The following is a 113804-nucleotide window of genomic DNA, read 5'->3' on the forward strand; positions in this document are numbered from 1 at the left end:
TCATAGAATTTTGGGGCTGGAAGGGACCTTGGAGGTTTAGGGTCTAATTCCCTCTTTTTTTTTCAGATGAAAAATATGAGCCTCTCTTCTTTTTTGGTGGTGGGAGGGAGGCAATCGGGGTTAAGTGACTTGCCTGGGGTCACACAGATAGTAAGTGTCTGAAGCCAGATTCGAACTCTTGACTCCAGGGCCAGTGCTTTAAGATAGAGTTTTACAGAACAAATCATTATATTAAGGAGATTTTTTCTATGAAGTTTGGATTTAGTCAAAGGATGGTACTTGAAGACCTAGAGGCCCACATGTGGCCTCGAGGCCAAAGGTTCCCGGCCCATGTTAGCTACTGGGGCACCTACTTGGCCCTGTGTGTCACCTAGCTGCCTCCAAGGCTTACCTAAAGAAGCTGTCATTGTAGCTTTGGTGAGAGAAGGTTGTAGGAGAAGGAGCAGAATGAGAGAGAGTAAGGGTCTGAAGAGAAAGACAAAAGGAGAAGAAGGTAGTTAACAAGGTAGGTAAGAAAGGGTAAGTAAAGCAAATTGATAAATAAATTAAATTGGTGAAGAAATGAAAAGGTTAGTTCTTTTTTGTTTAAGCACAGAAACTTTTTTATTCTTTTTATTTCAGTTTCAAATTCTCTCCCTTCCCTTTCCCTTTTCCCTACTTATCAAGAAAGCAAGAAAAATAAAACCCATTAAAATATGTATAGTCGTGCAAAACAAATTTCCACATTAGCTATATTTAATTTTTTTAAAGCAAGAAAGAGAAAAAAAATGTTTCAATATGCACTGAAGTCCACCTGTTTTCTATCTGGGGGTGGATAGCATGTTTTGTTATGTTGTTTTTTGTTACTGTTTAGCTGTTTTTCAGTTGTGTCTCTCTCTTTGTGACCCCATTTGGGGTTTTCTTGGCAAAGGTACTGGAGTGGTTTGCCATTTCCCTCTCCGGCTTATTTTACAGAGGAGGAAATTGAGGCAGAGTGAAGTGACTTGCCCAGGGTCATATAGCTAGTAAGTGTCTGAGGCTGGATTTGAACTCAGGAAGATGAGTCTTCCTGATGGCAGGCCTGGGCACTCTATCCACTGTGCAATTGGATTGATGTGTTTCATTCTGAGTCCTTTGGAATTATGGTGGCTCATTGTGTTGATCTGAGTTACTAAGCCTTTCAAAGGTTATTTTTCCAATATGGTGATTACTGCATAGATTGTTCTCATAGTTCTGCTTATATCACTTTGCATTAGTTCATATAGGTTTTTCCGAGACCATCCCCTTTATCATTTGTTACAGCATAAAAGTATTCTGTCACAATTGAATATCATAATTTCTTCAGCCATTCCACGGTTGATACGCACCCCCTCAATTTCCAATTTTTTGCTACCACAAAAGAGCTGCTGTAAATATTTTTTGGACATAGGGGTCCTTTTTCTGTTTCTTTGATGTCTTTGGGGTATAGATCAGTATAGGCAGTATTTCTGGGTCATGTTTAATAGCTTTTTTGGCATAGTTCCAAACTGCTTTCCAGAATGATTGGCCTACACAGCTCCACCAACAGTCAACTGTGAGTGTATCTGTTTTCCCATATCTCCTCCAGCATTTGTTGTTTTCCTTTTGTATTATCTTAGTCAATCTGATGTGTATGAGGGAACACCTCAGTGTTGTTTTAATTTGCATTTCTTTAATTATTAGTGATTTAGAGAAGTTTTTCATATGGCTATTGATAGCTTTGATTTCTTCCTCCAAAAATGTTAATTTCAAAAGGGAAAAGAGGTAGGCCGTGACTATAAAGTTGTTGATGAGACAAAGGAAGGGAAGTAGTATGACTGTCGGGATATTGAGAGGTAATAAAAAGCTATCTTAACAAACTGCTTAAGAGTTGGTAGGAGCAGCTTCAGTGGGGACTAAGAAAGGGAATTAGGAAGGAAAAGACTATTTTGCTGCAGTGAGGGCCCCGTTGAGATTTTATAACACAGATTTGTAATGTATACAATCAACACAATTGTGAGACTTCCTCCAGGTTGTGAATAGGAACTGAGGAGTGAATGGTGCAATTAAGCAAGGCTGAGGTTTGGCATGAAAGTAGCAGCAATAAGGGAAAGGGGCAAGGTATTCAAGAGCAGAGGCCAGTGGAGAGTTCAAATGGTTAACCATTGGGTTGAACCTGGAGAGAGAGAGGAAAGTGAACTGAGAGCAAGGGTAAGGGCCAGAGAAAGTACTGAAGGATGGAGAGTATGTTCATCTCTATAAGGGCCAAGAACAGGTACAGGAGGATGAAACATGGGGAGAAGTAGAATGATTAGAGATTATGATCAGGTAGGTCTGTGTCAGTTTCTAATTAGGGAAGGTGCTGATAAGATCAGGTGTGTGACTGTCTGTACATGTGCCCAAGGTGGACTAAAGAAGTTGTTGTTCAGTTGTGTCCACCTCTTCATGACCCCATTTGGGGTTTTCTTGGCAAATATACCAGAGAAGTTTGCTTCTCCAGCTCATTTTACAGATGAGGAAACTGAGGCAAACAGGGTTAAGTGACTTGCCCAGGGTCACATAGCTAGTAAGTATCTGAGGCCAGATTTGAACTCAGGAAGAAGAGTATTCCCAACTCCAAGCTTGTCACTCTATTTACTGCACCATCTAGCTACTTATTCTAGATGCGTAGGTTGTGATAGTTAAGGAAGTTGAAGGCAGGAGAGAATTAATAGATTCAGAGAGCACCTGCATAGATACTAAATTTCCCTAATATAAAGGTAGCAGATAGCGAGGAGAGGAAGATGGTGAGCCAAGTGGTGAACTCTTTGAGGAAGAAGAGAGAATGGAAGTCATATCATAATTTTGATTGGATGAATTTTGACTTGTTGGACTTCCAAAGAAGAAAAGTTGCTGTGTGAAGAAGGTAAGAGGAAGAGTGTGGAAGTGATGATAGGGAACTAGGAGTATTTTGATTCCCCCTTCAGGAGCAGTGTGGTTGTAGAGTTGTGTGTGTGAGAGAAGATACAATCACTGCTAGAGAGGATAACTGGGAATGGAATGTGGAGCTGTCAGAAGGGAAACATGTTCCTAAAAAAAATGGAAATGGATCTGTATTAGCAATTTAGATTTGAAGATCTTTCCCACCCATTTGTGGGCCATGTGACCTGCTTATGTCACAGGAAACCTAAGTTACATGGTGGGAGGAGCTTCCTGACAGAAAAAGGAAGTTATGTCACAGAAAATGCTGAGAGAGAGAAAGACAATATGACTGTTGGTGGCTGCTAGTGGCTGCCCTCGTGATTGTTAGAACTAAACAGGCTGACTTAGCTGTACTGTGAGTTCATGAGTTTGTTTTGGGTCAGAGAGATTTTGGGTTGTTGAGGCTCCAGGTTGTGATTTTCTGTACTGAATGTTTTGGGTTCCTTGCTGTTTTGATGAAGTGGACTGACTGGCTGTGGGAGCTGAGCATTTGGTTATGGGATATGGTTCTCCCATGTGTGAATAAATGTTATACTTATTTTACCTTCTTTATGGAGAGTCTCTCATACCTTGAGATACAGAACTGCACAGGCATTTTGACAATTATCATCTACATTGTTATTATTGCCTTACTGTTTCAGAATCTTCAATGGGAAAAACGTATTTAAGGCTACTCAGGTCTTCCTGACTCCAGGGTGGTACTCTATCCACTGTGCCAGTCAGTCAATAAACATTTATTAAGTGCCTACTGTGTGTTAAGCACTCAGCTAAGTGCTGGGGATACAAATATGAAAAAGAAAGATAGTCCCTGTCCTCCCTCATGAAGCTTACAATCGAATGGAGGAGGACAACATGCAAAAGGAAGTTGAAAAATGAAGGGTAAAGGATGGGGCCTGGGGAAGAAAGTTCCTGGTGCAGGGGTATGGTGGCATCCAGTTTAAGGAATGTAAACTGGCAGGAAATGAAGAGATGGCTGGCCTGGGAGCCTTCCTTAAATGGAGGCTTTGAGAGGAGTTCTTTGTTCTACCCTCCAGCCCTCTTATCAGAGGGTACTGAGAGTACCAATGGGACATGAATACCAAAGTTAATGCACTCTTGTAGGCTGATGAGTTTCCAGATAAGAATGTTTCCAATTTTTGATCTCTTTTAGAAGGTGATCGGTGGATTCTTTTGATGATTATTTTACCTTCTGGTTTTAGGACTTCAGGGCAGTTTTCCTTGATGATTTCTTGAAAGCTGATGTCCAGGCTCTTTTTGTGATAATTCTTAAATTATCTCTCCTGGATCTATTTTCCAGATCAGTTGTTTTTCCAATGAGGTATTTTGTTTTCTTTTCTTTTTTCATTCTTTTGGTTTTGTTTGACTGATTCTTGATGTCTCATAGAGTCATTAGTTTTCATTTGCCCAGTTCTAATTTTTATTGAATTGTTTTCTTCAATTAGCTTTTGTATCTTCTTTTCCATTTGGCCCATTTTACTTTTTAAGGAGTTCTCTTCAGTGAGTTTTTCTACCTCCTTTTCCATTTGGCCAATTCTACTTTTTAAGGATTTATTTTCTTCGGTCAATTTTTGTCCTTCCTTTTCCAAGCTATTGACTCTCTTTTGCATACCTCTCATTTCTTTTCCCAATTTTTCTTCTACCTCTCTTATTTGACTTTTAAAATCCTTCTTGAGCTCTTCCAAGAAGTCTTTTTGGCCTTGAGACTAGTTCATATTCCCCTTTGATGCTTCAGATGTGGGTATATTGACAATGTTGTCGTCTTCTGAATTTGTGTTTTGATCTTCCCTGTCCGCATAGAAAGAATCTATGGTCATTGTTTATTACTGCTTTTTGCTTATGAGGTTTGCCTATTTTCTTGGCTTTTAAAGTTGAGCTCTCATAGTGGAGCACAGGGGGCACTGACCTAAGCTTCTTGTGCTGGGAGCCAGGGACACTGGCTTTGTATGCTGGGGCCTCAGTACCGGCAGCTGGAGGCCTTAGGGATCTGGCAACTTACCTAGTGCTGAACTACGGTCAGCAATACTGAAGATCTTGGGATGGGGGTGGGGGTCTGGCCCCTGGAGGAAGCCTGTTCACCCAGGTTGCTCTGAAGCATAGGCAGATTTGGTTGCTGGAGGATGCCTGCCTGCCTGCCTGGAGTTGTGCTTCCTGGAGTTGTGCTGAAGCCCTGGGAGATTTGGCTGCTGGAGTCTACTGATTCCCTTGCCTGTGCCAAGGCACTTGGAGGGGCTGCTGTTGGTGCTTGCCTACTCCACCTTCTGCTGATTTGCTGAGGTGGGGCTTGCTCCTGGCTTGCTGGGGTGCCTCCTGTCCTGTACTGCTCTAATCCACCAGAGCAAGAGGGACTTTTCTGGTTAATCCCCCAACCTTCCAGAGCTAAAAGACTGCTGCACCTTGTCTTTCTGCTGCCCCAGCTGTTCCAGAGTTTTTACTGGGGTGTTATTTTCTGGGTTTTTAGAGGTCAATTAGAGACAGTGAGAGTGACTTACTTCTTACTCTGCCATCTTGGCTCTTGGAAATCCCTTGTCCCAGAAGAGGATGTTTCCTTTGGGGCATAGTGAAGTCCAGTCCTAGGAGTACAGTCTGGTGGGAAGTAAAGAGGAGAATGGCAGAATGTCATGAAGAGGAAGAATGGAAAAAAATCCAACAACTATACACTTGGAACTAAAAAATAATTGAGACTCTTTATGAAGAAGAAGGTGCTAGATATTCTGAGGAGGAAGCAATGTATTTGTCCTCTGAGGAATTATAAAATTGAGTCACAGGAGCTCCCAATAAACACTGAGGGAAGATGAGAGGACCCATAAGGAAGTATGCCGTTTTCGCTAGATTTATTAAGCGCCTACTGTGTGCTAGGCACTAGGCTAAGTGCTGGGACTACAAGTATGAAAAAGAGATAGTCCCTGTCCTCAAGAAGCTTACAATCTAATGGGGGACGACAACATGTATCTTTGTAAAGATGGTTTTCAACAAGGGGAAGATGAAAAATGAGGAGCAAAGGATGGGACTGTATCCAAACCATGACAGAGAACCTCCTAGGACTTATCAAAACAAATGACTATTACCCACTTTCAGTGATTCACATGAACACAATTATACAACCAGAAGGGATTAAAAAATTATTGCCAAAGATTATGAAGTCTTGAGCAAGAAACCAAAGGTATAAGAGACACAAAGTTGCTGTCACTGTCGCCCATTTAAGAAAGGAGATGCAGAAGAGAAAAAATTAATTTGGGCAGTGAATAGCTGGCTAAGAAGATGATGTCTGAGAAGGGGATCATGGCTTAAAATATAGGGATGATGGTTTCCTGGCCAGGGATGGTAAGAATGAATTTCCCGGTAAGAATAAATTTTCTTAATGTCTTGCAAATTGAATGGAAAAGGTTTTAAAGTCAAAAGTATACAGGAGGGAGAACACTATCTCTGTATGTGTTGTTGTTCATCCTTCCTTTTCAAAGAAGACCAATGACATTATAGGGTGATATCTTGACTTGTGCATGAATTGGATTTAAGTGAGGCAGAGTTGCACAAAGTTATCAGCCTCACTCTCTCTTCCAGAGTCATCCAAGTCCAATGGCAAGACAAGTCAGGATGACTGGTAATGGCCCCAGAGGCAGTGGATGACCTTGGTGTCTTTGATGCCTGACCAAGCTCTAAGGGCTCTACAGGGCCTGTTTCAGCTGCCTTCACAGCCACCGGAACAAATTGTCCTCATCGGCCCATTCCACGGGGGTAGGTCTTCACATGTTTGGGTTTGACCCAAACCCTCTAACTCACAGACAGGTTTGAGGCCTGTCAGTTACCTTCAACCTGGTTTAGCATGTCTGCTTAGAAGATTTTACTGAGGTGTGGCCACTGCACATACTACAGCTTCTTGGAGCTATAGGTGTGAGCTGGGTGACAGGTAGACACCAAATGTGGATGAGCAGCCCTGAAAAGGGCTCAGCAAGCCCTCACTCCCAGTTACTGGTCTTTCCTTAACACCTTCTATAGAAAGTAGCTACAGTGAAGGAAGAAAAATAGCTATGGAGATACCCAGAAGTTAACAAGAGGTAAAATTGAAGAAAAGAGCCTGTAGTAAAATTATGGCCCTAAATGCCTATACAGCAACACTCAAAGTTTAGGCAATACATAAGAAGGTATAGAGGTTCTAATATAAGAGGCTACTTTAGGCTTTGATGCCACAGGAAAAACTACCTCCCACTTAAAGCTGACTCCCAAATGGAATGGACTGCCTTGGGAGACAGTTGCTGATCTTTGTAATGATGGTCTTCAAGCAGGGGCTGGATGACTTCTAGTGATGTATGTGATAGTGGAGATGCCTTTATGGCCTTGAATGGACTTGATAGCTATCAAAATTCCAGTTCTAAAATTCTGTGCTTCTGGACTTAAGTGACTTGCTTAAGGCCCCATAGTTCGTTAATGGCAGAGCCAGGACTAGACCTCAGGTCTAGTTCACTATCGCTTTCTGTTCTCTATTTTCCATCTTTGTATTCTAGTTCCTGTGCTCTTTTGCCCAGCCTGTACCACTACATTATTCTCCTCTTTTTTCCCTCTGCCCCATCTGTCCATCTCACTCTCCTTTCTTCTCCTGTTACCTTGACTCCCTTGTCTTTTCTTCATTCCATCTCCTTTCTTTTTCTCCCTTAATGCAAATTCCTTTGTATTCATACCTAATTATTCCTAGGCTCATCTCCATCCTGATTTGGTACTAATTAACCCCATTAAGCATTTTACATCTTTTTTTTTCCTTTGTCTCATTATCCCCAGACTTGACCTTAATATCCTTTTCCCCCACTTCTCTTTCCTGTTCTTAGAGTAGTATAGCTCAATCAATAAATCGGTGAGTCACTAAGTGACAACTGTGCTTTTCTAGCTTTCCTATCTCATGTTCCTGCTCCCCTAATGGCTAGACTCCTTTCTGCATTCTCAGCTCCAATCTCTCTTGTCCCCATTCCCTTTCCTCAGTCCTGGTTCACCTCATACTCCTCCCCATGTGCTCCTTTCCCTTGTTAAAGGCTACCAGTATGAGACTCTGAGCTGCTCAATCCTTCTGAGCTTGTTTAGCATGGCTCCTTCAGTCCATTAGCAGCTTATCACTTCCCCCTCATCAACCCTCTACATCTCCTTTCATACTCCACAGTAAACAATGGGATCAGGGTCGGCCTGACAGATGCCTGGTGTTAGAGCAGTGTCTGGCTAGGCCAGGAAAAGGATTTGACTGGAGAGCTTCCTCATACCCTGAATTGTGCTCCTGGATCTTGGTACCGGGTATCCCCAATGAAGACGTATCCACAAATATGTTTTCTATGTTTCCCGGCTCCACGTCTTACATAGAATATTCATTCAAAGTCTCCATAGGATAGTAGAAAGAGAACTGGATTTGGTATTTAGAAGACCTGGATTAAAATCTTTACTTTTCCACTTACTACCTGTGGCCTTGGGAAGCTAAGTGGCCTAGTGAGTGGATAGAGTACAGGGTTGGCAGTCAGGAAAGCTCATCTTCTTGAGCTCAAATCTGGCCTCAGACACTTATGAGCTGGGTGACCCTGGGCAAGTCACTTAACTCTGTTTGCTTCTGTTTCCTCATCTGTAGAATGTGTTGGAGAAGGAAATGGCAAACCACTTTAGAATCTTTGCCAAGCAAACCTCAAATGGGGTCACGAAGAGTCACACATGACTTAACAACAGCCACCTGTGGCATTGTATAAGTCATCTAACCTCTCTGGCCCCTAGCTTCATCATCGGTAAGACAAGGGATCGGATGAACTAGATGACCTCTAAGATTCCTTCCAGTTCTAAATCGATGACCTTATGAGCCCTCTTGTGTATAGAGGTATGTCCTTGGGCTCCATGATTTGTAGTTACCTGGGTCATGCATGTTCTTGATCCTAGTAACTTCAGTGATCCTGTGTACCAAGCATGGAATGTTGAAGGACTTAAATATTTGTTGAATTTGAATTTGAATTCACCTGTATATTCTGAATGATGCCATTAGAGTCAGAGATAGAGAGGAGCAATTAAAGAGGGTGATGGAGACAGGTTCAAAGAAAGAGAGGAATTGGGAAAAGGAAAACTAGTTATAGGCAGACACAATGAAAAACTGGGCCCTATGCAGCAGAAATCAAAGCTGAAGGTCATCCAGTACAGGGCCCCTTAGCTAGCCTAGAACCTAGAGAACAGGTAAAGGGGTATAATCTCCGATTTCTTCCCCTCCACTAAAGACACACGTTGAATGGACTTCAAAGTACCTATCCCTGCCAGCTCCCACTGCCAATATGCCTTAGGTTGTACGCTGATGAACACCAGGCACTGTGTGGAACCCAGACATCTCTCTGGGACTAGAAATAGAAGTAGTAAACACCATGGAGGAGAGAGAGGTATCCAGGGGCCACCTAGTTGTGGGAAGGAAACATTAACCCCTCTTGTTTCATATTTGTACAGATTCATTTAAATAATGCCTGACAGGTTTAAACAATTCTCTGGCTAATTCCTGGTGTCCCCTTGTCAACCTTTTACTTTGGAATGATAGCCCTAAGAGGTGTTATAGGATTAGTCAGAGAATGTAGGTCACCTCCCCTTTCCTCCAATCCTCTCTGGCCCCTTGATAGGAAAGGAGAATGTGGCCATCTGGGAATGAGGAGAGAGGAATAGATAGGTAGATAGATAAAAAAGAGAGAATGATAGAGAAGTAGAAATTCTGATTTTCCATCTTGATTGATGGTAGATCTCTAGGTCTTTTAGCTCATCTACTTTATTTACTACCTCAAAATTAACAGGCTTGTGTTAACTTGTGGAGCCAGGTCATGAGGGGCACTGAGCATACAGGTGTCAAACTCTCCACTTCCCCTCACAGAAGGCAGTGGTTATTTTTCTGATGTGCTTTAAGAACATATACTGCAAGGGCTGTTGTCACTGTCCAGCTGTAGATGGATCAACCACTTGGAAGGAAGAAGGATGAGAATTTTTGAAAACAGGAAGCAAAGCCAGTGAGCCTGGTGGGTGTTGGGAGGACAGAACTTGTCTTGAACTAAGACAATGAGGCTAGAGAGGGTGTGTGAGTTTTGCTGGTGAGAGAGGGCAGCAGAATCCAGAAAGCCAAAGAAATTTGTAAAAAAGAGAGAAATAGAAGAGGAAGGGAGCATATTGACCAAAGTTTTCCTATTTTAAGGGTTCAAGTAGCTCCCAGGGCCTGGGATGCTAATAGGGTGATAATAAGGGGGGAGGTAAAGATTCTAGTGCCAGAGAGCTAAGGACTTGCTGGCCAGACGTGAGGGACTTTATTGAGGGGGGTATGATATCCCCTAAAAACCTTCCCTGCGTGACAGTCCACTCTTCATCCTCTCAGACTAGGGGATATGCAAATGACCCTGGTATATCATTGGTTGGGAGCCAGAGAGGAGAGGATGACCTCATCAGGCTGACTCTTTAAGAGCATCCACTCAAGCAAGTTCTGTGTCCACAGCCCCATCTATACTGAGGACCAGTGTCCCCAGTTTCTGTTCAATGGGGCCATTTGTCTCTAGGAGAGTGGTGCCTGCCTGTCTATAACCTTGCCTGCATATTCTTCAATCATTCCCAAAGTAAGTGTTTTCCAGGGCTGAATTAGATATCACTTTCTCTCTCCTTCCCTGATTCAAAACTTCTCTGGACTTTTCTTTCTTTCTTTCATTCTTCTCTCTTCTTTCCTCCAAATCTCCCTCTCTTTCTCTTTATCTCATTTCTGGGGTCTAATTTCTTAGGTCTACTTTGTGTCTATCTCAATGTCTCCCAGAGAAGATTGTCTGAAGGGCTCAAGGAAATGGTCAGCGATCCACCTATGGGACAAGGAGAGTGAGGGACTCTGCTTTTCTCATCTCACTTCTTATCTTTCCTGCAATAATGCATGGTTTTAGTATTGGGTGTGACTGGGTTGTGGAAAGGGGCTGCTCAAATCTGGAGCAGTAAGATGGAGCCAGACTAAGCACTAGAACCTAATCATTCTCTAGATATGAGATTCTGCTCTACCTGCCCTTTCTGGAGCCTGTGGGAGAACAGTGGACATCCTAGAAAATGGCTAACTAAAGCAAATTTAGCACAAACGTCATAAGATCATAGTATTTTAGGGCTGGAAAGAGCTTTAGAATTTCTTTTGACCTTCATTTTGCAAATGAGGAAATTGGGGAATGAAAAGTTTTTTTCAAAGTCAGACAGCTAGTCACCTCCATACATAGTAGGATCGGAAGGGAGGAAGGATTAATTTAGCAATACATACAAGCTGGGGAAACTGTGGAATCCCCTGTAAAAGGTTGGATAAAATGGAAGGGTGGTCCATACTGGGTCCTGATCCACTCTAGGACTGTTCCTAAAGTTCTTATTTTCTTCTTGGATGACTTCATCCAGAACGAATTCTCAACTCACTGAGTTGAGACATCTTGTTACCAACTTCTTGATTGTAGAACATACATACAGCCACCATTTCCAACCTAAATGTGTTGTATACAACACACAGAGATGCATGCACATATTTTAAAAGCAAATTAAGCTTTATCTGACTTTGAGAATTGATCGAGAATTTTGGAACACCTCTTGGGATAACTGGAGACTCTAGCGTGTCACAAACTCAGGATTGGGAATTACTGCCATAGAAAAATTTGTTTCTCCCTAGAGTTCGTGCTTTAAGAGCCTGGGAGCAGGAGTACTGAACTGGCCTTCTCTTCTTTTTGGACTCTGCAGACACACTCCATCAGCACATGCTCCTAAGCCCTAGGCTACCTGGAGGATTGGACTAAAAAAAGTTTTTATCAATGTCTTTTGTTTCTTACATCATGATAGTTATCTCAAGTATCCTTTGCTCTTTCTCTTCCTCTCCAAGACAGCCATCCCCTATAACAAATAGAATTTTTTAGAGAGGAATTAAAAATCAGCTCAACTGATCAATACACTGGAAAAAAGTCCAAAAACATGAGCTATATGTAACACCCATGGACCTCTCACTTCTGTGAAGGGGTGGATTAGGAGTTTCCTTTCCTATCTCTTAATTCTACTATTGGTTGACCTTTATAATTTTGTTACATTTATTTTTTATTTTCTGGCGTGTGGCTGTTTCTTCCATTTATATTGTTGTAGAATCATGGATTTTGAAATCTAGAAGGAACCTGAGGGATTATTTAGGCCAATACCCTCAGGAAACGAAGGCTTGGAAAAGTTGAGTGACTTGCTGAATTTGTCATGAAGCTAGTTGGTGACAGTGCTAGAACCAGAATCCAGCCTCTCAGTCCTCTTTCCACTACGGTAATAAGCCTCAGGCAAACAGTCGTCAAGCCTCTTTCTCCACCTGTCTCACCTTGTCTCCTCTCTTCCAGGTGGATCCTTCTCATCCACCCCCAGCAATGGCACTGCCCCCTAGTCCCCTGGCTATGGAGTATGTCAATGATTTTGATCTGATGAAGTTTGAGGTAAAAAGGGAGCCCTCTGAAGGCCGATCTGGGCCTCCCACAGCCTCACTGGGTTCCACCCCTTACAGTTCAGTGCCCCCCTCACCCACCTTCAGTGATCCAGGTGTAGTGGGGGCCACTGAGGGGGTCCGGCAGGGTCTGGAAGAGCTATACTGGTTGGCTGCTCTGCAGCAGCAGCTGGGCACTGGGGAGGGGCTGGGGTTGAGTCCTGATGAAGCTGTGGAGTTCCTGCAGGGACAGGGACCAGCCCCTGCTGAGGGACCTCTCTCCCACTACCCAGGAGGTTCAGAAGAAATGGGTGGCCTGAACTCCCAGGTGAGAGGGGACTCGATGTCGGTGACAGGGTGGGTGGGTGGGTCAGTGCTGAGGTAAGGAAAAGAAGGTTAGTACAGAAAAAGAGAGAGAGGAGAAAGTGGAAGTTGAATGGAGAGGGTGAGAAAGCTTGAGGAAAGATTGAGTGGTGGCACGGGAGAGAAGGGAGAAAAAGGGAACTAGATTTAAAAAAAAGAGCCTCCACTCTGTCTCAAGGTTTCCAGAAAGGGAGAGAAATTAATATTCTATGTTGGAGGGGGAGGGGGGAAGAAAAAGATAGAGAGGGGACAGAGTGAGCAGAAATGAATAGGGATTCGAGGGTGAGCACAGAGTTAAGGGGGAAAAGTATCTGGAAAGAAAAAAATATATTCAGGAGGTGGGGAAAAGACAAAGATTCATGTGTAGAGGCTAGATAGAAGGTGGTTGGTGGACGTGACTCGAGGTTGACCTAAGACTTTGCTTCCCCCCCCTTCCTAACCTTCTCTGGAAGGATTGGGGCTCATCCTATTAATTACAGGCACAAATGGGGGTGTCAAGGGGATTAAGATGTAATCTAAATCCCTAAGGGGTCACAGGAAGGTAGCCTCTTCCGGTGGACTGTGTGGAGGATCTAAACTGACCTGGTCTTTCTCCCACATTTTCATAGGATTATGACCTTAGGGAAGGATGGGGTTTGGGGAGGGTGTGACGTGGATAGGTGGGTGTTCTCTGGGTTGCTAAAGGTAAGAGATATGGGAGGGACTCACAGTTCTCAGGAAAACTGCCTAAGTAGGACTGTGGAGGGGAAAGGAGGACTGGGGGAAGGGAGGAGGGAAGAAAGTGTAGGTGCTTCAAGGTAGAATAGATGAATGGAACTTGGGGGTGTACGCTGCAAGAAGGGTTGGGGAAGAATTAGACAGGTCCTGCTGTGTGTGGGGAAGGATCAAAGACGTGTCCAGTACGGAGGGGCTGGTCTGTATTGGTGGCTTCTGCTGAATGGGTTCGGGAGCGGTTTATGATGGGGGATGGAGTGGGGGGCGGAGGGACTTGTCCTTGGAGAGACTGGGTGGACCTGGGAGCCTGAATCCTCCTCTTCTTCTCTCCAGCTCCCGGGGCTGGCGGAGCGCTTTTCGGACGCTGCGTTGGTGTCCATGTCGGTGCGTGAGCTGAACCGGCAGCTGCGGGGCTGCGGGCGGGATGAGGCTCTGCGGCTCAAGCAGAGGCGCCGCACCCTGAAGAACCGCGGCTACGCCCAGGCCTGCCGCTCCAAGCGGCTTCAGCAGCGGCGCGGGCTGGAGGCAGAGCGGGCCCGCCTGGCCGCCCAGCTGGACGCCTTGCGGGCAGAGCTGGCGCGCCTGGCCCGGGAGCGTGACCTCTACAAAGCTCGCTGTGACAAGATGTCAGCCGGCGCCCCTGGCCCCGGCCCTAGCCTTGGCCTTGGCCCTGACTCCGGCCGATCCCCGCGCCCGGGGGACCACGGTCACTTCTTCCTCTGAAGCCCGCCCCTTCGGGGACCACATATTGCAGAGGCACACGAAGCAGCCTGGCCTGAGCGATTCCCTTACCCTAACAAATTGGTATCTCCCCTGGCCCGATGTAAACCTTCAGATGCATCGCATACGAGGGGGCTTTATTCGTCTTTGTTTGACTCAGAAATATTTCTTTAAAGGTCTTCCATTTAGGATTACTGATTTCTCCCGAAAGAGAAGTGGGTGAACTGCAAAGATAAGGCTGTTTCACCCCATTCCCTGGGAGTCAGTGTACCCCAGCTTCTTCCTCCCTTACCTCCTCCTTCTCCAATTTCCAGGACACCGCCTAGAACATGAAATCCTTGGGTTTGCAGGGACGGGGCAAAATCGATGGACTTCTTGGAAGGGAGCATAGGATTTCTAAGCACCAACACTGTATGTAGCATGTGACATAGACGGTGTGCCCCTGCATTTGAGGGAAATTCAGGGGGCCTTCTATTTCCTCCACCTCATTTATTTGGGGTTTCATTTTGCTTCTGGCTTCCAGTATTTTTGAGGTCATGAGGAATAAACTTCAGGCCAAATCTGAGTGGCCTAGTTGCCACTTTAAAAAATTTCCTAACTAGAACGCTAGATTGAGTGGTTTCTCTCCTGGAATCCCTCCCCCCATGCATAGTTCAACAGGAATCCATATTGGAGATGCTCCTTTCCCCACATCTTGAAACTGGCAACCTCAAGAGGCCCAGAAGATCGAAGGGGTGGGGTCAGACAATCTCCTTAGCTCAAAAGATGGCCAAGAGAAATTCACAGAGGGAAGTTCCCTTACCTCCAGCATCCTGACTCAGTACCCAGAAAGTAAGTTGGGCAGATCTGACCCTTAAACATACTTAGGTGAATAAGGGAGGACTTATATTAGTGAGGGGCCCTGATAATTTTGACTGTGTCCTTTCCAGAGTCCCCCTTTTAGATCCCTACTTATCACCTTTCATGTGACTATCTTGAACATCCTCAGGTACCCCTGCTCTCTTCATTCTTCAGCATTTTTTGGATGAGACTTCGGGGGGGGGGGTAGGGAGGGAGCAGGAAGTAAATTTAAAATGAGAGCTGGATCAGGATTTTAATACTGTTGATCAAAAATAATTACGATGAAAGATATTTCTATTCTTTTCACCTGCATTGAGTCTGCCTTCTGTCTATGTTGGGGAATGGGGCATGTGGTGTGCATGTTATTTGTATTGAGGAGTTAGAGAGATTGCTAGGGTGATCCTGCCCCCAAGTCCATGTGGTAGATCTCAGCTTCAGATTAGGGACAGCCCTCGTCTACTGGCAGGCAGGAGAAGCTCATGGTCCAAACTGACCACAGAATGTGACAATGATCTGAATCACATCTGAGTCTGGACATCCTTGGGCTGGGATATGGTTTTGGGCACTGGGGTAGGGGGCTTATGTTTGTCTTTATTTTGGGTGTTTTTTAAGTGCCCCTAGGAGCCTAAATCACTACTTTAGCATCCAGAAAATATGAGGAATTTGAGAGGACAGAATGGATCAGTGCATACCCCAGAGCTAGTTACCTCACCAGTGTTTGCCTTGGGGACAGAACAGGGAGAGGCAAGGAGAGGCTCACATATGTCTCTTTTCCTCTCTCCCCCTCTCCATCTGTCCCTTTCTCTATCCCTGTGCTTTCCTCCCTCATACCCCTTCCTCTCTTTGTTTCTCTACCCTTGTATTTCTCTGTCTCTGTGGCTTTCTCCATCTTTGTCTTCCTGTGTTTTTCTCTTGCGAATTCATCTTTACTGCTTTCCCCCTACTTTCCCAGCCACATCTGTTACTCTTCATTCTTTCTAGCTAATGTATATTCAGAGGAGCTAATTACCTCCCAGGTCCGGTTCCACCTTCAGCCATAGTATGGAGACTGTATTCTGGTACTGAGGGGCATGGAAACCCCCACCAGCACTCCTCTCTTTTCCTTCTTCCTGCTTTTTGGTTTTGTCACCCTATCTCTGGGGTCATGTGATCTGTAGCTGAGAACAGGACCCAGGGCTACTCTCACCCTACTCCCTCTTAACACTGCCTGAAGCACCACGCTGGACACACCTGTACCCAGACAATGACATCTATAATTTTTTTCCATGAAGATCTACATATATACACATGACTCTTGTTCCTGATGCACCTCCAGGAAGGACAGACACAGAAGGACTTCCTTTTACAACTCACCCATACAAAGGCAACATACTCAAAACTTATGATATGGAGATACATATATGTAAGCTTGGACACAGTATAGAAACTAGGATGTCTCTCAGGCCTTGGGTGTCATTTCACTGTTTTACATTCTAAGGCACTCTAGCTCTCATTACTCCTCTGTCAGCTTTCCCTAAGCCCCCTCATTCTCTCCCCCCACCCCCCCACTACCCAGCTCCACAGCTGTGTGGAGGCTGGGGGTTTGGTCCCTGGGGAAGCTCAGCTGGGTTTCCCCCCTGGAGACAGCTCAGGGAGGGGAACAGCCAACCCCCCGTGACAGCCTCTCATTTCCCTTTCTCTCCTAAAGTTAACCTTGATAGTTAACACTTCTCCTCTCCAACCCGCCCCCCCCCCCACCATAACCCCCTGGGACCAGGAGGCAAAGCCAGAGGGAGGGGTAGAAATTTCTTTGTATGTCACAGGTGCAGGGTTGGAATAAGAAATGGAAAAGAATCAATTTAGGGAATTAGAGGTATAGGGAGGCCCTGAATGGAGACCACAAGGGCTAAGAATAAGCATATTTGGGTTCCTTTCTGACTGTGAGGGATTGGGATCTCTTTTATCCTGCAAATTGCTTCCCTGTTATCCCTGCCTGACCCCCCTTCCTATCCCAATGTCCTCTCCCCCAGCTTCCAGAAGACAAGGTAGTGAGGAGAAGCAAACGACTAGTAATGGGTCACTTTATTAACAGAGATTTGGGAACATGGGGGACACTCAGAAAAGGACTGAGAAGCAATGAAGTAGAGGCCTGGGGGGCCTGAATGAGAGTGGGATGCAGGGCCCCGCTTCTCACTTGCAGGTCTCCCTAGGGCACAGCTGATCCAAAAGGCAGAGGCACTGGTCACTCTAGTCACAGGGGACAGAACAGGCACCTAGAAGGAGACAGGGACAGTCACCAATCGCCTCCCTATTCTAGCCCACACAGTCCATTCTTCCCTTCCATCCAAGTCTGAACATTTTGCCCCATTCCCGAGTTATACCTTTCAACATCTTGTTTGTAACTCACGGAGAGGTTGAAGGGGGTGTCCAGATTCTCTGGCCTCCAGGTCATGGACTTGGGGTGGTGGCTGGGGTGAAGGACCTTGGTGCCCCAGGAGCAATGCCTTGGCTGGCATAGTATTCAACCACCTGCTTGGGTACCTCAGCCAGGACACATTTAGCTAGAGCTGATGGTGATGCCTGAGTAGATGGGGTCAAGGAGGAGGGAGAGAGGAGCAGAGTGTGGAAAGGCAGTCGGTGGAAGTAGGGTGATAATGTGAGGAAGTTAGATAATGGGCACCTGATAGGTGATGAATAAATGTTGAATCTAAAGATGGAAGTAGGATCTGAGATGACATAGGGGGCCAGGGTGATATCGCACAGAATTCCAGTGGGCATTAGGAGTGGGATAACCCAGGAGAATTCATGTGTTTTGGGGAGAGGCAGACTGTGTGGTCTCAGAGATTAGAACTGGAATCCTAGGAAAAGGGAGACAGGTCAATGCAGAATTGGTCCTGGAGAATTTAAGAGGCATTTGGGTTGGGATGACAGAATTAGAGCTAAGACTAAGGATTTTTATTTTTCAGGAAGGGGCTGTTGCGGAGAAGGTAGGATTCAGGGAGGGTAGGGGAGAAGATGCTGTTCTTACATCTTTGAAGTCACGGAAGGGCACAAACTGAACAATGTCCCGGGCAGCAGGGATACCACGGGGGCAGCGGAGAGTCCCATCATCACCATCCAGCATCCGCATGTCAGAAAAGTCGGCGTTGCCCACACCCACAATGATGATGGACATGGGTAGACGGGAGGCGCGGACAATGGCTGTCCTGGTCTCTGCCATGTCAGTGACGACTCCATCTGTTAGCACTAGCAGCACTGAATATTTCTGAGTAGAGAAGGAGTGATGATATTCAGAAATATTCTGACGATATTCAGAAATATCTTCTACTTTAGCCCCAAACATTTCCTCCCCCAAGCCTCCCAGTTCCATAACCCATAGACATCTATGCCTTCTACTTCCCAGATCTTCCCTAAGGAGAAGCGGAAAATAGCTTGTCTTAACTATTACCCCCTCCCCAGGTATCCCTCCCCCTCCTTCTCACAGTGGCCTTTCCGCTGCTTTGCTCCTTTTGGGCTGGACCAGCCACACGGTTAATGATGGGAGCCACATTGGTAGGTCCATACAGCTGGATCTGGGGTAGGCATCGGCGATAGGAATCGATGACGCCAGAGATCTCTGTGGGTCACATGGGCAGGGTAGAGAGAAAGCGAAGGGGTGGCATAGAGAAAGAAGAGATGTCAGAGAGAAATGGTTTGAGAGGTGGCATTGGAGTCAGAAATCATTAGGTGGTAGTGGTGGGGAGTATTTCTCCAGATAGCCAGATAGAATAGGGTTTCCCTTGCCTCAGGATGGAGCTCTGACATATGGACTGATATTCTTCCATATGGTAAAATAGGTTGGAAGCAGGGGAAACTCAGGGCCATTCAGATATGTAAGCTGAGTGTAGTGTGGTATGTGTGAATGTGTGTGTGTGTGCATGCATGCACTGGAGAGTACTCAAGGACAAACTCATCCTTACTTACCTTCACACTCAGCATTTTCAGGGTCAAAGTTGATGGCAAAATCATGGGACACCTGTTGAGATGATAGTTAATCAGGATGATAACGGTAGTAATACTAGTAATTCAGATTTACATAGTAGTTTAAGTTTTACAAAGTATTTTTTTTGTTTGCAGAATCACCCATATGAGTTAGGTAGTGAAAGTTTCATTATCCACATTTTGCAGACTCAGATACTGGGTCTCAGAAAGGTTAAGTAATTTGCTCAGGGTCACACAGCCGGAGCTGGAATTTGAATCCAGATCTCCTACCTCCAAGCACTGTGATATTTCCACTATGCCATGCCCCTCTCTTACACATCCCCGCACTACTTTCCTCTTTGCCAGGTACTGACCTCAAAATTTGGGGGGATCCTAGCCCCAAAACCAAAAGCTGGGAACCGCTTGTCACTGGGAGATGAGAAGGGGATAAAAGTTGGGGAGGAGGTTCAGTCATGAAGGATTGCTTGCCACCTCCCCTCCCCCACCATTCTGTGCCCATCCCCCGTCCCTCTCATACCTGTCATAGTCCTGGCAGATGCCTCCAACAGCTCGAAGGGCCTGAAGGTAGTGATTGGGCTGTCGAGGGCTAAGACAATGTAGAGACTGGCTACTCCTTGGGTCCCCATTGGAGGCTGTGAAATCAATAGCCACCTGGGGGAATCAAGGGAGAGATAAGTGTTCCTTTCACATTTCCCCAATAAACAAGTATTTATTGTATACCTACTATGTGTCTAGATCCTGTAGAGCGGTATGGAAGTTTAAGACCTTCCTGACTTCGGTGGGGGGCGGGGCTTACTGTCTAGTTGATTGAGAAGCCAATCATGGGATTTCAGAGGTCATTTAGTCCAATTCACAACAGAAATTTCCCATAATAACGTCCCTGAGATCATCTAGCCTGTTCTTGAAGATGTCCAGTAAAGGGGAATTCAAGACTTCTGGAAGTGGCCCTTTCCACTTTGGGACAGTTTTGTTAGGAAGTTTTTCCTTCTATCTGCTTCTCTGCAATTTTTGCCTAGTCCAACTTTTTTTACTATATCCAATAGACAGTCTTCTTAGATTTATAAGCTCCCAGCATTGGAAGGGGCCCCAGAGGTTATCTAGTCTCATCCCTACCTGAGCATTAGTACTCCAGGAGTTCAGAGAAGAGCCCCTCTCCCTGAAGCCTCATTTCACCTGGGACTCTTACCGGTAATTTGGACTCATTTATGCAGGGGCTTTACATTTCTTGGCATGTGGATCATTACACTTTTTACTTTACACCACTTCTAACCCCCTCTTTCTTCATTGTCCCCAAATCCTGGCATGTTGGCCAGGGTTGGACTCTGGGTGTGCTCAGCCCTCACTACCCTTCCCCAGAATCCTGGAACAATTGACCCTATTCAATGTCCCCTTGCTTTGCTTCTCCTAAGACTCTCAAACCCAGCTAGTCCTGCAATTCCCCTGGCAGGGTCTCCTCACCGTGAAGCTGATCTGGCAGCCACCCATAATGTAGTCCAGGAAAGTGTGCACCTTCTCCACCTAATGGAGGCAGAGTTGGAGAGGAAACTCAGGGAGGGAGGGGATTGACTTAGACTCATACAGGGTGTGGGGAGAAGAACCTGAGGTTGAAGGGAAAGGGCTCTGGGTTCAGGAGAAGAGGCAGGATGTGAGGGCAGTTGGGGCTGGAGCTCAGGGCTTACCGTGCACTGAATCAATGTTACTGTCCCAGAGTTCTTGTAATTCTTCTTCTTGTCCCGGTACTTGGGGTTGATACACTCCCACTGCATCTGGGGCCCCCAGATATCCCAAAGGCAGTGTCATAGCCCAGTGAGGTCACCGACTTCCTTCCAGGTCTTAGTCTCATGGGGTGGATATCCCCATCCTCAGCCCAGCCCCCAGGGTGAAACCTTCTGTGATGCCCACCCCTGACCCTCTAAACCCTCCCTTATTCATATCCTCATGGCCCCTTTTAGCACCCTGGATCAATCATAGGGCATGTTCTCAAGGAGCAGATATGTAAGGACCTTGGGAGGCCTGGGAGGGGACTCCAGGAAGGGTTGTTGGGGGATAGATTTTCTCACATCACCTCCTGCCCTGGCCCAGCTGTGCCCTCCTGCATCTCGTGGAAGGTGCTAGTGAACTCTCCGATGAAGTCATGCTTCCCATTTGAATCATAGTCGTAGATCATGAACTGGTGGGAGAGGGGCACACAGGGTCAGGGGTCAGTCAGGGCTGACCTTACCTCCGTGTTTGTGTGGTAAGATTTCAGGCACACAGAAAAACCTTCCTGAAAGAAAAATATCACCATCCACCTCCCAGCTCAGTAACTCCTGATGGGACTGGACCTGTGATTTCAGTAACAGAGGGAACTCCCAGGTGAGGAAATTCTTTCTACTGATTCAGAATGGCATCTTCTCTGCCAATTACTGTCTTAGAGAGCTGCTTAGAGCACAGAAAGGTTAAATAGCTTATTCAGGACCACAGATGTGGTCAGAGGCGGTATTTGAATCTAGGTGATGCTGGCTCATTGGCTAGTTCTCCATTTACTGCTCCAGGCTGCCTGAAATCCCACAAAAAGAACTTCACACCTTTGGGTAAATGCAAACACTACCCTCCCCTGCCCCCACCTCCCCCCATTAAAATGCAATTACATTCAACTGTGATAGCAGTCATTCACATTTTAGCATGAACATGTTAGTCAATAAGCTTTTTTTTTTTAAGAGGGAGGCAAGGCAACAGGGGTTAAGTGACTTGCCCAAGGTCACACAGCTAGTAAGTGTCAAGTGTCTGAGGCCGGATTTGAACTCAGGTCCTCCTGACTTCAGGGCCGGTGCTCTATTCACTTTGTCACCTAGCTGCCCCTCAATAAGCTATTTCTAGAGAACTTTGGTAAGGAGTGGGAGAGAGACCATAAGGACACTAGAGGCCTGCTACCGAGGTGTAAGAAAAGATTCAGATAGGGAAGAGAGGGTATCCAAAGGCATACTTACTTAATTCACAATTTTGCCTATGAAAAGCCCTTCTCTCAGTAGCTGTGATGGGTGTGTGTGTGTGTGTGTGTGTGTGTGTGTGTGTGTGTTTGTGTGTGCGTATGTACCCTGACAGTGATGGTAGGGATGGGGTGGGGTGGAGGGGTTGCTCCTCCCCATCTACCTGCCCTTACTTTGAGAGGTCGGTGAATATCACAGCTGCACAGAGAATGGAGGGACAGGCGGAAGGGTTCCCAGCTTGGACTCAGGTTATTCTTCACCACCTGTGGAGTCCAGGCCAGGGAAGTCAGCTTCAATCTCTATCTGGACCCCCTTCACCTTCCACCCTTCCCCAATCTCTATCTGGACCCCCTTCACCTCCCACCCTTCCCCAATCTCTATCTGGAGCCCCTTCACCTCCCACCTTTCCCCATTCTCTCTACAACCTCAGTCCTCCAGACAAGCTGATCACTCTGATCTCCGTTGGTTTTGTAGATCTCCATGAAGGGATCTGACTTGCTGAATAGATCCTGGGGGAGCAGGAAAACAAGCTGACCTCCAGAACCCCAGTAGGAACCAGTATGGGATTGGGCAGGGGATTGGGGACAAAAATAAAACACAGAGCCAGAAGGCAGGGTGGGAATCTTGCCTGTGTCTGTGCAAGGAGGAATAAAGATTGGGAGTCAAGATACCAGAAGAATGTCTGGTGGGGCTGGGGGTACTGGGAGTTCTGACCTTGTTGTCCAGCTTCTGGGCTCGGAAGGTGAGTTGCACATAGTCATTGGTACCAGATACCTCTTCTGCCACAATCTGGGTGTATGAAGATAAAGGTGACCAGGACATTTCAATTCCCGTGATGGGGCTCTTGACCACCCTACTCCTCACCATGCTCTCCTTTTCCCATCCGGTTTTTGGGACATATTCTTGCCAGGTTGGGGATGGCCCTCCTCTGCTCTGGGAAAGTTGCTATAGTTTGGGGCCCCTGTTGGTTTCGCGGGGTACTTCATGGGGTAGGGGCTGATGCCTACCATGATGGTGGATTTGCCAGCATTCTTTCCATTCTTCAACAGTAGTGGTTTGGTGACCTTGGTCTGAGATACAATCTAGGGACAGGAGCAAAGACCTCACCTGTGACCTGCTCCCCCTGGGTCTCACTCATTCAGGATCATGGCAGTAAGGGGATGGGGAGGAAAGGGATTCCAGGGAGAATGGGAGAGAAAGACGGGAAGGAGGGTACAGGTGTGGGGAGAGGGTAATATGCATGAGATGGGTCTGGGCCATGGTAAGGGCTGTTACTTGGGTTGGTGGTGATGGATCTGACCTGGCCCAGGGTACACTCAGCAGAGCCAAGGAAGGTATCATTTGTAGGGCTGGTGGCACCATCTTCAGCATCAAACACATGGAACTGCAGTGGCTGCTTCTCCTCAAAGAAATATTCTAGGGCCAGCACTCGGGAGAAAACTGGGTTGGAGCAAGACCGTATTACCTCTGTGTGCTCCACCTAGGGGCAAAGAGGGGGTGAAGGGGACACGCCGGGGAAAAGGACAGAGCCCTCTGGCAAATGAACCCTCCACATTGGGGCTGCCTCATCAGAACCTGTCCCGATGTTAGAGACCCTCCCCCACTCCTGGTGCTTCCTCCAGTTCCTAAAAGGTTTTCTTTTTTCAGGTTGCTCTTCTGCCTATAGGCTGGATATCAAAGTTCAAGGACCCCAAAGATCTCACCACCTTCCTTCCCCAGCTCTAGAAAGGTCATTTGTGTTGTTGCTTTCTGACTTCATCACACACATTCCCTACTTCCCACATGTTCTTATAGCCCTCCCAGACTACTGAGGATTATCTTGCCACCCTGTGGGGTTGTCACAAAACTCTTGGGGTTATATATAACATAGGGGGAAAAATAGGGAATAGATTAAAATCTTTTAAGAAAAGCCACAAAATCTCTGAGGTTATCGTATCATATCAGACTTATGAGACATTCTATGTAATATGGATTTTTTAAAAAGCCAGTTGGGGCTGTTATAAACCTTTCTGGGCCTTCACCAACTTCTCCTACCCCCAGCTTCTCTGGGGCACATTGTTTTTTTCACCTTATCATACATCCTTTAGAGGTATCCCAAAGCTCCCAGGGGTTAGGGTTCTAAAGAAAAATACCTCGGTTTTCACACAGCCCATTGGGGTTATTTGTCATAGAGTTCTAAAAAATTCATATGGGTTTATTGAGGTCATCACGTCTGTTCCTTCTCCCCCTCCCCCAGCCCTTCTGAGTTATCACATAGGCTTCCATGGTTATCATAGTTGCCTTGGGATTATCATACACATTCTAGAATTTTAGAAAAACCAAATTATCTAGGGTTATTACACACTTCTTTGAAATGATGATCACCCCAGTCAGTCCCACTGAGGTTATTGCTAATCCTAGTCTTGTGTTGCTGATCCCTTACCTCTACCCACTGTTCATCAGAGTAGAGCTTGAGCAAGACACAAGGGTGGGGCTTGCTGAGGGTGTCACGATCCAGAAGCCCATGGCAGGACACACGAAGCTCCACTCTGGAGGCCCCTAGGGTCATAGCTGGGGGTTCAGGTACCCATTCGAGCTCGGATTCTGACATGGTCCTATGAGGAATGTGATCCAGTGAAATAGACAGGAGCCCATAGAGACATATGGGTCCATCCTTATTCTCTAAGAGCTCTGGTCCCCTCAAAAAAGTTTTGCACATTAGGGTATATTCCCCATATTGCCTGGCACATAAAACCCTTTCTTACTTCTGGGGCATACCCCCATCTCTCTTCTCCCCACTCCACCCATGCATGAAACTCCGGAATAGCCCAGCTGGCTCCACATCTGGTAGGGAGAAGGGACATTCTCATCTTCAGGGGAACAGAGTAATGAGATCCCAGCTCTTAGCCAGGACTGTCCCTCCCTCTTCTGGCCTTGGAGGGGAAGGAATATCTCTGAAAAATTCTTGAGTCCTACCTCCTATTCCTCCTCATCACCCCTCCATAGCATCAAGGAGGTGTGGAGAACCCTTCCGCCTCCCATCCCTCCTGCTCCCCAAATCCTTACTCAATTAGGTCAAGTAGCTGAGCCTCTTTTGAAATCAGGATGCTGATCAGAACCTAAAGAGAGAAAGAGAAAAAGGCAACTGAGGGATGGATAGGACTCCCTTGTTCCCAATTACCTCCAAGAGCTGAGGCCATCTGGGTTTGTCTTCCTCCTAGTCTGGGTGTCCCTTGTTGGGGGGAGGGGAGTCCTGGCAGCTGTGGTGGATAGTGGGGTCATCGATTTCTCCTTTTTGCTGCCTCAGCACCTTCTGATCATTTTCCGACTCTGAGCCAGAGGCTGCACTCAGCCTTGGCAGGAGTGAGCTGGGGTGGGGTGTTCTGGGCTGGAGGCAGTGAATGGGCCACTGAGGCTTCTGGAGGACTGAGAGTTTGGGAAGAAGGGAGGCAGGGGCATCAGGAGAGCTAGGGTTAGATGGGTGGGGGAAGAAGGCGTCTGAGTCCTGGGTGAAGCCCACTGGGTTTGGGAAAGTGTTGTCTGGTCAGGTTTTGAGCTGGGGAGCTTTCCTCCACTCTTGTACCCCTGGACCTAAATCATCTCATATGGGCTCTTTGAGGAGGATGGGGAGTAGTGAGTTGGGGAAGTTGGGGTCACATCCCTTCCCCATCACACACACATTGGGAAAGCTCTCTGTGTCCCTGGCAGGAGCTCCTACTATGACAAACTCTCTCTCTCTCTCCCCCCCTCCCCACCCCAAGATGTTCTCACACTTCCCGGCAGCCTTGGCACTGTCTCTTAGCGACGGGGTTTTGGGGGAGCCATGGTTCCCCTCCTCCCTGCCCACTAGGCTCTGTTTAGCTGGGCTTGGCTATCCAGTACTGATACCCAGCCTTGGACTCCAGCTCTTTCTCACCTCCCCAATTCTGGTGCCAAGCCCTTGGGTGGCGGTGGGTAGGTGGATGCTAGGACTTCAGGAGGGGGTGGGATTGGGGACCTAGGAAGTGCATGGTTTTTTGTGTCTGTGTCTGTTTGTGCCTCAGGATAATGATGTCTGTGACACCCCCACTCCTTTGTGAGTCTCTACTAGAGTATCCGAGAGTGAGTGTGTTGTTAAGCATTTTCTTGTGGGTGCACATGGCTTTGTGACTCCCAGGACTATCTGTCCTTTTAGCTATGTGTCCGTCTTCTGTTAGGCATAAATGGTTGTGTGCCCCTCTTCACTATCACCCCCTTTTTCTAGCCCTGTGCCCATCTCCTTGATTGTGTTCTCCTCCCTGGGTGTGTGTGGGAGTGTCTGGGTGTGTTGTAGGGCTACAGCACAGGTGACCTGTACCTCCCCACCTTCCCTCAGGTCTTCTGCTCCCCAACTTGTGATTTCTTCTATCTGAGGGGTCCCCAGATCTAACCTCCAGGTAGGAGACAGGGGTAGGGGGGAGGAATGGAGCAAGAGGAAATCAGGTAACCACCCTTTTGAGGTTTGGGAGGTGTTGCCATGGAGACTGGGTCAGGAATAAGGGGGCCAGTGGGGGCAGTGCTCACCTGTGGGGGTCTTGGAAATGGGGGGCCTCTCTTCCTCTCTCTTGTCTTGCTGCTCAGCTCGGCCAGCTCCCTCGCCGCTCCAGCCGCCGGCGCCGGCTGAAGCTCCTGCTCTGGCTCTGCTGCTATTTATGGGGCCTGGATGGGGAGGGGTGGGGGGGGGCCGCAGCACAAGCTCCCCCCCCACAGAAGGGAGGGGAGGGGCAGGGCCGCCGCCCAGGGAGCTGCAGTGCTTGGGGAGGAGGGTGGGCTGGGGGTTGATGACAGACCAGGACTCCCATCGGTACATTGACATAATACTCCCCCTTGCAGAAACACACACACACACACACACACACACACACACACACACATACACACACAGAATCACAGTTAAACATCTTATCATAGTGACATTTGCAGGTACACACAGTGACATATACATAAAATAATGGTGAAATAAACACAGTGACATTCAAGCTCACATATGCCCTGACATACACAGTCACCCTCACTTAAACACAATGTAACCCAATGACAGTTAGAGTTAAACCTATGGGACAAAAGCATGTATACAGTGATGTATAAATAAGCACAGGCAGAGATGCTGACATATATTTCTACACGTGGAAACTCACACATGCACATGGGATCATTCACAATAATAAGGGAGAGAAGCTCCAACACATGAGATGCCCCAAAACATTTCTCACAAACCTATCCAACCCAGAACACAATAATAATAACTGGCATTTACAGAACATTTGAAGGTTTACAAAGGGCTTTCCTTATTTTATTCCAGTGGCCAACATGTGATTTTGATCAATCACATGCCCCACCCCCCAGAAGACACATCAATTCAGTTTTATGGATGAGCTATGTTCCCCTGACCACTTTTATACAGGGTAACATATACAATTGCTCAAGGATCCATAATGATGCAATCTGGAGACCCAGAAAACCAAGGGCCAGGGTCACCCAATGGGAATGAACGAATTTCGGAGGACCCACAAACCAATCTGATATTTTTTCACTTCCCTCTCTGACTCCCACCACATGGACCATACAGACAGAGAACTAAATTCCAGCTATGGGAAAAGCTGTAGTCCTGGGAGGTCCGCTACCACCTACATCCATCAAAGAAACCAAGGAAACATCCATGGACTGTGACACTCAAGGGAACAGAGTCAAAGCCCTAGTGAGTGGTCACTTGTTACACCCCATCAGGGATGCAGAAAGCCTTTGCCTCATGGAAAAAAGAAACTTAATAAGTTTGAGTTGATAAAGGGCAAGCATCTGCTGGATAAGCCCAATAGCTTTTGATGACAGCACAGTGCCTAGCACATAGGAGTTACTTAATAAATGATTTTCTTTCATTCAGCAACACAGCCCAGCACATTGTACTGAGGTAAATGACCAATTTTGGGTCCTTCCACACCATTTAGAATCAGAAAAGCATAGGTTCAGAGCCCAAGGGGACCTTAAAGGTTATCTAATCTAACCTATAATTTAACCAAAATGGAGACTGATGTATGCCTAGTTAGAATTTATACCCCAAATTACTGTCTCTTCTCTGGCACAGTGGAAAAGAGTCCCAGCTTTGGAGTTATAGGATGTAGGGTTCAAATCTTACCCATCATTTATTACCTATAAGATATTGGGCAAGCTAATTTCTCTAAGCCTGTTTCCTCATCTATAAAATGGGGGAAAGGGTTGGACTATCAAGGGTCGGCAAACTATGACACTGGCCAAATCTAACTCCCTTCCAAAACTTCACTTGAAAATGTAAAAACCATGGTAGGTAGGTGGTGCAGTGAGTAGAGCATCAGCCCTAGAGTCAGGAAAACCTGAGTTCAAATCTGGCCTCCGATACTTGGCACACTTACTAGCTCTGTGACCATGGACAGGTCACTTAACCCCAATTGCCCTGCATTTGCCACTCCAAAAAAATGTGAAAACCAATCTTAGCTCCGGAGCAAGGCAAAAACAGGTGGCGGTCTGGATTCAGGTCCATAGTCTGCCGATCCCTGGACTAGAATACTCTGAAGGTCCTATCTAGTTTTAAAGATATGATCCTCTGATGCTAAATGGGGTAGGTCAGCTTTCAACATGGCACCCAATGGACAATATACAGAGCATTGGAGGCCCACCTGACTGACCTATCTCATCCAGGAGAATACACAAACACACAGGGTCATGAAAACACAATTTCTTCCTGCCCAGCGCAGCTCTTCCACGCATGGACACACCCCGCATCCTTCCCCAACAAGATGCCACAACTGTGTGCCCAAGACCATCCATTAGTCACAGCTTCTGCCCATCTATCTTCCTTTGAGTATGTCAGATGTCATGGGTCTGGTTGTCAGTGAATTATCCCCAATTGAGTAGTGTTGCTTGGTCGCTTCTATCCCCCCACCCCCATTTTGGGGAGGGCATAGATGCTGCATGATTCCTGCCCCTGCTACCTGGGGTATTGGGTGATGGTGCTGATTATTTTCCATTACCTCAAATCTCCTTCCCATTCTCTCCCTCCCCACCAGAAGTTTTCTTCCTCATTTGATAGGGGCTGTCTGATTTGCCATTTCTATTCCCAGCAGGGAGATGGGTGATTAGACCTAGGCAGCTGCAGAGCTGGGGGAACTGCTGGGAACTGGGGTGTGAGTGTCTGTGGGGCAGGGGGGATGAGATAGCAGGGTGATAGGGGCAGTGGGTGGTAGAGAGATTCAGAGGCGGGTAGTCATTTTGGTTTCTTTATTCTGTACAACTGAAGAGAGATCCCCCTGGGGGTAGAGGGACAAAGATCCACCCCCCAACCCTACCATGAGGAGGGAGAAAAAGCTTCTCCCTCCCCCCACCACCAGAGGAGGAGAGACAGAGACAATCCCCCTTCCCATTAAGGAGATCTCTTCCCAACTCTCCCCTCCTCTCCCCCGCCCCTAAGGGAGCAGGTGGGAGGAGCCTGGGGATGCTGGGGGAAGGGGACATCTGAGTCTCTGTTAGGCACATGGCTAGGGGGAGGGGATGGGGGATGGGGAGAAGGTTCACTGAGGGTAGTATCAGTCTCAGTCTGTTCCAAGCTCACTGGTTCCTGCAGGAGACAAACCACAGGAAGGGTTATTTTCTGGGGTGGAAGGGGTAGCAAGATGGAGGCAAGGTGGGAGAAGGAGCTAGGTCAGCTGGCTGAGAGACAATACCAGATCAGGGTAGAGGACTAGGGGCTTGTGGGGGATTCCCATGTCCCACTCACCCTCTCCCCCTGAACCTGCAGGGTCTGGGGGTCTGCTCCGGTCAGGCTCCAGTTTGTCACAGGACTGCGCTCTCCGAGTTCGCTTGGGCTTCAAAGGGGCTGCTCTTCGCCCCACATTGGGAAGTCCTGAAATAAGAGTTCAAACCCCAGGGGGTACTGGGTTCATTCCCTATGCTATTCAAGGCCAATTTGGTCTGGTGCCTCCTGCTACAACCCAGTTGCTTCACAAGATGGAAGTCTAAAGTTCCCATTCCTCCTCTTGGAGGTTTGGGGTACCTGGAGCAGATGGGAAGGAACCTCTGGATGCCCCAAATTGGAGTCAGCTGCAGCCCATCTTGCAAACTCTTCCCCCCTCCTCTCCATTGGTCCCATTGCCCCCAACCTCATCCTTTACCTTGGGCCTCTGGCTCCTCTTGGTCTCGATGAGAACCCAGCCTCTGCTGGGACTTTGTGGCAGCTGGGGCCTCAGCTTCCTCCCTGCTTCCTGGCTCCAGCGGAGGTCTCCGGCCCCGGGGCACAGCTACTGGCTTGGGGGGCCGAGGAGCTATGAGGAGATCCTGGAGAGGTGGGGGACACCAGATCACGTCACCCCATTCACCGTAAGGCAGTTCCTCACACGCACTTGTCCCCCTCCAGCCCAGTCCCCCCTGCTCTTACCTTGGTGCTTCGGGCCAGAATCTCCCTCTCTGGGAGCAGGACACTCTCTTCTCCCTCCCCTTCAGCAGAGGCTGGGCTGGGACTCTGCCTGCTGTTGTTGGGGGCACTTTCCTCAGCTGGGGTGGGGGGGAGAACAGGAAGCTGGTAGAATCTGTCAGTTCTCTCTCCTCCCTAGCCATCCATTTACTCCGGCTGCTTCCTCAAAGCCCACACTTGTTCCTTCCTATCAGACATCACCACTCTACATGGAGATGGTCTAAAGAATTCAGCCCCCAATTCCTTCTGTTCCCTCTTGGCATCATCCTGCTACTTGCCCTGCCTCCAAAGTCCCCCAGTCCTGGGTCTCATCCTGCTCAAGGGCTGTACAGAGGGAAAGAAAGGGTCTGACCACATGCATAACCTTCTCACTGGAGGCAAAGGCTCTGGAACCTACCAGGGTCCGGCCAGGAACCCCAGAACTTACCAGGGCTCAGTCAAGAACCCCAGAATCTAACAGGGCAGAGCCAGGGACCCCAGAATCTACCAAGGAAGAGCCAGAGACCCTAGAAACAACTGGGAGTCCCTCTCAAGACTGGAGGGTAAATAGCTCACATTAATTCTATGGGCCACTCACCAGGCTGCTGGTTCTAGAACCATGTATGCCAATCAGTTCAGTTCATATCAGTTTCTGTGGAATTTACAGCCTTTGTAGAAAGGGACTTCAACAGCTCTCTTTCTCCCCCTTCCTCCCCTGCCCCCAATTCCCTCAGTGATTTTTTTATGCTTATTGGTAGCAGTCGGTAAGGAGGATGGCTGTAATGGTGGTCATAGATGGCAGCATGAAGACAGATAGCCTGCTGCTGTCTATGTCCCTTTCTTTCTTCAGGCTGAGGGGTGTGGGATTTTTCTAGAGGCATCTGCCAGCTCTCTATCAGAGGCAGTCAGCATGCTAAGGGTATGCTTAGTTGGCTCTTGGTCCTAAGACAATTGATGTGGGTCAGAGAAGGAAAGCAGCCTCCAGGGCTTTCAAGAAATATGTGCAAGGGTTTATTCTAGATGCTTAACTGAAATGTTTTCAAATGATCCGAGCCCTGGGATGGAGACTATTACGCTAGGTGAAACGCCGGGAATATAGTCCTACCACAGACTTAGAAATAATTTAGCCTGGTCTTGGGCTACTGTGTTTGTGGGAGAGAAGGAAGAATAGCTATTAATAGTAATAACAATGATGATGATGATGATAACTCACATTTTTATAGCTTTACATAGCTTCTTATAACTACTATGTGTAGGTAGGTTATGCAAGTATTATTACCCCTATTCCACAATGATGCAACTGAGGTTTAATAAGATGAAATTACTTGCCCGGTTACAGAAACACAATATAAAATAAGCCTATATGCAATGTCCACTGTGCTAGGCTCTGGGGAACACAGACAAGTTAGATTAAGAGAGTCTCTGCCTTCAAGGAATCTCTGGTGTAGCAGGAGAATTGATAATCTCTAAATGTCAGGGCTAGGGCTTGAGTCCAGATCTTTTGATTCAAAGTACAGCATCATTAGGTCTAGCCTAGGTGATATCTAGTTCCTAGATAAATCTATCATTCTCTGACCACCCACCTCCTGGGCTTTAACCTCTCTCTGCGTCACTGATGGTGGCAGAGCACATGGGAAGCAGAAATGATGGAATGAGAAACTGCAGAGAAGGGTATTCTGATCGAAATAAAACATCCGGCAGTGGTCAGTGGCTTGCCTCTATTGACACCACCTTCAGGAAGCCTTCCCTGATCTCCCTGAGTTGTTTCTGACCTTTCCCCTCAAATGGCACACAGCATTTAGTTTTGTCTCATTCTAATGTACCTATCATATATTATTGTGTATTTATTCAGGTTTGCATCTTATCACCTTACTAGATTGTAAGTTCTTTGAGGACAAGCACCATAATTTTTTCTAAACTTTGCATCTCCCTTGTACCAAGGACAGTATCCTATACACAGAAGGCACTTAATAAATGTTTGCTATGTTGTACTGGAGGCTCATAGACCTTGCTGCCTTGCACACCGTAGGCCTTTAAATGTCTGTTGGATTGGATCTCTCTTTTATTCTGCATCCCTTCCACATATTTAGGCACATATACACATTTACATATGTATACTTAATTTATACTACGGGGGCGGGGGAAAAGCTCATTTAACAAACTCCTTGGGACAGGTGCATAATTTTCTTAGAGTGGAATTCTGTTAAAATGAATATATTGTTGGAATTATATGCCCTAGCTCAAAGGAGTTGAAGGTGAAATATGTTTAATGAAGTAACTAGTTAAACAGGTAACGCAAAGAACATTTTGGACCTTGTAGGGGGAGGAGGGAAGACATCACACACCATTCCCTCTTCTCTGACCTTCCTAACATCCAATACCCCACCTCCATTTTTCTTCCCCAAATAGTATAGAATCATGAAACTTTGGAACTGGAAACCTCAGGAGCTATCTTCTGTCTCCTCAGACGAGGAACCTGAAGACCAGAGACGTGGTCAACTGCCAAAAGTTACACTGTTAGGAGCACAGCTGGGACTAGTACCAAAGGTGGATTTCTGGTCCAGCCTTCTCTCAGTGTATGCCACCTTCCTTACTACCCCCACTCTCAGATCTTGTGAGACGTGTACTTTGGGTGGCAGGTTTGGGGAGAACAGGCTAGTGAAATGTTTGAGGTGAGGAAAACTGAAGGGAGCTTGATGGTGTGCGAGAGTTTCTTCATAGAAAGGAAGACCAAAGGCTGGGCTCTGGTTCTCCTTTCCCCAGCTACAACACAAAAAGTATCCAATCAAGTGTTGTTTTCATAAAGTGACTGGTGCATGGATAAAGACCAAGGAAAGCATTTGCTGCATGTGTTTGTCTGTTGAACGGAATGCATGATGATTTCCAAAGCACTGTTAGTTGAAGTTACTCGCAGGGCAACAGCTTTGCTCTACGAAAACAAATCAATGACTTTGTTCTACAAAATCCCCTTTGTAAAGAGATTTTTTTATACCTTTGCATATGGTGTTTTGTAAATGACCTAGTCTTTTTAATATGTTTATGCCTTGTCCCTCCAACTGGACAGCAAACTCTTTAAAGCAAACCTGCACAACTCATAAACTTTGGGCCACAGATATGTTAGACTTCAGACAGACTGATGATTGGTTGTCGTGAGGGATGTGATAAACAGGAGAGTGCCCAGTGGCAACTCTACATTTTTCTTGGGCTGTCTGAAATCCTTTGGCAGGCCAGCAAATGGCCCATGGCCCATATGTTGTGCAGACCTGCTTTAAGGGCATAGCTTTTGTCCCTTTTGTATCTCTGTCCTCCACCTACTCCCCAACTCAGCCCCTGGCACCCAGCTCAGTCAATGTTGCTGACTGACTAATGAAGCCACCCATACCTATGTGCCACGTAGCCTCTGCTCGACGCATGGCGCTGAAACTTGGTTTGGTGCTCTGGGCAGGTGGAGGGGGCTTCCAGGACCCAGGCCCTGTAGGGGAGAGGAGGAAGGATCAAAGGTAGGGTTAAAAGAGGCTGGGTATAGTGGAAGAGGAGAAGAAAGGTGGTGGTGGTAACTCTTCTTTCACCTGCATCATCAGAAGAGCGCCGTCTCTGCCAAGGCTGGACACTGTTTTCCAGGTCGGTGTCTGTACCCTGAAATGAGAGCTGGGAGTCGGAGTAGTAACATGAAGTGGGAGAGCTTGAGGGTGACCCCTCAGACTCTGTGGGGGAAAGGAGACAGATGATTCCCATCCTCCCTCCCTAACTCCTTATACCCCTCAGATTTTCTCACCTCTTGCTTCCCATCAAAGCTCCAGCCCTTGGCTCGACCCATCCCAGGAAGGGCAATTCCATGAACCCTTGTTGGCTGCATCACTCCAGATAATGGGACTCCCTCCCCTGGATCTGCTCCCTCCATGCCCTGGAATAAGACCCCAGCTCCATTACATACAGCTTTGGATGAGGAAGGAAGACCCTGCTGCCAACACTGGTTCTGGAATAAACAACTCCAACTTTCCCTGGAAGAGCTGTCCACCAACACCCTCAGAGATTCTCTCCTCCCTTGCTCTTTGCTCAATCCTCGTTTTTTAAGACAGTACTCCCAGCAGGTCTGTGGCTTCTACCCTTAAAGGGAGTTATTCATTTGCCCTCTACCCGCTTTTACCCCTGGAATTCTTCCATTATTAACTTCTCAAATGGGTGTATAGGGCAGAGACAGGTTGGACTTTCTATCTTACCTGCTTTCTTCGGAAGGAGGGTCCCCGGCTCCCCCCCAACCCTGGAAGGGGGCCGCTTTCCTCCTCGGGACTCCAGCAGGGGGTGGAATTATCGCCAAGGCTTGGGGGATCTGGGGTAGGAGGACTCTCCTCAGTTGGGGGTGGGGGAGGAGGAGGGGGCAGGAGGAGCCCAGGGGTAGGGGATCCTGGTCCCCGCTCCCCCTTGAAGCTCCGGGGGCGACGGAAGTGAAACAGGCCTCGGCGTCTCTTCTTCTGGAGTGGGGGCAGCGGGGGCTCTGCAGGACTTGGGCCTGGGCGAACTGTCCTCAACGTCCGGGGATAGCTGGAGAGAGGGGAGGACTATGTGTAGGTGGAGAGATTTAATGACCAAAGAAACTTCCCAGCATGTACACACCAGGAGACATGCCTCACAGATGGAATGTTCACACGGTGCAAACTTTTCTGTCTGGCCTTCTGTCTCCCTGGAAATCCTGATTGCTGGGAAGTTCTTCCTTATATCTGACCTAAAGATCTCTTTAGGTAGTTTAGACCTCTTGCTTCTGGTCACTCAATGGAGATAGTGTAAGGAACCTTTCAGAGAACTGGAGTCTCCAGATGACCCTTTGGCTTCTTATCTTCAAGCTGACTATTCTTCACAGGTTTGATTTCTCCTCCTCTCTGATCTCTCTAAGACACTCCTCTCAGCCCTCTCCAAGTTTTCCCGGCCTTGTCTTTTTTTGTTAAGCTGGCCGAGGCCTCTGGTAATGGTATAAGGGCAGGATGACAACTTGGCTTTTTGATCAAATGTCACTGCTTTGCTCAGGAGTCCAGTGTCCCCCAAACCTTAAAGTGCTACACAAATGTGTGTTGTTAGAGTTGTTATTAGGTTCCACTCCACTGTCACGTATAACCTGTGCTTTGGGTCTGCCTTTCTTCTTCACTCTACCTGTGTCTGGCCAGCCATTGTTTCTGACATCTGATTAGAGACTTTTTCTTTTAAGGTTGTGAGAGCTTCCACGGAATAAATAATGAAAGTTTGGGGAGGAAGGAAGGAGAAAGGGGCTGAAATATCCCAGAGATGTGGGCTCTGGAGGGAATAATTTTGAGAAAATTGTATGGAAAAGGTCCCCTAAGAACCTAGGGAGGGACTTTGCCAGACTCGGTTCCATAGCATTTTTTAAAAGCAATGCTCAGAACTTCTACTACCAAAGCTATTTTACTACTTATAACCTATATGTTTTAAAAATGGCTTCATTCTCCCTGACTCTTCCTCCCCTGCATCTGTTTCCCTCCTTCTTCTTGGCCTCAGCCCCTGCCAGTGAACTTCTGTGTAGGAGCCGCAGAGAATTTGGATACTAAATTTCTGTATATAAAACTGGTTTTGCCTGGGACTCTAATTCCCGGAGTTCACAGTTGGGTTGTAGAGCTTTTGGAAATCAGTCCAGAACATCCTGGTTACATATAGTGTAGTTCGGGTTGTGAAACGATATTCTTGGGGAGACCCTCAAATGGGGTGGGGGTAGGGGGCACCTCTGAGGGAGCCGGCATCGCTGTCTGTGGGAATGAGTTTGGCATGTGGTGCACACCTGGAACTTTCATCCATGACCCTTCGACTAAAGAAATCCTCCAGCCCCTCATCCAGCCGAGTGGCTGTCCCATTCTCTTGTCGGGTCCCTGGTCCTGGTGCCTGCTGGGAAAGTGACCGCCGTCTTAGCTTGAACAGGAGTTCCTGCCTTCCAGTCCGCATGGGAACTTTCTGATTAGACTCAGGCTCTTGTCCTTTCTTGGGCACCAAAGAAACCAGGAAGCTTTGTCTCTACTCTCCCATCCCCACCCTGTTTATGGGATTGAGGACCATTAGAACTAAAGCAGGAAGTGACCCCAAACTCTTAATTTTACCAGTGAGGAAACTGTGACCCTGGGAGATGAAATGATACCCAAGATAACACAGCAGGAAGTAGCTGAGCTAGGATCTGAACCCGGGTCATCTGACTCCAAACCCGGTGCTCTTTCTACTGTATTAGGCTGCTTCTGCCTCTTGTCTCAGGTGAGGGAAACTGCTTCCCTCCATTAACTGCTAGGCAGTAGTTTTCCATTTTGGGGTCTTTCTGGCTCATACGCATCTCTGTTAGATAAAACTAGAACTTTCTGCTCTGGTTATTCATGGGCCTCAAATAGGGAGGCTGGGGGCTCTGGAATTTGGGGCCTTAAAGCCAGAACACTTAGTTCTGGAGTTACTAAGTTGCTAAAGACTATAATGTTCCCCTGAAAGGCCCCCAGGGACTCACGCTGGGCCTGCCAGGCCCTGGGGGGGTAGTCCTGGGAGGCCTGGGCCGTCCTTGTGTCTGATGCCTCAGTTTGTAGCCATGGGTGGGCAGCTCTGACAGGCCCTCCCAGGAGCCACTGGGGGCGGGTTGATTGCCCCCTAGGGCTGAGAACCAGCCTGGGGGTACCCCCAGCCCCCCCAGCTGGCCCTCCATGTCCTGCGGACTCCCACCTGTGGGAATAGCTGTGTTAGAAAGGCTAGGGATTGGGGAGTTGGGTTGGAAGAAGAAACTGGGATGCAGGAGAAGATGGAGGTACAAAGAAAAGGGGGCAGGGACAGAGGTGGTATTGAGAAATGGGGGCATAGGGGTGGTGGGAGTGGGAAGGGAGGTAGATCAGGGGTGGGAGGGACTCACTGATGAAGGCAGATACAGGCCGGATCTTGCGGCAACGTTTCTGTTTTTTGATAGCCATGGTATCCTGAGGGGAAGGGCAGGGTTAGAATGCTAAGGTCCTTCAGAATCCTTGTCCAGAGCCCCCCACTCTTCACAGGAACAGAGACATGGCCTCCTCATAGCTCTTCCCATTTCCCCACTCCCTACAGAGCTGAGGAGTAGTAGGGGGCAGGAGGACGGGGAAATCAGGGGGAGGTAAGGAGAAGATTGGATAAGGCAGGGCTATGGGATGAGGTTAGAACAGGTGGGATGGGGTGGGAAGTAGAATCTAGAGAGGGAGGAGGAAGCTACTGAGATGGAATGAGATAAAGTTGGTGAGGCAGAAGAGGCTGGGATAGAAAAGTCCATGTCAGGGATACACAGGGTTCAGTGGAAGCCTCACGATGTTGGTCCCGAGCTCATCATCTGTGGTCTCTTCATGGTCATGGCCCCGGCCTCGGCCCCGGGCCTGGGAGGACAGTTCTTGCCCTGGGCCTCCTCCGCCTGGTTGCTCTGACAGGGTCCTCAACTGGGCTAGGTGACGGGCCTGAGAAGGATAAGGATTGGGGACAGAGGGCTGACCCCCTTGTACAAAGGAAGCTCCTTAGGCCCTATTCTTTTCTGAATGTCAATCTCAAGGAACCAGTCCACTACCCAAGATCCTTGGGGAGGAAATGTTGCCAGGCAGCAAGTCTGGGGAGGGAAAGAGGGGGGCATAGTCAATGGGACATTGCAGGGGTAGGGATATGGCCAGGGCCAGGCTAGAAGGTAGGTTTGGCCTAGCTTGGCATGCCTAGGTGTCCCCCCAGGGCACAGATCCTCACCAGACTCTTGTGGGAGTGATACAGCTCCTGCAGAATTTCATCCACTATAGAGTTGGTCAAGTAGGTGACGACTGAAAGCTTCACCTCACTGCGGACACACTTCGGGGATCAGCACAGCCACCCACTGCCCCCTCACTTTGACACCCTTAGGGTCTCACTACCCCCAAATCCCACACAGAGATAAAGGTCAAATTAGCTGGTTGCAGATGCCAAGATAGAAACAGACCCTGGTTCTAAAAACCCAGTGTTTGAATTTCTAGGCCTGTTCTATTAGAATTTATGTCTAGCCCCAGGTAGGAACATTAAAATCAGTTAATGATTTATTATTTTTAATGGAGATTTCACTCATTCATTATTCATCGTTGAGAGCAGTCCAGGGCCCCCTCTCACCTAAGTACTCTGGTTTGATTATTTAATCTGGCCACGCTTGTCTCCCTTACCTGCCGCCCCCACCTCCCCAACCCCCCAGCCCTGAAGGAGCTTACTCCAGTTTATTCTGAATGTCCTGCCCTGCCTGCTCTAGCAGGGCTCCACGGATGAAGTTCCGAGGCACCGTGACCCGCTCGGCCACATTGCTGAGCATCTTGTTGTGACCTTCAGCCACGCGCATTGCCACTGGGCACAGTTCCTGGGTCAGGCTGACCATTGATTCCAGGATCACCTGGGGTGGGGAGCCAGAGTCCACAGAGGGCAAACTACAGCTCAGAGAGGCTGAAACCTGTCTATGGTCATACATCTAGTAGAACAGGCAGAGGTGGTCCTTGATCTCAGAACCTTGCTCTTTTCACTGCACAATACTGTGATACTGTGTGTGTGTGTGTGTGTGTGTGTGTGTGTGTGCCCGCGCGCGCGCGCCCGCGCGCGCCCGCGAGTGCTAGAGAGAAGGTGGGAGAGGGATTGAAGAGAGAAGAAGAGAAAGACAGAGAAAGGGAGAGAGAGGGAGGGGAAGACAGAGAGAGAGAAAGAGAAACAGAGAGAGATGAAGAGAAGGAAGGAGGGACACAGAGAAAGACAGACAAAGAGGGAGGAAGAAACAGACAGAGAGAGAGGTAGGGAGAGGGAAAGAGAGAGACAGAAAGATAGAGATAAATGGAAAAAGGGAGATGGGGAGGGAGAAGGGAAGAAAGAAGAGGGAGGGAAAAGAAGTGAGAGGGACAGAAACAGATAGATGGAGAGGAGGAATGAAAATGGCAGACTACACTGGAAAAATACATTTGGAATCAGAGTACCTGGGTTCAAATCTTGGCTCTATTATTTATTACCCAAGAGACATATCGCTCAACTTCTCTGGGTCTCAACAATTTTTCTGTAAAATGGGGGTGGAGTGGTGGTAGGGATGGGACTTCTAAGGCCCTTTCTAGCTCTAAATCTCTGACCTGTTATCTATCCCCTGCTTTCACTCCCCTCCAACCACATCAGAGTTCAGAAGGGTGTGTGAAGCTAAAGCTCAAAAAGGAAAGTTTGGAGCTTGAAAGCTGAGGAAAGGGTCTTGAAAACAGTTTGGTGCTGGGATCGCACATCTGCCACTTTTTTTTTGTTGTCCTGGTGCCTTCTGGTTCAATGGTGGGGTCCCCCTGGGGTATATGCTGGGGTTTCCTGTCCTCTGGGTGAGCATGAGTCCTACCCTCAAACAGGCTCAGAACTGGGTTTTTGCCCCATGTGGTTTTGGTCCCTCAGTACTTACCTGCAGCTCTTTGTCCACAGCCTTGGACACTTCACTGGCCACTGACTCCAGTCTCTGCCGGACAGGCCCATCACTGGCTAGGACGTGCCCCAACTCATAAAGGCTTGGGAATAGCTAGGGGGAGGGGAATGTGGTTAAGAGGCCAAAAACTGGCTGTTTCAGTCTGCAGAGCTGGAGGCTTGGAAGAGAACATATTGAGGGGAGCAACACTGGAGAGATTGTTGGGGTGCAGGGAAGGTCTTTGATCTTCTAGCTCTAGTCTCCTTGGTGTTCACTTTGACTGTCCATCTCTGGTAATTTGACGGGGGCGAGGGGAAAAGGGGTGTGGAAGAGGCTGGGGTTGGGAGTCTGGGCTGTGGGGAAAGGGTGGGTGGTATTGTCTGGGGCTCTGTGCTAGTTGGCAAAGGCCCAGGTGTGGAGTGCAGAGTAGGGATGCTCACCGCCCGGGAGTTCTTGGCATCCTTGATGAGGTCTCTGGCGTAGAGCAGCTCATCTTGTACTGGCTCCAGGGGGCATAACCGCAGTGCCCGAACCTCTTCCTGGACTCGCCCACATAGCCGCTGTAGCATCTGGGCCAGGACCCAGCAGGGGAAGTGTCAGGGAGGCATAGGGTAGAAGGGGGAATGAGTGAGCCAAGGGCAGCCCCTCCCCCCAACTCCATAGGGACCAGGAATCCTCTGACCTCCCTTTGGGACGGATGACTCATGAGGCTGGGACGCTTCCTTTTGTCCTTTCCAGTTTGTAGGACTGTGATATATCATGGTGGTGGTGGTGGGAGGTGGGGCGGCATCCTCTGGGTAGGCTGTTGTTTTTATTTAATCACTACTCCATGATGCTCAGGAGAGCAGGAGCCTGAAGGTCTCTGTATATCTCAATGTATGCTCCCATCTGTCCCCTCCCATGTTTTTGTGTTTTTTCTTATGTTTCCCCTCATACTCTAGCCCCATGTCCCATATAGGGGACTGGGGAAGCATTTACTTGCTCAGCACTGCTGGTAACAAGGCCCTGCTGCAGTCTGAATGCCTGCTCCTGCGGACAGGTCTGCGAGTGGTTATTCCGGACAAGGCACCATTGGATCTAGAGATGCCGGCATGGGGGGAAGGCCAGAGGGTCAGGGCAAGGAGGTCACCACCCCCTTCACCATGCCCCTCCCTGCTCCAGCTTCACCCTCCTTGACCCTGCCCTGACTTCTCCCTAGTCCTGGAATCCCATCCCCCTTGGGCCCCACACCTTCTGCCAGACATCCTCGGTGCGCTCCGGGGCATTGCGGTACGCCTGGGAGATGTCGCTCACAGGGAAGGACATGAAGCGAAGCGTGTGGTTGCTGTGGGAAGAGCCAGGAGGGAAACACTGAGAGAGGTATAAAGTGGAGAGTGGCTCAGGTCCTAAGATCCTAGGCTCTACCTCCCCTTCCCAATCCTGCCCCAAGCTTCTCACTCTTGTCCCCTTTCCTATCTGCTCATCTGGGTGGAATAGCTTTCCTCTTCCCCACCTAAGTGCCCTGCCTTCACCCCCAACCCCAAACACCCAAGGAGTACTGCAGAGTAGCAGCAGGTGAAGGATCACTGTGGGGAGGCTTGGGCGTGGCCGAGGTCTGGGCATCCGGGATCAGGACGTGCTCACCTCTCCAGGGCCCTTGCAATGTCCAGAAAGCCCAGGGCTGAAGTATTGTTCCGGTCCCACAAGATAGTCCTGGGGTAGGGATAGGGGGAGGAGGAGGTAGGGAACCAGGTTTGTCATTTCTACTTCTGGGGACCTGGGTTGGGTGGCACCCTGCTTCTGGGAAGGTGGTGAGAGATGAACTATAGATATTGGGGACAGACCAGCCCTTCTGGAAGTCCACCATTCCTGACTAATAGATTCTCTAGGGGTTGAGGAAGAAAGGGTTCTGTTAGATGCTCCAGGGATGAATTTTCTTAGAATTTAGGGTCTTTGGGGTACAGGTTTATGTGTGGATAGAGTCTCGAAAAGTAGGGTAGCTAAGGCACAGGGCATCCGGGGCCCCAGAGAGGAGGGAATTCGAGCCTTCACCGGAGGGAAGAGTTGATCTGCAGGGCCTTGGACAGCATCTTGGCCCCGATGTCCTCCATGCCATTGCCACTCAGGTCCACCTTGGCCAGGCAGGTGTTGCTGCCCAGAGCATTGATGAGAATGCTGGTTCGAAGCTTCAGCCTTGAGTCGGCCACTGACAAGGACTGCAGGGACTGGTTTTTTTTTTGAGGGGGGAGGGAGATTTGGTATCAGATCCAGCCCTCTCTCCCATCTCATTCCACTTCAGTCCCCCCTGTCCCTGCCCACTGCACCGATAGCTTGGGCCCCTGACACTCACACAATCCTCTTCCTGAATCAGCTGCACGAGCTTGTGAAGGATTTCCTCCAGGGTCCTGGGGAGCAATGAGGGCTCAAACGGTAAGAGGTGGAGGGAGCAAATGTAGAGGGGACAGAGGAGGGAGACATCATAGCCTTTGGGGTGGGGTAGGAAAGCAGAAAATCTGTAAAAATGGAGATATCACCTCCCCTCTTCATGTCATGAGCTTGAAAGGAATAAATTAGATTGTGTGTGTGTGTGTGCATGTGTGAGTGAGAGAGAGAGAGAGAGAGAGAGAGCAGAGCGCATTTTGTAAACCACAAAACACTATACAAATGTATGGCATTATTCTTGTTACATGGAGGCTGGAGAGGAGAAAAAGAAGGTGAGAAGGTGAAAAGAAGCTGGAGTCATGAGTGAGCCTAACAGAAACAGGGTAGGTCTTTGGGGGAGGTGCCTGGGCTCCAGGCTGGAAGCAGGCACACAGGGGTCGTAGGAGACAGAAAGGGAAGGGAGGAGTTACTCACTTGGCTTTGACGTTGAAATTCTTGCCTAAGAATAGGTGCTTAAGGGACTTGTTCTTGCCAAGTGCGGGCACTAATGTCAGGAGATCAGAGTCGAACCCTGGGCCAGAATCACAAGAAGATGATTGGGTCTCCAGCTCATCTATAGTCAGTCGAGGGAACTACAGCAGTCCTCCCCCTCTCAGATTTCTCTGCCTAAATTGTGCCCCTTCCTTGGCCTGGGCAGACCCCTGCCCTTTCTCACCATTGTCTGACAAGTCCAAACTCCCCACAGCGCTGACAGCCCCAAGTTGCTCCTGGAGGACCTGGGCTCCTGCTGATCGAAGCTGTAGAGGAACAAACATGGGGATGGAAAGGGAACAGGGGACAGTGTGTCCTGGGACCTTGACTTTCCACGGCAGGGTCAATCCAGAGACCCAAGGGTCACCCCTGTAGAATCAAGATTCCTCCACCCAGTTCAGCCCATGCCAACACAGGACAACGAAAGCATCGGCCTCACCTAGTACAAGATTTAAGTCACCAAGGAATGCCTGAGGTGTGGACCTCCATCACCAGGGGAAAGAAAGGCCTAAAAGGCCTCATACCCACTCCTGCGCAATCCCCCAAGACCCTCCTTCCTTCTCTGGGCTTTGAGGTAACACTGACCTAGATCTCATAGCTAAACACCCCAAACCATGGCCACTTCTGCCCCCTGGTGGGGAGCCCTGATACTTTCAGACCTTCAACTTGAGAGATAAGGGAGGAGTTAGTAAATGGTGTAGGAGAAATAGACCAACGGGTAATGGGTATGGGCACGTGGAAGGCAGTGTTGGATACAGGGCTAGACGGGTGGCCCTTGGGACAGACAAGTGGATATTGGGGGAAGTGGAGTTGAGCACAATGCCTGGCTCATGCAGACACTTAATAAATGCTTGCTGATTGACTGGTGTAGAGTGAGACAGAAGGAAGGGGATGGAAGTCGCCTGGATCACAACACAGGATTAGATATTTAGAGCTGGAAGGAACCTTAAAACTCAGCTAGTTCAACCTTTTCTTTTAAACAGATGAAGAAACTGCGGCATAGAGAGGTCTAGTGATTTGTCTGATGCCACAAAGTGAGTAAGGAATGGAGCCTGTGTTCAAAACTATTTCTTCTGGCTTTAAATCTTGTCTCCATTCTACTAGACTATTGACAACTGGGGCACAATAGAACTGGGATAGAAGGAGGTTCTAGGTCAGAGGAAAAGGGAGTGGGCCAGAGTGGGCATTTACAGTCTCTCACCTCACAGCTGCTCAGGTCAAGATGAAGATCACTGAGGTGGCTGTTGAGAGAGAGGCCCTGGAGGAGTGCCCTGTGAGCAAGGGAATGACCGTCAGGGAGGTGGATGGTGGGGCTCCAGCTTCCATCCACCCCATCTTCCTTGTCTCAAACTCCCCTCCCTCCAACCTCCCAGCTCCCTGTGCCAACGGCCCCCAACCTGAGGGCCTCCAGGGGCAGACGTGTAGCTGACAGGTTGACGTGGCTCAGGGTATAAGCGCTGCTGAAAAACTGCTTGAAGGCTGGTGGAGCCTCTCGGCCCTTCCTGCTGGGGAAGGGAAGAGAACAGGCATTTACTAAGCACCTACTATATGCCATGCACTGCTCTAAGCTCTTTACAAATATCATCTGGTCTGATCCTCACAATAACCCTGAGGTAAGTGCTCTTCTTATCCCCATAATGTAGCTGAGGGAGGCAGAGGGGATGGCAAGAAGACAGACTTAGATGGATAGGTGTGTAACCTGGGGCACTCCATCCCCCCACCCCCCCCTCCCGCATTCTTGCTAGTTTACTCCCCAAAGAACCATTTCCCTCTATTAGACCCCCGTGACTTCACCCTGCCTTGTTCCCTAGGACACCTGTGGGAGCAGCTGTTTCGAGCCACGTTGAGGTAGGTTAAGTGAGAGCAGCAGCCATGGAGAAGAGCACCCAGCAGCTATGAGAGGGAGAGAGAGAGGGAGAGGGGGAGAGAGAGAGAGAGAGAGAGAGAGAGAGAGAGAGAGAGAGAGAGAGAGAGAGAGAGAGAGAGAGAGAGAGAGAGAGAGAGACAGGAGAGGGGCACAATACAGAATGGTCCCTGGTTTGGCTCTTCGTTTCTCCAATATACCTTCACCTCACCTCTTTTCCTCAAATTACTATGCTCCTTTGACCTCTCAGTTTAGTTTGGGAGAGCTTGTACCCGTTGGAATGAACCTAGCTTTAAACCATTAATTTCACCCTGCCCCAAACCCCACTGAATCTACTGGCCTACACGCTGCAGGTTCCATCTCAAACAGAAGATGACAGATTTAGACATGGCAAGGACTGTCAAGGTCATCTAGTCCAAGTCCCTCATTTTACAGATAAGGCAACTGAGAGCTAATGAGGTTAAAATGACTTGCCTGAAGTCACATGGGTAGCAGGGAGCAGAGCTGGGATTGGGCCATCTATATAATAATTTGCACTATACTTTTTACCTCTGCCTCATCCCTTCAATCGGGCCCTTATAAACTCCCACCTTCTCCTGCATTTCGCTATACCTTGTTTCCATTTCTCCCTCAACCCCCTCATTCTAGAAGTAGGGAGCCTGAGGGTAACAAGTCCTGGCTCTGTTCTCCTCATCTCCTATCGGCCGATTATGTCCCCTTCCCTGATCCCATCTTTAGGCCTGGCTCCCCTTCTTTCTTTCCCCTTTCCCTTCTTGGGTTGTCCTTCTCACCAAGTCAATGGCGCAGTCAGTCCCAGACAGATCCACATGGACTAGGGCATTAGGCTGAGCCAGGAAACTGTACAGGACCTGAGACAAGAGCAAAGGAGGAAAGGCGGCAGGAAGAGGTGCTGGAGTAGGAAGTATGGGGTCCCCTTTTCCCAGGGACCATGGTACAGAGGAGGCTCAGTCTCTGCAATCTGACCAGCTTTGGTCAGGAGCTGATCTCTAGGTGGGCAGGGAAGACACTTTAGGCTCTTCCCAGAGGGGTCTGGGTATAGTGGAATGAGCCCTAGTGTTCCTGTTAGGAGACCTGGGTTCAAATTCTAGCTCTGACACTTATTAGCTGTGTGTGACTTTGAGCAAGCCAATTAACCTTGCTGGGCCTCAGTATCCTCAACTGTAAAATGGGTGTAATAACTACTGGTACTACCCAGCTGACAGGATTGTTGTGAAGAAGGAACTTTTGTAAACCTAAAAAGTGCTATGTCAATTCGAGTGGTTATTATTAAAATGGGGAAGGATTTGGGGAGTGTGGCTGGACCTTAACTCACATTGGCTTCATCAGTAGCGAGCAGCCCCGGGTTCTTGCTCAGGTCCAGGTGGCGCAGGGAACTGGCAAAGGCTGGGTTGGCACCGAAGGTCTGGCCCAGTGCTAGGAGCCCTGGGCATGTTGGATGGTAGTCTGGGTCACCACTCACAACAGGCACAGTTGGCTCCTTTCCCTCCCTCTCTCCTTTCCCTTTTCTCTCTATCCTCCCCAAACAGGTACTATCCTCATGCCATCTCTCAGGCCCTGGCATGGCAATGCGGCCGTGTTTTCTTAACCTTTTAGGAGGGAGCAGGGATTTAGTACTCCAAGAAGCAGGGTTTTGAGGGGGGGTGAGTTGGTCTCCTAAAGGTCTTGGGGGTTCTGGGGGCTCAGTACTATGAGGACCACCCCCTCCCCACCCCTGGTCAGCTTTGTGTTATTCTCAGAGAGTCAGTACCTCGAGGGGAGATGGCAGTCTTGGACAGGCACAATTTGGTGAGGCCTGTGGGGAAGCACAGGAGCTGCTGGCTTAGACTGAGGAGACCTAAGAGAGGAGACAAAGGACCCATCTGAGCAATGGATAGATAAAACAGGGCTTAGGGCAGAGCTGGGTTTGGATTTAGGGCTAGGGTCAAGGACATGGCTCCTGGCACTGGGATCAGGGCTCAAGCTGGAGTCAGAATTGGAATCTGGGCCAGGAATGGGGTCTGATTTTGTGATTTCAAAGGGGATCCAGCTTGGGAGCTCTCACCTTTGTCTTCGATGGGATTGTGGGATAGAGTCAGGGCATGTAGCACACAGCTCCCATTCTCCCCGAAAACCCCAGCCAGCTTCTGGGCAAAGTCCCTTCATGGTAAAAAGAGGAAAGGTTTTGTCTCAAGCTGGGATTACTCATGGCCCTCTCTGCCCCCTCCCCTGTAATCTCCCTGGTTCTGACTCTTAACCTTCCTGGTGACCTTGCTGCCTCTGGGTACAGGTTTAATCACTGATCTTGCCTCATGTGGATGAGGGGAGTCTTAGAGAACTAGCTGTCTGGGAAGAAGCAGGGAAACCTAGCTTGGGTAGAGTCTTCTGTAGGGTTGCAGTTCAAACTTCACATACCAATGTAAAGCGCAACCAGGAATTTTTAAGGCTGGGATAGAGCAATCAGACACAATAAAAAGTTGGGCATAAAGGAGCTATGCCAGGACACAGCCACTCAATTTGGCATTAATTACATGCAAATCATATGTTCGCAACCTGCTGCCAAAATGTAGGAGGAATAGCATTGGACTGGGAATCGGAAGATCTGAGTTTTACTGGCTAGCTGTGTGACCCCAGGTAAGTCATTTAACCTCCTTGGGGCTTAGTTTCTCTGGGAGTGTTCTGGCTTGGAAGAAGCTACTCCCAGCCTCCAGAGACTTACGTCTTGAGGCCAGCGTTGTCCAGCACCAGTTCTTCTAGGCTCCCCGACTTGCTCAGGGTGTGTAGCACCTGTTCCAGAACCTCTGAGCCCTGAAATAGAGGGGTGCTGAGGTAAGGGCCTGGAAGCGATGCTGTTTTCCCCCTCCCACCCCACATGCTGGCCCATCCTGGTGCCTACCAGGCGTAGATCCTTGCAGTGAAGTTTGGTAAACCACTGGTTGTAAGCTAGGGCTGCCACCATCAATGCCAGGTCCCTAGAAGGGAGATGGGTAGACAGGCTGGGGGAAGGAGGCAGGGGAAGCTGGCTAAGGAATGCAGGAAATGCAGGAAGCCTGGATGGGATGGCAGACAGTAGGTGGAAATGTTGGGGTCAAGATGGAATCAGATTTTGAGTTTCTAGAAAGGGGACAAAATGGGAGAAGTAGCAAAGCTCAAGGAGAAAAGTGAAGGGTGGATGTAGAGATGGGGGCTGGCCATTCTCGCCCCCTGCTGCCCCACCTGCTTACCGGCTCTCCAAGTGGCTGAAGTCCAAAAGATTGAACTCACGGTTGTCCTCTGCATGGTAGATTGTGTCCACATCCTAAAGGACATGAACTCCGACTCTCTCTTGACCCCTATCTCAGCCTTCCTGGTTTCCTTCCCCTTCCCTCCTTCTCTATTCCTTGATCCCATAAATACACCAGCCCTCCTTCTTACATCCAGAAGCCAGCAAAGCCCAACTTACCCACTGCACCTCCTCCCGGCAGTGCAGCCCATTGTAGTCACAGAGAGCGGCATAGGTCTCAGAGAAGCCACCTTCATGGAGGGGGGAGATTTGTCAGTTCCAGGGGAGAAGTGGGTGCAAGGGGTCAGTGTCAAGGATACAAGCAGTGTGATGTAATGGAAAGAGCGGTGAATTTTAAATACCCAGGTTTGAAAATGGACAACTGGTCTCAAAGCTAGAAAGACCCTGGTGCCAGTCCTGCCTCTGACACAGACTGGCTGTGAGAGGTCTAGGTAACTCGAATAGACTCTGAATTCCAGGAAAAATGCAGCCTTATGCAGAGAGAGGACGTTTTTCCTCACCCGGAGCTATCCTCCAACACTGCCACCACCCTGGTGAAGGGGTAGGTTGAGTCCCTATCTTATGCCTACTGTTTTGGTAGGAAATTGACTAGTCTATTCTACATGCTGGGGTCCCAGGCCTCTCATCTCCAAAATGAGGTGGTTGGATTAGATAACTTCTAAGGTCCCTTTCAGCTCTAAAGTCCTATAAAAAGTCAGGACTTTCATGTCTTCATCTAGCGACCTTGGGCAACTTACTTAATCTTGACAAGCCTCAGTTTGTCACTGATATCACATTTACATTATGTTAAATATTATTATTATTATTTGCAGGGGGGAAGGCAGGGCAATTGGGGTTAAGTGACTTGCCCAAGGTCGCACGGCTGGTAAGTGTGTCAAATGTTTGAGCCTGCATTTGAACTCAGGTCCTCCTGATTCCAGGGCCGGTGCTCACTGTGCCACCTAGCTGCCCCTAAATATTATTATTAAATATTAAAATGTGTACTACCTGCATACCTCATAGGATTGTTGATAATAACAGTCGATACTGATGGCTTGCCAAGTACTCTCCATATTATACTGTATTGTATTGTATTGTATCATGTTATATTGTCCTCACGGCAACGAGTTTACTTCTGTCTAGGTCTATGGTTTCATTGGTGTAGTCAGTTCCCAGTAGTGGTATTTATTCTGCAACTCCTGAGGAAGACTGCCTACAGTAGGTTCCTCCCCTTCTTTTCCTCTCACTCTCTTCTTAAATCCCTGTCATCTGGCTTCCGACCTCATCATTCAACCAAAAACAGCTCTCTCCAAAGTAACCAATGATCTCCTAATTGCCAAAGATTACATCCTGGGCCATCACCAGTTGTCTTGACTTATGTCTTACCACTGGACTCTGAAGACTCTGGGGGAGGGAGTGAGGCTGATGACTTTGGGAAGCTCTACCTCACTTAAATCCAATTCATTCACAAGCCGAGACATCACTCTCATGTCATCACTGGTCCTCTTCGAGAACTAACAATAGACAAACCAATGACCTTTTCTCAGTCCTCATTCTTCCTGACCTTTCTGCAGCCTTTGACACTGTGAGCACCCTCTTCTCCTTAATACTCTTCTCTCTGGGTTTTTGGGACACTACTCTCTCCTGGTTCTCTTGCTACCTTTCTGACCACCCCTCCTCAGTCTCCTTTGCTGGATTCTCATCCGAGTCATGCCCACTAACTGTGGGTGTCCTGCAGAGCTCTGTATGAGCCTTCTCTTCTTCCTCTATACTGTTTTACTTGGTGATCTCATTAGTTTCTATGGATTTATTATTATCGCTGTGATGATGATCCTCAAATCTACCTATCCAGCCCTAACCTCTCTGCTGACCTGCAATCTCGAATTTCCAACTGCCTGTCAAAAATCTCCAACTGTATGTCCAGCAGACATCTTAAACTCAACATGTCTAAAGCTGAACTCATTATTCTTACCCTTAAGCCCTCCCCTCTTCCAAGCTTCCCTTGGTACTGTTGAAGACACCACCATCCTCTCAGTCCCTGAGGCTCACAACCTGGATGTCATCCTTGGCTCCTCACTATCTCTCACCCCACTCCACCCCATATCCAATCTGTTGTCAAGGCCTGCCAATTTCACCTTTGCAACATCTCTCAAATACACCCCATTCTTTCTTCTGATACTGCCACCACCCTGGTACAGGCTCTCATCGCCTCCCACCTAGAATACTGCAATAGCCTGCTGGTTAGTCTACCTGCCACAAGTCTCTCCCTTCTTCAATCTATCCTCCATTCAGCTGTCAAAGTGATTTCCCTAAAGAGCAGGTCTGTATGTCACATCAAATCCTTGTCCTCACCCCAAACTCAATAAACTCCAGTGGCTCTCTATCACTTCCTGGATCAAATACAAAATCCTGTCTACTATTCATACTCTGTCCCCCCTTTCCAGTCTTCTTAAACCTTACACTGCACCATGTACTACTCTTCAATCCAGTGACATTGGCCTCCTTGACGTTCCTCAAGCAAGAAAGCCCATGTCCTTAGTCCAGGCATTTTCACCAGTTGTACCTCATGCCTAGAACTCTCTCCCTCCTCATCTCCATCTCCTGACCTCCCTGACTTCTTTCCAGCTAAAATCCCACCTTCTGCAGAAAGCTTCCAGATCTCTCTTAATTCTCCTGCCTTCCTTGTTAGGTATTTTCTATTTATCCTTCATAGAACTTTTTATTTGTATTTGTTGTCTCTCCCATTAGATTGTGAGCTTCCAGACCCCAGGGGCTATCTTTTGCCTTTCTTTGTATTCCCAATGCTTAGTACAGTGCTTGGTGCATAATAAATACTGATTAACTAAATGACCTATAGTCTTAGAGTCATCTGGGAAACTGAGACCAAGTGACTTATCCATGATCACACATCCAGTATGTCTTAGAAGCAAGACTTAAACCCAGGCCTTCTTGAAACTAAGGGTGACTCTATCTACTTTGACACAATGCCTTTCATGAAGTAGGTACTAAAGTTATTATGATTCTAATATTTTAGGTGAAGAAATTGAAGTTCATATAGCATAAGTGATTTGCCAAGCATCTCATAGCTAACACATGTCAGAGTCAGGAATCTAACCCAGGTCTCTTCCTCACCTGAAGTTGGACACTCTTTTCCATTATGTAAATAGAATGTAAGCTCCTCGAGGGCAGGTACTATTTGATTTTTTTTTTTGTCTTTTTGTCCCCAGCACTTTGTAGGCACTTAAATGCTTGTTAATTGAGTTCTATAACAAGCTGCTTGCTGTAAGAAAAGTATCTTGTAAAATACTCCATAATAATGAGCTATAACTATAAATTGCTGAGCCCTCGAGGGTAGTGATCAGGTCTCGTCCTTTTGTTTCCTGCACAGTGTTCTGCATGTAGCAGACTGCAGTTGGTATCATAGCCGCTTCCAGGAACAGGCTGGGATGGGTAAGTTCAGGGACAAAGCTGGGTTTAGGGTCAGTGTCTCCTTGGATGGAGGGATGGGGGTGGGGAGGGAGAATGTGTCTCATTCTCACCACAGACACTGTGGGTGGTAGATGTGGAGGTCTCAGAGTTAGGGGACGTGTCCCGGGGCCCTTCTGGTGTCTCAGGCTTTCCACGACGGATCAGGCACCTAGAGAAATAATGTCCCCAGCTCAGAATGGGGTTGAGTGAGGTTTCTTTAGTTCCTTTCAAACTCCAGCTCCAGAATCCCTACTAGATAACTGGTAAATGCAATGCCCTGGGAAGGAAGAAGTATCCCATTTCTCCCTTCTCCCTGTAATCCAAATCCCTCAGCTTTGTCCTGAGAGCATGGAGGCCTTCTTGAAACTGTGACTCACCCAGGGCCTGGGCAGACCTTGGCTAGTGCTGTGCTCACATGCCTGGTCACCTGCTCAACACTCTCTGCTGATGGTAATCGCATGCTCACAGTGCCACGTTCTGTCTCCACCAGGATCTGGGGAGAAAGACATGGTGGCAGGCCCTCAAATGCGCCTCCAACCTTGGCCAGCCCACTTTTCACCTCAATACCTCCAAGATCAAACATAAACTCCACAGTTTGGACTTTAAAGCCCTTTACAACCTGGCCAATTCCTGGCCAGTCTTTTTATACCTTACTCCCCTCTATAAACTACACGAACACAACATTCCATCTCCTGATTCTTTTTCACTGGTTGACACTCAGGCGTGTAATGCCCTCCCTCTTCCCTGGTTTCCTTCAAGACTCAGGTCAAATTCTACTTTCTGTAAAATGACTCTCCCAGTCTCTCCCACTGACAGCACCTTCTCTCTGAGATGACATACGTTTTGTATACACACGGTGGTTTGTATGTTGTCTCCCCCTCTATTAGACTGTTGGCTTTTCAGGGACAGGAGCTATGTTTTTGATTTTTGTGGTATTCCCAGGGCTTAGCACATAGTAGGTGTTTAATAAATGCTTACTGCCTTGCTGAATACTGAGGGTAACTAATAAGCCTTTATATTTTCACAGCTTAGTTTTCTGCTCTTACCTGGTTCTGGTTGAGAGTGTTGAAGGTTCGGATCTCTAGGACATTGAACGAGCTCTCCACCTGGGGCAAGGGGGAAGGATGGATGAAGCTTAGTTCAGGTGAAAGTGTGGCTGGTCTATAAAGAGAGCTTTGGGGTTTGACTACTCTCCCCAGCTCTTCGAACTCACCTTAGCTGGGACTTTTAGAGGGAAGAGATGGAGGCGCCAGGCAGTTAGAGCCTAGAGTGGAGAGAAGAGAAGAGAGGGTTAGCTTGTGGAAGGAAGCTATATCTACAGTCTTCCCTAAATCCCAGTCTCCTTCACTCCCCATGAGCTCCCCTCATTTCCATCATTATGATTCTTTATTATTCTTTTAATTATTTTTTTCTTTTAATCTTTGCCCATGGAGTTCAGATAGAAACACTCCTGGGCAAAGTGATATGTTGCTATTACTTCATATTTAATGTTCTGTGGAATGTTGCACAGATGGGTAAAATAACTGCTTTTTGTTACTGGATAAAAGTACTGGGATATAGCTTAATCTTTTGTAGGTTTACAGAAAGCATCCTCAGGATAACTCCAGTAGCAGACAGGATGATGGAGATTCTTGCTATTATTAATGCAAATTTAGTCTTACTGCTCTTACTACTGTCCATGTTCCTTTCTCACCCACCCTAGACCCTCTCTTGCCAGCCTTGTCCCCTCACCAATACTCGGTCTTCATACTTCTTGGGCTTGGTCTCCAGTTTCACCCGATGCTGTTGGTGCACAGCCCCTCGGCTCAGGCACCGACGGATGCTTTCTGTGGTAGTGATGGTGGTAGTGAGAAACAGGGTGTGAGTGTTACTCAGAGTAGCACACCCCTTACTCTTATTGAAGCCCCCTCCCCAGGACTCTCAGAAAAGAGAGAAACAAAGACAAAGACAGGAACAGGGAAGAAGGAAAGATATAAGGAGGGAGTAAGACAGGAAACCTAAGAGACAAAGAGAGGCAAAGACACCACTCCTTCCCTAGGCTAACTCTTTGGTATCATCAGGATGGGTCTATACTTTACAGTAAACTTGGGTAACTGGATGTCCTAGAGACGTGTGTGTGTGTGTGTGTGTGTGTGTGTGTGTGTGTGTGTGTGTGAGAGAGAGAGAGAGAGAGAGAGATTGTGAGACTATGTCACTGTGAGTGGGTGTGTGTGTCTGTGCACTTCTGAGGGTGTGAAGCTTTTTTCCAACCTGTGTTAAACAGTATTCATTGCATACAACAATGAGTCAATGTTACTCTGTGTATATGAGGGCGTAGTGTGTCCTTAGGACTGGTTTGGTATGAGGATATAACCACTGCTTCACGTTTGTGTTAACACCAGTGCATGTTAACTGAAGGTGTCAGTATGACTGCTTGACAGTGGGTGGTGGGTATGAATATGTGCTAGGGAAATTTTATGGAGAGATAAAAACCAGGAAATCAGTTTGAGTTATTCCATATAGGAAGACATGGAGGGAGGTACTGCCCATGTGAGTGTGCATTCAAGTCCCATGCCTTTCAGTTCTCAAAAATATACAATGTATGTGTGTAGGTGGGAGTGTGTGGGTACAGTATGTCTATATGCCTTTCTGTTTCGGTTATTCTTCAATGTTTTGCCAATGGTTATATGTGACCCTGGTTCCTAGCTTATGTCCTATCCTTGAGACGGTGATCCAGACGACTGAGGAAAGGGTTTGAAGATTACTCTTCACTTTGAATGCTATCTAGGAACGCATATTAACAAGGAAGGGCTTCAGGTTGGGGGAAGGGCAGGGGAACAGGAAATTGGTGGTGGGCACTGTGGACGCCGAGGAAGTAGAATTTAACTCCAGAACCGCGTCTCTTCTCTGCTTTCCCTTCTACGACCCACTTGGCCCCGATATTGCCCCCACCCATCCGGTCCCAGGAGCTCTAGTGGAGCCCGGGGTGGGGCAGGGTAAAGGATGTAAACGCAGCAGTCAGGACCAGGGGCAGCTCCCTATGTCTGCCTGGGCGAACCAGGCCAGGAGCAGTTGAGAAGGGGGAATCTTAAAGCTAGAAAACCCCGGGGATGGACCAAGGGACCGGTCAACGACCAGAAGCTCTGGATGGGCCCAATACGGGAACGCAAGGAACTGCACCTGTCACGAAGGGGCGGGGCGGGGCTGGGCGGCCCGGGGACAGGGAGGTACAGACTGGGGTGAAACACCGGTCGGTCGGGAGGGGTGGAGGGGAGGGGTGGGGGGGAAGCTAGGATGCACTGGAGACAGCAATGCACTTAGGGGTGCAATGCATGGAGGAGCGCGATGCATGAAGCAGCGGGTTGCACCAGAACTGGGATGCATGGAAGAGAGGGATGCACACAGGAGGGGGATGCACCCGGGGCTGGGATGTACTGGGGAGAGAAATGCACCGGAACTGGGATGCTCCAGGACGGGGCTTTTCCTGAGCCCGCAGCGCCCGCCCTCGTACCTTGCAGCTCGCGGGTGAGCTCCGCGCTGGGCTTGGCCATGGCGGCTGCTGCTGCTGCAGAGGAGCCGCCGCTGCCGCTGCCGCCGCCTCCGCCGCCGCCGCCGCCGCCGCTGCCCGGGAGCCGCGGCACATGCTAGACTCGGCTCCGGCAGGGCCCCGGCAGCTAGCGCTGCAGCAGCCGCTGAGCCTCGCTCACAGTCAGGGGCGGCTGCGCGAGCAGAACAGTCCTCCTCTCTCCTCCCCCCTCCCGCGATGCCGGGTCTCCCTCCCAGCCCCACGAGGAGCCGGATAGAGCATGCGCACAGGGTCTTCGCCAAGCTAGCAGCCCCGAGTCCTGGCGCGTGCCTGGCTTCCGCGGGGTTCTTTAATACAATGGCCAGAGCTCGCAGAGCTTGGGATCCGCTGCAGACCTCCGACCTTGCACCGCCTACCGTCTGCTGCTAGCCTCTTGTTCCAACCCGCCGCCCCCCCCCCCCCCCCTTCTGGGCTGCAAGCTCAACACTTCTTTCTTTTGTTCTCCAGGCCTGAACTGTCTCTATTTCTAAGCAGGTCATTCTCCTCCCTGTGCCCCTCCCCCCAGACTGACGCCACGGGTGGGCTACCCTTCCATCTCACCCCACAGTGGCCCACGTGAGGGCTTTAAGGCCGGGCTAGGCTCAGGTTTCTGTTTGAACTTGTAAAGCTCTCTCTCTCTTCGCCGGGGGTGGGTGGGAAGTGGGATCTGTGGGAGGGGGTTTTCGTCCTTCCTTCTTCCCTCTCTTAGTCTGATCTGATATATCCACACCTGTGTGTGCCTGCTAAGAGTAGCACCCCAGGAAATTCCCGTAACGCCTTCTTCCCTGACTCTCAGCTTGACAACTCCACCTTTTTAGTATCACACTTGCCTGGGAGGAAGCCCCGAGCAAGGAGGTGTAACATACCGCCGTTGGGAGGCTCTCTTGAGTCCCATATAACCCGTCTTAGACTTTGCCCAGGAAAAAAAAAAAGCTGCTAGTCTTTTTCCTTTACTCCCCAAAAGACGAATCAATCAGCTGAAAAACAAACAGGATCATTTGCATGTTATTTGCAAGTTAATTTTATTTTTAATGGCACAGAAACCAGAGATTTGACCCTTTCTCCATATCTCCCCATGCCTTTCCCTCCTACCTCTAGTATTTCTAAGTCTCTTTTCTCTTCCCTGGCCTGGTCCTAGTCTCAGTCCTCACTCCTTCACTCCCTCTATCCTCCAGCTCTGTTTAGTTTTGGAAAAAGTAGCTGGGTACATTTGGTCTAGAAAAATGAGTAGTTCACTCCTACCTTCGTATCTCATGTAGTTTTATGCAGGACAGATTTCCTTAAGGACAGACTTTTATGCCCATATGTGGCAAAGAGGGGGTTCCCTAGCTGCTTACATAGGCCTTTTTTTATTCCAGGGAAGCCAGTGGGATGGGCAAGGTTAGAGGAGATAAGTCGAGGAATTCAGAAGTCGAGGTCCAATCTTGAGGCTTCTCTTCATTATAGATAGCTTCTAGAATCTCAGGGTGTTCTTCCCAGGCTCATCAAAGACGGGAAGGAGCCCCTCCAGCTACTACTATAGTTTCTCCTGTGATGTAGCTAGCATCCGGTGAACACAGGAAAGACACGACGCCTGCACATTCATGAGGCTCGCCCATCCTGGGAAACAATCGTGATCATAATAGCAAGAATAATTACAGTTCACACATTAGCGTCTTACATAATCTCACTAGATCCTCCCAATAGTCCTCAGAGGGAAGAGGAGAAATAGGGAATAAAATGAAGTGGCTTGGATGCCTTGACCCAGCTCTTTCTAATCAACTGCCCAAAGCAAATAACATTTGTTGGTTAACAGGTAGCAAATATACTTCTAGGCAACAGCCTGCTCTGTTCCCTCTACTTAATATATATCTGAAAGGGTTTTTATAACTAAATGGTTTTAAGAAATACACTCCTCCTTCTCCTCCTGCTCCTCCTCCTCCTCCTCCTCCTACTACTACTGAAGACGGTATGACATGTAGACTTGTAGTTTGGAAGACTAGGTTCAAAAACAACCTTTGACCCACTAATCTAGTTGTAATCTCTGTATGCTTCTAACAACTGCCTAGAACTTAGATACTCAAGTTATATGGACAGGTAGCCAACTTCTTTGGTGGAGAGAGGTCCCCATACCAGGAATTCTCCTATAGTGATGAAATCACAGATCTTTCATGAGTTTATGTAATAATTATAATTCTACTAGAGTTGAGTCCTCACCCTGGTGACCCTGAGTTCTTTAAAAGGAATACAAACTCCAGGAGATCTTACCAAGCTGGAATAGGATTCAAGTACAGACTAGGTGACAGACAGTAAGTACATCTGTCCTCTGAGAACCAGCCTCTCTAAATTCAGGCTCCTCAACAGATTGGCCTAAAAGTGATGAATATTTTGGTTGCAGCAACACTCAAAGACCACCTATTATTCACCGAGGAATTGCAATGGGCATCCCTGGAGGGCAAACCCATACTAATGAAATCATAAGCTGCTGAAGAATTATAGGAGTCATATCATAATAAAATAATTTGGATTTTGTTCAGACTCGCCCTGTGAGTTCATCGATGTACAGAACTCCTAAAGTGAGGGAATCCCCTTTCCTGATGCACCCTAGCAAATACTCTGATTTTTTGCTCAGAGGAAGTCAGTCAATATGGGATAGAGATAGAATTTGGACCTATATTTTCTGGACATTTTACTTTTACATCACACTACCTTGCTGCTATAAAATGATGATGATAAATTACAAGTATACCCAGCTTTAAGAAAACTCAATATAAAAAACCTAAAGTTTTGTTGCTCTTCAGTCATTTTTCAGTTGTTCCTGACTCTTCATGACCCCATTTGGGATTTTCTTGGAAAAGATACTGGAGTGGTTTTTCATTTCCTTGTGCATCTCATTTTACAGGTGATAAGGCAAACAGAGTTAAGTGACTTGGCCAGGGTCATACAGCTAAGTGTCTGAAGCCATATTTGAAGTCACTGAAGATGAGTCTTCTTGACTCCAGACCTGGCACTCTACCCACTGTGCTACCTAGATGCCCCTATAAATTAAGGGGTAGTGGTAATTATTTATATTACAAAAGCTCCTTCCTTTCCCTAAAGATCACACCGAGAGTTTCCTTTAAATAGCAACATTTCCTAGTACTCTCACAATGTGTTTTGATTTGGCTCAATTTAGTTTATAGGCAGTTTTTCATTTCAGAAATTCACTTATTGCTTAGAGTGAGACACACCAATAACCACCATCATTACTGTATGTTTATCTACTCCCCAAATAGCTTTCATTCAATATTCATTCAACAAACATTTCCTAAGTGCTTATTGTGTGTCACATTTTGTGGAAGGCAAGGGAAAGAGCCAAAGATACATGAGACAAAATTCCTGCCTTCAAGGAGTTTACAATCTAGTGGGAAGGAGAGAATAAGACATATACACAGCTGAATATAATACAAATTAGAATAGATGATGGCATAAAGGGAGCACCAAACATTTACTAAAACACCTACTCCATACTTGTTTGCAATGTCCTAAAATCCTTTAAATGTTTGTGTATACTAGCATCAGGGACTTGTGTTCTACTCTGGGGGATGGTGCCACCACTTGCTTGATCTTCTGTGACACATCTGGATTGTCTGGGTGATTATCCCCTTGCAGTACTTCTCTTTCCTCACCCAGTTACTCACCAAATGAAGACCCTTACCTGGATATATTCAGGGCTTTCTTAATCTGGGTCTCGTTAGCCTCGTTTTCCCAGAACTGTTGGGAAAGGGGAGACACTGACATGACATTGCTTTTGCCCAAGAGGAAGACGCTGAGGGACCCTGAGAAAAAGGGACTGGCTTTGGTTTTTACTAAAGTGATTTAGGATTAGAAGCCAGGTGTAACATGGCCTCATCCTTTTCCTCCCCTTACCTACTTCTTCCCTGAGGCTTCTTCTGTTCTCCTATTTTCCATCCCTCTCTTTTGATCACTTTCTGGCTAGTCACTCCATTGGAGCTAAGAAGGGTGACGTGTGTCATCCTTGAAGGGGACACAGAAGAGATGGGGATGGAGGCTTTGGTCCCTATTTTCACCCCATATGTCACAAAAGAGAGGTGGGGGAGGGATGATATGGCAAGGGTATATCAGGAAGGCCAGGCTATTAGATTAGACATTGGGAAACTTAAGAAACAGATGGGGTCTCCTCCCCTGAATCCCCACAAGAAGACAGCCATCTCTTTGGAAATGAGGAAAGACCTCAGTAGGGATTCCCAGTGGGTGGGCCTTGAACCTCCCTTCCCTCTCTGTCTTACCCTCCTTACCATGGAGCTGAAGTTGGTCTTGATGAGGCCTGGTGCCAGGCAGTTCACTCTAATGCCCATTGGTTCCAACTCAGAAGCAAAGTTCTTGGTGAGTGCCAGCAGGGCTGTTTTGCTAACATTATAGGGGCCCAGGAACTAGATGGATGGAAAGGAAAAATGTGGTGTTTTTCCCCCAGTTTCTACTAATTTCTGATTTTTCTAAGTGAGGAGGTGGATAGAATCCTTATACTCTCTTTCAACACAATGTGAAATCATCGAGACTTGCTGGAATAGGACTTATGACTGAAATATGGCTCTGATAGTTTTTACCTTATTCAAAGGGACCAGGACAGGAAAAAGGGGTAGTGGTGGTGGTGGTGAGGTAGTATTGAATATTAGGAAGATATGGAAATGGCCTGGGAAACTGGTGGAGTAGGTCAGAAATTTCCAGATTCTTCAGATTTCTTCCACCAACAGAAAATCTCCACAAAAGGAACATAGAGCAGCAAAAATAAAAGGGGTAATGTAGGTGTCCTCTTAAGATAGCTTGAGAGGACCTCAGAAAAGACAAGACCTTGAGAAGCTGAGATTTGACTTGAGTGAAGTGTAGACATCTTCCAGGCTGGCTCCACTGAATCAAAAAATAGGAGGCCCTGAGGGTAGCTCTTTAGGGAGTCTTACTAGGCCTCAAGAAACTTCACCTCAACTTTTACCTCACTCATGGCCTCAAGAAATTTCACCTTACAAGAAATTAAGGAGGTGAATAGAATTTTAGAAAAGTTAGATATGATAGACCTCTGGAGAAAATTGAATGGGAATAGAAAGGAATATACCTTTTACTCAGTGGTAATGGCACCTACAGAAAAATTGACCACATATTAGGGCATAAACTCTCACATTCAAATGCAGAAAGGCAGAAATATTAAATGCATCCTTTTCAGATTATGATGCAGTAAAATTACATGCAATAAAGGGCCATGGAAAGATAGGTTAGAAGTTAATTGGAAACTAAATAATCTAATCTTAAAGAATGAATGGGTCAAAAAAAATCATAGAAACCATCAATAATTCATCAAAGGGAATGACAATAATGAGACAACATACAACAATTTACAACATGCAGCTAAAGCCGTACTTGGTGGAAGTTTTATACCTTTAAATGTTTACATGAATAAAATAGAGAAAAAGCATATCAACGAATTGGATATACAATTAAAAAAAAGCTAGAAAAAAACAAATTAAAAATCCCCAATTAAACACCAAATTAGAAATTCTGAAAATCAAAGGAGAGATAAATAAAATTGAAAGAAAACTATCAATAAATAAAACTAAGAGCTGGTTTTATGGGAAGAAACAATAAAAAGATAAACCCTTGATTAATTTGATTAAAAAAGAAGAAAACCAAATTATCAGTATCAAAAATAAAGAGTGAATTCACCACCAATGAAGAAGAAATTAAAGCAATAATTAGGAGCTATTTTGCCCAACTGTATGCCAATAAATCTGACAATCTAAGTAAAATGTATGAATATGTACAAAAATCTATGTTGCCCAGATTAACAGAAGAGGGAATAAAATATTTCAATAACCCCATTTTAGAAAAAGAAATCAACCAAACCATCAGTGTGCCACCTAAGTAAAGATCTCCAGGGCCAGATGGATTTGCAAGTGAATTCTACCAAACTTTTAAAGAACAATTAGCTCCAACACTTATAAACTATTTGGAAAAATAGGTGGAGTCCTACCAAATTCCCTTCATCACACAAATATGGTACTAATACCTACATTAGGAAGAGTGAAAGCGGAGCAAGAAAATTATAGACCAATTTCCCTAATGAATATTGATGCAAAAATTTTAAATAAAATATTAGCAAAGAGATTACAGCAATATGTCACAAGGATTATGCACTATGAAAAGGTAGGATTTATATCAGGAAAGCAGGGCTGGTTCAATATTAGGAAAACTATCAACAAAATCGACCACATCAATAACAAAACCAACACAAGTCATATGATTATCTCAATAGATGCAGAAAAAGCTTTTGACAAAATATAGCACCCATTCCTATTAAAAACACTAGAGAACATAGGAATAAATGGAGCTTTCCTTAAAATGAGAAATACTATCTATTTAAAACCATAGCAAGCATCATCTGTAATGGGGATAAGCCTTCCCAATAAGATCATGGAGGAAACAAGGATGTCCATTATCACTACTTATTCAATATATTAGCTAGACATGTTAGCTTTAAAAATGAGAAAAAAGAAATTGAAGGAATTAGAATAGTCAATGAGAAAACATAACTGTGACTCTTTGAAGATGATATGATGGTATACGCAAAGAACTGTAGAAAATCTACTTGAAATAATTAACAACTTTAACAAAGTCATAGTCTATAAAATAAACCTATATAAACCATCACCATTTCTGTATATTACCAACAAAGCCCAGCAGCGAGAGATGGAAAAAGAATTTCCATTCCAAATAAGTATATACAGTATAAAATGTTTGGGAATCTACTCACCAAGAGAAACCCAGGAACTATATGAACACAATTACAAAACACTTTTTGCACAAATGAAGAGACAGCTAAACAATTGGAAAAGATCAATTGCTCATGGGTAGGCCCAGCTAATATAATAAAAGTGACAATTCTACTTAAATTAATTTACTTATTCAGTGCCATACCAGTCAAACTACCAAAATTATTTTATAGAGATAGAAAAAATAATACCAAAATTCATCTGGAAGAACAAAAGGTCAAGAATATCAAGGGGATTAATAAAGAAAAAAAGCAAAGAAAGGTGGCCTTGCTGTAACAGATCTAAACTGTATTATAAAGCAGCCATCATCAAAGCTATTGAGAATTGGCTAAGAAATAGTGTGGTTGATCAGTGGAATAGATTAGGTACACAAGACACAGTAGTAAGAGACTATAGTTATCTACTGTTTGATAAACCCAAAGACCTCAGCTTCTATGTTAAGAACTCACTATTTGAGAAAAACTGCTGGGGAAAGTGGAAAACAGCATGGCAGAAACTAGGTATAGACCAACAACCTCTCACACTACTGACAGAAAGGCTGCACTAGCAGACCCAATACCCAATGAACAGGCTTTTAACAAAATCCAAATCCACACTTTGGGGTCCACTCTCCTCCTCCTTCTTTTCAGTGCTGAGGGGACCCCTCTATGGAAATTTGCTTTGACAGCCAGTGGATGCCACAGGAGGCCTCCAGGAGCCAAATTCATTCTGAGGCCATGCCGGACAGTCAGTGCTTCAGCAGACAACCCTACAGAGCTAGATCCAAAATGCTCAGGTGGTGGGTCAGTCAGCCCTGTAGCAACAGGATGAGGACTGAGGAACAGAGGTAGTAGGACAAGACATTTTGTGTGTGTGTATGTGTGTTTATGTGTGTGTGTGTGTGTGTATGTGTATCGAGGGAGGTGTATCACTCTACTAAACCTCAAGGAAAGTACTCAGCAAACGAGTAGGGCCAGTTCTATCCACTCAATTCACTTGGGACATGAACTAGGCCAGTGATTTGTAAATTGCCTAATGTAGGAGGAGGCTGAGATACTCTGAGATTGAACTCCCAAAGAAACCACCATGAGAGGAGAGAAAGAAAATGACCAATAGTGGAAAATAAGAGGGGTGGGGGTGGAGGGAGGGGAGACCGAAATTACCAAAGTTTCAGGGAAGAAAAAAATTCGAAAAGATCTAGAATATTAGAACATAAATAAACAAGGAAAACACTAACAGAAGGAAATACAGCCTCCAGACTCCGAAGGAGTTCAGGCATCCATGAAGACGTACAGCAAAAGAAAGAAAAATGATCCAGATGACACAGACTGCAGAATGTAAGACAATGGAATTACAACATGTCACTCCTGGGTGGTTCAAAAGTAAAATGAGAATCATGAGAGCATAATTTATGGCCTCCATAGCAAAAATAATGGGAAGAATAGAAAAATTGGAATATGTATTAGCAAGTCTCACCAAAGGAACAAAAAAGAGAACAATGAACTGGGAATGCAAATATACAGAAATGAAGGACAATCTAGAAGAAGAAAATAAAAAAAAAACAATGTTCAAAGAACATATCCCTACTAGGCAAGCAAAGACAGGAAACATAGAGACAAACTAAGGATTATAGATCTCTCAGGAGAACATGACAAGACAAAGCATTTGAGCACCACAATGCAAGAAATAATTGAAGAGAACAGCACAGAACTTCTGAACAGAAAAAATGAAATACCATTTGAAAGAATTCATGGGTCGCCTCCAGAAAAAACCCAAGGATGCATACTCCAAGACACATAATAGTTAAATTTAACAATTCAATTCAGAAAGAGCAAGAGGTTAGAATAAAGACTTTCAGATATAAAGGAAAGGAAATTTGAATAAGACCAGTCTTCACCCAACAGAAAAATCAGGAGGGAAGGGAATAAGATGTTCCAAAGAGCAATGGAGCTGAAGATATGGCTCAGGGTAACCTGCCCTGCAAATCTGAGCTTAACCATAAATGAAAGGTGAACATTCAATAACAAAGAGACAATTGAAATATTTTGGAAAGAAAACCAGAACTGAAGAGATTATTTGTTCCTCGAACACTCCAGATAACAAAAATGCAAGAGGGATATTGAATGCAAACAACAGCACGATAGCAGAAAGAGTAATAGGAAACTTTTTTTCTAAATGTATACACAGGAACAAGGGTGAAGGAGGGAGCCTGGTGGAGATCACAGTGTAGAGGCAAGCCTAGGGCATTGTGGACAGAACCTGATGACATCCTGCCTACAGGGGAATGAAGGAATTTTGTAGTTCTACATACAACAGGGAAAGGTATATAAAAGAGGAGGAAGGAAGAAGGAGGATAAAAAGAAATGTGATGTGTCTGGGTTTAAATAAAGGCTAGCAATGAGGGCAGGGTTGACCCCTGTGGTCTCAGTGAGAGACGAGAATGCAGAGGAGTGAGTAAAGAGGATGGTGGAAGGACTGAAAGGGGGAGGAGAGGAGATGTTGCTTTGGTGTTGGGAAGGGGTTCTGCTGACAAATGTGTCTATGAGTGAAGAGAGAGGTTGTGTGAAAGGAGATGGGGACCTTGTGCTGGGTGTGGTCTGGAAGATTTGGTTCTATAAAGAACCGGACGACTTGGCATATGATATTCCAGGAGGCAAAGGATCTAGTATTACTGCCAAGAATAACGTATCCCTACAGGGGAGAAAAGACATTTGTTGAAATAAAAGATTTTTAAAGCTATTCCTGATAAAAAAGGCCAAACCTGAGCAGAAAATCTGACATTGAATTGAGGCCTTAAGAGAAGCATAATAAGGTAAACATGCAGGAGAAATCATAAGGGAATAAATAAGGTTAAACTGTTCACATTCTTATGTGGGGATATCATACTTGTAAACCCCTCAGAACTTTATCATCCGAAGGAATATAATTACACAGAGGGCCTGGGTGTAATTTTATTACTTTGGGATGATCTCCAAAGAATAATAGAAGAGTGGGGACAAGGAATGCATTGGAAGAAGAGAAGAAGAAAGAAGAAGAATGGGGAAAATTACCTAACATAAATTAAGTGCCCAAGGAAGAGTTTATGCAGTATAGGGGACCATGGGGGTAAGGGGATGTGGAATGGGCAACTGAAACTTCACTCTCATCTGAACTGGTTTAAGGAGGGAAGAATAAACATATATACACAGGTAGGTATAAAAATTCATTTTAGCCAATAGGGAAGTAGGAGGGAAAGAGATTATTAAGAGAAGGGGCTGAGGAGAAGAGGGAGAGATTAATAGAAACAGTGATCAGAAACAAAACAGACTTTTAAGGAGAGGACAATGTAAAAAAGAAGGATAAGTATAAGAAAATAGGATGGAGGGAAATACACAGTTAGCAATCATAACTGTAAATTTCAATGGGATAAACTCATCCAGAAAATGGAAGATGATTGCAGAATAGGTTAGAAACCAGAATCCAACAATATTTTGCTTACAAGAAATACATAGAATTAAAATAAGAGGCTGGAACATAATCCACTATGTTTCAGCTGAAATAAAACCAAAAGCAAGCATCATATGTAATAGGGATACAATAGAACCTTTCTCAATCAATACAGGAGTGAAGCAAGGATGCTCACTCTCCGCACTATTATTTCATATAGTTCTGGAAATGCTAGCCACAGCAATAAGACAACAGCAAGAAATCAAACGTATTATTATAGGTAAAGAGGAGACATAATTATCCTTATTTGCTGAAGACATGGTAGTATACTCAGAAAACCCTAGGGAATCTGCAAAGAAACCAATTGAGACAATTAATAGTTTCAGCAAAGTTACAGGTTACAAAATAAATCCTCAGAAATCAACAGCATTTCTATATAATAATGCAAAACATTGAAAAGTAGTAAGAAATGCAAATTAACCCTGATGTTTTACTTCATAAAAAATTACAAAAAATAGCAATACTCAATGGAAGGATTATGGAATGATAGGCACACTAATACATCATTGGTAGAGCTATGAAATGGTACAACCATTTTGAAATGTGATTTGGAATTATGCAAATAAATTGACAAAAATGCCCATACCCTTTGAACCAGAAACTCCATTACTGGCTTATATACCAAAGAAGAGAAAAAGAAAATCCCCATGTACTCCCAAAATATTTATAGGAACATTTCTTGTGATAGCTAAGAATTAGATACAAAGTAGATTCCCATCAATTTGGGAACAGCTACATAGATTGTGGAATATGATTGTTATGGAGTATTACTGTGCTGTAGTAAATGATGTGTGTAACAAACACAGGGCAGCATGGAAAGAACTATACAAACTGATGCAGAGTGACGTAAATGGAGTCAAGAAAACAATATACCCAATAAATAGAAGGAACAACTACACATCAAAGAAGGGGATGTAACAAAATTATAAAGATCAAGCAGGACTTGAATGGACAGATGTTAGAAGGCACCCACAACTTACCCTTTGTAGAGATGAGAGGTTCATAGGTGTTGCACATTGCACAGGTTTTCCGACTTTTTCAATATATTGATCAGTTATACTGATTTTTTTCTTCTAAAAAAGCCACCACTATTTTTTAATGGGATGTCTCTTTAGGAGGGGGTCAGAGAGGAATACTTTTGATAACTGTGATGATGTAGTAAATAGAAATTATCAATAAAAACTAACAACAATAAAAAAGAAAAGCTATGGAGAACCGGAGAGCTATTCTAAGACTCGAAAGGGACAAATATTGTCCCAATTTTCCAAAAAGAGAAGAGGGAAGAATCTGCAAAATTGGCAGTGGGCTTGGCTTTGATAACCAGAAATTTCTAGAATATATTATTAAAGGAATGGTTGGCATCTAGAAGGTCACAAAGAAGATGGCTTCACCAAGAACAAGTCAATCCAGACTAATCTACTTTCCTTTTTTAGGCATCCAGGTGGCATAGTGGATTTAGCTCCAATGCAGCATCAGACACTTAGAGCTATGTGACCCTGAGCAAGAATTCACTTAGCTACTGTCTGACTCACTTTCCTCATCTGTAAAATTGAGATATTTTCAGATAGGGTTACTAGATCGGGGGATGCTATAGGTACAGTTTAATCTTTAATGAAATCTTAACAAAACAATTTGACAAAATAGCTATGGCAATTCTTATAGACAAGATAGAGAAGCAGGCCAAACCAGTGGTGTCAAACTCAAATAGAACCCAGGTCATTAATCTATATTTCAAGATGCCATCTGCTATATATATCAACTTTGTTTTAAAATACACCTTTATCTGTATTTTAGCTTATTTTTACTTATTTTGTTAATTCCCAATTACATTTTAAGCTGGTTCAGGCTGCACTCAGGAGTGTTGTGGGCTGTGTGGGGCCCACAGGCCATGTATTTGACACCCTTGGAGCTGTTTGAATGACTGAACCCAAAGGATAGTCATTAATGACTCAGTGTAAATTTAAGTCTCTAGTGAAGTGCCCCAGTGATCTGTTCTTGGGCCTGTTTAGATGGAGTCAGCAGCATTTCATAAGAAACTGATCTGAAGGTCTTAGTGAGCTGCAAATGTAATACTTATTAACTGAGTGATACAGCAGCAGAAAAAGGCTGATGTGATCTTAGACTGAATCAGGAAAAGCAAAGGAGCTACAGAGGGACCAAATAGCATAGCCAATATAGAGCTGGTTTAGGAATCAGGAAGAAGTGAGTTTAAGCCTTTTCTTGGATCCCTTCCTTGCTGAGGAACCTTAGACAGATCATTTAACCTCATAGAGTGCTAAGTAACTCTCTCAGACAATTAGTTTCTTTTTGGGGTGGGGTGGAAGGAGTCAATCAGGGTTAAGTGAGTTGGTGAGGGTCACCTAGCTAGTAAGTATCTGAGGCCAGATTTGAATTCAGGTCCTCCAGACTGGAGGGCTGGTGCTCTATCCACTGCATTACCTAGCTGTCCCTTCAGACAGTGAGTTTCAGAGTAGGTGCTGCTCTGCATTGGTAAAGGGAAGCTTTTCTAATAATGATGAAAGTACAGGTTAGGGGATAGTGACCTGGTCAGATTGTTTCTGAAATCCTGTGCTCAATTCTGGATACAACATTTTAAGGACACTAGTTAATAGGATAATGCCTAGAGGGAAGAGAACGAGAGTCATGGCCCAGGCAGGAGGGAGTCATGCTGGTGCTTATGAGGAAAAGAGACCCCCACCTAGGTTATCTGTCCATTTAGCGTTCAGTTTAGGTTATTTCTCCTGGAAGAAAGAATATGTATATCTGACTCTGTAAAGGAATAGGAGTTAAAATCTTAGGGCTGGAGAAAGTTGGGTATGGAGAGAAGAAAGTTGGGTATGGAGAGAAGGAGGACAGATACTGAATAGGGGAGTGATTTACCTTGCTGGGCGTGAAGGCAGCAATTGAGGACACAATCACCACTGAGCCACCTCTGGAATAGACAATGACACTATTGTTGCATTGTCATGTTAGAGACCCCCTACCCTTTTTTCCTTTCCTTTCAAATGCATGAGGGGTATCTTTCCCTCATTCCCACTCTAACCCCCCACCACCACACAGGTCCCGTTTGACTCCTGTACCCTTGCTTCTTCATCTCTGGCACCACCGCATTCATTAGCAGGGCTGTGGCCTTCACATTAACATCCAGAGTCTGAAATGGAAGAGGAGGAAAATCAATTATTGGGAAGGGAATGTGAAGAAAGACAGAGTGATAGGTCATTGAATCAGGGTTAGGGCCAGCTAAGCAAGCACATGGCCCTGTTCTCCCTGTCTCCAGAGACAAGGTGAAGGCTGAATCCACCCTGATGGTCTTGTTTTGATCAAAACAGACCTGAACATGGAAGGCTACCATGGAATTTGCTTGGCACATCTGGGGGCCTTCTGATTGGGGATGTCATGTAATTAGTAGAATGTAAGCATCTCGAGGGAAGGCATTGCTTTCTTTTTGTGTTTGTCTATCTCCAATGCCTATCATGGTGCCTTGATTGTAGGCACTTAAGAGATGCTTATTCATAGATTTGAAGGTAGAGGGGATTCCAGAGGCCATTTAGTCCAGACCCTTCACTTTAGAGACAAAGAAGAGATTTTAAGTGACTTGCTCGTTGTAAATTAGATTGCCGCATTACCAAATTACCATGCCGCAAGAATGAATGGAGTTGAGAATCTCTGGGGCTATTCCATACAAGAAAACTGAACGTCTCAGGGATGGCCCAATCCAACCTCAGATGTGTGTCTGAGGTTATTTTAACACTGATATGGTCTTTGGGAAGGGCAAGTGGGGTACTCCTGTGTTTTTCTGGCCACATTTTCTGGAAAGTGGGATCATGAGGGAGAACCATTGTGACGGGAATTGGGATAATGAATCCTGAAATGCTTCTATCCTATTAATTTAAAAAACAAAATATGCAATAGGCAGGATGGTGTTGAAATGTTGAATTTTGAATCGGAGGACCTGGGATCAAGTCTCAGCTTTCTCACTTGCTACAGGAGTGACCTTGAAGAAGTCACTAAAACCTCCCTAGACCTCAGTTGTAAACCAGAGGTTACATCTCTCTCCATCTGTAAAATGAAGGGGTTGGATTACATAACCTCTGTCTATAATGATGTGAAAATCTGGCACAACTACTTGGCTCCCAAACTGATTTCAAAGCTGTCTTGAGCTGGCATTGTATATTAAATTAGTCTCCTTATCTCAAAGAAGACTATAACCAAGTTGAGGAACTAAGTAATTGAAAAAACAAAATTTCATCCTTATGAAGGAAGTGTTTTCTTTTAGTTTACCTCAACCACAGTGTGAGGAAATCACTGATAGAGCAAGAAGCAAACTGCGGAGAGATTCTGAACAATTTAGCATATCTAAGTCTAGTGTGAATGTTAATTCTACCAAACAAATAGAAATATTTTAATTAAGAACCTTGTAATTGCGGAAAAGTAGGCATGTGGAATTTATCACAGAAATATCATTGGAATCATATGCATTAATATGGCACAGGGGGTTGGCCACATATGTTTATATTCTAACCTTCTTAAATGTAAATGTAGCAATTTTCTCTTTTTCTTCATTCATTCATTTATATATCTATTTTTACAAATTGTGCAATATTCTTAAAGTGATACAATTTGGATCATCTTACCAGAGATGATAGTTATTTCATAAATTATCAAAAAATATGTTCATTTTTGCCAACCGAAGTGGAGAAGTGTGGGTCTCTTAGTTGAATGGTCGATTTTATGTCATTGTTATATTATCTTCTAAATGAGGCATTTGGGATATTGCATAGTGTGTTGGGATTGGAGCTTGGAGCATTTGAATTCAAATCTACCCTCTGATACCTGCTACCTGTGTGATCCTGGGCAAGTAACTTAGCCTGTCTCTCAGGCTACTAAGTCAACCCTGCATCTGTGGAAGGATTCACCACACAGGGAATTTCCTACTCTGATCAAATGCAAAGTTCCATTATTTTGTAATCTCTCTGTCATGGATATTGTCTAAAGAAGGATATTGAGGTCAAATTGGGGAAGGTAGGCAAAGGAAGTAGGGACAGACAAATGGAAAGGGAAGAAACTGAAGAGAAATATGAAGGATGAACACAATACAAGGGTATACGGGGTGAGTGGGGTCTTCCAGGGTAACATTTGGCCTCCTGAGTTGGAGGTGAGTCACTTGTTCTGAAGAGAACTAAACATTTCCTTGGTAAAATAGACCATTTTCAAAGCTCACCTCTTTGTTACTTTAACCCTTTCTCACCTTGTCCCATATCTCCTCACTGGCGTCCACCAGGTTGCCAAAGTAGGGGTTTGCAGCAGCATTGGAAACCAAAATGTCAATACCTCCATGACGGTCTATAGCCTGGGAAAAGGAATGTGGTCAGAGCCAGTGACAAGGGTAAAGTGAGGGATGCTCAATTGGAAACTTCCTTCACGAGTGGAGATCAGCTACTCATTACCCAATTATCATTGTATTAATGAGTTATCTGTGATAACCATGGCTTTTTCATGGTCACATAGCCAGTATGTGTCAGAGAAAGGACTGGAACATAGGTCTTCTTAACTCCTAAGCCATTCCTCTGTCCACTGTACGATAGCACCTCACTCTTAACAATCTTCCCTTAGTTTTTGTGAAATTACACAGTAGTACTTTGTTAAACTATAATACAGAGTTTATAATTGTCACATTTGACATTTTCTGGGTTTCATTTATGGCCAGGATTTGGTGCAAATGTGGACCTTATCAACTTGTTCAGGTGATGCCACTTTTTAAAGTCAATATTTTATTCCAATAAATATTAAAATTATACAAAGCCACATATACATTAATCAAATTCCATTTAAGAAATCCATTCAGTCACAGTCCTTTACTTTTCTACCTACCAAAAAAAGTTTTTTTTGAAGTGATTGCAGTAAAACCTGTATAGGAATGTGTATATAGGGAAGTTGTCTTGCAATCCATGTCATTCACCCATAGAGACATCTTGGGCCTATTGACAATATTATGTGCAAAGGCCAGCTGTTAAGGCAGCCACTCTTATAGAAAATATTAGATAGTCTTTCTAAAGAGGTTTTACTATATTAACATCAAAGCATTGTGCAAAGTACTGCTGTGTTGTCATAGAAAGATTGTATGAAGGGAACTCTCCCTCCCCCTGCCCACATACACACACAACCTGAGCCACACAAACACAAGGTTCTAAGTCCCTACACTGATTTTCCTGACTAGCTTTTGTAATATAGATTAAATCCTATTACAACTTGCTTCTTGGAGTCATGATTATGTGTAAAGGAAGTACCTTGGACAGATGGTGTTGCATGTGTAGACATTCTGGAGCTGGTTCTGGTCAGATAACTGAGTGGTAAAGTAGAGACTTTTTGTTTTTTACTCATTTAGTGATTCCTTTGCATGAGCAAAGACAACTGGTGGAAAACTGTTGAGATGGGGAGAAGCTATGGGGTCCTCGGTCCTCTGAGACAATATGGCCCTGTGAGAGGGTGTTGGTCCTTGGTCTCTTTCTCATTTGAAGTAAAGGAAGTTGGAGTCTCCATGAGCTTGTGAATTTCTAAAGGTACAGAGGGTGACTCAGCATCCCTGAATTCTAGAGTCCAGAGGGTATTTGGGTGTTCAGTGCAGCACTGATTACCCAAGGAGTGGCCTTTGGGACCTCAGACCCATGGTACTGACACAAGATTCACCTTTGGACCAGAACTTGGAGGGACCAAGAATAATATATGGGAACTGAGCTAGAGCCTATTCTCCTGGTGACCAAGGCAGTACAGGGTAGTGTACTGGACTGGCAGTCAGAAGACCTAGCTTTAAATTTTACCTTAGACACTTAATTAGCTGTGTGACCTTTAGTAAGACACTTAAACTTTCTGTGCCTCAGTTTCCTTATTTGTAAAAATGAAAGGCTTTGCTGTCTTTAAGGTCCTTTCTAGCTCTAAATTTACGATCCTCATTAGATTTAGCTCAGCTTAAAATTAGGTAGCATTTTAAAATATTATAATTAATAACTGTTGTTTTCTGGCTTTGCTAAAGATATATCTTTTGTGGGAAAAGTGTATGTTAATGGCAAAGCATGCTGATTTGTTCTCAGTCAGCTATTCACATGGGAAATTTAACTTTTTGGGCAGTTTACCACTAGCCACCTGCTGGCAGTTACATAAGCGTAGTGCCTAGAAAATAGAAACTACTGGAGGACTAATCCTGGGAACACAAAGCTATAACATGACAGCAAATGTCACAGATGTCACAAACTTCTTTTCAACCTGTCCTTTGACCAATTACAGCTCTCGTTGGCTGTATCCCAAAATTTAGCACTTAATGATATAATGTGTTGTAGTCTTTGCCATTACTTTAGGGCTATCTATCTAACTAGGGCTAACCCAATTAACCCTAAATGAGCTCTTCTGTACAGCCCAATAGTGCCTAGAGGAAGGGTGGGAGCGGAGAAGGGAAGGAAGCAGACATTGACATGGTACCTACTATGTGCCAGGCACTGTGCTAAGTGCTTTCCAAATATTAATTCAGTTGCTCCTCACAGCAACCCTTCAAGGTAGGTCCCCATTTTACAATTCAGGGAACTGAGGCAAGCAGAGGTTAAGTGTCTTAGCCAGGGTCACACAGCTAGTAACTGTCTGAGGCCAAATACGAACTCAGGTTTTCCTGATTCCCAGCCCAGTGCTCCATCTATGTGCTGCCTAGCTGCCTCCGACTGTCTGGAACATTGCTAGTCACAGAAAAGGTAGAGGAGCAATGAGGTATAGGAGATAGCATGCTGAAATTGGAATGAAGAAGATCTAGGTTCAAACCCCTCTGTTGAGAATTATGATTTAGCTCCATAACTATGGGGAAAAAATTACAATAAAACATAGATAAGATTACTTTTTAGAACTAAATCAACATGCAGCCCACAGGGATCCTTACGTATGGCTTAGTGGCCCCCATTGTATTTGAGTTTGACCCTATTAGAGTAGATGGTCTCTAAGCCCCCAGTAAGTTCTAATTATCTATAAACCTATGGAAAAGGAACTTGGACTAGGGAGCCTCTGGATGCTTTTTGATTGACCGAAGAAAAACGCTATGCAAATGAGCGTTCTTTTATATGGGGAAAAGGTATTTAGGCTAATCATTAGCTCTCACATCTTATGTAATACATGGGTCAGTAATACTAACTAAGTAATAATGAGTAATATATTAATACTAGTTGGACTTTAGAAAGGAAAAGGGATGCTCTCTCTTTCCTGTTGGCCTTGTGTCTCTGCTGCTCACCGTGGCCACCAGTTGTTTTCGATCCTCGGCCTTTGCCACATGGCACACGGTGCCCGTCACACTCAGCCCCTCCTTCTGGAGCGCTGCCACAGCTTGATCCACGTTCTTCTGCTTTCGGCTGCTCACGATCACATGGGCCCCATCACGGGCCAGACGCTGAGCAATGGCAAAGCCGATCCTGGGGGTAGAGATAGGAGGAAGATGCTGTTCTAGTCCCAAACCAGCCCGGCCAGTCCATTGGCTTTGTCCCAACCTGAGCCTGAGATAAGAACTGGAGTTATATTTCACTGAATCCTGCACAGAGAGTGGACTCCATAGCCTATAGGAGGCTGTAAGGAAGGAGGACAGAGGCAGTAAGCTGAGTACTTAGAACTCAGTACTGAGTACTTAAGCATAGCCTAAAGATGAGATTTTTGGCATGATTTGATGAGATGACACATAGACCATCTTTCCCCCCAAATATCTTCTGAGCCAGCTGGGAATGTCATTCATTTGTTGGGGTTAAGCCTTGCCCTTCAAGAATTCCTTTCCGTCTATAGTAGCTGTCCATGAACTGTCTCAGGTATCCATGGATAGATTTCAGGACATCTATGAACCTCCTGAAATTAAAAAATAAAAACACCAAAAAAAAAACCTCATATGGTGGAAAGTACACCTTCATTTCTACTAATGTAGAACTAAAATTTAGTATTTCTCTCAATTATTTGAAAAACATTATTCTGAGAAGGGGTCCATTGGGTTTGTCAGACTGCCAAAGGGATCCATGACACCAAAAAGGCTGAGAACCCTTATTCTAGACAGAATCCAGGCTTAATACACCATCTCCTTATTTCTGCTGCAGGGTACCACCTGGTGTGTGGGGATGGAGAATGGAGGACTGAGCTCAGAAGGTCAGGTACACTGCTTTCAGGCTAAATCTGTGATACCTATCATCACTGTCTAGATTCCTTTTTAGATGGTCCCTGGGCACGCTCAGGACTTGAATGAAGACCCACAGAGATATCTGGGAAACATCCCATCCACAAGGGACCCTGAGTCCCTCTCCCAGTGGGTTGGTAGCAAGGAACCACACATAGTAAGACAGAAGGAAAATGATAGGAGCTTGTGACCATCAGAGATGAGTCACCTCTTTTGGGAGCTCTGCTTGGCATTTTACAATCCCATGTATGGGTCAGCAAATGGCGTCTGAGGCTGGCCAGTCATATATCTCTTCACTGTTTTCTTGGACCACCCTCAATAACTCCATAGGGCCTATTTTATCCATTAAATCCCCAAATGTAAATGTAATCCGCCTTCCACTGAACTCTGATATTATCCACAGGCCCAGGAAGGCAGAAGTAGCCTCTGATAGTTTGGGAACATGGGTACTGAAGGGAGGGAAGCAGGCAGCCCTTAAGTGGGACATTACGATGGGGAACTCCTGCCACTTGGATGGGAAGGGGGAGAGGAGAATGGCAAAGGAAGGGGAGAATCGGACATGAGGGGTAGGCAAGGTGGGATAATTTTTAATATTATTTTTCCATATGCACATATTTTAGACATGTTGTTACAGTGAAGGCCTGTTGCTTCTGGGGGACAGGATCATGCAGGATGTACAATTTTCAAACCTTGCCTCTGTGTGTTTGAATTTCTTAGCTTGGCTCTGTTGATGTGGCATAGGAGCAATTAGCATAGGCAGTGTTGGCACTAGTTATTTTAGGGAGACAAATTATTTTCTCATACCAAGGGTGGCAATCAAGGGCAGATGGGGAGGACCTATAATAATAAAATCATAATTAGCATTTATGTAGCATTTAAAGGTTTGCAAGTCGTACTATATGTTATCTCTTCACAGAAGCCTTGTGAGGCAGGTGTTCTTATACCCATTTTAGAAATAAGATAACTGAGGATGACAGAAATGACTTACCCGGGTCCCACAGTTACTTAGTACCCCAGGCAGTTTTCAATCTGAGGTTGTCCTGATTTCAAGTCCAATGCTCTGCTATAACACCTAGCTACATTTGGGGTGCCAGGAGATTGTAATGGAAAGAGGAATGGTGAGAAACTGAGTCTAGGGATAGGATTTGGTTCCTAGGGTTTGGAGTGGGTTATGTGTATGGGAAGGGCTAATTATCAAGCAGTCTACAAACACCTATGAAGTCCCCACTATATGTATTAAATCCCTACCCTGTGCTGGGGGCTGAGGGTGCAAAGAGGAAAGTCAGACTGTACCTGCCCTTAAAGAGCTTACCCTCTGGTAGCAAAGAGAATGAAAACAGGAGGTCTCTGGCAGGAGAGTGAAGGTCCCTAAGGTGAGTGACAGTTAACAGGTGAAAGGGCAAGAGAGTAGGAGGGAAGGCTCAGAATTATTAATGTCCTGCAGGCAGGCTGTGGATGGGGCATAGAGGAACCAGGACTGGACCTAGACTGAGCAAGGCCTGAGTTCCAATCCTATCCCTAGCTGTGACGATGGGTATGTCAGGTATTGTTAGTGCATCCATCTAGTAATGTTCCCCCTCCTGCCTGGTACCTCCATGAACTACACCCTTTTATGAGGCACAGTTTAAAGACCAGCGTCTGCAGGCTATCCCGTAGAAGGGGAGGCTCTTCCAGTCTTTAGTTTCTGGGGACTTGCTGGGAAGACACTCACTCACCCATCAGTGGAGGCAGTCACCAGGGCTACTTTGTTCTGTAACGGCCCCTGATTGCTTCTGAAAGTTCCAGCAGCCTGGTTGCTCATGTTGACAGATTTCAAGATCTTAAAGCAAGTAGTTGGCAGGAAGGCTCTAAGCATATTGCCGTGCAGAAATGGACGACTTACTCAACATGCAAAGGTACAAACAGACTAGCCTCCCAACCTTAGCTGGGCTGGTTTACTTTGGTTTGGGTCCCTCCCCCTACTTCCCAGGCTTCAAAATTAAAGTGTCAGAGTAGTGGTAGTGGAGGGGGAGAGAGAGGAGCTGGTACTTAGCCGGAAGTAGCGTGGGAATGGAACAGGCCAGGGGCTCCCTCTGCTGGCACACTGAGAACCTAGTTGGACTCTTGCTACCACTTGGCTGGAGGGAAGCTCTTGTCTGGGTCCCACCCTCTGCTCACTGTCTGCAGATTCACTCTGTTCAGAGCTCTGCCGTGGCATAGGCACTAATCATTCATTCCAATACGCTTCAATTGATTTTGTTTCAAGAAACATTCATTAAGAGTGTACTAGGTATTGAGGACAGAAAGAAAAAATGATATAATTTTTACCCTCAAGGAGTTTACATTCACTCCATGGGGGTGGAGTTAGTGATGGAGATAAGTGAGAGATCAAGACAAAAGTTTTCTGGGAAACTTTTGAGGAGGGAGAGGACACTGTGTGTAGGGAAGAGGGAGAAGGAGGCATCTGACCTGATCCCTCACTGAAGATTAGGAAGGAGTGTATCCCAAGGCATGAAGGACTACCTGACCAAATGCAGATTTACTAAATTACATAGTCTCTTGTCTTTCTGAGAAAAGCTCTGGGGAGGACCTCACCTGCCCTCACAGCATGGATGTTGAATTCTAAGTTCGCAGGGCATTTGAGTGTCTGGTACCTTGTGGTGAGGGGGAAAAAGACAAAGATTTTTATTTTGTTGCTTGGGATGGCAAGATGACAGTTTTAGTTAGATATAGGCATTTGATTCATTTCAAACAACATGTGTCTGTATCACTCAAATCAAAGGACATGATAGGGGCAAATTTTCCCAGATCTCCTTCTGAGGTGAGTCCTGGGAGCCCCTGTAAAGCTCTGTGTGTCACAAATTGGGGTGGGAGGAACCCTGGGCTTGCTTAAAAAGCATTTGGAGTAGCGGATTGTGGTGAAGACTGTCATGCCCTGTTTCCCTGACTTGTTTGCTCCCTTGCTCATGTCTGCACTTATTCTCACAGGCAGCTGGAGGGGAATGTAGTCCTGTTGCCATGGTAACCAGTGCAACAGAACAAAAGTACTGAATCATGAGCCCTTATTTCTCTCTAGCAACTGCCCTCAGAAGTTCTGGCCAGGACCTTACGGACCCTCATAGCACATCCACCCACAGGTGTGCACAGAGTTAGGGCTAGGTGTATCCGAATTCTCTGGGATGAACTTTACCATTGGCAGTTTCCCACATGGGGAAAGTGCCATTGGACAGGTCATACTGCTTTGGAGGTTTTCTCATCTGTAAAATGAGAGAATTGAATGAGGTGATCTCTGAAACCAATCGAGGGATGGCCCAATGACAATGTTCACTCTGGTTGGCACACTTGAGCCACATTCCATGTATGCCTATGTATTTACCCAACAATATGTCCTCCCCATTTTGATAGAAGGGAAATGGACTCTGGAACCAGGAAGCTGGTTGAACGCCAGTATCTGGCAATCCTAATGATTCCTTCAACTCACCATTCAGTTCAAATCAATTCAATTAGCATTTATTAATTACCTTCTTTGTGCCAGGCATTGTGCTATGTTAGGGGCGCTCTGGACCTGGGCCTCCTGAAAGGGTAGTGAGACGCCAGGGAGTCTGGACCTGCTGACGCAGCAGTGCCTGCGTGGCTTCTGTCACGTCAGTACCGGGGGCGGCTCCAACTGGAGGGGCTCCACCTTCGGGGAGGAACTGGGGAGGAGCCAACCCGGAACACCCTGGTAGGATAGATAAGGCGTGCCCCAGGGAGGGTGTGGAGGAGTTTTCTGAGATTTCTGGCAGGCCATGCAATAAAGCTGCTGCTTGTTCATTCCGGTGTACTGCCTGGTGATTCTCCTCTCGCATCCCCCGAGAGGAGCCGGAGACGTCCGAAGACCCGAGGGCAGGGTAAGTGGTAGGCGGTGGTCGGGGTGCAGCCCCCGACAGCTGGCGCCCGAACAGGGACGATACCAGTGAGGCCGCTCCTGCTCCCATTAGATAAGGGGAGCGGAAGACCAGGCAGAACCCAAGGAGACAGGTTGAGCCCTTGGGACGATGGGACCGAAGGTCTGTAAAGCCCGTGTTGAGCCGGAGGACAAAGGCGTACTCGCCTGCCAGATCTATAAGGTCTGTAAGGAGCAAGGCGTTAGAATTCATATAAGAGCATGTAGAGAGTGGGTGGAGAAGGTCTGGGTAGTCAGCCCGTGGCTAGAACACACGGGGGTAGATCCGCAGAAATGGGGGTTGGTGGGCCAGCAAATGGCCTCTTACCATAAAACGGACCCCACATTCTTAGACCCTAAAGATTTTACGATCTACTGGGCGATAGGGGCTGCCCTATCGCCCCAGCCACCCCCTATACGGGACGAAAGGGGGGCCCAAGTAGGGGCATCCCTGGTGGGCTCAGACGATGAGGAAGAGAAAAAGCCCGAGCCGAAATCTATCTACCCTTGGGAGGCTTTACAGCAAGGCGAAGAGGACTTCCCATGTCCCCCTCCAAGGGAGGAGTTGTTAGAAGCCCCGAAAAAGAAGGAAGGGCAGAACTCCCTAGGCAAAAGAGGGGCTCCTTTACCGCCTCGGCACCTCTTAGAAGAGGGAAAAGAGGAACAGGCAAGATGGCGTAAGTGGGAGGGAACCCATGAGTCCAGGAAGAAGGAGGCAGCGGCCACCGCCCTAATGGCGGAGATGACGCTAGGGCCGCCGAAAGGCTTTTCGCTCCGCACAAGGGGTGCGGCTACAGCCCGGCCCCCACAGAGCCTGCTTTCCTTCAGCCTGCGCCAGGCTGTTAGGGACGGGGAGGACATAGATTGGGCAGAGTGGGACTCCCCGATGGCGCTACCGGTGATAATAGACAATCCAGGCGCTTTGGATGAGGATAGACATCACCGACCTGTTCCCTTTAAGTTTATTAAAGATCTAAAGGAGGCAGTCCAAAAGTACGGCCCAGGCTCAGCTTATGTCCAAAAGGCTTTAGAATCATCTTGCCTTACGCTCCCCTGGACGCCATTCGATTTTCAGGAGGTCGCCGAGGCGATTTTCGAGCCCGCCACGGCAGTAGCCTTCAAGGCTTACACCCGTAGGGAAGCGCAGAAATTTATTGCAGAGAATAATGTTATGGACGAGCAGGATGCCTTAGACATGATCTTAGGACAAGGGCCTTATGTGTCCTTACAAGACCAGTTAAATTATGACGACATGGTAAGGAGGGCGGTGAATACCTGCCATCTTAAGGCCCTCCAAAAATTAGGCACTCCTGGGAGCAAGGTCTCTTTAACTTCCCTCAAGCAGAGGAATAATGAATCACCTCTGGACTTTATTAGCAGGGTGCAAACAGTAGTCCATGCCACCTTTGGCAAGACGGGCGCAGCACCACCTCTGATAGTGCAGTTGGTGAAGGGAGGGCTGTTACCGCAATATCGTGCAGCGCTTGCATCGCTGCCACATAATCCCTCCCTTGATCAAATTATTGAAAAAATGATGGATTTGCCACACCGAGACCCTATGACCATGATAGCTTCATGCCTGGAAAAACAAACTCAGTTGATGGCACAGTGGGGCGGGAATGGAAGGAGGCTTACTTGCTTCAACTGTGGGAAAGAGGGGCATATGAAGAACGCTTGCCGTGCGCCATTTAACGGCGTTAAATGCTTCTCATGTGGCAAGTTAGGGCATGTAGCCAAAAACTGTCGTTCCATGCTAAGACCATTGGAACTATCCTTACCCAGTCAAACTGCCATTTCTGAAAATGAGATTTTAAAGAAAGAGTTAGATGCCTTGAGAGCCTTTTGTGATTCAGTTAAACAAGATAAGATTAAGCTCCAAAATGAACTGGCCCATAAGGTGGCAATATGCAAAGCTTTGGCATTAGAATGTGAAAGAGTCAAGGAGGATTCTGATGACCAGATAAAGCAGTTGGAGGATGCTTTAAAAGATGTGCAAAAGAGAATGTATGATTCAGAAGGTAAAATAAAGCAAATGCAGACTCATTTTCTTGCTCTAAAGGAGCACTTGACGAATGAAGCAGCTTCAGGAAATAACAGATTAACAGAAGAACTAAGGGAGCAGTTGACAGAAATGAAAGCAAAATATGAGGGAGCTTCTGCTGAAGCAGGAAGGCTAAAGAACCAAATCAAAAGAAATGAAAAGTTAGTAGAGGAATTTAAAAGGGATAAAAGGAGACTAGGAGAAGAAAATAAGCGACTACAGAAAGAATTTAGCATGTCTGAAATAGAGCGAGAGAAGAGAGGAAGAAAAGCCTTGGAGATGGAAGGCCAATTAAAGGAGTTAGCAACAAAGTTGGCCCTCTCCATCCCTACGGAAAAATTTGAAAACATGAAGAGCTTACTATCAAATGAAGTGAATGAGAAAGCAAAAAAGTTTGTAGAGATGGAAAGGGAATATGAAAAATCACAGGCTGAACTTAGGCAGTTAAAGAGAGAACTTGAGAACTATGAAGCTAAGCTTTCTCAACATGTTAGGCCAGAAGAACATGAACAACTTAAAGACAAATTTGAACAAAAGTCAGGTGAATTTGGAAAGAAGATCACTGAGTTAACTTTGAGGAATCAGACATTACAGAAAGAACTTGAGAAGGTTGGTTCAGATAATAAGCTACTAAACCAACAGTTGCAGAACTTAGAGATTGAGATGCTGAACAAAAAGCCAATGAATGTGACACAAAAGTATAAAGAAAGAGAAATGGAAACTGAGAAACTTACGCCACGGATCAGGCCACATTCATAAGAATCATATACAAGATGGCCAAGATCAGGGGTGTACAATCACTCCCCGAATTACAGATGTGGCTACCGGAACAGAGCAAGAGGAGGAATTTGCACACTTGGTAGACTCCAAGGACAAGATACCAGAAAAAGGCAACTTAGCATATGATCCGGAGGAAAGAATGAAGTCTTCTTTGGCCCCTTCCCCAACTCCTCACATTCTGAAGAAGTTAGTAAGAGAAAGCTGTCTCTTTAAGAGACCAGCCAGCGATCTGCCTCTGATCATCTTAACCGCAGGGTCTCCACAACCCCAATAAAGGATGGCACCTGGCCTCCGTTACATCAGAGGGCCAAGCAATTTGTGCATAGGATTCGGATTCAAAATCCTCTCTGTGTTTTTTGTCTCTGTGTCTGTGTGCTGTATCTGTGTTTCTGTGTGTGTGTAACCTGACACCCTGTAATGTCCACTATCTCTTTCTCTCCCTCCCTGACTCCAGTCTCTTCAGAGGAGCGGGAGGGCAGTGGGGGAGAGAAGGAGAGAGGAAAATGTCTTCTTGTTTAATGGTTTATAGTTGTTGGAAATAATGCTCTTTCTTTCTCCCTTCATCCCAAATCTGGCCAATTTGGGATGTGAGGAGAGATAAGAAAGGAGGCGGGGACCTTTTCCCTGAAATTCAAATGTGTTACTCCTGATTTGATGCTTAAGATAAAGTCAGAATTTCTCATACCATTTGGCACTAAGGCAAATTCGGAAAATGCATGAATCTCTACTAAAGAGACACTTTGAGCTCCCCAGTATGAGGAGAAAGTGACATGGTACCACTGGATCTTTTCCAGAGTCCCACTCACCTTAGACTGGCAAATTCAAAGTTCTCACTTCCAAAAAGGTTTTTAAGGAGTGAACACAGAAGTAAAATTTACTCGAGAAAAAATGAGAACCATTAAGATTTTGATTTAGCAGATTCTGTTAACCATAGATAATCTGGTGAAGTATATGAAACCTTTTTAAAAATAATAATACACGTATGAATGTGAAGAAAAATCAGTTTATATGACAAAAGATATTCTGTATCCCCCTCCAATCCGTAGACTCCTTGGGGGGTTAAGAATTCCAGCTCTATGTCAGAAGTATATACCAAGATGTTTTAATTCCTGTGTGGTGAATGAGAATCACCATGAGACTAGTATAGCTAAACAGTTGGAAAATATTTAATGACATAACGGTATTAAATCTATAGAGTTAATAAGTACTTTTCAATCTACAACTACAGAGATCCTTATGTGCAATTTAGTGACCCTCATTCCTGTTTGAATTTGAAACAAGTGGTTTAAAGCTTCCAGAACAGAGAAATGAAAGCCAAACGTGAAAGCCAATCTGAACATAGTGTACCCAAAGGACTGTTACTGACTGTTACTGTAGTCCTGGGAAACAAAAATACTTCTTCGGATAGGAATTATCTCCATAGATATAACTCAGTCCGCCTGGGTGAAAACATTTCTAGCTCGCTGTGATTTTCCTACGTTTGCTAAGAGAGTTGGCTTCTTTTCCAAATAATTGCCCAGTGTACAAGCTGCTTTTTCTTATTTAGGCCCTTTTATTACGTAGTGCTTTGTTACTTTACTTACTGGAACATCTTTGATACTTTACGGGGACATCCTGCCTCGTGCCTCACGTAGCTCATACAGCTCTGATACCATTTTGCAACATGCCCGAGCATTCCCATGCCCCCGTAGATGCTGTAGGACGGTATCCCCCTTTGTTCCCATACCCCTACAGGAACATCTTGCAACGGTCCTAAGGCCCAAGGCCCTTGGAACCGCAAGGATTCTGCTATTTGGCTGTGACACCGGGACAAGTTTAGAGTAGAGGATGAAAGATGTTTAATTAAATCCCTTATATATGTGAGTCCTAATCTCATAAAACAAAAAGGGGGAGTGGCGGGTAGGCTGACCCATGCGCAGCTCGCTACAGCTACCTTTACTGCCACTTTTTTATTTTTTACGATTTCGTGATGATGGCCTCACGCCCGTGCTAAAATCTTATGCTGGGCACCGGTGTGGACAACAGGACCCAGACCAAAAGGAGACATCACCAACTACGTGCCTTCAAGGCAGCACGGCCTGGTGGAAAAATGAGAGGGGGGTGTGGCATGGGCCGGGAAGGGTCGTAATCAGAGGGAGGAGGGTATCTTTGTGTCTCCACAGATGACGCCACAGGAGAACAAGTCTGGGTGCCCATCCGCCAGGTCCGTGAGGTTGCGCCCCCGTCGACGCCCAGGGAAGAACAGGACTGTCCAGAGAAAGAGGGCTGCCTTGAACAACGCCCTTAGCTGCCTGCTTGCCATGATCCAGTTGGCGACCCCATCCACAGCTGCTCCTGCCGTCTTGCCACCCCTGGCAGTGACTCCCACGCATTGGGCCCTTACCCCAAATCTCCCGATGTTCCAGTTGGTGACCTGCAGCCCATCCTGTCTGTGTAACCCCTATTCCCTACCATGTTTCCCAGTATGCACAATTAGAAAGACTTCTAGCACTGCCACTACTTTCACCACTGAACTGCACATGTTAGATGAGGCCATTGCGGCCATACAGACTGCCACTATACAATTCAATGGCGACTGGGACAAGAACTGTAACAACGCCAAGGACTGGTGGGACACTCTTCATGTCCATCAATTACTCCAATGGGCCTCCATTGGGGGAATTTTCCTCGTACTTGCCTTTCTCATCTGTTTGTGCCTGCCCTGCCTGATTTCTTGTATGTTTGGGGTATTGTGCCGCTCCTTAGAGGCTGTGAAAGCCGATGTCATAAAACAAAAAGGGGGAGTTGTTAGGGGCGCTCTGGACCTGGGCCTCCTGAAAAGGTAGTGAGACGCCAGGGAGTCTGGACCTGCTGACGCAGCAGTGCCTGCGTGGCTTCTGTCACGTCAGTACCGGGGCGGCTCCAACTGGAGGGGCTCCACCTTCGGGGAGGAACTGGGGAGGAGCCAACCCGGAACACCCTGGTAGGATAGATAAGGCGTGCCCCAGGGAGGGTGTGGAGGAGTTTTCTGAGATTTCTGGCAGGCCATGCAATAAAGCTGCTGCTTGTTCATTCCGGTGTACTGCCTGGTGATTCTCCTCTCGCATCCCCCGAGAGGAGCAGGGTAAGTGGTAGGCGGTGGTCGGGGTGCAGCCCCCGACAGTGCTAGTGTAATATCAATGAAGTTGGGGCTTTCTTACTGTTTTAAAATGATTAAGTGTCTTTGAGTGTTACTAGGTGCTAAGCCCCAGGCCCAAACCCCTAACTACTAGGTGCTAAGCCTATGTGTGTGTGTGAAGCTTCCAGGGTCCTAAGGGGAGGTGCTGACGCCAGAGCCAATCATAGCAGCCTAAGTTCTGGTCATTCAGATGACATTTCATGAGGTCTACAACGGTAGAAAAAGACAAGACAGAACTATTTGCTCAGGGCTCTCTCTCTTGGTGGTGTGCTGATGTGGAGACTCGGGGCAGCTGTAGCTAAGAGCCCTCCAGCTTTTAATTCCAGATGCTGAGACTTTGCTAAACTCTGGTAACTATGAATTGGGATTTGAATCAGACAAGGTCTGTCTGTCGATGTTTGTAATTTGTTTGTATTTTGCTCTGAAGTTCAGGGTGCTGGTTTTTCTCTGAAATTAAGTGAATGGTGTTTGTATGCTGAATTAAAGTAAGCTTGTCAACCCCTTAGCATTGATTTCCTCAGTAAAGCAGATGAAAAGATCCTGGGTTTTTGATGCGTGCTGGTAGCGTGCTTATTGTTGGGCTTGTGTTGGTCTTTCACCCCCACAGCAGCTGCTAGCCGGATTGTTGAAACAGCTAGGCACTGGGGTTAGAAAACCTTAAGGAGCTTACATTCTCTTGGTGGTATATACAAAGTAATTACAGGGCAAAGGGAGCATTACCAGTGTGGTAGGGGTCATAGGGCAGGGGAAGGAGGAATGGAAGAGGCTTCATGTAGCAGGTGGCAGTTGAGCTGAGGGGGATCTGAGCTGAGGGAGCTTTGGAGATCCAAAAAATAAAGGTGGGGAGGGCTGCCACTTCACTTAGGTTCTCATCCTGGCTCACCCAGTAACTGACCCTTGGATGCCTTCCTCATCTGTAAAGTTACCTTCTGTAGTCTGTTCAGTCTAAAATTCTATGATAGGACTTGAGTCTGCCTTTCCACAAAGTGGGGCTGAGATTCTCTCTCTATTAGATGTTGTGAAAATTCAATTGCTTATGGTACCCTGGTGAAAAGTCATTGATCAATAACAAACCATCTTAGCAGGTTTAATTGACAGTAGCCATCTTTCCTAACAAACACTAGATGAAAAAAGGACTCAGGAGGAGCTGTTGGGAGCCTGGGGGTAGCAAATTATATATTAAAAATAGTATAAAATGAATGTGTATTCTTTCCCATCTCTGCAGGTACAGCTGCTCCCCGCCTTTGATCTTGGACCCTTACCCTATTTGTAAAAGATGTAGCACAAGGGTAGGGGTGACTTCTTCTGTGTCACAGGAAAGCTGACGCTCAGCTTAGGGCACCTTATGAGGAAGTTCATGAATTATTCTCGGCAAAGGCCCTGGTGAATCTCTACTTCTCCTCCTTCAGGTCCAGAGCTAATGTATGACTGGGATCATCTCCCAGTCCTCCCTGTCCTAATGAGGGGTGGGGGAATGTTGCTGCTATGTGTGAGAGAGGAAAGGCTAGAGATTAGGGAGAAGTAAGAGATGTCTCAGGGGTGTGTGGGGTGGGGTGGGGGAGTGACCTTGGCTCACTGGGGAAACATGTTGGTCATATTGCCTTTCTCCCAGTACTCCCCACTGCCCCCACTTCAATCTTCAGAGACGTACTGTCAAACTCAGGAGCAAGAGATGATTGGGGCTAGTGTAGGGAGGAAATCTTATCCTCTGAGGCTGAGGTGGTGGGAAAATGGAGGACCCTAAATGCATTCAGTTCTACCTTCATATCTCATGTGGTTTTATACAGGACAGATTTCCTTAAGGAAGGACTTTTATTACCATACATGGCAAACAGGGAGTTCCCTAGCTGCTTACACAGGCCTTTTTTTTTTATTCCAGGGAAGTCAGTGGGATGGGCAAGGTTAGAGGTGATAAGTCTAGGAATTCAGAAGTTGAGGTCCAATCTTGAGGCTTCTCTTCATTATAGATAGCTTCTAGAATCTCAGGGTGTTCTTCCCAGGCTGATCAAAGACGGGAAGGAGCCCCTCCAGCCACTACTATAGTTTCTCCTGTGATGTAGCTAGCATCCGGTGAACACAGGAAAGATACGATGCCTGCACAATCATGAGGCTCGCCCAGCCTGGAAAAGAATAGTGTTCATAACAGCAAGAATAATTACAGCTCACACATTAGCATCTTACATAATCTCAGTAGATCCTCCCAATAGTCCTCAGAGGGAAGAGGAGAAATAGGGAATAAAATGAAGTGGCTTGGGTGCCTTGACCCAGCTCTTTCTAATCGACTGCCCAAAGCAAATAACATTTGTTTGATAACAGGTAGCAAATATACTTCTAGGCACCAGCCTGCTCTGTTCCCTCTCCCTAATCTATATCTGAAAGGGTTTTCATAAATAAGTGGTTTTAAGAAATACACTACTACTACTACTACTACTACTACTACTACTACTACTGGTAGTACTACTACTACCACTATTGAAGGCAGTATGACATGTAGACATGTAGTTTGGAAGACTAGGTTCAAAACCAACCTTTGACCCACTAACCTAGTCGTAATCTCTGGGTGCTTCTAGCAACTACCTAGAACTTAGATACCCAGTTATGTGGACAGGTGGCCAACTTCTTTGGTGGAGAGAGGTCCCCATACCAGGAATTCTCCTATAGTGATGAAATCACAGATATTTCATGTGTTTATGTAATAATTATAATTCTACTAGAGTCGAGTCCTCATCCTGGTGACCCTGAGTTCTTCAAAAGGAATACAAGCTCCAGGAGGTCTTACCAAGCTGGAATAGGATTCAAGTACAGACTAGGTGACAGACGGTACATCTGTCCTCTGAGAACCAGCCTCTCTAAATTCAGGCTCCTCAGCAGATTGGCCTAAAAGTGATGAATATTTTGGTTGCAGTAACACTCAAAGACCACCTATTATTCACCAAGGAATTGCAATGGGCATCCCTGGAGGGCAAACCCATACTGATGAAATCATAAGCTGCTGAAGAATTATGGGAGTCATATCATAATAAAATAATTTGGATTTTGTTCAGACTCGCCCTGTGAGTTCATTGATGTACAGAACTCCTAAAGTGAAGGAATCCCCTCTCCTGACGCAGCCTAACAAATACTCTGATTTGTTGCTCAGAGGTAAGTCAGTCAATATGGGATAGAGATAGCATTTGGACCTGTATTTTCTGGACATTTTACTTTTAAATCACACTGCCTTGCTGCTATAAAATGATGATGATAAATTACAAGCATACCCAGCTTTAAGAAAACTCAATATAAAAAACCTAAAGTTTTGTTGCTGCTCAGTCATTTTTCAGTTGTTCCTGACTCTTCATGACCCCATTTGGGATTTTCTTGGAAAAGATACTGGGGTGGTTTTTCATTTCCTTATGCAGCTCATCTTACAGGTAATGAGGCAAACAGGGTTAAGTAACTTGCCCAGGGTCATACAGCTAAGTGTCTGAAGCCATATTTGAAGTCACTGAAGATGAGTCTTCTTGACTCCAGGCCCGGCACACTACCCACTGTGCTACCTAGCTGCCCCTATAAATTAAGGGGTAGTGGTAATTATTTATATTACAAAAGCTCCTTCCTTTCCCTAAATATCACACCGAGAGTTTCCTTTAAATAGCAACATTTCCTAGTACTCTCACAATGTGTTTTGATTTGGCTCAATTTAGTTTATAGGCAGTTTCTCACTTCAGAAATTCACTTGTTGTTTAGAGTCAGACACACCAATAACCCCCATCATTACTGTATGTTTATCTACTCCTCAAAGACATTTCATTCAATATTCATTCAACAAACATTTCCGAAGCGCTTATTGTGTGTCACGTTTTGCGGAACGCAAGGGAAAGAGCCAAAGATACATGAGACAAAATTCCTGCCTTCAAGGAGTTTACAATCTAGTGGGAGGGAGAGAATAAGACATATACACAGCTAAATATAATACAAATTAGAATAGATCATGGCATAAAGGGAGCACCAAACATTTATTAAAACATCTACTCCATGCTTGTTTTCAGTGGCGTAAAATCCTTTAAATGTTTGTGTATACTAACATCAGGGACTCATGTTCTACTCTGGGGGATGGTGCCACCACTTGCTTGATCTTCTGTGACACATCTGGATTATCTAGGTGACTATCCCCTTGCAGTACTTCTCTTTCCTTATCCAGTTACTCACCAGATGAAGACCCTTACCTGGATACCTTCAGGGTTTCCTTAGCTTGCTTCTCTTTAGCCTCGTTTTCCCAGAACTGTTGGGAAAGGGGAGACACTGACATGACATTGCTTTTGCCCAAGAGGAAGACGCTGAGGGACCCTGAGAAAAAGGGACTGGCTTTGGTTTTTACTAAAGTGATTTAGGATTAGAAGCCAGGTGTAACATGGCCTCATCCCTTTCCTCCCCTTACCTACTTATTCCCTGAGGCTTCTTCTGTTCTCCTATTTTCCATCCACCTCTTTTGATCACTTTCTGGCTAGTCACTCCCTTGGAGCTAAGAAGGGTTACGTGTGTCATCCCTGAAGGGGACAGAGAAGAGATGGGGATGGTGGCTTTGGTCCCTATTTTCACCCCATATGTCACAAAAGAGAGGTGGGGGAGGGATGATATGGCAAGGGTATATCAGGAAGGCCAGGCTATTAGATAAGACATTGGGAAACTTAAGAAACAGATGGGGTCTCCTGCCCTGAATCCACACGGGAAGACAGCCATCTTTCTGGAGTAGAGGAAGGACCTCAGTAGGGATTCCCAGTGGGTGGGCCCTGAACCTTTCTTCCCTCTCTGTGTTACCCATCCTTACCATGGAGCTGAAGTTGGTCTTGATGAGGCCTGGTGCCAGGCAGTTCACTCTAATGCCCGTTGGTTCCAACTCAGAAGCAAAGTTCTTGGTGAGTGCCAGCAGGGCTGTTTTGCTAACATTATAGGGGCCCAGGGACTAGATGGATGGAAAGGAAAAATGTGGTGTTTTTCCCCAAGTTTCTACTAATTTCTGAGTTTTCTAAGTGAGGAGGTGGGTAGCATCCTCATACTCTCTTTCAACACAATATATAATCATTGAGACTTGCTGGAATAGGACTTATGACTGAAATATGGCTCTGGCAGTTTTTACCTTATTCGAAGGGACCAGGACAGGAAAAAGGGGTAGTGGTGGTGGTGGTGAGGTAGCATTGAATATTAGGAAGATATGGGGGTAGCATCGTGGGACACTGGTGGAGTAGGTCAGAAATTTCCAGATTCTTCAGATTTCTTCCACCAACAGAAAATCTCCACAAAAGGAACATAGAGCAGCAAAAATAAATGGGGTAAAGCAGGTGTCCTCTTCAGATAACTTGAGAGGACCTCAGAAAAGACAAGACCTTGAGATGCTGAGATTTGTCTTGAGTGAAGTGTAGACACCTCCAGGCTGGCTCCACTGAATCAAAAAATAGGAGGTGCTGAGGGTCGCTCTTTAGGGAGTCTTACGAGGCCTCAAGAAACTTCACCTCAACTTTTACCTCACTCATGGCCTCAAGAAATTTCACCTTACAAGAAATTAAGGAGGTAAATAGAATTTTGGAAAAGTTACATATGATAGAACTCTGGGGAAAATTGAATGGGAACAGAAAGGAATATACCTTTTTCTCAGTGGTAATGGCAAGTATACAAAAATTGACCATGTATTAGGGCATAAACTCTCACATTCAAATGCAGAAAGGCAGAAATAGTAAATGCATCCTTTTCAGATTATGATGCAATAAAATTACATGCAATAAAGGGCCAGGGAAAGACAGATTAAAAGTTAATTGGAAACTAAATAATCTAAACCTAAAGAATGAATGGGTCAAAAAAATCATAGAAACAATGAATAATTTCATCAAAGAGAATGACAATAATAAGACAACATACAATAATATATGGGATGCAGGTAAAACAGTAGTTAGGGGAAATGTTATACCTCTAAATGCTTACATGAATAAAATAGAGAAAAAGCAGATCAATGAATTGGTTGGGCAATTAAAAAAGTTAGAAAAAGAACAAATTAAAAATCACCAATTAAATACCAAATTAGAAATTCTGAAAATCAAAGGAGAGATAAGTAAAATTGAAAGAAAACTATTAATAAATGGATATTAATAAATAAAACCAAGAGCAGGTTTTATGGGAAGAAACAATAAAAAGATAAACCCTTGATCAATTTGATTAAAAAAGAAGAAAACCAAATTATCAGCATCAAAAATAGTGAACTCACCACCAATGAAGAAGAAATTAAAGCAATAATTAGGAGCTATTTTGCCCAACTGTATGCCAACACATCTGACAATTTAAGTGAAATGGATGAATATCTGCAAAAATCTAAGTAGCCCTGATTAACAGAAGAGTGAATAAAATACTTAAATAACCCTATTTTAGAAAAAGAAATCAACCAAACCATCAATGAACAACCCAAGTAAAGATCTCCAGGGCCAGATGGATTTACAAGTGAATTCTACCAAACTTTTAAAGAACAATTAGTTCCAATACTTATAAACTATCTGGAAAAATAAGTTAAGGAGTCCTACCAAATTCCCGTCATCACACAAATATGGTACCAATACCTATATCAGGAAGAGTCAAAATGGTGCAAGAAAATTATAGACCAATTTCCCTAATGAATATTGATGCAAAAATTTTAAATAAAATATTATCAAAGAGATTACAGCAATATGTCACAAGGATCATGCACTATGAACAGGTAGGATTTATACCAGGAAAGCAGGGCTGGTTCAATATTAGGAAAACTATTAACAAAATCAACCATATCAATAACAAAACCAACAGAAGTCATATGATTATCTCAGTAGATGCAGAAAAAGCTTTTGACAAAATATAGCACCCATTCCTATTAAAAACACTAGAGAACATAGGAATAAATGGAGCTTTCCTTAAATTGATAAATAGTATCTATTTAAAACCATGGCAAACATCATCTGTAATGGCAATATGCCTTCCCAATAAGATCATGGAGGAAACAAGGATGCCCATTATCACCACTTACTCAATATATTAGCTAGAAATGTTAGCTTTACAAATGAGAAGAAAAAGAAATTGAAGGAATTAGAATAGGCAACAAGAAAACAAAACTATGATTCTTTGAAGAAGATATGATTGTGTACTCAAAGAACCCTAGAGAATCAAATAAAAAACTACTCAAAATAATTAACAACTTTAGCAGCCATAGTGTATAAAATAAACCCATATAAACCATCACCATTTCTATATATTACCAATGAAGTCCAGCAGCAAGAGATAGAAAAAAGAATTTCCATTCAAAATAATTTTAGACAATATAAAATATTTGGGAGTCTACTTGCGAAGAGAAACCAAGGAGGTATATGAACACAATTACAAAACACTTTTCACACAAATAAAGTCACAGCTAAACAATTGGAAAAACATCAACTGGTCATGGGTAGACCCAGCTAATATAATAAAAGTGACAATTCTACTTAAATTAAAATTACTTATTCAGTGCCATACCAATCAAACTACCATGATTATTTTATAGAGATAAAAAAAATAATAACAAAATTCATCTGGAAGAACAAAAGGTCAAGAATATCAAGGGGATAAATGAAAAAAAAAAGCAAAGAAAGGTGGCCTCACTGTAACAGATCTAAACCATATTATAAAGCAGCCACGATCAAAGCTCTTGAGAACTGACAAAGAAATAGAGGGGTGGATCAGTGGAATAGATTAGGTACACAAGACACAGTAGCAAAAGACTATAGTGATCTACTGTTTGATAAACCCACAGACCTCAGCTTCTGGGATAAGAACTCACTATTTGAGAAAAATTGCTGGGAAAAGTGGAAAACAGTATGGCAGAAACTAGGTATAGATCAACAACTTACACCATATGGCAAGATAAGGTCAAAATGGGTACATGATTTAGATATAAAGACTGATACCATAAGCAAATTAGGAGAGCAAGGAATAGTTAACCTGTCAGATCTATGGAGAAAGAAAGAATGTATGACCAAATAAAAGAGAGAGAGAGAATATCATGAAGTGCAAAATGGATAGTTTTGATTACATTAAATTTAAAAAGTTTTGCAGAAACAAAACCAATGAAACGTAGACTAGAAGGAAAGCAGAAAGATGGGAAACAAATTTTACAGTAAGTGTTTCTGATAAAGGCCTCATTTCTCAAATACATAGAGAACTGAGTCAAACTTACAAGACTACAAATCATTCCGCAATTGATAAATGGTCAAAGAATATGAACAGGCAGTTTTCAGATGAAGAAATTAAAGCTATCTGTAGTCATATGAAAAAATGCTCTAAATTACTATTGATTAAAGAAGTGCAAATTAAAACAACTCAGAGGTACCACCTCACACCTATTAGATTGGCTAATATGACAGAAAAGGAAAATGATAAATGTTGGAGAAAATGTGGGAAAATTGGGACACTAATGCATTATTGGTGGAGTTGTGAACTCATCCAACCCCTCTAGAGAGCAATTTGGAATTATGCCCAAAAGGCCCTGAAGTGGTGCAAACCTTTTAATCCAGCAATACCACTACTAAGTCCGTATTACAAAGATATTGTGAAAAAGGGAAAAGGACCTTCATGTACAAAAATATTTATAGCAGCTCTTTATGTGGTGGGAAACAATTAAAAATTGAGGGAAGGTCCATCAATTGGGAAATGGCTGAACAAGTTGTGGTATATAAATGTAATGGAATACTATTGCATTATAAGAAATGATGAACAGGCAGCTTTTAGAAAACCTGGAAAGACTTAGATGCACTGATGCTGAGTGCAATGAGCAGAACCAGGAGAATACTGTACATATTAATAGCAAGATAGTGCAATGATCAAGTATGATAGACTTAGCTCTTCTCAGCAATACAATGATCCAAGACAATTCCAAAAGACTCATGATGGAAAATGCTATCCACATCCAGAGAAAGAACTATAAAGTCTGAATGCAGATCAAAGCATACTATTTTCATTTTTCCTCACTTTTTGTTTTCATGGCTTTTCCCTTTTGTTCTGTTTCTTCTTTCACAACATGACTAATGTGGAAATATATTTACATGATTGCACATCTATAACCTATATCAGATTGTTTGCCGTCTTGGGGACAAAGTTGCGACAAAGAAAAATGGGAGAGTGAGACATTCCATGGAGTATTCTCTGAATTTTTGGACATTAGATTCTAATAGTGTTCAGAGAATGATTATTAGGATCATATAGACTTAAATTCTACAGAAGATAGGGGAAAAAGAATAGGAAACTCAGGAATGAAATTCTGAAGATACAAAAAGAAACAATTTCACTGAGGAGAAGGGGGGGCAGTTATCTAAGGAGACTAATGTGGATGCACAGGGAACTCCCTGATCAATTTAGATTACTAAAAAAGAGCATGTAGAGAAAATGGAAGCTAGGAAAGGTAATGGAGGAAGAGCGAAAAAGTAAGGCATGTCCTTGTTAGAATAGTGCTAGAAGCACTAAAGCATAATGTGAACTTAGGCTGATGAGAAAAACTAAGACAAGCAAAAAATTTGTTTTTTAAAAATTACATTGGAGAAAAGATGACTAAAGAAGGAAGATGATGACAACAGTGGTAGAGAAGGTAAAGCTGCTCAATTTTTAATTTCTCTCTCTCTCTCTCTCTCTCTCTCATGTCAAGCAGTCTTTGGGTTAAGCGGAGCAGTAGAAATAGCTAATAGAGAGTTGAAGCCCAAGATAAGTGAGAACACTAAAAGAAATGATCTTGCTGTCCTTGATCAATTAATCAACAAACAAGCATCTATGAAGTGCTTATTAAATGTTGGGAATGTAAAAAAAAGCCAAATCTTCATGTCTTGATAAACTATTGCCCAGGGAACTGAAGGAACAAAAGATCTATTTGCTGAGCAAAGTCAACAAGCTTTGAAAGGCCAAGGAGAGGAGTTTTGGGTCATGTTTAGAAATAAGATAGTGAGCTAGACATGTTCTCTGATGAACTTTGACCTCTCAAACATTTCCAAAACAGGAATATGCTCCAAAGATAAAAACAACTTCAGCTATCTCCATGATCTAGGGCACCCAGAATACAAAAGAAGGTCAATAAAAACAGACCATGAACTGATGCTTACTGACCCTGAGCTCACTCAGCACCCCTCATCAACCTCTCACACTACTGACAGAAAGCCTGCACCAGCAGACACAATATGCAATGCATAGGCATTTAACAAACTCCAACTCCACACTTTGGGGTCCCCTCTCCCCCTCCCTCTTTTCAATGCGGAGGGGACCACTCTAAGGAAATTTGCTTTGACAATGACAGCTACAACACCCAGTGGGTACCACAGGAGGCCTCCAGGAGCCAAAGTCATCCTGAGGTCATGTCAGACAGTCAGTGCTTCAGCGGACAACCCTATAGAAGTAGATCCAAAATTCTCAGGTGCTGGGTCCATCAACCCTGTTGTAACCATATGAGGACTGAGGAACAGAGGGAGTAGGACAAGACATTTTGTGTGTGTATGTGTGTAGTGTGTGTAGTGTGTGTGAGTGTGTGAGTGTGTGTGTGTGTGTTTGCATGTGTATGGGGTGTGTGTGTGTGTGTGTGTATGTGTGTGTGTGTAGGAGGGTGTCATGTATCACTCCACTAAGCCTGAAGGAAAGTATTCAGCAAACAAGTGGGGTCAGTTCTATCCACTCAATTCACTTGTGACATGACCCAGGCTGGTGCTTTGTAAATTGCCTAATGCAGGAGGAGGCTGAGATATTCTGAGATTGAACTCTCAAAAAAGCCACCATCAGAAGGGAGAAAGAAATGATCAATAGTGGAAAATAAGAGGGGTGGGGGTGGAGGGAGGGGAGCCTGAAATTACCAAAGTTTCAGGGAAGAAGAAAACTCAAAAGGATCTAGAATATAAGCACATAAATGAACAAGGAAAACACTAACAGAAGCAAATACGGCCTCCAGACTCCAAAGGAGTTCAGGCATCTATGAAGACATACAGCAAAATAAAGAAAAATTATCCAGATGACACAAACTATGCTCTATAGAATGTAAGACTATGGAATTACAACATGTCACTCCTGGGTGGTTCAAAAATGAAATGAGAATCATGAGAGCATAATTTATGGCCTGCAAAGGAAAAATAATGGGAAGAATAGAAAAACTGGAATATGGAAGAGCAAGTCTCACCAAAGGAACAAAAAAGAGAACAATAAATTGGGGATGCAAATATACAGAAATGAAGGACAATCTAGAAGAAGAAAATAAAAAAAAAAACAATGTTCAAAGAAGATATCCTTACTAGGCAAGCAAAGAAATGAAACATAGAGACGAACTAAGGATTATATATCTCTCAGAAGAGCATGACAAGACAAAGCATTTGAGCACCATAATGCAAGAAATAATTGAAGAGAACCATCCAGAACTTCTGAACAGAAAAAATGAAATTCCATTTGAAAGAATTCATGGGTCGCCTCCAGAAAAAACCCAAGGATGCATACCCCAAGACACATAATAGTTAAATTTAACAATTCAATTCAGAAAGAACAAGTGGTTAGAAGAAAGACTTTCAGATACAAAGGAAAGGAAATTTGAATAACACCATTCTTCACCCACTAGAAAAATCAGGAGGGAAGAGAATAATATGTTCCAAAGAGTGATGGAGCTCCAGATATGGCTCAGGGTAACCTGCCCTGCAAATCTGAGCTTAACTATAAATGAAAGGTGAACATTCAATAACAAAAAGACAATTGAAACATTTTAGAAAGAAAACCGGAACTGCAGAGATTATTTGTTTGTTTCACACCGCAGATAACAGAAATACAGGAGGAATAAATGATTGCAAATTGCAACATGATAACAGAAAGACTAACATGAAACATTTTTCTAAATGTACACATAGGAACAGGGGTGAAGGAGGGAGCCTGGTGGAGATCACAGTGTAGAGGCAAGCCTAGGGCATTATGGACAGAACCTGATGACATCCTGCCTACAGGTGAATGAAGGAATTTTGTAGTTCTACATACAACATGGAAAGGTATATAAAAAAGGAGGAATGAAGAAGGAGGATAGAAAGAAATGTGATGTGTCTGGGTCTAAATAATGGTAGCAATGAGGGCAGGGTGATCTCTGTGGTCTCAGTGAGACACGACAATGCAGAGGAGTGAGTGAAGAGGATGGTGGAAGAACTGAAAGGGGGAGGAGAGGAGATGTTGCTTTGGTGTTGGGAAGGGGTTCTGCTGACAAATGTGTCTATGAGTGAAGAGAGAGGTTGTGTGAAAGGAGATGGGGACCTTGTGCTGGGTGTGGTCTGGAAGATTTGGTTCCATAAAGAAATGGAGGACTTGGCATATGATATTCCAGGAGGCAAAGGATCTAGTATTACTGCCATGAATAACGTATCCCTACAGGGGAGAAAAGACATTTGTTGAAATAAAAGATTTTTAAAGCTATTCCTGATAAAAAAGACCAAACCTGAGCAGAAAATCTGACATTGAATTGAGGCCTTAAGAGAAGCATAGTAAGGTAAACATGCAGGAGAAATCATAAGGGAATAAATAAGGTTAAACTGTTTACATTCTTATGTGGGGAGAGCATACACGTAAACCCTTCAGAACTTTATCATCTGAAGGAGTATAATTACACAGAGGGCATGGGTGTAATTTTATTACTTTGGGATGATGATCTCCAAAGAATAATAGAAGAGTGGGGAAAAGGAATGCATTGGAGGAAGAGAAGAAGAAAGAAGAAGAATGGGGAAAATTACCTAACATAAATTAAGTGCCCAAGGAAGAGTTTATACAGTATAAGGGATCATGGGGGTAAGGGGATGTGGAATGGGCAACTGAAACTTCACTCTCATCTGAACTGGTTTAAGGAGGGAAGAATAAACATATATACCCAGGTAGGTATAGAAATTCATTTTAGCCAATAGGGAAGTAGGAGGGAAAGAGATTGTTAAGAGAAGGGGCTGAGAAGAAGAGGGAGAGATTAATAGAAACAGTGGTCAGAAACAAACCAGACTTTTGAGGAGAGGACAATGTAAAAAAAGAAGGATAAGTATAAGAAAATAGGATGGAAGGAAATACACAGTTAGCAATCATAACTGTAAATTTCAATGGGATAAACTCACCCACAAAATGGACGATGTCTGCAGTATAGGTTAGAAACCAGAATCCAACAATATTTTGCTTACAAGAAATACATAGAATTAAAATAAGAGGCTGGAACATAATCCATTATGTTTCAGCTGAATTAAAACCAAAAGCAATCATAACATAATAGGGATACAATAGAACCTTTCTCAATCAATACAGGAGTGAAGCAAGGATGCTCACTTTCCTCATTATTATTTGATATAGTTCCTCACGGAATCCATATATCTGTGGCTGTGCACAACGTTCTCCTGGCTCTGCTCCGCTCACTCAGCATTATGTCGTGTAGGTTTTTCCAGGTTGTTACGAAGTCTGCATCATCCCCATTTCTTATGGCACAGTAGTATTCCATCACCTTCATATACCACAGCTTGTTCAGCCATTCCCCAATTGATGGGCATCCCTTTGATTTTCAATTCTTGGCTACCACAAAAAGAGCTGCTATAAATAGCCTTGTACATATGGGTCCTTTTCCCGCTTGTGTGATTTCTTTGGGATACAACCCTAGGAGTGGTATTGCTGGGTCAAAGGGTATGAACATATCTATAGCCCTTTGGGCATAGTTCCAAACTGCTCTCCAAAATGGCTGGATCAGCTCACAACTCCACCAGCAATGCAACAATGTTCCAATTTCCATACATCCTTTCCAGCATTTATCATTTTCCTGTTTTGTTATCCACAGATATATATCCATATATCCAGATATATGGATTCCGTGAGGACCAACCCTGACATACTGTGCTCTTCTCAGCAACCTAAGGGGCAAGGACAACTCCAGGGGACTCACGATGGAGAATGCTATCTTCATCCAGAGAAAGAACTGTGAAGTTTGAATACAGAACGAGGCGCACTACATGCTCGCCTTTTTTGCTTCTCTTTTGTTTTTGTTTTTGGGTTTTTTTTTTGGTTCTGTTTCTTCTTTCTCATGATTCATTCCATTGGTCAAAATTCTTCTCCACAACTTGACTAGTGCATAAATTAATTCAATGCGAAGTTATACAGGACAGTTATATGAGCTTCCATGCCATCTTGGGGAGGGAGAGGGGAGGGAGGGGAGAAAATCTGGAACTCAAAACTATGTAGAACCATGTGTGGTAAACTAAAAATAAATTAATTAAAAAAATTATTTGATATAGTTCTGGAAATGCTAGCAACAGCAATAAGACAACAGCAAGAAATCAAAGGTATTATTATAGGTAAAGAGGAGACATAATTATCCTTATTTGCTGAAGACATGGTAGTACACTCAGAAAACCCTAGGGAATCTGCAAAGAAACTGAGACAATTAATAGTTTCAACAAAGTTATAGGTTACAAAATAAATCCTTGGAAATCAACAGCATTTCTATATAATAATTGCAAAACATTGAAAAGTAGTAAGAAATGCAAATTAACCCTGAGGTTTTACTTCATACCCTGCAAAACTGGAAAAATTACAAAAATAGCAACACTCAACGGAAGGGTTATGGAATGATATGCACACTAATACATCATTGATAGAGCTATGAAATGGTACAACCATTTTGAAATGTGATTTGGAATTATGCAAATAAATTGACGAAAATGCCCATATCCTTTGCACCAGAAGCTCCATGATTGGCTTATATACCAAGGAAGCCACTGATAAAAAGAAAATCCCTATGTACTCCCAAAATATTTATAGGAACATTTCTTGTAATAGCTAAGAATTAGAAACAAAACTAGATTCCTATCAATTTGGGAACAGCTACATAGATTGTGGAACATGATTGTTACAGAGTATTACTGTGCTATATTAAATGATGTTTGTGATAAACACAGGGCAGGATGGAAAGCCTATACAAACTAATGCAGAATGAAGTAAGTGGAGTCAAGAAAACAATATACACAATAAATAGGAGGAACAACTACACATCAAAGAAGGGAATGTAACAAAATTATAAAGATCAAGAAGGACTTGAATGGACGGCTATTGGAAGACAGCCCCAACTCACCCTTTGTAGAGATGAGAGGTTCATAGGTGTTGCACATTGCACAGGTTTTCCGACTTTTTCAATATATTGGTCAGTTACACTGATGTTTGTCTTCTAAAAAAGTGACCACTATTTTTTTAAATGGGATGTGTCTCTAGGAGGGGGTCAGAGAGGAATACTTTTGATAATTCTGATGATGTAATAAGTAGAAATTACCAATAAAAACTAACAACAATAAAAAAGAAAAGCTATGGAGAACCGGAGAGCTATTCTAAGACTCAAAAGGGACAAATATTGTCCTAATTTTCCAAATAGAGAAGAGAGAAGAATCTGCAAAATATAGGACAGTGGGCTTGGCTTTGATAACTGGAAATTTCTAGAACATATTATTAAAGGAATGGTTAGCATCTAGAAGGTCACAAAGAAGATGGCTTCACCAAGAACAAGTCAATCCAGACTAATCTACTTTCCTTTTCTAGGCGTCCAGGTGGCATAGTGGATTTAGCTCCAATGCAGCATTAGACACTTAGAGCTATGTAACCCTGAGCAAGAATTCACTTAGCCACTGTCTGACTCAGTTTCCTCATCTGGAAAATTGAGATACTTTTAGATAGGGTTACTAGATCAGGGGATGCTATAGGTATAGTTTAATCTTTAATGAAATCTTAAATCAATTTGACAAAATAGCTGGAGCAATTCTTATAGACAATATAGAGAAGGGGGCCAAATCAGTGGTGTCAAACTTAAACTAGAATCCAGGTCATTCATCTGTATCTTAAGATCCCATCTGCTATATATCAACTTAGTTTTAAAATCGACCCTTATCTGTGTTTTAGCTTATTTTTATTTATTTTGTTAAATAATTCCCAATTACATTTTAAGCCAGTTCAGGCTGCACTCAGGAGTATTGTGGACTGTGTGGGACCCACAGGCCATGTATTTGACATGCTTGGCCTAAAAATGGGACAGTTAGGTAGATTTGGAGGTGGTTGAATGACTGAACCCAAAGGATAGTCATTAATGACTCAGTGTAAATTTAAGTCTCTAGTGAAGTGCCCCAGTGATCTGTTCTTGAGCCTGTTCGGATGAAGTCAGCAGTATTTCTTAAGAAAGAGATCTGAAGGTCTTAGTGAGCTGCAAATGTAATACTTATTAACTGAGTGATATAGCAGCAAAAAAGGCAGATGTGATCTTAGACTGATTCAGGAGAAGCATAGGAGCTAGAAAGGGACCAAATAACATAGCCAATATAGAGCTGGTTTAGGAATCAGGAAGAAGTGAGTTTAAGCCTTGTCTTGGATCCCTTCCTTGCTGAGGAACCCTAGACAGATCATTTAACCTCACAGAGTGCTAAATAACTCTCTCAGACAATTAGTTTCTTTTTGGGGTGGGGTGGAAGGAGTCAATCAGGGTTAAGTGAGTTGGTGAGGGTCACCTAGCTAGTAAGTATCTGAGGCCAGATTTGAACTCAGGTCCTCCAGACTGGAGGACTGGTGCTCTATCCACTGAATTACCTATCTGCCCCTTCAGACAGTGAGTTTCACAGTAGGTGCTGCTCTGCATTGGTAGAGGGAAGCTTTTCTAATAATGATGAAAGTACAGGTTAGGGGATAGTGACCTGGTCAGATTGTTTCTGGAATCCTGTGCTCAATTCTGGATACAATATTTTAAGGACACTAGTTGATAGGATAATGCCCAGAGGGAAGAGAATGAGAGTCATGGCCCAGGCAGGAGGGAGTCATGCTGGTGCTTATGAGGAAAAGAGACCCCCACCTAGGTTATCTGTCCATTTAGCGTTCAGATTAGGTTGTTTCTCCTGGAAGAAAGAATATGTATATCTGACTCTGTAAAGGAAGGAGAGTTAAAATCTGAGGGCTGGAGAAAGTTGGGTATGGAGAGCAGGAGCACAAATACCGATAAAAGGAGTGATTTACCTTGGCGGGCATGAAGGCAGCAACTGAGGACACAATCACCACTGAGCCACCTCTGGAAGAGACAATGACACTATTGTTGCATTCTCATGTTAGAGACCCCCTACCCTTTTTTCCTTTCCTTTCAAATGCATGAGGGGTGTCTTTTCCTCATTTCCAGTCTAACTCCACACCACCACACAGGTCCCCTTTGACTCCTGTACCCTCGCTTCTTCATCTCTGGCACCACCACATTCATTAGCAGGGCTGTGGCCTTCAAATTAACATCCAGAATCTGAAATGGAAGAGGAGGAAAATCAATTATTGGGAAGGCAATGTGAAGAAAGACAGAGTGATAGGTCGCTGGATTAGGGTTAGGGCCAGCTAAGCAAGCACATGGCCCTGTTCTCCCTGTCTCCAGAGACAAGGTCAAGGCTGAATCCACCCTGATGGTCTTGTTTTGATCAAAACAGACCTGAACATGGAAGGCTACCATGGAATTTGCTTGGCACATCTAGGGGCCTTCTGATTGGGGATGTCATGTAATTAGTAGAATGTAAGCATCTTTAGAGAAGGCATTGCTTTCTTTTTGTGTTTGTCTATCTCCAATGCCTATCATGGTGCCTTGATTGTAGGTACTTAAGAGATGCTTATTCATAGATTTGAAGGTAGAGGGGATTCCAGAGACCATTTAGTCCAGATCACTTCACAAAGAAGAGATTTTAAGTGACTTGCTCAATGTAAACTAGACTGTAAGTGAAAGAAATGAGATTTGAACCCAGGTCTTCTGACTCCAAATTCAGCGTTCTTTCCACTGTACCATGCTGCAAGAACGAATGGAGTTGAGACTCTCTGGGGCTACTCCATACAGGAAAACTGAACTTCTCAGGGATGGCCCAATCCAACCTCAGATGTGTGTCTGAGGTTATTTTAACACTGATATGGGCTTTGGGAAGGGCAAGTGGGATACTCTTGTGTTTTTCTGGCCACATTTTCTGGAAAGTAGGATCATGAGGGAGAAACATAGTGACAGGAATTGGGATAATAAGTCCTGGCAAATGCTTCTATCCTATTAATTTAAAACAAAATATGCAATAGGCAGGATGGTGTTGAAATGTTGAATTTGGAGTCGTAGGACCTTGGATCAAATCTCAGCTTTTTCACTTACTACAGGAGTGACCTTGAAGAAGTCACTAAAACCTCCCTAGACCTCAGATGTAAACCAGAGGTTACATCTCTCTCCATCTGTAAAATGAAGGGGTTGGATTACATAACCTCTATCTATAATGATGTGAAAATCTGGCACAACTACTTGGCTCCCAAACTGATTTAAAAACTGTCTTGAGCCGGCATTGGGCATTAAATTAGTCTCCTTATCTCAAAGAAGTCTATAACCAAGTTCAGGAACTAAAGTCATCGAAGAAATAAAACTTCATCCTTATGAACAAAGAGTGTTTTCTTTTAGTTTACCTCAACTACAGTGTGAGGAAATCACTGATAGAGCAAGAAGCAAACTGCAGAGAGATTATGACCAATTTAGCGTTCCTAAGTCTGGTGGGAATATTAATTTTACCTAACAAACAGAAATATTTTAATTAAGAACCTTTAATTGCGGAAAAGTTGGCATGTGGAATTTATCACAGAAATATCATTGGAATTATATGCATTACTATAGCACAGGGGGTTGGCCATATTTGTCTGTGTTCTTGAATGTTCTAACCTTCCTAAATGTAAACGTAGCAATTTTCTTTTTTTCTTCATTCATTCATTTATCTGTCTCTTTTTCCAAATGATGCGATATTCTTAAAGTGATACAATTTGGATCGTCTTACCAGAGATGATATTTATTTCACAAGTTATGGAAAAGTATGTTCATGTTTGGCAACTGAAGGGGAGAAGTGTGGGTCTCTTAGTTGAATGGTCGATTATGTGTCATCGTCATATTGTGTTCCAAATGAGTCATTTGGGTTATTGCATAGTGTGTTAGGATTGGAGCTTGGAGCATTTGGATTCAAATCTACCCTCTGGTACTTACTGCCTTCATGATCCTGGGCAAATCCCTTAGCTTGTCTCTCAGGTATCTATTAAGTCAAGCCTGCATCTGTGGAAGGATTCCTTACACAGGGCATCTCCTACTCTGATGAAATGCAAAGTTCCTTTATTTTGTAATCTGTCTCATATATGTCTCTCACGGATATTGTCTACAGAAGGATTTTGAGGTCAAATTGGGGAAGGTAGGCAAAGGAAGTAGGGACAGACAAATGGAAAGGAAAGAAACTGAAGAGAAATATTAAGGATGAGCATAATATAAGGGCATACAGGGTGAGTGGGGTCTTCCATGGTAACATTTGGTCTCCTGAGCTGTAGATGAGTCATTTGTTCTGAAGAGAACTAAACTTTTCCTTGGTAAAATAGACGATTTTCAAGGCTCATCTCTTTGGTGCTTTAACCCTTTCTCACCTTGTCCCATATCTCCTCATTGGTGTCCACCAGGTTGCCAAAGAAAGGGTTGACAGCAGCATTGGACACCAGAATGTCAATACCTCCATGGTGGTCTATAGCCTAGGAAAAGGAATATGGTCAGAGCCAGTGATAAGGGTAAAGTTAGGGATGCTCAACTGGAAACTCCCTTCACCAGTGGAGATCAGGTACTCATTATCCAATTATGATTGTGGTAGTGAGTTTTCTGTGATAGCCAGAGGTTACATGGCATTTTCATGGTCACATAGTCAGTATGTGTCAGAGAAAGGACTGGAATATAGGTCTTCTTAGTTCCTAGGTCCGTCCTCTGTCCGCTGTACCACAGCACCTCACTCTAAACATTCTTCCCTTAGTTTTTGTGAAATTACACAGTAGTACTTTGTTAAACTATAATACAGAGTTTATAATTGTCACATTTGACAATTTCTGGGTTTCGCTTATGACCAGGATTTGGTGCAAATGCAGACCTCATCAACTTGCTCAGGTGATGCCACTTTTTCAAGTTATTTTATTCTAATAAGTATTTAAAATTATACAAAGCCACATATACATTAATCAAATTCAAATGTAATAAATCCATTCAATCACAGTCCTTCCCTTCTCTATCTACCAAAAATAGTTTTTAAAGTGATTTCAGTAAAACCTGTCTAGGAATGTGTGTGTAGGGAAATAGTCCTGCAATCCATGCCATTCACCCATAGATGCATCTTGGGCCTATTAACAATATTATATGCAATGGCCTGCTGTCAAGGCAGCCACTTTTGCAGAAAATATTAGATAGTATTTCTAAAGAGGTTTTACTATATTAACATCAAAGCATTGTGCAAAGTAGTGTTGTGTTGTCAGAGAAAGATTGTGTGAAGGGAACTCCCCCTTCCCCTGCCCACATACACACACAACCAGAGCCACACAAACACAAGGCTCTAAGTCCCTACACTGATTTTCCTGACTAGCTTTTGTAATATAGATTAAATCCTATTACAACTTGCTTCTTGGAGTCATGATCATGTGTAAAGGAAGTACCATGGACAGATTGTGTTGCATGTGTAGACATTCTGGAACTGGTTCTGGTCAGATAACTGAGTGGTAAAGAGGAGGCTTTTTGTTTTACTCATTTAGTGATTCCTTTGCATGAGCAAAGGCAACTGGTGGAAAATTGTTGAGATGGGGAGAAGCTATGGGGTCCTCTCCTCTTTGAGACAACATGGCTCTCTGAGAGGGTGTTGGTCCTTGGTCTCTTTCTCATTTGAGGTGAAGGAGGTTGGAGTTTCCATGAGTTTGTGAATTTCTAAAGTTCCAGAGGGTGACTCGGCATCCCTGAATTCTAGAGTCCAGAGGGTATTTGGGTGTTCAGTGCAGCATCAATTACCCAAGGAGTGGCCTTTGGGACCTCAGCCCCGTGGTGCTGACACAAGATTCACCTTTGGACCAGAACTTGGAGGGACCAAGAATAATATATGGGAACTGAGCTAGAGCCTATTGTCCCTGGTGACCAAGGCAGTACAGGGTAGCATACTGGACTGACAGTAGGAAGACCTAGGTTTAAATCTTACCTGAGATACTTTTTTTTTTGGCAGGGCAATTGGGGTTGAGTGACTTGCCCAAGATCACACAGCTAGTACATGTGTCAAGTGTCTGAGGCCGGATTTGAACTCAGGTCCTCATGACTCCAGGGCTGGTGCTCTACTGACTGCGCCACCTAGCTGCCCCTTACCTTAGATACTTAATTAGCTATGTGACCTTTGGTAAGACACTTAAACGTTCTGTGCCTCAGTTTCTTCATTTGTAAAATGGAAGGCAGTACTTGATGGTCTTTAAGGTCCTTTCCAAGTCTAAACTTATGATCCCCATTAGATTTAGCTCAGCTTAAAATTATGTAGCATTTAAAAATATCATAATTAATAACTGTTGTTTTCTGGCTTCGCTAAAGATTTATCTTTTGTGGGAAAAGTGTATATTAATGGCGAAGCATGCTGATTTATTCTCAGTCAGCTATTCACATGGGAAATTTAACTTTTTGGGCAGTTTACCACTAGCCACCTGTTGGCAGTTACATAAGCAAAGTGCCTAGAAAATAAAAACCACTGGTGGACTAATCCTGGGAACACAAAGCTATAACATGACAGCAAATGTCACAGATGTCACAAACTTCTTTTCAACCTGTCCTTTGACCAATTACAGTTCTCGTTGGCTTTATCCCAAAATTTAGCACTTAATGATATAATGTGTTGTAGTCTTTGCCATTACTTTAGGGTGATCTATCCAACTAGGTCTAACCCAATTAACCCTAAATGAGCTCTTCTGTACAGCCCAATAGTGCCTAGAGGAAGGGTGGGAGGGGAGAAGGGAAGGAAATAAACATTGACATGGTACCTACTATGTGCCAGGCACTGTGCTAAGTGCTTTCCAAATATTAATTCAGTTGCTCCTCACAGCAACCTTGCAAGGTATGTCCCCATTTTACAATTCAGGGAACTGAGGCAAACAGACTTAATGACTTGACCAGGGTCACACAGCTAGTAACTGTCTGAGTCCAAATATGAACTCAGGTTTTCCTGATTCCTGGCCCAGTGCTCCATCTATGTGCTGCCTAGCTGCCTCTGACAGGGTCTGGAACATTGCTAGGTACAGAAAAGGTAGAGGAGCAAGGAGGTATGGCAGATAGCATGCTGAACTTGGAATGAAGTTCTTGGTTCAAACCTCTCTCTCTCTCTCTTTTCTTTTTTTGGAGGTGGGAAGGCAGGGCAACTGGGGTTAAGTGACTTGCCCAAAGTCACACAACTAGTAAGTGTGTGAAGTGTCTGAGGCTGGATTTGAACTCAGGTCCTCTTGACTCTAGGGCCGGTGGTCTCCTCACTGTGCCACCTAGCTGCCTCTCAAACCCCTCATTGATAATTATGATTTAGCTCCATGATTATAGAGAAATTACTTAACTGATCTGAGAGCTTCGGCTGCCTTATCTTTAAAATGGACATAATATTACCCATTACTAATATACACCTTAGGGTTGTTGCAAATGATGCGATGTATGCATTTTAGAAACTTTGAAGTATCATCTAAATGTCAATTACTACTACTTGTATTATTATCCTTATACATAATTATCATATATTGTCATATGTAATGTTACTTATTACTATGAGTCGTTAGGTAGCATAGTAGATAGAGCTCTGGACCTGAAGTTAGGAAGATCTGAGTTCAAATTCAGCCTTAAGATACTTCCCCAATTTTTCCTCTTAGAATCTCTGATTTTCTTCAAGATTGAGCTCAAACGGTAATGTCAACAGGAAGCCTTTGAATTCTGTCCTCATCCTAACAGTCCCATATACTTGTCTATGGACTTGTCTCCTGCACTGGAATATAAACTTGAGGACAAGAGTTGTTTTTGGTTTTTCTTTGTATCCTCAGAATAAGGTAAAATACTTAATGTTTGTGGATTGGTTTATTAATTTAGGCCAGGACTACAGATAAGGTGAAGATTATCTGGCAGAACCTGATAAGATGTTTTTGTAGGCAAAGGTCATTGCAGTGAAGGGAGCAGGCCCTGGGAGATTTCTCTAAATTGTGATAGTAAGTAGTATACAAACTGTAGTCTGGCACCCATCCTTAGGCAGACCTCTAGTGGCTTCTCAGTGCCTTAGAATCAAATACCAACACTTCTTGGCATGTGTCTGCAGAATTGTTCTCTGATCAGCTAACGCTGGTATCTGCCTTCATTTCATTTTACACCCTAGTCCCTCACCAGTCACAGGTGACTGTCTTTACATTCTGCATACCTGGTTCTTCATCACACACCCTTGCTAAAATGGTCTCCTATCCCTGGCACAACCTCCCTCTTCCTGTCTACCAAACTGTATTTCTCCCCTTCTTTTAAATAAAAATCCAAGGCTCTCCTCCAGGAATCCCTCTCATTAGGTGCATTGCCTTTCTAATCTGTTAGGCTCTACATTCTACTCTAGGGAGGAAACGTTCCCTAAGAGGGAGGTTGAAAGGAGGCATTTCTGCCACATCCCCCATATTCTGTCCCATAACTGGACGGGTAAGTCAGCAGTCTCCAACTGTGGTTGGAAATATTGGGGTTTTTGTTTGGCAAGCCCCTTTCAACAACAATGACAACAAAATATGTTGTGAGCCCCCAGGGTAGTTTAATACACAACTCAAAATATTCTGCAATTATTTACCATTTAAGGCTCCGTTAAAGAATTTTAACACAAATCCCTTAGATCACAGTCATGAACCCCTTAGGGTTCCACTAAATGGGAACCATTTGTCTAAGTACCAAATACTGCATGTTAGACATTTCACTCCGGAGGCCAAAGTAGACCAGTATTACAGTGGGTGCCTGGGGTCTCCTCCTTTGCTAACATGGCATGTTATGGCAGAATGTAAGCAGGCAACTTGTGATAGACATTCTCTCCCTTGGAAAATAAATCTGCTTTGGGGGGGTGGTGGGGGAAGGAGGAGCTGTCCTCTTCACATCTCCATGAGCAGTAGCTCCAATTTATAAGTTGGGAAATCTTTTTTTTTTTGTTGTTCTATTTAAAAATACATATTTCTTTTATATTTATGAAATAAAACAAGCATTTCCATAACCTAGTGGAATAAAGATGACTGCACATGAAACTGCAAATTTATTAGGTATAACTTGCCATTCCTTTTAAAGATATAATAAAACACAAAGTGTGTTGTGAATGCATTTGTGTGTCCATATTTGTGTTGAGAATAAGCTTATATGCCTTATCTGCTCTATTAGAACAGATTCTAGAAACTTCTTTGAGAGCTAGGATAGTGGTTGGTTAAGATAGGTCCTAGGTCTCTTATGTATTTATTCCACTGGTGAGATTTTAGATCAGGGCTTCTTAACCTTTCTGGTATCATGGATCGCTGTGGCGATCTGGTGAAACCTGTGGATCTTTCTCACAATGAGGTGCTTAAATGCATAAAGTAAAATTCTTAGGCTTGCAAAGGAAACCAATCACATTGAAATAGTTGTCAGAAAACAACAAGCACCACCCAAGTTGCTTGTCTCCTCACCTCCCTCCTACCTTACAGGTTACTGCTGCAAAGGAAATCTAAAGTCTGGATCCTCTGCAAGGGCAGGTCATCCTGAAGGTGTTCTCTGTATTTACTATGTGGTATATTGTAGACTAGGCAGCTAGATGGCTCAGGTGACAGGATGCTGGCCCTGGAGTCAGGAATACCTGAGTTGAAATCTGGCCTCAGATACCTGGGCAAGTCATTTAACCCTGTTTGCCTCAGTTTCCTCATCTGTAAAATGAGCTGGAGAAGGCAAACCACTCCAGTATCTGCTAAGAAGACCATGTGGACAGTATCGTCCACAGGGGCATGACTGAACTACAATAACAATATAGTAGACTGGGAGTTAGGACACCTGTGTTCTATCCCATAACTCCTCCACTAACTATGAACCCTTGGATAAATCACTTAACTTCTCCGGGACCTAGTTTCTACATCTGCAAAATAAAGGAAATGGACTAGATTAGGGATGTCAAATCTGTGGCCAGCTACACTCTCCATTGTAGCCTGAACCAGGGTAAAATGGAATTGGGAAATATTTAACAAAATAAAGAAAATTACAATAAAACATAGATAAGATTACTTTTTAGAACTAAGTCAACATGCAGCCCACAGGGATCCTTATGTATGTCTTAGTGGCCCCCATTGTATTTGAGTTTGACCCTATTAGAGTAGATGGTCTCTAAACCCCCAGTAAGTTCTAAATATCTATAAACCTATGGAAAAGGAACTTGGACCAGGGGGCCTCAGAATGCTTTTTGATTGACCGAAGAAAAACGCTATGCAAATGAGCGTTCTTTTATATGGGGAAAAGGTATTTAGGCTAATCATTAGCTCTCACATCTTATGTAATACATGGGACAGTAATACTAACTAAGTAATAATGAGTAATATATTAATATAGTTGGACTTTAGAAAGGAAAAGGGATGCTCTCTCCCTCCTGTTGGTCTTGTGTCCCTGCTGCTCACCGTGGCCACCAGTCGTTTTCGATCCTCGGCCTTTGCCACATGGCACACGGTGCCCGTCACACTCAGCCCCTCCTTCTGGAGCAATGCCACAGCTCGATCCACGTTCTTCTGCTTTCGGCTGCTCACGATCACATGGGCCCCATCACGGGCCAGACGCTGAGCAATGGCAAAGCCGATCCTGGGGGTAGAGATAGGAGGAAGATGCTGTTCTAGTCCCAAACCAGCCTGGCCAGTCCATTGGCTTTGTCCCAACCTGAGCCTGAGATAAGAACTGGAGTTATATTTCACTGGATCCTGCACAGAGAGTGGACTCCATAGCCTATAGGAGGCTGTAAGGAAGGAGGACAGAGGCAGTAAGCTGAGTACTTAGAACTCAGTACTGAGTACTTAAGCATAGCCTAAAGATGAGATTTTTATCATGATTTGATGAGATGACACATAGACCATCTTTCCCCCCAAATATCTTCTGAGCCAGCTAGAAATGTCATTCATTTGTTGGGGTTAAGCCTTGCCCTTCAGGAATCCCTTTCCTTCTATAGTAGCTGTCCATGGGTCTCAGGTATCCATGGATAGATTTCCGGACATCTATGAACCTCCTGAAATTAAAAAATAAAAACACCAAAAAAAAAAACCTCATATGGTGGAAAGTACACCTTTTTTTCTACTAATGTAGAACTAAAATTTAGTATTTCTCTCAATTATTTGAAAAACATTATTCTGAGAAGGGGTCCATTGGGTTTGTCAGACTGCCAAAGGGATCCATGACACCAAAAAGGCTGAGAACCCTTATTCTAGACAGAATCCAGGCTTAATACACCATCTCCTTATTTCTGCTGCAGGGTACCTGGTATGTGGGGAAGGAGAATGGAGGACTGAGCTCAGAAGGTCAGGTACACTGCTTTCAGGCTAAATCTGTGATACCTATCATCACTGTCTAGATTCCTTTTTAGATGGTCCCTGGGCATGCTCAGGACTTGAATGAAGACCCACAGAGATACCTGGGAAACATCCCATCCACAAGGGACCCTGAGTCCCTCTCCCAGTGGGTTGGTAGCAAGGAACCACACATAGTAAGACAGAAGGAAAATGATAGGAGCTTGTGACCATCAGAGATGAGTCACCTCTTTTGGGAGCTCTGCTTGGCATTTTACAATCCCATGTATGGGTCAGCAAATGGCGTCTGAGGCTGGCCAATCATATATCTCTTCACTGTTTTCTTGGACCACCCTCAATAACTCCATAGGGCCTATTTTATCCATTAAATCCCCAAATGTAAATGTAATCCACCTTCCACTGAACTCTGATATTATCCACAGCCCCAGGAAGGCAGAAGTAGCCTCTGATAGTTTGGGAACATGGGTACTGAAGGGAGGGAAGCAGGCAGCCCTTAAGTGGGACATTATGATGGGGAACTCCTGCCACTTGGATGGGAAGGGGGAGAGGAGAATGGCAAAGGAAGGTGAGAATCGGATATGAGGGGTAGGCAAGGTGGGATAATTTTTAATATTATTTTTCCATATGCACATATTTTAGACATGTTGTTACAGTGAAGGCCTGTTGCTTCTGGGGGACAGGATCATGCAGGATGTACAATTTTCAAACCTTGCCTCTGTGTCTTCGAATTTCTTAGCTTGGCTCTGATGATGTGGCACAGGAGCAATTAGCATAGGCAGTGTTGGAACTAGTTATTTTAGGGAGACAAATTATTTTCTCATACCAAGGGTGGCAATCAAGGGCAGATGGGGAGGACCTATAATAATAAAATCATAATTAGCACTTATGTAGCATTTAAAGGTTTGCAAGTCGTACTATATGTTATCTCTTCACAGAAGCCTTGTGAGGCAGGTGTTCTTATACCCATTTTAGAAATAAGATAACTGAGGATGACAGAAATGACTTAACCGGGTCCCACAGTTACTTAGTACCCCAGGCAGTTTTCAATCTGAGGTTGTCCTGATTTCAAGTCCAATGCTCTGCTATAACACCTAGCTACATTTGGGGTGCCAGGAGATTGTAATGGAAAGAGGCATGGTGAGAAACTGAGTCTAGGGATAGGATTTGGTTCCTAGGGTTTGGAGTGGGTTGTGTGTATGGGAAGGGCTAATTATCAAGCAGTCTACAAACACCTATGAAGTCCCCACTGTGTGTATTAAATCCCTACCCTGTGCTGGGGGCTGAGGGTGCAAAGAGGAAAGAGAGACTGTACCTGCCCTAAAAGAGCTTACCCTCTGGTAGCAAAGAGAATGAAAACAGGAGGTCTCTGGCAGGAGAGTGAAGGTCCCTAAGGTGAGTGACAGTTAACAGGTGAAAGGGCAAGAGAGTAGGAGGGAAGGCTCAGAATTATTAATGTCCTGCAGGCAGGCTGTGGATGGGGCATAGAGGAACCAGGACTGGACCTAGACTGAGCAAGGCCTGAGTTCCAATCCTATCCCTAGCTGTGATGATGGGTATGTCAGGTATTGTTAGTGCATCCACCTAGTAACGTTCCCCCTCCTGCCTGGTACCCCCATAAACTACACCCTTTTATGAGGCACAGTTTAAAGGCTAGCGTCTGCAGGCTATCCCGTAGAAGGGGAGGCTCTTCCAGTCTTTAGTTTCTGGGGACTTGCTGGGAAGACACTCACTCACCCATCAGTGGAGGCAGTCACCAGGGCTACTTTGTTCTGTAATGGCCCCTGATTGCTTCTGAAAGTTCCAGCAGCCTGGTTGCTCATGTTGACAGATTTCAAGATCTTAAAGCAAGTAGTTGGCAAGAAGGCTCTAAGCATATCCCGATCAAGAAACTGATGACTTAGTCAGCATGCAAAGGTACAAACAGACTAGCCTCCCACCCCTAGCTGGGCTGGTGTACTTTGGTTTGCGTCCCTCCCCCTACTTCCCAGGCTTCAAAGTTGAAGTGTCAGAGTAGTGGTAGTGGATGGTGAGAGAGAGGAGCTGGTACTTAGTCAGAAATAGCGCGGGAATGGAGCAGGCCAGGGGCTCCCTCTGCTGGCACACTGAGAGCCTAGTTGGACTCTTGCTACCACTTGGCTGGAGGGAAGCTCTTGTCTGGGTCCCACCCTCTGCTCACTGTCTGTAGACTCACTCTGTTCAGAGCTCTGCCCTGGAATAGGCACTTTTACATTCATTCCAATACAATTCAATCAATTTTGTTTCAAGAAACATTCATTAAGAGTGTACTAGGTATTGAGGACAGAAAGAAAAAATGATATAATTTTTACCCTCAAGGAGTTTACATTCACTCCACTGGAGTGGAGTTAGTGATGGAGATAAGGGAGAGATCAAGACAAAAGTTTTCCAGGAAACTTTTGCGGTTGAGGAGGGAGAGGACACTGTGTGTAGGGAAGAGGGAGAAGGAGGCATCTGACCTGATCCCTGACAGAAGATTAGGAAGGAGTGTATCCCAAGGCATGAAGGACTACCTGACCAAATGCAGATTTACTAAATTACATAGTCTCTTGTCTTTCTGAGAAAAGCTCTGGGGAGGACCTCACCTGCCCTCACAGCATGGATGTTGAATTCTAAGTTCACAGGGCATTTGAGTGGCTAACACCTTGGGATGAGGGGGAGAAAGACAAAGATTTTTATTTTGTTGCTTGGGATGGCAAGATGACAGTTTTAGTTAGGTATAGGCGTTTGACACTGATTGATTTCAAATAACATGTGTGTGTATTAGTCAAATCAAACGACATGATATGGGTAAATTTTCCTAGATGTCTTTCTGAGGTGAGGCCTGGGAGTCCCTGTAAGACTCTGTGTGTCACAAATTGGGGTGGGAGGAGCCCTGGGCTTGCTTAAAAAGCATTTGAAGTAGCAGATTGAGGTGAAGCCCGGCATGCCCTGTTTCCCTGACTTGTTTGCTCCCTTGCTCATGTCTGCACTTATTCTCACAGGTAGCTGGAAGGGAATGTAGTCCTGTTGCCATGGTAACCAGTGCAACAGAACAAAAGTACTGAATCATGAGCCCTTATTTCTCTCTAGAAACTGCCCTCAGAAGCTCTGGCCACGACCTTACAGACCCTCGTAGCACATCCACCCACAGGTGTGCGCAGAGTAAGGGCTGGGTGTATCTGAATACTCTGGGATGAACTTTACCATTGGCTGCTTCCCACATGTGGAAAGTGCCATTGGACAGGTCAGACTGCTTTGGAGCTTTTCTCATCTGTAAAATGAGAGAATTGAATGAGGTGATCTCTGAAACCAATCGAGGGATGGCCC

The 113804-nt window shown here is 44.9% G+C and overlaps 6 protein-coding genes and 1 long non-coding RNA gene across 7 annotated transcripts; 3 read left to right on the plus strand and 4 right to left on the minus strand.

Moving 5' to 3' along the window:
* The first annotated feature begins 12308 nt into the window (after window positions 1–12308).
* Window positions 12309–14161, plus strand: NRL (neural retina leucine zipper). Its single transcript, XM_036735241.1, has 2 exons — window positions 12309–12689; window positions 13772–14161. The coding sequence occupies exons 1-2, from the start codon at window positions 12309–12311 to the stop codon at window positions 14159–14161; spliced, it is 771 nt and encodes a 256-aa protein (XP_036591136.1).
* Window positions 14162–17387: 3226 nt separating this feature from the next.
* CPNE6 (copine 6) lies at window positions 17388–25000 on the minus strand. The gene is made up of 16 exons (XM_036735240.1): window positions 24973–25000; window positions 24350–24521; window positions 23228–23407; window positions 22935–23009; window positions 22642–22716; window positions 22353–22436; window positions 22101–22190; window positions 21024–21128; window positions 20638–20724; window positions 20417–20476; window positions 19476–19609; window positions 19312–19366; window positions 18941–18992; window positions 18460–18593; window positions 18006–18242; window positions 17388–17557 (listed from the first exon to the last, which is right to left on the minus strand). Exons 2-16 carry the CDS (start codon window positions 24515–24517, stop codon window positions 17426–17428), a joined length of 1668 nt encoding a protein of 555 aa, XP_036591135.1. The 5' UTR covers window positions 24518–24521; window positions 24973–25000; the 3' UTR covers window positions 17388–17425.
* A 4160-nt stretch (window positions 25001–29160) lies between these two features.
* Window positions 29161–54762, minus strand: CARMIL3 (capping protein regulator and myosin 1 linker 3). Its single transcript, XM_036736596.1, has 40 exons — window positions 54723–54762; window positions 52964–53058; window positions 52446–52496; window positions 52279–52338; window positions 51610–51725; window positions 51304–51401; window positions 47945–48015; window positions 47727–47800; window positions 47399–47474; window positions 47222–47310; window positions 46568–46662; window positions 46274–46360; window positions 45839–45948; window positions 45297–45374; window positions 44458–44534; window positions 44039–44146; window positions 43843–43912; window positions 42826–42907; window positions 42585–42681; window positions 42079–42133; window positions 41781–41953; window positions 41373–41441; window positions 40980–41073; window positions 40728–40826; window positions 40190–40318; window positions 39750–39863; window positions 38551–38726; window positions 38066–38153; window positions 37645–37788; window positions 37224–37287; window positions 36831–37039; window positions 36129–36229; window positions 34564–34885; window positions 34119–34247; window positions 33913–33991; window positions 33726–33815; window positions 30329–30444; window positions 30066–30228; window positions 29672–29797; window positions 29161–29512 (listed from the first exon to the last, which is right to left on the minus strand). Exons 1-40 carry the CDS (start codon window positions 54760–54762, stop codon window positions 29487–29489), a joined length of 4140 nt encoding a protein of 1379 aa, XP_036592491.1. The 3' UTR covers window positions 29161–29486.
* Window positions 54763–55770: 1008 nt separating this feature from the next.
* On the minus strand, window positions 55771–76170 carry LOC118828895 (dehydrogenase/reductase SDR family member 4-like). The gene is made up of 8 exons (XM_036735780.1): window positions 75938–76170; window positions 73305–73482; window positions 70290–70391; window positions 68122–68192; window positions 67922–67973; window positions 59054–59188; window positions 58453–58508; window positions 55771–56375 (listed from the first exon to the last, which is right to left on the minus strand). The coding sequence occupies exons 1-8, from the start codon at window positions 76075–76077 to the stop codon at window positions 56261–56263; spliced, it is 849 nt and encodes a 282-aa protein (XP_036591675.1). The 5' UTR covers window positions 76078–76170; the 3' UTR covers window positions 55771–56260.
* Window positions 76171–77861: 1691 nt separating this feature from the next.
* LOC118828896 lies at window positions 77862–83772 on the plus strand. Its single transcript, XM_036735781.1, has 2 exons — window positions 77862–78091; window positions 83110–83772. The coding sequence occupies exon 2, from the start codon at window positions 83110–83112 to the stop codon at window positions 83770–83772; it is 663 nt and encodes a 220-aa protein (XP_036591676.1). The 5' UTR covers window positions 77862–78091.
* A 58-nt stretch (window positions 83773–83830) lies between these two features.
* On the plus strand, window positions 83831–97958 carry LOC118828898. Its single transcript, XR_005008980.1, has 3 exons — window positions 83831–84050; window positions 87149–87245; window positions 97921–97958. It is a non-coding gene; the product is annotated as an uncharacterized LOC118828898 (long non-coding RNA).
* LOC118828897 (dehydrogenase/reductase SDR family member 4-like) lies at window positions 85898–112463 on the minus strand. The gene is made up of 8 exons (XM_036735782.1): window positions 112215–112463; window positions 109587–109764; window positions 103560–103661; window positions 101324–101394; window positions 101124–101175; window positions 88912–89046; window positions 88310–88365; window positions 85898–86224 (listed from the first exon to the last, which is right to left on the minus strand). Exons 1-8 carry the CDS (start codon window positions 112352–112354, stop codon window positions 86110–86112), a joined length of 849 nt encoding a protein of 282 aa, XP_036591677.1. The 5' UTR covers window positions 112355–112463; the 3' UTR covers window positions 85898–86109.
* Window positions 112464–113804: the final 1341 nt, after the last annotated feature.

This window comes from Trichosurus vulpecula, chromosome 8 (assembly GCF_011100635.1).
Source record: "Trichosurus vulpecula isolate mTriVul1 chromosome 8, mTriVul1.pri, whole genome shotgun sequence".
NCBI lineage: Eukaryota > Metazoa > Chordata > Mammalia > Diprotodontia > Phalangeridae > Trichosurus > Trichosurus vulpecula.

Bases quoted from the DNA above. Each gene is read 5' to 3' on its own strand.
- CARMIL3 (XM_036736596.1), bottom strand. From the start codon at position 54,762: ATGGCCAAGCCCAGCGCGGAGCTCACCCGCGAGCTGCAAG. The intron at 47,311-47,398 runs GTAGGCACCAGG...CCTCTATTTCAG, and splicing joins ACTGCAAGGATCTACGCCTG to GGCTCAGAGGTTCTGGAACA. The intron at 33,816-33,912 runs GTGAAAGAAGAG...TCTCCCCTACAG, and splicing joins GCGCTCTTCTGATGATGCAG to GGCCTGGGTCCTGGAAGCCC.
- CPNE6 (XM_036735240.1), bottom strand. From the start codon at position 24,517: ATGTCAGAATCCGAGCTCGAATGGGTACCTGAACCCCCAGCTATGACC. The intron at 22,191-22,352 runs GTTGTAGAGAGA...TGGACTCCACAG, and splicing joins AGCTTGTCTGGAGGACTGAG to GTGGTGAAGAATAACCTGAG. The intron at 18,243-18,459 runs GTGAGAAGGAGG...TTCTCTACTCAG, and splicing joins AAAGCAGCGGAAAGGCCACT to AAATATTCAGTGCTGCTAGT.
- NRL (XM_036735241.1), top strand. From the start codon at position 12,309: ATGGCACTGCCCCCTAGTCCCCTGGCTATGGAGTATGTCAATGATTTT. The intron at 12,690-13,771 runs GTGAGAGGGGAC...TCTTCTCTCCAG, and splicing joins TGGGTGGCCTGAACTCCCAG to CTCCCGGGGCTGGCGGAGCG.
- LOC118828897 (XM_036735782.1), bottom strand. From the start codon at position 112,354: ATGCTTAGAGCCTTCTTGCCAACTACTTGCTTTAAGATCTTGAAATCT. The intron at 89,047-101,123 runs GTAAATCACTCC...CCATCCATCTAG, and splicing joins CTGCCTTCATGCCCGCCAAG to TCCCTGGGCCCCTATAATGT. The intron at 88,366-88,911 runs GTAAGGATGGGT...CTTTCCCAACAG, and splicing joins AGACCAACTTCAGCTCCATG to TTCTGGGAAAACGAGGCTAA.
- LOC118828895 (XM_036735780.1), bottom strand. From the start codon at position 76,077: ATGCTTAGAGCCTTCCTGCCAACTACTTGCTTTAAGATCTTGAAATCT. The intron at 58,509-59,053 runs GTAAGGAGGGTA...CTTTCCCAACAG, and splicing joins AGACCAACTTCAGCTCCATG to TTCTGGGAAAACGAGGCTAA. The intron at 56,376-58,452 runs GTAAGGGTCTTC...ATTGTTTCCCAG, and splicing joins AAAGCCCTGAATATATCCAG to GATGGGCGAGCCTCATGAAT.
- LOC118828896 (XM_036735781.1), top strand. From the start codon at position 83,110: ATGACGCCACAGGAGAACAAGTCTGGGTGCCCATCCGCCAGGTCCGTG.